At 39.1% G+C, this 144179-nt stretch overlaps 2 protein-coding genes across 2 annotated transcripts; both read right to left on the bottom strand.

The window, feature by feature from the left end:
• Nucleotides 1-5723: 5723 nt before the first annotated feature.
• prps1b (phosphoribosyl pyrophosphate synthetase 1B) lies at nucleotides 5724-28843 on the bottom strand. Its single transcript, XM_052021982.1, has 7 exons — nucleotides 28563-28843; nucleotides 18861-19044; nucleotides 16055-16153; nucleotides 12650-12774; nucleotides 11004-11177; nucleotides 10065-10224; nucleotides 5724-8132 (listed from the first exon to the last, which is right to left on the bottom strand). Exons 1-7 carry the CDS (start codon nucleotides 28682-28684, stop codon nucleotides 8040-8042), a joined length of 957 nt encoding a protein of 318 aa, XP_051877942.1. The 5' UTR covers nucleotides 28685-28843; the 3' UTR covers nucleotides 5724-8039.
• A 21753-nt stretch (nucleotides 28844-50596) lies between these two features.
• frmpd3 (FERM and PDZ domain containing 3) lies at nucleotides 50597-143560 on the bottom strand. Its single transcript, XM_052022313.1, has 14 exons — nucleotides 143413-143560; nucleotides 134245-134347; nucleotides 109837-109882; nucleotides 105103-105207; nucleotides 102625-102732; nucleotides 99050-99181; nucleotides 97556-97675; nucleotides 89322-89458; nucleotides 81944-82070; nucleotides 80027-80116; nucleotides 76093-76272; nucleotides 67031-67166; nucleotides 58159-59118; nucleotides 50597-53568 (listed from the first exon to the last, which is right to left on the bottom strand). The coding sequence occupies exons 1-14, from the start codon at nucleotides 143558-143560 to the stop codon at nucleotides 50597-50599; spliced, it is 5364 nt and encodes a 1787-aa protein (XP_051878273.1).
• Between the last annotated feature and the right edge of the window lie 619 nt (nucleotides 143561-144179).

The raw sequence follows: 144179 nt of genomic DNA, 5'->3' as shown, positions 1-144179 counted from the left end.
CCACCTGTAGATGCAAAAATGATCCAGGTGGGGCCAGAGCACTTAAATGTGATAACTTTTCCGCTGCTCCAGTGTTGGTTTTCTGGCATGTCATGCATCTTTCCAATGTTTGTCAGGGTTGTGATCTGAGCTTTGGATTCTACTACCATTGGGGGAATCTGCTGGTCATCACTTCCACTCCAGTATGTCCTGGGGAATGTATCTGACCATCTTGTTTTCTGGGCCAACAACTTTTAGCCCAATGTCCCATTTTACCACGATGGTGACATGCTCCTTTAGCAACTTGGTCTTGCTTTTTTTGTTGGTCAACAGGTAGTTGTGCCTGTAATGCTCTTATTTGAACTTCCATGTCTCATTCCACTTGTTCAGCGATATTCACTAACTGGCTGTATGAAATGTTAGGTTCGCTCCAATTTGATTTTGTTAACCTGACCATTCTGGCAACATCTGGCTTCAGGCCATCCATAAAGGTTGACTTCAGTGGACCATAGAACCCTCTAGGTTACTTTTATTTAAAGTTGGGACTCCTGAGTGGTTCAACCACACTGTCCTGAAGTGTTCCTCATATTCAGGGACATCCTCGGATTTCCTTTGCCTGCAACTGACTACCTTTCCCAGTCTGTTAGTGTTGGGGTCTATTCATTCAATCACAGCTTAATGGCATTCCAATCACCTTGTAGATTTTGCTTATCATCTCTCATATCAGTACCAATTCTATGCGTTAACTGTTTGACTTGACAAGGAGATAACATAGTGGCCAGAATTTGGATGCCATCAAGTGGGCGCAGGTTGTATTTATTCTTAATGTGCAGAAGTTCAGCCCAGGTCTTCGAACCTTTTTTAGGATGTGGAACCTCTTTGGACAATCTATCAATTTTCTCAGCTTCAGCAGATTGGTGAGAAAACACTTGTCTTCTTTCATAGGATCCATCGTTATTCCTGCTCAGCTTCACTTGCTTGGTCTTTATTGTCTCATCATTGTCATTATCAGTTGAATCACTGGAGGTCGCTGTAGTATCAGTGTCACGTCCATTCTGCAATTCCTCTAAGTTCGGATAGAGGCACTGCTTTGGATTATGTCTGATGTAGGAGGTGTATCCCAAGGGGGAGGGTCAGTTACAAGAGTCCCTTTGAGGACCCTGCTGTGCTCCTTTGTACTGTTCCAGTTTTTCTCTGAGCTTCGTATAGTTCACTTCAATTCGATCACACTTCTGCTTTTGTTTTCTCACTTGTTCAGTTAACGCACATATTTGCTCTTTAGATTTTTTTGTCTCTGTCCTACTGACATTGTAATTTGTCACAGTTCTTTTTCTTTTTCACTTGTTCAGTTAACACACATATCTGATCTTTATATTTTTCACAGTCCATATCATGCTGGTTTTATAACTGAACACGTTCTCTCTTTCTTAATTGTGTTATGATTGCTAGCGTCCATCCAGTTTTTTCCTTTCCCTCGGGCATTCTCTGGATCTCATCCCATGCCCTTTTAATATCATCTAGCAGCCAGATTCCATTAGACTCAGCATTGATGGCATATTTTGTTCTGATTTCTTCACTAATCTATCCATTTGGAATATTTTGTTTAGAAAAGAACTCAAAACCTCAGTCATCTGTTCACGCATAACAACTGGAGGTTCCTGCTTTTTCTGTTGCAGGTTTCTTCTCTAACTTGGCCATGGCATTAATTCCCCTCCTTCTACCCATACAGCAATTAATTGCCCACTTTCTGGAACTCCCTTAGCCTGTGTCACTAGATTGCGCCACTGAAATTCGAAAGGACCATGCACAGCTGACTAGGTTACACCTTATCAGATTTTAATAAACAGGCTATGCACAGCTGACTGGTACGATTTAACTTCACTTAAAGGATAGAATAGAATAGAACAGAATAGAGTATTCCTGGGTTTTAACTTCACTCTTAGATTTCCTTTAAATAGTGTATTGAAGTAAGAACTACGTGCTTCCCTGATGATTAGGAAAATGAGGAAGGTCTTACCTCCTGTTAAACGTGTGCATTGAAACTTTCCGTTTCATCTAGGATTCTCCCACGTCCTTAATCTTCTCAACTATCCTGCCGACCATGCCAAGTTGACCACGGAAATCTTATGGTTACAACCATTTTATTAGATGTTCATCAAAGTACAGGTCAAGTAGTGTCAGCTTGAAACAGCAAGTAACACAAAGTAAAAGCAGGCAAGTAAGGCAAATAAAAAAGAAGTAACAGTAAGTAGCAGCCAGGAACAGTGAGTAACAAAGAACCTGTCCTTGTGCTCTCTCTTTATACTGCAAACTAGTTTAAGCTGGTTAGATGAGGGAGTCTTCTCTCATAAGGACAGTCTGTGAACAACAAGGGTAGCCTTGATTTATGCTGCCATGACATCTCAGGCCTACAGACAAAAAAACTTAAAAATCTACTAAAAATTTACAGACAAATGGCTGATTATACAAACTATGCTAAAGCAAGCATAAAGAAAGTTAAACTACAAGAAAAATAACAACTTAAATAGCAGTTGACACCCTAATTCAACACTGCCTATATCTATTCAAAGGTTACTGCAAAATCTTCACAATTTACTTATCTGCCTATTTTTGTCATCAGCAAATTAGTAACCACAGCCTTGGTGTCTTTATCCAAGTTATTTATTTAAATTGTAAAAAGCTAAGGATCCAGCACCAATCCCACTGGAACACCACCCATTACAGACAAAGGCCCATTCATGCCTACACTCTGTTTCTAGTTAACTAGCCAATCTTCCATCCATGCCAACATGTTACCTCCTACACCATGAGCTTTTGTTTTCTGTAGTAATCCTTGACGCAACATCGTGTCAAATGTCTTCTCGGCATCCAAGGATAGTGCATCAACCATTTTTCCTTTATCCACACAGTTACTTCTTCAAAGAACAATAATTTGGACAAAGAAACATAATGAGCTTCTAACTGCCATAGTAAGTTATTAGGTCTCAGCCTATCAGAGATAATTCTCCAGTTCCACTTATCCGCTCTCCCCCACACATCACATTCGCTGCTATTGAAAACTTACTTAGTTTTTCTCTTCCTCAGTTCTGACAAAGGGTCTCAGAACTGAAATGTTAACTGCTTCTTTTTCCTCAAATATTGCATGAATTTCCCAGCATTTTCTATTATATAATGCATTGGTTAAGCATAATTTCATTTTAACAAAACCATGTTGCCCGACTTCCTTGAATTTTCTCAATGTTCTGCTATAATGTTTTCGATAATGGCCTCTATCATTTGTTAAGCTAACTGGCTTGTAATTCTCTGCTTTTTAATTTTCCCTTTTTGAGTAAAGGAGAAACATTTACAATTTTCAAACCCAATGGAGCCTTCTCTGAATCCAGGGAATTTGAGAAAAATGAAATCCAAGATATCAGCTCTCTCTAACTGCTTAAGACCTTGAGGTGAAGACCATTAGGACCAGATACTTGCAGGCTCACAGCACCAACAATTTGTTGAGTACCACTTCCCTGGTAATTGGAAGAATGGGAGGAACTTAGAAAATTACAATTCCCAACTTGCAGGCTATTTTGGCGATATTATTTGCATCCTCCATAGCAAAATATCATCTATCTCCTTGTTTTTCAATATTAATTCCACAGCCTCACTTTCTGTAAGTACAACACTATTAACTCTTTAAAAAATTATATTGTGTTTTATGTTTCTGGCTAGCTTTATCTCATACTCTAAATGTTGCTTCTTTATTAATCTCTTGGTCATTCTTTACTGTTTTTATATTCTGTCCAGTCTTCTGACCTACCACTGACCTTTGCTCAATTATATATTTTTTCCTTTAAGCTTGATACTATTTTTGACTTTTTTAGTTATGCAAGGGGTCCTATCAGCCATGCTTATTTTTCTTGATGGAATATATCCATTATGTGTATTCTGAAAGATCCCCTTAACTATCTTCTACTGCATCTCATACATCCCTTAACCTAATTTGACTGTTCCACCTTAGCTAGCTCCAATTTCATGCTCTTGTAATTGCTCTTACTCAAGTACAAAAACACACGTCATGGACTCATTCTTCTCTCCCTCTCAGCTTCTTACATCACTCCCTTTCAAGCCCCTCCCCCACCCACCTACCTTCCCCCCCCTCACATGGACTCACCATCACCTGCCACCCTGTGCTTCTCTCCCTACCTTTTTATTCTGGCTTCTGCCCTCTTCCCTTCCAGTCCTGATGAAGGGTTGTGTCCTGAAACCATCAACTATTTATTTCCCTCCATAGGTACTGCCTGACCTGCTGAGTTCCTCCAGCATTTTGTGTGTGTTTGCTCACCTACTTACCCCCATTTTAAATGTACAAAATGCCTTTTGATTCTCTTTAAATCCACTTGGCAAGGACATCTCAAGCCACTGCTAGCCCTTCTTTCCTGCTTCCTATATATTCCTCAAAGGCCAATGTCCAATTTCAGCTACCTAATCCTGACATACGTTCCTTTTTCTTTTTGGCTAAATTTGCAACCTCATCATCGAAGCCTCCCAAACCCTACCATCTTCATCTTTCTTCCTCATAGAATGCATTGGTCCTGAATTCTGACCAATGGCCTGTTAAACTAAACAGTTTGTGCTGACCTAAAAAAAAACAGCTCTCCCATCCTACTGATTTTAACCCATCTTTTACTCACTAAAGCCCACACTCTGAAGACAGTTTATACTGAAAACTCCATTCCGTGTGCTGTAATTAGAATTGGGAATGGCAGTCTGGAAGATAAACCCAGTGAGGAAAACAGTTAATTTGACCAATTAGGTCAGTAATATACAAACTCATCCTGTTTAAATCTTTTTCTGTGCTGTATGACTCTATATTACTCTTCTGTCCCTCTACCTATGCCATTTCCTACTCCCACCTGAAAAGGAACATTCTGCATTAACTTTGGTTCTAATTTTCACTGCCCTCATCTTTACATGCTTTTGGTCAAGGTGCCACCTGATCTGCATAGTATTTTCAGTGTTTTATGCCAATAATAAAGCCTGTGGCTGTTGCCTTGACATTCATGATATCCAAGCGTTTTCTAAGTGGCCAATATTTAATTGTTTTGGAATATAGATCCCTTATTAGAACAACCACCCTAATTTTAACAATTTCTAAAACACATTTAGACCACAGTTTGTTCTATGGGCTCCACGCCAATATCTCAGGTTTTAAATGCACCAAAGACACGCCAATGGTTTCAGTCAATACCTGGAACAACCCAGGATGGTTGTAGAATAAATCAGTGTGGACTTCACTGTAGTAGTTGCTTAGCTGTTTAAGGCAATTGAAGATGAGTAACTATTAGTGGGTTGTTTGCTGATGATTGCACAATGTACAATTTCATCCATAACTCAGAAAATGAATCAGCCCATGTCTACATACAACATGGGGGCATAGGCTGATAAGTTGCAAGAAATATTCATGCCATAGATGTGCTAGGGAATGATCAACAATGATCTTACCCTTGCTGTTTCCCCACTATCTACCAAATGCTGGCTGCTGCTTGTGGGGTTGCATCTTAATATAGCCGGTGAGGGAAGAAAGAATCAAATAGTAATGAATTTGAAAAGTTTGCAATTTGAAGTTCAGTGGAGTGGACAATGGGAAATGGAGGACATTTGCACATCAAAAGTAACAGTTTCATGTTTATTATCACACAAGATTGAAAATGCAAAAGCCCTTCCGCTTTTCTCTGCGCTATAGAAAACAGACTAAAAACCAATGATTGCAGATTTGCTTTTAATATGTAGAAACTATCCTAACAACGGTGTAGGATTATTTGCCACATTCAAAATGATTTAAAATAAAATTCTAAGCACATGTCAGATATTTGAATTGTACATACAAATATGAGGCAACTCCAATCCAAATTCCAGCCAAAAACATTGTACATGACAATGCAGCCTCCTGGAGCAAAATGTTTTTCTTGAACTTCACAGATAAGCAGAGATAAATCTGCAGGATTCCTGAACAGCAGAAGAAGAAAATCCAAAAAGCATAGAAGCTTGGGGCCAGTTTATGAGTAAAACCCAGAATGAACCACAACACTATCCATAACATCCATACATGCATTATCAATACATATATTTTCTCCTCACTTCCCACTTTGAATGCCTGACTATCCAAATTTTGATAAATGAATACATTAATGTCATCCTACATAAATATAGAAATTATAAATTACTTGCTTTAATTCAGAGTTCTTGTAGTGGACAACATGCAGTTCAGATATCTCACACGTCTCACTAACTCTTAGTCACCCAATTTGCTTTCTTGGTCTAGCAATATCAATTCAGGTATAACATGACACAGAACTGTACTGTCAATATAGCCTAATCTGGCAAGTTGAAGCTTGCCTGATCCAAGAGAGTGCCTCTATGAGCCACGTTTCATTGGTGTATTTGCACATTTCAAGCTTCGCTTTGGAGAGGTAACATGCATACTTTCATATCTTTGTTGACTGGAACCTAGTCCCCAAAATGTGAAGGCTGGCATTTCAAATATTTCCCAATAAAGGCATTTTCCATCCATGTGAAATTTAAGATAACACTTAATGACAACTGAATCCGTTGAATCAGCAGCAAAGCCAGCAATCCTAAAGAAACTAGCTTTAAAATTCCTTATAAACCTTCAATACATTAAGATGGCCTCAATAAGCATTTAAGTCTAAAGATCCAAGACAAGTCCCTTTTTATGGTGTCAATATCTACACACAAAGGAAAAGATTTGTGTTTCAGGACTGTGCAAACTCCAAATTTCTAACTTGCAAGTGATATATGAACAAAGTGATTAATTAAGGTTGTTCACATTCAAAATATTGGACTACCAGATCTTATAAAATACCAAAGTTACTTTTCCAGGATGGTCAGTGCAAGACTTCACAAAATCATTTCTGCAAAAGCTGCATTACTACTGGAAAAATATACATCAGCATTACAGTTTACCTTTAAACAAGGAGCAAGTCAATTTGCTACTTCCATGGATTAAGTGTAAGCAGCTCAACAGATTTAATGTCTTTACATCCATTACAAGACTTTGTTGAGCAGAAGTGATCACGTTGTAACCCAAAAAGAATGAGGTCATTAAAGATGTATTTTTTTTTAAATACAAGATTCAAAAATGTACACAGAATGAGAATAAAGATGTCAAGTAAAGCAAGGTGTAACACAGGCCAAGTTAGAATTGGGTTATCCAGGTTATTTGGATTTTACAACAAAAAAATATAATCTTATATTTAATTTCCATTGAAAAATACTTTCATGTGGCCCAAAACAGAATTGCTTGGGATCCTCAGAAGCTTGTCATATTCACTAGGGTTCCAATTCACTGAAATTTTCTTGGAAGGCAATGGACCGAGAACAGCCCAAGCTGATTCAATCACATCTTAGAAGCAATGCATCAGTACCATGCAATAGGATTTTGTAACTATGAAATTATCGTACTTCTAATAAGGCACAGGGCAGCATAAAAACCAAGTTATTCCCTGCTTTCTCTGCATCAGTCTAAGTGTTTGAGATGGGAAATATATAAAAATTTGCTTAAATACAGTGTTTCAATGATAGGAGCACAAATGCTATCACTTGAAAATAATATGAGATGGGGTACATTCACATGTTCATTCCCCTCCCACACAAAAAAAATCTATTCCAGTTTTCTAAAACATCAACAGTCTGCTCAAAGTAAAACACCAGCAGCTTCTATTGTGGCAGATGTGTTGCAATCAATGTAATATGATTAGAATGGCAGGAATACACCAACATGATTTCTTAAAACAAAAATAAGTTCTCCCTCTTTAATACCATGAGGGATATGTAATGTATCCTGTTAAACCCAATCACAGCTGCTGTTTTTAAACTGTACACATCTAATCTATTGATGGATATAAAACCTAAATTTTTGCACTGACAGATCTGATTGAAGTCTACCACAATGTAAAGTAGCAATAAAGACCATCTTTTATCATTTGATGCAGGAGGGGAAGATAAAGAAAACATAATTTGTAGAATAATATGTACTGAAATGGCAGATATTGTAAATATTACAATGGAACATGACTGAACAGATAGGACACAGACTCTCCATTGTGAGTTCTTCTAATTGCTTCAGCAAGTATCATGGAGATATCAATAACCTTGGAGAACAAAAGATGAAGAGAGGATTAGTGTTGTGTTTCCAATTCAATCTTGCTACAAATATTAAAAATAAGAAGTCTTTCATGTATTAAAATACAAAACAGTTGAACTCAACTAACTTCACAATTTGTTGGGAACTTACCAGCCAAACTGGTGTTTTAAAACACTGCTCTTATACTCTAGATTGCAGTTGAGAATGTCACCTACATTCTTAAGCTTATTAGTTGAAGATAGCATGAAATAGGTTATGATATTCTACAACGAAAGGGGAAATTTTTTTATTTACTTGGACCACATTAGGTGTATTGTGTAGTTCTGGCCATCATAAAAGATGAAGAATTCATAATTGGAAATTTAAAATATTAATATGGATTATAACCAGGACAAACCAGCAGATCAGCCCATCAGGAAAGTTGAACATCATAGGTCTCCCTTCTTAAAAAGAGAAGGCTGAAGGACGATCTCACAAGATTAAGGTTTTTATAAACTAGATGGAGAAAGCACTTCCATTTGAAAAAAACAAGCCTATAACAAATAAGACATTAAATTGGGTAAAGAAGTTTCTTCTGAATGCAAGTGGTAATAACATAGAACTTGTTAGCATTAGTAGTAGTGTGAACAGTATAGATGTACAAATGGAGCATAAAAATTGGCCTTTGTCCAAATCATTTACATAAAGGTGTAAAATGTTGAAGCACCAGCTCCAATCTCTCTGGCAAGATGTAACAAGTGGTGATCTATTCAGAAAAAGACCCATTTACACCTCCTCTCTGCTTCCAGTTAATAAGTCAGTCAATTTTCTATCCACATTGAAGTGTCACCTCTTATACCATTTTATAACATTTGATGCAGCACCTTATCTGGTAATCTTCATACAGCTACCAGTTTGCTTTTATCCACAGCATGTTACTTTCTCAAAAGCACTTGAACAAATTCAACGACAACACTTCTCTTTCACAAAACCAAGCTGACTTTCCTGATTACTGTGAATTTATCCATTTAACATCTTTAGTAATAGCTTCTAAAATTTTCTTGCTAAGTGATCAGTAGCTTCCCACTTTTTGTCTTCCTCCCTTTTTGAATAAAGGAGTTACATTTGTTATTTTCCAATCAGATGAATCTGGGAAAATCTTTAGAAAATTAATAATAATGCATCAATCTCATTAGCCGCTTCTAAGATCTTAAGATGAAGTCCACCACAATGCAAGGACTTGGCCCACAGCTCCAAATTGCAGAGTACCACTTCCCTGCCGACTGCAATTTTCCCTGGTTTCTGCCTCCTAATTCATTATTTTCCTCTATAACATTGCTTGCATCCTCGACGTGAAGCTAATGCAAAATACCTATTTAAAAACCATATTCGTATTTTCCATTATTAACTCTCTAGATTAACTTTCTAAAGGGCCAATACTTAATCATTTAAAAATATGCACAGAAACCATCTGAGGTTAGAAATCTGGCTAGATTTGCTTTCTATTTTCCCCCCCCCCTTTTAACCACTTATTGCCTTTTTAAAATATTCTGTCAAATTGAATAACCTGCATCCCATCTTTTTTTTAAGAAAAATGTCTGATACAATCTTGAACTTATTTAGTTAACAAAAAAATGGTGGGTCCTCTCCTTGGGAGTGTCCTGCCTTGTGCCTCAGGGAAACTTAAACATACTCATTTCTTTCTGTTAGGTACAGTCTTAATCCTGGTATTTTCTAACCTCTACAGTACCCTTATGCTTTTTGTTTTAAAATAACATGATTGAAACCATGCACAGTCTGGTCCAACCAAGATGTTAAAAACAAAAGGGCAATGAAAATTGACCAAACAATATTCTTTCTATCCTAGATTGTGCTAGCTGTAACACTTGAAAAACATGCACAGGCTAATTGTTTCAGAAGAGCTGTTTGAGAGAAAAGAGCAAATTCTTTTTTCACCTACCTGTATTTTAGGGCAGGTTTTCATTTTGTCCTCTTGAGGGATTGTATTTGTAACTACCACAGCTTCAAAGCAGGCATTGTTGATGCGAGAGATAGCAGGACCAGAAAAGATTCCATGTGTGAGAATAGCATAGACTTTGGTGGCTCCAGCAGAGAGCAGCCTGTGATGTACAAATGAATGAAATCAGAAACTAAGATTCTTTTCCTCTCATTCTGCCACTTATTGTAGCACTTCATTTCCAATTTCTAAATTGAAAACATGTTTAAAATGCATTATTAAGTTAAAAACACTGGACAGTTCCATTGATTTACTCACTATTCCTAAACAATTTAATTGATGGCTTATGTTTTTCTTCTCTCCCACCCCCAAAATGTGAAAGCACTTGAACTAGCAAGTTTTACAGATTAGTATAGCCATACAGCACAGAAATGTGCCCTTTGGCTCAACTCATCCATTCTGACCAAGCTACCCTTCTATTAAGTACAATAGCAATATTAATCAGACCATGAAATGATCCTTTTAAATGGCAGCAAAAATAAGTTATTAAAAAAACAAACCTAGTTCGTAGACTGAAATACAAAGCTATCTTCAGTTAATTTTTAAAACTAGATATTTTGTAGCAAGTACACTTTTAAGATTTATTTTTTAACCATACACAAATGAAGTCTCAATGATCTCAACCATTCACCCCTACACACCCTACCAAAAGAAGTGAATTAAAAAGGTACCAGAACCATAATAAGGACCATCAGATCAGGGAACTCCAAGAACCTTGATTTAAAGTGGAATATGAGGAATGTTAATTTCTTTATTAATACTGCTACAATAAAACTGATCTGCAAGGTGAAATTGGTATTGTTCCAGTAAGGAAGCGGCTTCCATGTTCTTTAATGGTGGAGTGTCTATGCTATTTCCATAGTCTATAATTCAGCAACTCACTTGTCTGCAGCATGGCAAATTGTACCACAGGTGTCTGCCATATCATCAACAAGGATAGCTACTCGATCCTTCACATCGCCAACCAAAACCATTCTATCAACTTCATTGGCTTTTTTACGCTCCTTATGAATCAGTGCAAAATCAACATTCAGCCGATCAGCAATAGATGTAACTCTAAAATTGGAAGGAAAGCAAATGTTAGCGATATCATCTTCTCTTTGTTATATTGAACATGAAAACATGCAAGCAGTAAAGGATTATGATTATTCACCCAGCTTTTTTACTGAAACTCATTATTCAGCTTCCTGACTTTAATGACAATTAGCCAGAAGTGAATGCTGACATAATTAAGAATGACTAATGAGTTGCCAGGGAGCAAGAAACCCACGGTACTGTTCCATCATTTAAGGATATACTAGTATCCTTCAATTAATGCTCAATTTATGAATTTTCACTATAATCCAATGACTAAAGGCACATATTCTTGAAGCTTTTGCTATAATGAAAAAAACTTAAAATTAACAATTAAAATGCCATTAACGTGGAGAGCTGTTTAGCTGCTAACTAGGATAGCAATCCACTTGACACACAACTGCCTCAGGGAATAGGTGGTATGAGATTGCAGGGTTTACTGCAGGATGGGTGAGGAAAAAGCCAGTGTGGGCAAAGTGAAGGAAGCAGGCTGGAGAAAGTTGGGAGAGTAATATATTTCATGTTTACACCTAGTGTGTACCCTGAATGTTTTTATGATCTCAGGTTTTAATTGAAATTGAAATACAAATATGTAGATCCCTGAAAGTGGCAATTCAGGTAGTCAAAGTGGTGAAGGCAACATATGGCATGCTTGCCTTCGATTGGACGGGGCATTGAGTACAAGAGTTGGCATGTCACATTACAGCTTTAGGATGTTGGTGAGACTGTATCTGAAATATTGTGTGCAGTTCTGGCTGTCATACTATAGGAAGGACCTGATTAAGCTGGAGAGGGTGCAGAACATATTCACAAGGATGTTGCTGGGACTGGAAGGCTTGAGTTATAAGGAGAGACTGGATAGGCTGGGACTGTTTTCCCTGGTGTGAAGGAGGCTGAAGGATGACCTCTGAGGTTTACGAAAGCCTAATGGGTATATATAGGGTAGATGGTCACAGTCTTCTTCTGAGGGTAGGCAAGTCTAAAACTAGAGGGCTTAGGGTTAAGACGAGAGGGGAAAGATTTAAAGGGGACCCTAGGGGCAAGTTTCTCCATACAGAGGGTGGTGGGTATATGGAATGAGCTACCAAAGTGGTAGAGGCAGCTACAATTAAGCTGGTAAATTGGTTTATTATTGTCGCATGTACTGAGGTACAGTGAAAAACTTGTCTTGCATACCGTCCATATAGATCAATTCATTACAACAATGCATTGAGGTAGCACAAGGTAAAACAATAACAGAATGCAGAATATAGTGTTAGTTATAAAGTGCAGTGCAGGTAGACATTAAGGTGCAAGGTCATAACAAAGTTGGTTTATAGTCACTCTCCTGATTTCAAAGAGGAGCATTTCCACAAATGGAAAGCAAAATTACATTAGTTATCAGACCACTGATCTGAGATTATGCGTTTTGTAATCTTCAAAGTCAAATCATCTGCCCCCTTCCAATCACTCACCTCTTTGCTCCACCAGCATCAGGAGATACAATGATACAGTTTTTCCACTCTGGAATGTTCTCCCTAATCCATTTAAGTACTGCTGGTTCAGCATACAAGTTATCTACTGGAATATCAAAGAAACCCTGCGGGAGAAGCACAAGAATCAAAAGGAAATGAAGTAATGCACACAGACACATCAGGGCAGGACATTTTGACAGTATCATTTGAAGAAAATATGTAGGTTGTGCTGCCATACTATGCAGGGCAAGTTTAAAAAAATCTCAATGGTTATTTTTTCACTAAGCATGGCTTGTTTTGATGTTTTGGCTTGTGGATCATGGAGGGAAGGTTAAAAAGGCTGAGCAAGCTTAGCTCGCTTTTCCTACTGACAGGCCAGTAAGATCCAACACGTAAAAAGGAGGCAAGTCCTAGCAGCGTGACCATCTTGGAGCGACCATTTTGAGAAGAGCTGTGTGAGGTCAAAGTGCTATGCTTGAGGTCTAAATGAAGAGACTTCAGCAAGGAGGCTGAGTGGTGACAACATACAGTAAGTCAAGGCAAGGCCTATCCTTTTGCTTTCTTTTTAACCTAGTACTAACTTCAGAGGCAGAAATGGCAATTATTGGAGTGGTATGCTCTCTGTGAAATGCGAGATCGGAGAAGTCAGCTGTCCCTGACAATTACACTTGCAGGAAATGCATCCATCTGCAGCCCCTCTCAGACTGCAATGGATTGAATGGAACAGCAGTTGTATTCATTGAGGAACATGACATGCAGGAGGTAGAAAGTGTTATAAGTAGGTGGTCATGCTGCAAATTCAGCCAAATAGATGGGTGATTGCCAGAAAGGGTAGGTGGGTAATGCAGGAGCCCCCTGTGGCCGTACTCCTCTCTAATAAGTGTACTGTTTTGGATACTAATCGGGTGGGGGCAAGGTAGTAAATGGCTTCTCAGCAACAGCACCAGCCAGATCAGTGGTACCATGGCAGGCTCTGTTGTACAGCAGGGCAGGATAAAATCCAGGTGAGCAGTTGCAAATATAGGAAATTCTATAGTCAGGGACAAACATAGGAGATTCTGCAGCTGTGAGTGAGACTCTAGGATGGTGCATTGCCACCCTGGTACCAGGGTCAAGGATGTCCCCGAGCAGGAATAAGACATCCTAAAAGGGAGGGCAAGCAGCCAAAGGGTAGCTAAGGAGAGAGCAGGTCCCTTTAAGGATGAACAGAGTAATCTGTGTGGAGCCACATGAAATGGGCAAATCTTAAATGAATACTTCCCGCCTGTATTTACTGTGGAGAAGGACATGAACACCAGTTAATTCAGTGGAGGGAACAGTAATATTCTGGAGCATATCAACATTATGAAGGAACAAGTATTGTTAGTCCCAAAACACAAAAATGGATAAATCCGCAGGGTCTGACAAGGCGTATCCCAAGATGTTCTGGGAGGCAAGGGAAGAGATTGCTGGGGTGCTGGCAGCAATTTTTGTAACTTTCTTAGCCACAGGTGAGGTATAGGAAGACTGGAGGATAGCTAATGTTGTGCCTTTAGAAGGGTCACAGAGATAAGCTAGGGAACTACAGGTTAGTAAGCTTTACATCAGTGGTGGGAAAGTTATTGGAAGGGATTCTGAAAGACAGGTTTTACTTGTATCTGGAAATACAAGGACTGATTAGGGATAGTCAGCATGGTTTTGTGCATAGGAAATCACATCTCAGGAATTTAAGTTTCTTTCCCCCCTGAAGAGGTGACCAAGAGGATTGACAAGGGCAGGGCTGTAGATATTGTCTATATGGACGTTAGCAAAATCCTTGACAAGATTTCACATGACAGCCTGGTCTGGAAGGGCAGAACACATGGGATCCAGGATGAGCTAGCCAACTGGATACAAAATTGGCTTGGTGGTAGGAGGCAAAGGGCAGTAGTCGATGGTTGTTTTCCAGATTGGAGACCTGTGACCAGTGATGTGCTGCAGGAATCAGTGCTGGGTCCTATGTTGCTCATCATGTATATTTATGATGTGGATGAAAATATAGGGGACACGAATAGTAAGTTTACAGATGACGACAAAATTGGTGGTATAGCAAACAGTGAAGAACGTTATCTTAGGGTTACTACAAGATATTGATCAATTGGGAAAGTGGGCAAATGGAACTTAATTTGGACAAGTGCTAAATGATGCATTTTGGGAAGTTAAACTAGGGCAGTACATACAGTGAATTGCAAGGTCCTGGGAAGTGCAATTGAAGAGAGATCTTGGGTTAAAAGTACATAGTTCCCTGAAAGTGGCAACACAAGAGTGGTGAAGGAGGTGACATGAAGCTTGCCTTCATTGGCCAAGACAATGGGTATAAGAATTGGGATGTCATATTACATTCGAACAAAATGGTTAGGCTGTACTTGGGAGTACTGCGTGCAGTTGTCACATTATAGGAAAGTCATGATTAAGCTAGAGAGGGCACAGAAAAGATTCACAAGAACGTTGCCTGGATTGGAGTGCTCGAGTCATCAAGAAAGATTGGATAGGCTGGGTCTGTTTTCCCTGGAACAGAGGATGAAAGTATATAAAATTATATGAGGCATAGATAAGGTAGATAGCCAGAGTCTGTCTCTTGGTAGGGGTTTCTTAAACTAGAGGGTATACATTTAAGGTGAGAGGGAGGAGGTTTAAAGGGGATCCGAGGGCCAAATTTTTCCACACACAGATAAGTTGGTATTTGGAATGAATTGCCAGAGGAGATAGTGGAGGCAGAAAACTAACAATATTTAAGAGGCATTTGTACAGGTACTTGAATGAGCAAGGCAGAGAGGGATGTGGAATTCATGTAGGGAAATGGGATTGGTATAGTTAGGCATGGTGAGCATCGCCAGGCATGGTGAGCATAGCCATGGTGGGCCAAAGGGCCCATTTCTATGCTGTACAACTCTATATTCATTTCTCAAGTCTTCCAAATTTTCTCTACCCTCAAAATGACCAATTCACACTACGGTACATTCCATTGGTACTCATCCAAAAGGCCAGTTTATTCACATTCTAGCCAAACCTCTTGTTGCTCAGTAAGCATGCTTTAGTTCTGGCTACTGATGGCTAAAAGTAGGAATGTTGTTTGGCACTTGGTAAAGATGTCAAAGGTTCTTGCCTCCACCATTTTATAAAGGACCATTGCCAGCTCCCCGCAAAAATAGTTGCTCACTGAAGTTGTAGTTATGGAATAGAAGTGATCAAGATTCTTTTGCTCAAGTGGCTGTTGCAGAATTCTCAAGTTATACTGATCTGCAAGCTCACAGAATTGTCTCATTAGTTAAATGCTTTAAAACTGTATTAAAAATGGAGCAAGTTTAGAAAGCTGGCTACAATTGTATCTTGTGAGCCTGATAAGATGTTAGATAATTCATATTTCATCCAATTAAGCATTCATACCTGTATTTGAGAGGCATGAAGATCCATTGTGATGATGTGATCTGCTCCAGCCACAGATAGCATGTTGGCAACCAATTTTGCAGAAATAGGAGCTCGACTCTAAAGAAAAGAATTCAGTATTACAAACACCTTTAAGCACAAAAGTTCATTTTAAGCATCCCTTTAGTTTTTACTTCCCTAGACAAAAATTCTTCATAAAGGATTAGCTTGAAATGTCTTTAATAGGTAAATATATTGATGTTCAATTGTGCCATCATCAAATTGTAATCCATCCAATGTGTTTTAAAAACCAATATTGCTGCAAGAGAAGCCACCTTCTACTGTTTTCAAATTTTGTTATGGCCAACTAATCCATCCTTCTCCAATGCCTTTCCTCCCCTGTACAGCTCAATAGGTCAGAATGTTTGGATTAAATCCTATCTCATCACAGCTTTGGTCTTACCACATTTGACTTCTCGTTTTGCAAGGTTAATTCTGGAATCCCTAAGAAGAGTCATCCTTGGACTTGGCCCTTCTACGTGCTGCCTTTGTCAGTTTCCACAGACATCCCACTACCAACTATCTTCACCTCAGCACCTCCATGACCAAGCACAAATCCCCATACTTTCAAACTGTTTGTTCAACATCTGGTCATTGAAGTACAATTTCTTATATTGGATCACTGAAATTGTCTTTTGTTTCCACCACAAGCTGATTCCATGCCCCTCTTCCAACACGGAGTTGAATTAGATGATTGGCAATCTTGACAGCCTGTACCTCTTTACTGACCTTTGGACCCACATCACTGGCCATCATAATAACGACCCACTTCCACCTCTATAAAACTGCATATCTCACCCCCTTCTGCTCAAACAGCTGGACTCACTACTCCAATCCTCATCTGGGCAGGTTCCTATCTCCCCATAAACCTTGGTTCCTGAACTTTATCCACACCAAGTTCTAATCATCAATCAAATCTATCCTTGCTGATCTATTTTAGCATCTTTTCCCTCAATACCTTTATTTACAATTCCATGGTCAATTCCAAGCATCACACCTACCCTTCCTGTACCCACTCTGCTCACCATGTCTTTAGCTGTCTCTGGGCTCTGGGATTCTCCCCTAAAACCACACACTCCTCTGCTCTGTACAGTTTAGGCTGGTCTTGGATTAGCTGGTAGGGGTATAATTGGGAAGTTTGCATTACATGAAATATCAACCACATGATGTAATTATAATGGTCAAGATATTGTAGCTAATGAGGAAGCTTTATAAAAGCAAAGGATGCTGAAAAAGAATCTTTAACTTAAAAGGTTCAACTGATTTAAGGAAGGTTTTTGTTTTGGAACCCATCAGTTTGTGCCCTGGTATTCTAGGTTATCAAAAGAAACACCAGGTAACTGGGGTGCTGCATGCAATAGAAACTCTGATGTTAAGCAGATAAAATGGATGACCCGATGAAGTCAGCGTCATCCGATTGGGCTAAATTTAAAAATTTATAAATAGGACATACACATAGGACCTGCTTAGCCCACTGCTCTACTCTCTCTACGCTCATGACTGTGTGGTGAGGTACAGCTCAAACACCATGTATAAATGCACCGATGACACCCTTGTTGTAGGCAGAATCTCACGTGGCAACGAGGTGGTGTGCAGGACTGAGATAGATCAGTTGGTTGAGTGGTGTCGCAACAACAACCTCGCACTCAATGTCAACAAGACCAAGGAATTGATTATTGACTTCAGGAAGGGGAAGTTGCCACCAGTCCTCGTTTGGGGTCAGCGGTGGAAAGGGTGAACAGCTTCAAGTTCCTGGACATCAACATCTCAGAGAGTTTATCTTGGGCCCAACACATCGATGCAATCATAAAGAAGGCACGTCAGCAGCTCTACTTCATTAGAGTTTGAGGAGATTTGGTACATCAAAGGCTCTTGCAAATTTCTATAGGTGTACGGTAGAGAGCATTCTGACTGGTTGCATCACCGCCTGGTATGGAAGCTCCAATGTGCAGGATTGAAAGAGGCTGCAGAGGGTTGTAGACTCAGCCAGCTCCATCATGGGCACAACCCTGCCCACCGTTGAGGACATCAAGAGGCTGTACGTGAAGGCAGCAGCATCCATCATTAAGGACCCTCACCATCTGGGACATGCCCTCTTCTCATTATAACCATCAGAGAGGTGGTACAGGAGCCTGAAGACCCACACTCAATGTTTCAGGAACAGTTTCTTCCTCTCCGCTATCAGATTTCTGAACAGTCCATGAACTCTACCTTGTTATTCTTCTTTTGCACTATTTTTGGTAACATTAATTTTTTTTGAAGGGTATAGATCAGACTAATAGCTAATAAATCTGAGGTGGATCCTTCAAGCTAGCCTTGCATTAAAACACTGAATAAATGAAAAGTCAAGAAAACCTCACCACTTGACCGACCAATTTATGTAAGCAAATGTATTGAGAGAAATCTGTTTTGCAACATGATAAAATCCGTAACCACCATTTCCTCGTGAACCAATAAAATTACTCTTCCGGTTTTCCTTTTTGATAACTTTTGAGCTACAGAAAAAAAAAATCAAAGTCTCAGTTATACCACCCACCCTCATTCCCCCATTTCCATTAAAGTCTCTTTTACCAATCTAATGTATCATCATATGAAGTGGCTTTCATTTTTTGACTGGTATCACAATGAGGTTTGTTTTAAAATATTTTAATTTTCCGTCTTTAATGTATGGTATAGTATTCAATACTAATCAATTTTGTCAATATTAACATTTTTGCACATGGATTAACAGAACCTTAAATTCAGAGAAAAAGGAAATCAATCCTACCTTGTCTTTCTTGTCTTGCCTTGCGTAAGGGAAGCAGGGGATTACTGCAGTGACACGGCAGGCCGAGGCAATCTTGCAGGCATTGATCATGATGAGTAACTCCATCAGATTATCGTTGATTTCTCCACAACCACTTTGTACAATGTAAACATCTTCACCTCGAACACTCTCGCCAATCTCCACACTTCAGGGGCAGGGAAGTGAGAAAGAGGGGAGGGAAAAGAAAATAGTGAACTTCTGCTTATAGAGATTAGTGATCACAGACAATAAGCAGTAGTGTAGAGACACTGTAGAGCACTGACATAATGGGGCTGGAAAGGAAACGGTGGGATGAGGAAAACAAAATCAACCAGGACTCACTCATTTGGAAGATTTGGGTTCTCCAGTCTTAGGAATGTAGTTTGGACTACACCCCAAAAATAATTGGCTTTGCAGTTCCCTCAAACTGAGCTCAGACTTCATTCCATTCTTCCAAAAGCATCCATTGTTCTGAAGTTCCATAACTGCAATCTGTTCCCAACGTCACACTTTTCTCTGAACTTCTCCCCTTGATCCATTCCCAGTGATTACAAAACATCATTTCTGAAGGCTACAGTAGCACAGTAATTAATTACCTCTCTACAGCACTTTATCTTTAAAATAAATCAAATCCAACCCAAACTCTCTTTTGCAAACTGGCAAATTACCTCAACAAATCAAAAAGTACTATATAAAAAATTCTGATCTCTCCACAACCACTTTGTACATTATAAACATCTTTACCCTCAAATTGCTCAATAATCCCCATCCGAGGGCTATACTTAGACAAAAGTGGAAATACTGGGAGGGGTGATCAACAGCTTGGTCAATAACGCAGACTAGTCAAAGAATAGCTTGAGAGTGATGTTATAGGTCTGGGAGGGTATTTTATTGGAATGGCTGAAGCCACGACAGACTTTAAACACAAGGGTAAAGGACTACTTTAAAATTGCATGAATGAATTGAGAACCAACATGGGTCAGCAATAATGGATGTTAGGTGAACTTAATGGGTACAGGTTACAAAGCTTTGGATGAACTGATACCTTTGAAGGATGAATCAAAAGCTGGGAACCATCCAAATAGTTGAAATTAGGGGCTTAATAAAATGCACAGATGCATTTTTCAGTAGCAGTGTCACATCATACATCATGCTATTTTGTGACCAGTTCATCCCAAAACAAACTTACAACAACTTCCTGGAAAAGTCATTAGAATACAATGTAGCAAGCATTCTGAGAAAACAGGGACAGGAGACAGTACAGCCAAAGGGTTGCCTAAACTGCACCAGTTAAACAATACCAAAGTCATTAAATTCCAAATTCTATGTAAGTGACCAAGTTTCACTTCATGGTAAAAATTTCTCAAGTTATGAACACATATAGCTTTGGAGTTTTCAGGGACACAAGTTACAGATTTTTAACCTGCAACTTACTTTGAAGATGACATCAATAAAATAAACAAAACTACAATTATAAACAACAGATTAAACATAGTTGGAGGGAAATTAGACACTGCTTTTGGGCACAAATAATCCAATTTCAGGAGCTGTGAAATGCAGCTGACAATTTTGCTCAAACATCCCTACATATTAACATGTTGAATATTTACTGCGTGTTAATGAGCAGTGAAATGCCCGTTATCTATGAAGTCTTAAGTGTTCTCTCCTATTCCACAGACTACTAACACATGCTCATCCTGTTCAGACAGTCCCTCGGGAGCAAGGATGACTTAATCAACTCAGGTTTTCTTTGGGGGGGGGGGGGGGGGGCGGGCGGGAATGGGTGGCTATTAAGGCCAATATGACAAGCAAAGACTCTTCCACAGATTGGACAGGATACTGAAAATTTGGTGAATTAAGATTATGAATGCATAGCAAATGTAAATAAACTGCTTAAATGAACTTAAAAGCTGACTATAAATCACTCACTCACTGGTTATTTAGATAGTATATTTCAAAGGATATTTACTAACATTTTAAAAATTACTTAATTTCTTTCTGATGAGGTTTAGAATGAACACAAATTAAAAGATAAAATGTTAAGAGACTTCAATATATCAAACTATGATCCAAATTTCTTTTGGTCCAAAAATTCTGATAAAACCATACAAACATCAGCAGCACAAACTTCTTAAACTTCTATGAAATAGTAATTTAAGAAGCCTCTGCTAGAGGCAACTATCCAACCAAAGTAGATAATTATTGACAAAACTCTCATGTGATTGATTCCCTTTACCTTCTAGGTAGAAGAGGCCAGGAATTTAGGGGGACACTGTTGAAGAAGCCTTGTCAAGTTGCTGCAATGCAATTTATACATTGTACTGACATGGTGAACTGTGGTGGGGTATTGAATAGTCAGGATGGTACATGGACCCAAACAAGTGCAATGTCTTGTTACAGAAAATGTCAAATTTAATCAAGTGTCATTGGAGTTAGGATTAGAGAGGCAAGAAAGTATTCCATCACATACCTGATATGAACCTTACAGACTGCATAGTAGACAATGTGACATAGAATATCATATACAGTGGCACGCAAAAGTTTGGGCACCCCTGGGCAAAATTTCTGTTACTGTGAATAGCTAAGCAAGTAAAAGATAACCTGATTTCCAAAAGGCATAACGTTAAAGATGACATTTCTTTAATATTTTAAGCAAGATAACTTTTTCATTTCCACCTTTTACAGTTTCAAAATAACAAAAAAGGAAAAGGGCCCGAAGCCAAAGTTTGGGCACCCGGCATGGTCCGTACTTAGTAACACCCCCTTTGGCAAGTATCACAGCTTATAAATGCTTTCTGAAGCCAGCTAAGAGTCTTTCAATTCTTGTTTGGGGGATTTTCACCCATTCTTCCTTGCAAAAAGGCTTCTAGTTGAGAGATTCTTGGGCCACTTTGCATGCACTGCTCTTTTGAGGTCTATCCACAGATTTTCGATAATGCTTAGGTTGGGGGACTGTGAGGGCCATGGCAAAACCTTCAGCTTGTGCCTCTTGAGGTAGTCCATTGTGGATTTTGTTATCATGTTGCAGAAGCCATCCTCTTTTCACCTTCAGCTTTTTTTTTACAGATAGTGTGATGTTTGCTTCCAGAAGTTGCTGGTATTTAATTGAATTCATTCTTCCCTCTACCACTGAAATGTTCCCCGTGCCACTGGCTGCAGCACAAGCCCAAAACATGATCGATCCACCCCCGTGCTTAACAGTTAGGAAGGTGTTCTTTTCATGAAATTCTGCACCCTTTTTTCTCCAAACATACCTTTGCTCATTGCGGCCAAAAAGTTCTATTTTAACTTCATCAGTCCACAGGACTTGTTTCCAAAATGCATCAGGCTTGTTTAGATGTTCCTTTGCAAACTTCGGACGCTGGAAAGGTTTTCTTCTGATGACTCTTCCATGAAGGTCATATTTGTGCAGGTGTCGCTCTAGAGAACAGTGCACCACCACTCCACAGTCTGCTAAATCTTCCTGAAGGTCTTTTGCAGTCAAACGGGGGTTTTGATTTGCCTTTTTAGCAATCCTACGAGCAGTTCTCTCGGAAAGTTTTCTTGATCTTCCAGACCTCAACTTGACCTCCACCATTCCTGTTAACGGCCATTTCTTAATTACATTACGAACTGAGGAAACGGCTACCTGAAAATGCTTTGCTATCTTCTTATAGCCTTCTCCTGCTTTGTGGGCATCATTTATTTTATTTTTCAGAGTGCTAGGCAGCTGCTCTGAATCCCATGGCTGCAGATTGTTGGGACAAGGTTTGAGGAGTCAGGGTATTTTACAAGCTTTGAAATTTGCATCACCTGGACTTTCCTAACAATGATTGTGAACAAGCCCTCGCCCTAACAAGCTAATGAAGGTCTGGGACCTTGGTAAACGTTAGAGATCTCAAATTTCTTGGGGTGCCCAAACTTTTGCATGGTGCTCCTTTCCTTTTTTCACTCTAAAATTGTACAAAACAAAAATAATTCGCTGATCTTGCTTAAAATGTTGAAAAGAATCTTTCATCTTTAACTTTATGACTTTTGGAGATCAGTTCATCTTCTACTCACTTAACTATTTACAGTAACAGAAATTTTGACCACGGGTGCCCAAACCTTTGCATGCCACTGTACTTGTGGCCACATTATTTGTAGCTGGTCCAATTAGGCTTCTGGTTGATGGTACCGCCCTCTACCCCTAGTCCTGGGTGATGGCAGACACGAATTTGCTGTTAAGTACGAGCATTTGGATGCCAGACTCTCCTTTGCCAGAAATGGTTATTATCTGGCAGATCTGTGATATAAATGTTAATATAGACATTATCCCAAGCCTGAAATCGTTCAGGTCTTGTTACATGGATTGCTTTATTATCAGCAGAGTTGCAAATGTAAGTTAACAATGCAATCATCAAATATCCCCACTTGTGACCTTAAGACTGAAGGAAGGTTCAGCGTTAGACTGATAAAGGTGTTTATTCATTTTGGTTTGCTATGATGGCCTGATACAACTGAGTTGCTTACTGGGTCATTTCTGATGGTTTTTAAGAGTCAACCACATTGTTTTCCATTGAGTGTAACATTTGGACTACTGCAAGCAATGAGGTTAGTAAATCAGATGGATTTTTAAAACAAAAGTCCAGTAGTTTCATGGTTCCTGTTACTGATCCTCAATTCTTATTCCACATTAATTAATTTAAATTCTCTGATATTCTGTGTCTAGATCATTTCAATGCAGAGACCTGGAATAGTAAGGTAACAACTGTGTAACCATTCATACTTGATTAGAGTAATATCCTCAAAATCCCTGTACATAGCATGGAAACAGGCCCTTTGGTCCAACTCATCCATGCTGACTGTGTTGCCCACCGAGCTAGTCCCATCTGCCCATGTTTAGCCCATAGCACTCTAAACTCTCTTATCCATGTACTTATCTACATGGTTTTTAAATGTTGCTAGTATGCCTGCCTCAACCACTATTGCTGGCAGCTCATTCCAAATACACACCACCCTTTGTGTGAAGAAGCTGCCCCTAGTGTCCCTTTTGAATCTCTCACCTCTGATCTTAAACCTAGGCCCTCTTGTTTTTAAGCACCCTCTCCCTGGGAAAAAGACTAAGTGCTTTCACCATGTCTATGTCACTTGTGATCTTGTATACCACTATCAGGTCACCCCTCAATCTCCTACATTCCAGGGAATAAAGCCCTAGTCTACGCAACATCACTTGTAACTCAGCTCCCCCCCCCCCCCCCCCCAATTCATTGTATATCCTACCCTGGTTTGATCTCCCAAAATGCAATAACTCACATTTATCTGGATTGAAAGCCATTTCCAATCCTCAGCCCACATACCTAGCTGATCAAGACCCCCCTGTAATTTCTCATAACCTTCTATACTACCTGCAACACCACCTAGTTTAGTATCATCCACAAACTTACTGATCATGCTTTGTACATTCACATCTAAATAATTTATATAAATTACAAAGTTCCCAACACTGACCCCTGTGGCACACCACTAGACAGGCCTCCAGTTTGAGAAACAACCCTCTACCATCACCCTGTTTCCTATCACTGAGCAAATTATGAGTCCAATCAGTTATCTTCCCCTGGATCCCCTGTGATCTAACCTTCCAGACTAGTCTGCCATGAGGAACCTTGTCAAAGGCCTTGCTAAAGTACATATAAGCAACATCTATTGCCCCACCCTCATCTATCCCCTTGGTTACCTCCTCAAAGAACTCAAGAGATTTGTCAGAAATGACTCCCCACACACAAAGCCATGCTGTCCCAAATCAGATGCTTGCTCTCCAAATGTTGGTAGATCCTATCCCTCTGAATCCCTTCCAGCAAGTTACCCACCACAGATATCAGACTCACTGCCCTGTAGTTTCCTGGCTTGTTTTTGCTACCCTTTTTAAATAATGGTACCACATTAGCCACTCTCCAGTCCTCTGGAACCTCACTTGTGGCCAGAGATGAAGATCTCTGCAAGGCCTCCACAATTTCTTCTCTAGCTTCCCACAAGGTCTGAGAATGCACTAGGTCAGGCCCTGGGGACTTATCCACCTTAATGCACTTTGAGGCCTCCAATACCTCCTCTCTGTTAATTCATGTGGTCCAAGATAACACCACTCATTTCCTTCGCTTCCATCATTTTTTCCACAATAAAAACTGAAGAGAAATATTCATTAAAAATCCCACCCATTTCCTTTGGTTCCACACACAGCCATGATGATCTATAAAGGCAACATATTCTCTTCCTAGCACCCTTTTAATTACATGCAGCAGAAATTTCTGTAATTAAATCTTGTTATATGTAGTATTTATTTTGCTCTATTTCACTTAGAAAAAGCAAAATAAAAATGCTGACTATGTCAGCATTATGATGTCAACTAACTGGAAGTAAATAAAAAGGGACCGTTCAGAAAAGACAAGTCACTCAGTGATTCCCTATGTAAAAGGATCACATCTTTCCAAAAACAAAAAAAAAATCAATTTTCCACATACTCAATAAATTGGCTTCTGTCCTTATTAGAACTGCACCAGTCACTAAATGAATACAACAAGATCCCATAATAATGAGCCAATGCTCTCTTCTGCTGGTTTTGGTTCAATCTGAATGTTGTAAAATACAATGGTGGTACTTGTCTATTTCTTGACGTCAAGGAATCAGTGCAATTCTAAAGCCATCGTAACACTGCAGTGGCTCATTAACTTGCATCATATGGTCAAATTCTCTAGGCATGTACAAAATGGACAAGCAGGTGAAGACATCTACAAGGAGCCAGAAATGTGACTAGGAAAGACTTTGCAAACTGGGGTGACATGAACAGTAAAAGGATTGAAGGAGAACCAGCAGCAACTATTGGCAAGTAATCTAAGAAAAATCTGGTTGAGCAATGTTAGTAACTTAGATTAAGAATAAAAATGTAATAAAAATACCTCTTTAAATTAATGCTTAAAATAAAAACCATTAGAAAATTGAAACAAAGTATTATGCAGACCAGCAAAACTCTAGAATTGGACCGGAATGTATAGCAGTGTAACACAAATAATTCTACATGACCATGGTTTTGCACAAACAGATAAGAGGCAAGAATACAACATTCCTATAATTGAAGCCTTTTGTTGGCCACCAATTCTGTCAATCTAGATACTTCGTTTTGTAATTTTTACTCAGCACATGACTTAATAGGCAAGATGGTAGAGGAGCAGAAAGAACCCAACATTTCAGATGTTCAGTACTGGCAAAAGCTAGCAATGTAACTAATAGCTTTTAAGTAAGGCAGAGGAAGGTTAACAAAAGGCAGCATTTTGATAGGAACTGTTATATGTGCAAAAGAGTAGCAAAGGTACAAGCAGAACATAACTGATCTGGAGGAGATGCAAATGGGAATGGTAGAATCCTTATCAGAAGCTGCTGCTTAGTCCTTGGAATTTGACACTGATGAATCTGGATGGCTTTGGAGGGCTCATTAATGGATAACACGCTATTTCTTCAGCTTTCTTAGAACAATGTAGGGAATGTAGAAGCCAGAATGGGATGGAGATTTAATGCCTCTGGCATCATGTGCCTTCTCTAGACCCACCTGTTTCTTGACATTTCATCACTACTCTCTTCTGCCACTTAATCAAATATTTCCTTTTGTTCAATTTTTCCAATTTCACCTCCCCTGAATACTTAAGAACATTACATAAATTGAGTTAGCCATTTGAACCCTCACGGTTGATCTTTTACCAGCATTATTTTCCTGCATTAATCCGATTTCCCTCAATTTCCTTGGTATCTAAAAATCTATTGATCTCGGACTTGAATATATTCTGCAACTGAGTGTCCACAGCCTTCTTGTGTACAGAATTCTAAGATTTCAGTATCCTCTGGGTTGAGAAATCTCTTCTTGTCTCTGCCATGAATGGTGGTCCCCTTATTTTGAGACTAACCACTGGCTCTATATACCCCATCCAAGGGGGAAAAAAATCATCCTTGCATCTACCCTATCAAGCCCTGTAAGAAGTTTATAAAAGTTTGACTGAGATTAGCTTACATTCAAGAATCAATCAGGTGAACTTTTGCTGCTCTCCCTCAAATCGCAAGTATACCCTCCTTCACTGGATAGATCCGCACACAGGTCTCAGCAAGGCACTACATAACTGGAGCAAGACAGCTCTGCCCCTGTACTCAAAAACTCTTGCAATAAAGGCCAACATATTATTTACCTTCCCAATTGTTTGCTGTACCTGCAATTTAAACTTTCAGTGATTTCAAGGACATCTAACTCCTTCTAAAGATCAATACTATTTCATCTCTCAATTAAATTCTCTATATTTTTCTTTTTTTTTACTACCAAAGTAGATGATTGGACATTTTTCAACATTTTCTACTTGTCATGGAATCACCCATTCACTTAGCTTGTCTATAATCACACTTGAAACCTCACTGTATGTCCTCACAACCCACACTGCTAATCAGCTTTATATCAGCAACAAACTTGGATATATTCCCACATTGGTCAATCTGTCCACTGCCTTCTTCACTGCCACAGTGAGGCTAAATGCAAACTAGAACAACACAACTTCGTATTTCGCTTCAATAGCCTACAACCCAAAGGCATGGGCTTGAATATTTCAATTTCCGGTAACCCATTCCCCATGTTCCCTTCCCACTCCCACCAGATTCCCTCTCCCTTTGTTCATCTTTCCCATTCCTCCTCTGTTACCCCCATGTGGTTCCATCTGCCGATCATCCCAACCTTATCTGGTTCCACCTATCACTTGCCAGACTCTGTCTCTAATCCACGCGCGCCCCCCCCCCCCCCCAAATTGGCTCCATTACCTATTTTTTTCTTCCTTTCACAATTTTCTACCCAACACCTACCAGCCCATTTTAACCCTCCCTCTCACTTCAGCACACTGGCCATCTTCCCTCTGCACTTTCAGTTCTCATGCAGAATCTCACCCTAAAATGTAAACCATCCCTTTGCCTCCATAGATGCTGAGTTTTTCTAGCAGTTTATTTTTCACTGCAGATTCCAGCATCTTCAGTTGCTTGCATCTCTTTGAAAAGGGGGTTGAAACAAGTCCCAGGAGTTGAAAGCACCAGCATTGTGTTAAAGCAACACAACTCTCAATTATGTCCGATCAACGACACAAGCTGAATCCCAGACTCAAGTTAAGCATTACACGGCTAACTTTTTGGATGTATTCACTGCAAGAGCTGATCAGGCGTCGCTAAGGTTACACCGTTTACAGCAGTAAAACTGAGGCTACAAATCCAGGACAGAGAAAGTCTGCATTAAAGAAAAAGGTACAATTTACACAAAGGCTGAGTCTGGAAAGTGAAAGATATGATTACCCAGGGAAAGAATTCAAAAACAAAAATTAATAAAAGAACCCTTTCTTGCTTCTCGCATTTTCTCCCAACCACAAGACAGTGGCAACGTGCTGCTTTACCGCCGGTCGAGCCCAATGGAAATTGTAGTCGAGGACGACGAACCTCCCACTGGGAACCAGCGCACAAGGCGAGCAAAGGAACTCCAAATCCCAACCTACCTTGCGGCCAGCAGCATGCCCGCGCTTTGACCGCAAGGCCACGGCAACTTTAACAACCGAGTTCTCCACATTCAGCCACCGGGAATTAATGGGTCCTTCCAGGCAGGTCTGAAATTATATCACCCATGCGGGCAGCGGCTGCAGCCGCTCCCCTCCATGTACTCACCACGTCTCCTGATTACTGAATTTTTTCGTGACTACTTTCCCAAGCTCGAGCCCCAACCGATCGGCGATCTTCTGTGATAAATCCTGGTGAGAGCTACCGCTGAAAATTTTGATATTAGGCATATTTCGATTTTTTTCCTTATAAAATAACTTATAATAAATTAAAACAGCTTAATTTGTTTAGAGATCGTAAATACAAATTAGTGAGTCTCCGATTTTTAAAACCCTGACGCTACACCACCATGTTTGAAGAGCGGCGCAGGGAGGTGGTGGGGACGTAGCGCGCATGATTCATCAAGGTGGGACTACCGCCGGAGCTGGACTGCTGATTCGTCTGGGCGCCTGTCAATCTTTCTGATAGGGCGGTAGTGCTGCGCAATATGTTTTCACATTGAAGAGTAATGTTTGTGCTGGCACCCAGATAAGATATTGATGAAGTTTAGCTTTAATCAGTCCAGGCCAACACAATGCAAAAGATTAACTGTGGGTGCTGTAAATTTCAAACACAATCAGAAAATGCTGCAAACATTCAGCAGCTTGGTTTACATCTGTGCAGTCAAAAGCAGGTTAACGTTTCAGGTCAATGATCTTTCATACGATTTATTAAGTAAATACATCCATATGAAAGGACATAAACATAGCATTTGGTGTAGAAATAAGATTGTTAACTTCTCAAGCGTGTCCTGTTGTTTAATAAGATCATAGCTAGTCTGTTTCTTTCTCCACAGATGCTGCATGACCTGCTGAGTATTTGCAGCAGTTTCAGTTATCATTTGAATTTTCCAGCATTTGCAGTATATTGCATTTGGCTCATGAAATACTCATTTTCTTTATTTTTGTGCTTATGATAAGCTATTGATCAGAAATATTATTTCTTTTACTCTTTAAACAATCACTACTTGACCTGTTGAGCGCTAACATTATACTCATTCTGAATTCAGAAGGATTTGTGTTTCAGAAATAGGCCATTGACTTGAAATATTACTTGCATTTATTTTCCTGTCCTTTATTGCAAAAGGATTTAAGTACAAGAATAAAGATAAAATAGGGCCCTGGTGAGCCCTGCTTTGAATAAAAACAGAAAATGCTCTAAATAATCAGCAGGCCAGGTGTCATTTGTGGAAGCTGAAACAAGGCTATTGTTTCAGGTCAATGATCTTTCATCAGAATGAGGCACAGTTGGAAAACAAGCATGCTTTAAGTTACAGAGTACTGGTATGGAACGTATCAGCATTAGAACAAAAATGTTGGAACTAGAGAAAATGGGGAAATGAAATGGAGTTCTTACAGGAAAAAGAGTGGATTTTTTGAGTTTTGTACAGAAAGCAGCACTAACATAGTCATCAACACACTGGATAAAGAGTTGAGGAAGTGGGCCTGAATTTTTTTTCAAAAAATGTACTTTTCTGCATTACTGGACACCACAGTGGCGCAGCTAGTTGAGCTGCTAGAGGCCTGGTTCGATCCTGATCTTGGGTGTGGTCTGAGTGGAGTTTGTATATTTTCACTGTGACCACTTGGCTTTCCTCTGAGTGCTCTGGTTTACTACCACATCCCAAAGGTGTGCAGTGTGGTAGGTTAATTGACCACTGCAAATTGCCCCTAGTGTGTAAGTGAGTGATAGAATCTGGATGGAGTTAAAGAGAATGTGGAGAGAATAAGAAAAAGGATTAATGTGGGATAAATGTAAACTGGGTGGTTGATGGCTGATGCAGACTCAGTGGGTTGAAGGGCCTGTTTTCATATTGTATCTGTCCATGACTCTATGATGTTATTCATAATATATACAGTAAATACAATTGGAACATGTCTTTCTCTGTTTATTGTACCATCAATTCAATTTATTCTCTTACAATGCATCAATGCCACTCACATTTCCTCCTTAAGCAATGCATCTGAGAAGCATTTGAGAGGCTGTCTCAGTGTCCATTGGTGGCAGGACCAATGAGACCGTCTCACAGATGTCCTTTGGTCCCTCCCCACAGAGCCTTTGAGGTGGCTGCACTGGACTTCAGTGCGTCCCTCAGCATGTACTCCTGCACCCTTGACTGTGCCTGTCAGACATCTCCTTGTACTGGAAGACCATCTTTCACTGAGTTGTGATCTTCCAGCAGCAGTTTGTTTGTCTTAGCACACATCTGTGGGAACAGTCTATAGAGCAGAGGGTCCTGTGTTACGTAGCTGCTTTGGGTGAACTTTGAGAACGGTCACTGAACCCTTTCCAGACATTTTTGACCATGTCATCCTTACTGCAGCCATCTCAATGCTTGCATGCGGCGGGATTATGGCTCTGACTGTGCATGAAGAATCTGACAATGAGGGCTCTTCTCATTACCAGTCAAGTGAGGTCTTAATGCTCATTTGTGAGTTCTGGTGATGGGCTGAAGTTTTTTTTATATTTCAAAATAAACTTTATTCATAAAAATATGCACAAGATATACGAAAAGCAGTGCATGTTTTTCTTTAGTGTCGTTCAGTCTATACATTCATAGTTATCAGTTCAAGACATTTGTAGTGTGAGCACATTTCCATATACGGAGCACCACTGCCACCCTTTGGGCCATACTAAATTTCTAGTGTTTGAGAGGCTTATCCCTCAATGTGCAGTGTCAGAAGGACCCTAGAATGCAGTCCTTCCCCACAAAACCTTTGCGTTGTCTGCACCAAGCTTCAGTGTATCTCTCGGCATGTGCTCCTGCAGCCTGGAATGTGCCAGTCGGCAGCATTCCCTTACATAATGTACTGGAAGGCCAACAAGTTTTGGGCAGACCAAAGAGCATTTTTCACTGAACTGATGATCTTCCAACAGCAATGATGTTTGTCTCAGTACACATCCCTGGGAAAAGCCCAGACAGTTCTCTGTTACACAGTTATTTGGGATGAACCTCGACAAGGAGCTTTGCATCCTCTTCCAGACCTTCTTTACAAATGCACAATCCACAAAGAGGTGAGTGATCATCTCAACCTCATTGCAGCCGTGCTGAGGGGCAGTGTGTATTGGGTGTCAGGAAGGTTCTGACAGAGAGGGGCCCTTGCACTGCCAGCCAAGTAAGGTCTTGCTGGGTGATGGACTGGAGTTGGACTGAATCAAGGACTGTTTTCCATGTTCCACAAAGAGACAAGTATAGTTTAACCTATATAGATTCCCATGGTAACACCTTTGATTTGGAGTAATTGAATTGAAGGAGTTGTTGGAAGTGAGAATAAGTTCAGCCAGGTGAAGAAGGGTAGTGGTACTATTTTCCAATCTGATGGAACCTTCCTTAACACTAGGGAATTTTGGAAAAGTAATACCACTACACCAATTATCTCACTTCTTTTAACACTGGAGGATGAAGTCCATTAGGACCTGGAACTTGCCAGCCACAGCTCCAACAATTTGCTGAGTAAGACTTCCCTAGTGATTGTAATTTTCCTGAATTGTTCCCTCCTTTCCAATTCCTGATTGACGGTTATTTCTGGGATGTTACTTGTATCTTTCTGGAGTGAAGACTGATTCAACAGCCTTGGTTATTTCATCTGCCATCTCCTTGTTTTCCATTGTTAATTCCCAGACTCCCTTCCTATAGGACCAACACCAACTTTGCTAATTTTCTTCTTTAAATATCTGTTGAAATTCTTACTAACCGTTATTATATTTTTGTCTCAGCCTTATCTTGTACTCTAATTTTTTCTTCCTTATTAATCTTTTAGTCATTTTTGTTTCTTTTATATCCTTTCGAACCTGTCTTTGTGCAATTTTATATTTTTTCTTTAAGTTTGATATTTAGCTTTTTTATTTAATCATGCTAGGTAAGTAAATTTTGTTGTGTTTCACTTTGCCTTCACCTCCTCCAACAGGCAGAGGTTTAAAATCAACCCTTTAGTACCAGGATCTAAGCTTCGCCAAACTAAGCTTCATCGCAGATTAATTTGACTGCTGGCAATGTGCTGCCATCAATGCACAGTGATCAGTAATTTTGTAATTACAGGCCACTTAGTCTGTTGGTCAAGCCACAATTCCTTTCCTGCTTTCGCTGCCTGAGGAAGTTAGCAAGAAATTCACCTCTGTTAGTACATGGGAAAACACACCTCCTCACATACTCAAAACCAGCAGAGAGACAGAAATGATTTAGAGACTGACCTACTGGTATTGGTATTGGTTTATTATTGTCACTTGTACCGAGGTACGGTGAAAAACTTGTCTTACAAACCGATCTTACAGGTCGGTTCATTACACTGTGCAGTTACATTAAGTTAGTACAGAGTGCATTGATGTAGTACAGGTAAAAAAAAACAATAACAGTACAGAGTAAAGTGTCACAGCTACAGAGAAAGTGCAGTGCAATAAGGTGCAAGGTCACAGCAAGGTAGATCATGAGGTCATGAGGTCATAGGTCATAGTCCATCTCATTGTATAAGGGAACTGTTCAATAGTCTTATCACTGTGGGGTAGAAGCTGTCCTTAAGTCTAGTGGTACGTGCCCTCAGGCACCTGTATCTTCTACCTGACGGAAGAGGAGAGAAGAGAGAGTGTCCCGTGTAGGTAGGGTCTTTGATTATGCTGGCTGCTACACCAAGACAACGAGAGGTAAAGACAGAGACCAAGGAGGGGAGACTGGTGTCCGTGATGTGCTGGGCTGTGTCCACAACTCTCTGCAACTTCTCGCGGTCTTGGGCAGAGCAGTTGCCATACCAAGCCGTGATACATCCTGATAGGATGCTTTCTATGGTGCATCGGTAAAAGTTGGTGAGAGTCAAAGGGGATAAACTAAATTTCTTTAGCCTCCTGAGGAAGTAGAGGCACTGGTGAGCTTTCTTGGCCGTGGCATCCACGTGGTTTGTCCAGGACAGGTTGTTGGTGATGTTCACTCCCAGGGACTTGAAGCTGTCAACCCTCTCAACCTCAGCACCATTGATGTAGACAGGTGCATGTATACCGCCCCCTTTCCTGAAGTCAATGACCAGCTCTTTAGTTTTGTTGACATTGAGGGAAAGGTTGTTGTCGTGACACCATTCCACTGAGCTCTCTATCTCCTTCCTGTACTCTGACTCATCACTGTTTGAGATACGGCCTACAACAGTGGTATCATCTGCAAACTTGTAGATGGAGTTAGAGCAGAATCTGGCCACACAGTCATGAGTGTATAGGGAGTAGAGTAGAGGGCTGAGGACGCAGCCTTGAGGTGCACCAGTGTTGAGAATAATCGTGCCGGAGGAATTGCTGCCTATCCTCACTGATTGCGGTCTGTTTGTTAGAAAGTCAAGGATCCAGTCACAGAGGGAGATGTTGAGTCCTAGGTCTCGGAGCTTGGTGACAAGTTTGCTTTGTATTATTGTATTGAAGGCAGAGCTGTAGTCAATAAACAATAGTCTAACGTAAGTGTCTTTACTGTCCAGATGCTCCAGAGCTGAGTGAAGGGCCAGGGAGATGGCATCCGCTGTAGACCTGTTTCGGTGGTAGGCGAATTGCAATGGGTCCAGGTTGTCTGGTAGGCTGGAGTTGATGCGTGCCATGACCAACCTCTCAAAGCACTTCATGATGGTGGACGTCAGAGCCACTGGTCGGTAGTCATTGAGGCATGTTACCTTGCTTTTCTTTGGTACCGGGATGATAGTGGTCTTCTTAAAACAGGAGGGAACCTGAGATTGAAGCAGGGAGAGATTGAATATGTCCGCAAATACTTCTGCCAACTGATCAGCACAAGATCTGCGCACGCAGCCCGGGACACCATCTGGGCCAGGTGCTTTCCTCGTGTTCACTCTTCGGAAGACTGATCTTACGTCCTCCACTGTGATCACAGGTTCAGCTGTGTTGGTAGCTGTCAGAGTGGATGGTGACAATCCACTTCCTTTTTGTTCAAAACGTGCATAGAATGCGTTAAGTTCATCAGGAAGGTAGGTAGAGGAGGGGAAGAAGGGAGAAACTGCTGTTTGGATCACCACATTGTGCTTTCTGAGTATATGCTCTTGGCATCGACCTTTACACCTTTGTTAAGCAATGTGAAGCAGAGAACAGTTCAGGTGTATAAGTTCACTTCTCTCATCTGCTGTACTGTGCAGGTTAGTTTTGTAACAGTACAGTCTTTCTTAGAATCTGTGACAACTACAGGGGCATCTGCTGGAATTCCATTCCTACTCAGAAGCTCTAAAGAGAATTTGACTTTTCCAGATTACTCTTGTGATATTTATCCCCAACATTGTTTTGGGATCTGGAGTAGGGGTCTGTGCAGAAATTTAATGTTGAGCATTTTTGGAGGGTCGGTTCCCTTCTCATTTGCTGCCACCTAGCACATGTTCTATCACATGGGCAGTGCAGTTGATGTTAAGGGCAGCGTGATTGATGTTCAGCGTAGTGTGATTGATGTAGTCTACATGGACTTCAGTAAAGCCTTTGATGAGGTCCTACATGGATAAGTTAGAGCCCATGGCAAATTGGATCCAAAATTGGCGAGTTAATAGGAGGCAGAGGGTGATGATTGAAAGCCAGTAACCAGTGGTGTACCATAGGGATTGGTGCTAGAACTTTACTGTATGTTATATACATTAACAATTTGGATGTGTAAGTAGGAGGTGTGATGAATAAGTATGGAGATGACGCAAAAATCAGTAGTATTGTTTACAATGAGGACATTAGTCTTAGGTTACAGGATAATATCGATGAGTTGGTAAGATGGGCAGAGAACTGGCAGATAGAATTTAATCCTGATATATATATTTGATGTGGTGCCATTTAAGAGTACTAGTAAGGTTAGGATATACACAATGAATGTAGGATCCTAGGGAGTACTGAGGAACAGAGGGACATTGATGTATAGATCTAAGGATTCCTGAAGGAAGTAGCACAGATGGATAAGGAGGTTAAATCTGCATATGGGATATATGCATTCATTAGCTGGGGCTTGGAAGAAGAAAAGGAGGTATGGTATGACTTTATAAATCATTGTTAAAGCCACAGGTGGAGTTCTGTGTGCAGTTCTAGTTGCCGCGTAGTTAGTCAGAAAACTTGCCCTATAGGAGAGGTGTCTAAAACCGGAGGGTGCAGATTTAAAGTAAGGGGTAGGAGGTTCAGAGGGGACCTGAAGAGGAATTGTTTCACTCAGATGGTGGTTGGAATCTGGAATGCACAGTGTGAGGATATGATGGAGGCTGAGGGTCACAACATTTAAGAGGTATCTAGAAAAGCACTCATATCTCCAAAGCATACAAGGTTATGGGCCAACTACTGGGAAATGGGATTAGTAAAGATGGGTGCTTGATTGTTGGCATGGACATGGTAGGCTGAAGGGCTTGTTTCTGCACTGAATGACAATGACTCTGACTCTATGACATAACCTTGATCAGGAGAAAGAAGTGAGTAAGGCCTGAGAAGCTAATCACCACTGCACAGGTTGGAATCCAACATAGTTACCTATTCCACCATGTTCCAAATTAGGAACATACAACTAAACACAGTTAAAACATAGATTTTATTTTGTTACCAAAATATACTTTACTTATAATATCTTCTAGTACATAATAAAGTTCATTCTTATGCCACCATTCACCGTACAATACATACCATTCCAGTTACAAGATTTACATTGGCAAAACATCATATTTTCTTTCACCTGCCTTATATGTGTCATAGCTCTGGTGGTCTTTACACAGGTTCCAGCCTCACAGTGCGCAATGGCAGCCAAGCCTTAGCTTATGGCCGTTCCACGTAGGGTCTTTTTAGTGCATTCCTTAGCACGTAGTCTGGGCCTTGGACTGTGCCAACTTGCAATACTACATCATAGACTGTTGCTTGCATTAAAAGACCACTGAGTTTTGGGCAGAGCAAAATGTATTTTTCACTGTGTTGATAATCTTTCAGCAGCAGCTGATACTTTTGCTTCAGTGTGCTTCCCTGGAAAAGCCCATGGAGCACAGTGTCCTGTATTGCAACTGTTTGGGATGAACTTCAACTAGGTACATTGCACCCCTTTCCACACCTTTGTGGCAAACACAAATTCCAGAAGGAGGTGGATGATTGTCTCATCCGCACTACAGGCAACTCAAGAGCTGTGCATGGTGATGTTGATACTCTAGCTGTATTCAAGGATCTGACATGGACAGCCCTTCTTGCCATTAGCCGATCAAGGTCTTGATGCTTGTTTGAAAGTTTTGGTGATGAGGGATATTACCAAGTGACTTTAACAGTCTGCTCAGGATCCATCATCTCCTTTTCTTGCAAGGCCTTGAGGTCATTCCATGCAGACCAGAAGGTCTTCTTCTGCCCAAATTTTGTTAGGAGTGCCAGATGGTATATCGCTGTCTGAATGAATGGAAGACTCAAATGCCACTGAACATTTTTTTAATATAAGATATCTTTATTGGATGTCACAAGTGTTGTGCTTGTTACTGGGCCTGGAGCTAATATCAACTTATAGTGCCGACAATTACATTGAAGATCAACAATGGAACTCAATTTTTGCCCCTCATTAATCAACCATCTGTCCACAGCTTCTGAGAAAGCAGATCAATTTATAGAGACGCTGGACTTCCTGAGGATCAGCTGCCATCAATGGTACGTATAATTTACATGCACTTTTGTAGAATGCTGTATACCAGTGGTTTTCAAAGTGGGAGTTGCAACCCTTTTGGGCATTGCATTATGTTAAAATTTGGGCCACAAAAATATGTCAGACACGGGTCAGTATTGTGGGGCTCAAGGAAATGTAGATAACAGTGAGAAGAGATATTGGTGTACAGGAGTTAAAAGCATTGGACCACAAGAGAGGGAGGCCCTGGATGGGGAGGGCTAATGGTGTGGAGATAGAGGCCCAGACAAGTGTATGGGAGGGAGAGGCCCAGAGAGAGTGCAGTAAAGAGAAGAAGCTTGGGGGTCAGTGTGCATTGACAGACCAGAGAACTGCATGTCCTAACTCTATCTTGGTTACTCTATACCTACTCATGTGTTCAAAATTGAAATGTACGCGAAATATAATCTTCATACGACACTGCCTATAAGGGTTTAACCAAAGTGGTTTGATGGCATCTACAATTAGCTTTATAATTAGCTAGTTACTATTACTGACTGTATGGGTGAACCATTTGGTTGAAATGAGTCGTCTTAAAAATATGTTTGAAAATCAGTGTGATTGCCAAGCAGTTCATCAGTCTTCTTATCTAGGGAATTGTCTTGAATCTTTCAACTGATGATTTTCTTAGTTTTTAACTTTAATTTTTTAACATTCTGTAAAATCTAAGATGAGATATTACCATTTAGCCATAAAAGATGTTACAACCTAGCAGGGTTCAGGTGCACAATGTAATTTGAATACAAACTGGACCTATATATGTAATCTGTTGCAATCAGGAGGTGTGTAATTGAGAAGCAAATTGACTCACCTGGTAGTTTTTTTTCCCAATTAGCTTTAAGGAAGCATTCATTTGAAGTAGGTTGCTCCAAGTTGAGGCTTATTCCTGAGTTTACCAAGAATCGGTTTTGGTTAGCTGCTTGTACTGTTATCTCTGAGGCGCAGTGTGTCTGGGCTTTACATCACATAACCTTGTCTGACACTCTAATGCAGTGTTTCATTATGGAAGTATTGCTTTGTCAAAAGTGATCTCCTGCAGATAAGATATCAGACATAAAATTCAAATTCCCATCTGCTGGTTCAAGTGGATATTTCAACCTAAATGGTAAGATTGGTATTCTGAAATGCTAAAATGAAATGAACCCAAACTATCTAGTTCACCAGATGTGAGAGCTAAATTGAATATATTTTGTGTAACACCTGCAGTACATCCTTGTTTTGTTCGTGCATATCTTCAAGTTGCAGTTGAGCTGTTAAATATATGAGATTGTGTAAAGGATCTTGAATGATTACCAGTAAGTAAACTTATTGAGCAGTTGGATAATATTACGACATGATGGAGTTTCACTGTAATTATGCTTATGATCTGAAACTTTTCTGTCTGATTCTCTGTTGTTAACTGGTATCTAACAAAGCCAAAGAATACACAGATATAATATAACTTTTCCTTACCTTTTGCATTGTATATTTTTTGAAGCAGTGCTTCCTGATGTCATCTTATGATACTAATGCTGCTTGTCATAGGATGGAAGGTTTTTGATAATTTGTTAAACATTTTCTGCACTGTTATCTTCCAAGTCATGCATTATCCACAATATTAGATCATTTCATCTATTCATTCAATTTTTAAAAAGAACAAAACATGAACATCTGTTGCAGTTGCAGGGTAATAATCTTTCAGCTGGACTGAGTGGTGCCCCTCAATGGAATGAGGTCGCTCTCCTGAAACTTGACTGTAAAGATTTAGGCTGGTAGTACAGTGCAAAATTGAAGCTGTGCTGCACTGCTGGTGATGTCATCTTGCAGAAGAAATGTTAAATTGGGAACACCGCTACTCATTCAGTTGGAGATTTAAAAAATGCTATGACCTATTTTGAAAAAGAGCAGGGATTTGCTCCTAGAATTCTGGCTTCAGGCATTGGCACCCAGAGATTAGTCAGTCATTATCACATTGTTGCTTGTTGGGGCTTGCTGTGCACAAATTGCTTGGTGCACTTCCTATGTTACAACAGTTTTGATGTTTCAGAAGTATCTAATTGGCTAAAAGAACACTCTTGGGTTTACTGAGATTGTGTTAGACACTATATAAAAAAAGTCTTGTTTTTCTTTTTTTTGAAGCATAGTTCACATAAAAAAGAAAAAAATGTATGTAAATTTATTGAAGCAGTGTCACTAACTAAGAGGCGTTTTCATAAATTTATCTTTTCCCTGGTAAGCGAGATGAGCTGTATTCCATTTTTGTCAGGTTGCCATACACATGTGTGATGTGAGGATTGATTTTGACATAAGTTATACCAATGTATCAAATACTTATAAAAGCAAATGGTTTGGGAAGCACCTTTAAAATTTTGTATATTGCTACCAGACTGGAAAAATGCAGACTGCCAATGAATCTCCCCATGTTTTTCATTATTCCAGAGACATGATACTGTCAAATTGGAAGTGATGAGAGTAAGAAGACTTTAATTTTTAAGGGATCCATTAAAGTAAAGATTGTATTAAAATAATTATGAAGGTTAAGAACTTAGAGTATTGTAACTTGTAAAATGGGGTAAATATCTTAATATTTTTGATTTTTTTAAAATTTCCTTTTCCAAAGCAGCATTTTGTAGTTAAGTGAAGGTGCAGGCTCTCTGGTCTCACAGTGTGGTGCAAGAGATCATCAAGACAGCTCTATTCTTTTTAATTTTCTGTGCTAATCAGCCCATACATTCCCATGAATTGAAATGGTTGAGCTGGAGTATATAGAACCAAGAGATCTCTGTAACTCTCCTAGATTATATGATTATGAGAGACATAGATAGGGTAGATGGTCAAAATCTTTATCTCATGTTAGGGGTATCAAAAACAAGAGGGCAGAGGATTAAGATGAGAGGAAGGAGCTTTAAAGGGAATCTGAGGGGTAAGTTTTTCTTTTACACAGACAATGGTTGACATCTGGAACATGCTGCTAGAGGAGGTGGTAGAATCAGAAGCAATTTCTATGTTTAAGAGGCATTTAGACAAGTCACAAGTAGGCAACGCATACTGTACTAATGTGAGCAAATGTGATTTGTATAGACAGGGAAAAAGATCAGCATGGACATGGTGGGCTGAAGGACCTGCTTCTGTGCTGTATGACTCTATGACTGAGCAGGTGAGCACTGAGCTCTTTCAAATATCCTGCCCTCTGGATGGTTTAGTTGAAATGTGGGTTACTGGAGAATTGTAAAATCACATTCATCTGAGGATGAGCCAAAACTAAATTAACACTGAACATGGCATGAGCTATTTCAGTCTGGTGCTTTGTAATCCTGCATTAGTTGTATATAGGGGTCCTAATTTCAATTAAGAATCAGTAAGCGTTAGATCCAGAAGAGCATGTAAAATATTTTCTGCTTTTGAGGGGATAAATACCGTGACCAATGTTTTAATGGAGACAGAACACTTTGTTAGCTTTGAAGCAATTGATGATGTATTTAGGAGCATGGCTGCTACACAATGTTTATTGATAACATCTTTAATTCAGCATGATTTAGTTTCTTCAGTACTTCTCGGGGGACAAACAAAGTAGTTTTGAAAACCCTACATAGACTTTTTGATGAAGATTCACCATCCTTATCAAACATCTGCTACAGCTATGTTCAAGCCTTTCTGGCAATCATTTTATGGATCTAACATGAAAGTATGAGAGCAGGATACCAAGAATAAAAACTATTGAGAAATTTCCTCCATACACATGAAGGCCCTATTTTCAGAAGTAGGATTTTTTTGGAAATATGTAAACTACATGTATGTAATGATACATTGCCTGCAGTGACAGACAACAAGGAGAAGAAGCTGCAACTTTATAATCGAAATAAAGTAATATTTAATACAGACCTTTTGTCATTTATTTACAGAGAACTCCGCTACATTAATACATAATACATTTCCATGTCAGTCTCTCATTACATATTATACATTACAGCTGATATCACACAAGGGAGGAGGATTTGATATTGCCACGAGGACCATAATAAACAGGGCTCAAGCCTTTCCTAAATATGCTGTGAATGGGAAGGTCCCTTTTTGGGGATGAACCATCTCACATTGACACAACACATAACGAGCCAGGGCAGTAGTGGAGTGGTATAATGCAATCATGCAATGATTATTAAACACTAGTGGTAATGTTGAATGAAAAGAAGTAGTGAACACTCTAGATGGACTGATCTGTGCTGCAGATTGGTCTGAGTTTCCTCTTTTACTAAAAACCTGAAGTATCTCTGTGGATAAAAATCAGCTATCGCAGAAAAGCATCACTTTGAAATGTCCCCTTACTGGGGATGTGATTTTGTTAACAGTCTCTTAGTCTGATTTGTTCATATCTAAGGTAAAGGGACATGGGTCCAATGTGTCTCTGGAAAGTTTTATGAATGCCCCTCAGCTGTGCCCTTCTATGTACATCATTGGTTAAACTGCTCACTACCTGGTACTGAATATTGCACATGAAATCCTGGAACCAGCATGGGACTTGCATCTTTGCCATTCTTCTACTTGTTTCTGGGAGGCAGGCTGTTTGCTCACGTGCACATTATTTAAAATGTGTCATTATGCAGATGTTATATGGTTTGCCAAGGGATATCCACTTCCCACCTGACAAGTTGGCTTTTTTAGTTGAAAATTATCCTTAAATCTCCAAATGGTATTGTTAAAGTAGGAATTCTCCTGTTCCTAATGAACATTTTCAGTTACTTTCTCTATTATTCTCCCTACTAACTCCATAAACATATTTAAATAACATATTTTGCTAAAGGACTCCCTCTGATCCCTAGATACTATTCAGAAGACTAGCAATAAACAATGGCTTTCAAAAAAAAAATTAATGAATAGCCCCCATCCACCTTGACATTATGGGTATATATTGGTAAATCTAAAAGCTGTGAAACTGCCAATATTTTGTTAAATTTCATTGGGATTATATATTAGGACAGATTGGATATAATCCTTGTGAATTCCTGTCCTGAGCAAGTCTAGATTTTACACCCTCCTCGAGAAGAAAGTTGTCTCTGGTTCAGGCATTGAAAGTCAACCAATCCATACGAGTAGGACCTAACTTGAATGGTCAATTTGTGCCCAATAATGTAATTGAGACAAGCAAGACACTTTAACTGAAAACCAGATTAATGTCCATGTGGTCTCAAACCCATCAATGAAAGGTGGTGGCAGGTATAGGAGGACCTGGCAAATTCATTACTTTTCACTTTTTAAAGAGAGAAATAGGGGTGCTCTTCCTGGTCCTGTAAGAAAACCTGTGCTTTCACAACTGTGGTTATATCTTCCACCCGAATGTGGTCTTAACTAGTAATCGCCACATCCTTCACATTATGAGTAGTGGCATGTTGAAAGTCCCCATCTGATTGTTAACTCTAGCCCACTAGCTGTGATGTCATTCCCATAAACCACAGGGGATAGGTACTAGAGCATATTAATGAGGCCCAGGAACTAAAATCCCCTTGGCTTCAAGCTCTGGAGGTATTGTGGAAGCCTGGGTAGGTGGCAGGCAGATCAGAAACTGTTTCAGCTATAAATTTGTACCCCAGGTTACCATCAGAACTTAGTTCAAAGAACTTGCAACCTTTAATGTAGAATGCCTGTTCTCTGTTTAGAATCATATCTAGCGTTGTCTATGGTTTGCTTAAGGACCTGTTTATGCTGTGCCATATCAGGGAAATTCAAATTAAAGAAGTTATTTTGGAATTGTATCTAAACTCCAGATCTTCATAGTATTAAATGTCTGTGGATGGGACATTATGGCCATTGAAGGAAGCTTTGTAACATGATACTCCTGCTCACTATTCAAAAGCAAGGTTAAATTCTGAAAGTATATATCAACCACAAATATGTACTATGCAATCTCTTGTTAACCTTATTTGAACAATGGAAAGGCTTTACAATGGGAATAAGTTGATAGTTTGGATCCATCTGCATAAATCAAACAGTAGTTTTGCACATTTCAGCATTTGGGTAGCCATAGACAAAAGCAGCTGGACTTGGGCACTTAGGTCATTTTACTAGGGTGTTTTTGGGATGGCTTACTATCCTTATGCAGCCATGTGATATGCTTGTATTTCATGTTTGGCATCAACTTGTCCATTTCCGTGTAAATGTGTTTTCTAAGGTTATTGGGATGGAGGAAGTAACACTTTCGTGTCTGACTGTGCTGCCTAAAGTTGATTTTTTTTTTACTAAATTGGTGCATAATTATGTCATCTATGCACCTTCCTATAAATATTTTGAAAAACATATAAAGGTGATGCAAATTGATAAACTTATGCAGTAATAAAACCTTTTCAAAATATTTTTTATTTATTGGTTATTTTAAAAATTATTACTTATCATGTTTGAAGTTGTTATTCAAGATAAAGAGAATATGTATTAATACAATGTCAAATATGGTTACTAATGTATTATTTTGAACAGTTTATATCCTGACAAGTTTAAATGTTACTTCATCAATAGGGAGGTGCTGATTTAATTGTGGCTTATGTGATTGTGTTTTTGGACTGGAACAAAATTGTGCAAGGTAACTGTGGCTGATTACAAGCTTGTAATAAATTTGTGACGTAACAGAAACGCACAACTTTGCTCAACCCTGTAAGAGGAGGTGAATTGATGGAAAGATTACATAAAAGGCAGTACCTACAACATAAGATTGCAAAACTCATGCAGATGAAATTATTGAATGAAAGCTAGAAAATTACAGAAAACTAATTTTATTTCTAGTTGTCTTTTGTAGATGGGAACCTGAGGTATTTTCTACTTTACTGATGCTACTTATCATAACTCCTAAATTTCCTTCCCTATTTCTTCTGAATTCCAAAATGAATTTCTACATATTTGCACTTCCCTGTATCATCACTATGTTTAAATATAGATAGATATTTGGATCTCGTATTATAGAGCTTTCTACCTTCCTGAGTCTGTCCTTCCGCAAACTATGACATCCGAAACCTAAGTACTGGCTTTCTAACCATTGTTATGAGCAATCTTATATTCTACAACCTTTGTGGTTTCCTGTGTTGTACTGCAAGCTCTAGCATTTCACATAGATTCATCAGTTAGTGAAAATAACATTGCAAAACCGTTGTGAAGTTAGGCTAGCTGATAGTAGGTAAACCTGCCACAAGGAGTGGGTGTTGCAAACCTGCTGCAAGCTTCCATAAACTTTTATTTATTCAATGTTACAGACTATTATAGGCTGTTTAAATATTGGGGAATATTGCCATTTACACTTTTAAGTGACAGATCTTCAAACTGGAGTCTCAAATCTTTGTATTTGTTGACACATTAGTATATTCTCTATGTTACTGTGTACAAATGAAAAAATCGTTCTTTTGATTAGCTGGCACTGACTATATGGACAGGTTCCCAAAAGTGTGCCAATATTTGCAGTGAGGCCCACACAGAGAAATAAGAAAACACTATTAAATGGTGCCTGCTGAGCTATTTCTTTACGTTATTTAGTAATACATTTATAAAATATTTTTTATTTAACTATAATTTAAAAAAATAAGAAACACCTCCTAACATTTAGACCATTTTTTACTTGATTTAGTTCTTTTCATGATAACAATTTTAGATATTTTATGACTTGTCACAAATAGTCATAGATAATTTCACAATATATTGAGAGTGCTGAGAATGTGGAATGTGCTACCATCTAAAGTGATTTAGATAATAACTTGGATCATTTAGGTAAAGCCAGACAAGCACAAGATGGGGAATGGAATGGAAGGATATCCTCATATGGTTAGAAGAAGTAAGGCAGGAGGAGCAACTTGTAGATTAAGAATCACTTCAGAATTGGAACTTTAGCCCTGAACCTTCTCATGTTTTATTGTACTTTGTGGCTATGTTGATTTTAGACCACCTGGAACTTGTTGGTTAGCAGGTAAAGCATCAGATCCATTCTTAACATTTCCCAACCAGTAATTATCCCTCTAGTAGGAAAAGTAGTTCAGTACTAGTAATCAGATACCAGAAGCTATAACTGTAGGATATTCTGGATGGTTAACTGTTTAACATGTTTATGAATAATATTTGGTGCAATGTACTTTATTTTAGGTTGTTAATTGCTTTTTGCATTGAGAAGCACACAGTTTGAGACAAAATATTTTACTGCTAGTTAAGGAAAATATTAAAAAGCCATTTACTGAATAACTATTTGTGCTGTTATGTATTCAATAATACAGCTCAGGAAGTCTTTTGTACATCATATACACATAGTATCTTTGAAGACAAATAGCTTTAATTTTTCATTCAATTTCATGCATCTTTTATCCTTTAATCCTTTCCACAGCTTAATGTGCCTTTGTAAAATATCTCTTAATAGTGTTAGATTTAAATAGCTTTATCATCGTAGATTGGAAATTGACAACAGAGATAAGGAAATGATGAAGAAAAATATTTGTATGTAAGTAATCAGTGCAAATTGAACGCACCTCAATCTGCTGAATACATTTTAGTTTTAAACCATCTTAAATTATCCCTCTTACTGAGAGTGAGCACTGGTAATCATCTGTTCTTGACATTACCCCCAGCAACTTGAGCAGATAGCCAATGGGTGCCCAGTGTTGTGCTTCAACATGTGCTCCCTCCATGGATGCCGCCTGACCTGCTGAATTTCTCCAGCATTTTGTATGTACTGCTTCAAGTAGCCTAGATACTGCCATTCCCTTTGAAATTGGTAGGCAACTCCAAACCTGCAAAACCTGCCCAAATCAGTGACAGAGGTCTATGGTGATTGCATTTTGATAGATATGCTGGGAGGGAACCTTCATAGATTCTTACAGTCAAAATGCCTTCCATGTATTCTATATGATACTTGCGGAGTATCTGGTTCTTTGCATTGACAAATTTTTGATCCCATTGACAAGAGTGCCTTCAGCTGCTGGTTTCAGTCTTTCCCTTTACCACCTTATGCAATGTTAAATTGTATGTGTTAAATCTTAGATTAAGAACATCAATTAATTTATCTGTACCATCTATACCTGCAGAGAGGATGAGGATAGGAAATTATACAAACATGCAGTCCTTAAAGATGCATACTGATCAAATTTAACTGGATCTGATTACTTAAAAGGAAATGGCTGCTAGTGGGACTAAAACATTGGAATCTTTTCTGGGGTTCAAAATGCTTTCAAAACATCTGCAAAGGCAAGAAGAATTGATGACTGAGAATTTAGGGACAAAAATGCTTTGAGCAGGGATGAAACAGAATGGTGGGAATGTAGCACAGTGGTATTGCTTTTTGATCCCTCTTTGATGCCTTTGAAATGGAGAAGTGAATGCAATAGATGTTTCCCAGTGTTGAACTCCAGAGTTCTTTCACCAGAGAAACAACAGAATACCATGAGTAGCAGAAATTAGCCGCTAAGCTTAACACCTACACCATCTTCTAGACATAGAAAGACACTGAGAAGACAGGACACCTTGAAAGGTTAAGTCTACTTAACAATAATATACATATTAAACAGGTTACTAAATATTCTATGCTTTGCGTATCAAACTGCCCATGTAAATCTTATACAACTTAAGGCTCTGTAATTGTGCATCATACCTACCCCATCTCAGCATGGAATACATAGAGAGCTTAGTGACATGATGTCATGACAACAACCTTTCCCTCAATGTCAGCAAAACAACAGAGCTGGTCATTGACTTCGTGAGAGGGGGCGGTGTACATGCACCTGTCTACATCAATGGTGCTGAGGTCGAGAAGGTTGAGAGCTTCAAGTTCCTTGGAGTGAACATCACCAATAGCCTGTCCTGGTCCAACCATGTGGACACTATGGCCAAGAAAGCTCACCAGCGCCTCTACTTCCTTAGGAGGCTAAAGAAATTTGGCATGTCCCCTCTGACACTCAGCAACTTTTATCGATGCACCATAGAAAGCATCCTATCTGGATGCATCACGGCTTGGTATGGCAACTGCTTTGCCCAGGACCGCAAGAAACTGCAGAGAGTTGTGGGCACAGCCCAGTACATCATGGAAACCAGCCTCCCCTCCATGGACTCTGTCTATACCGCTCGCTGCCTTGGTGAAGCAGCCAGCATAATCAAAGACCCCACCCACCTAGGTCATTCCCTCTTCTCTCCTCTCCCATCAGGCAGAAGATACAGAAGCCTGCGGGCACATACCATCAGGCTCAAGGACAGCTTCTATCCCACTGTGATAAGACTATTGAACGGTTCCCTACACAATGAGATGGACACTTGACCTCACAATTTACCTTGTTATGACCTTGCACCTTATTGTCTACCTGAAATGCTCTTCACTGTAGCTGTGACAATTTACTCTGTATTCTGTTATTCTTTTTACCCTGTACTACCTCAATGCACTGTGTAATGAATTGATCTGTACAAGCGGTATGCAAGACAAGTTTTTCACTGTACCTTGGTACAAGTGTCAATAATAAACCAATACCAATCCTCTCTTTTCTACAATTACATTTCCAAGAAACATATCAAATAACTGTAACATAATGATACATGGTCCCTTATTGGTGGTATTGGAACTGCTTGATTTTAAATTCCATTCAGCCTAGTTTTAGCTATGTGGAATGAATTAAAATGACCTGCCTTTGCTTCTTGACTAGTCCAGTGATACATGGTGCAAAAACCTGCCCATAGTAAAAGGAGAATTGGAATTTTCTTTGTTTTATTCATGGTGTAGATCCTCCATCATAATGTTGGCATGCAAGAATGTGTTAAAAATTGGAACTTGATTTTTTACTTTCTGTTTAGTTTAAGATGGTTTTCTGCTATCGTATTTGATTGGAATAAATGGGGTTTTAGTTATTAAAAAATCTTTAGGCAAATGCATCAACTTTTAGATTTTATAATTAATTATAATGAAATTGATTGTAACACTAAATTATTACTACACATATAAGGTCATCCATTGTAACGCACATTCTTACCATTCTATTTTTGGCTCCCCTGAAACCCATTCACATCACTAATGAATGTATTTTATCATAGGTCTAAAAGTACCTATGATTGGTATGTACAACATCCTCATGGCCAAACATATTACCAATATAATGCTTTATCTGTATAAAAATATAAAACATGAATCTTTTAAATAGGTCTTCGGTCACTATTGATTTAAAAAGTACAAAAAAAACTGATGCCTTATTAATGAGGAATGTCACATCTATTCCTGAGAAGCTGGAACAATGAAGGCTGAAAATTGGCTAGTGGTCAGGCAATAAAGCAGTTTGAGGCAATATAGGAGGAATAGCAACAAAAACTTTGAAAAGATTTTCTGGAATTCAAAATCATTGTTCAAGGATCTCCATACTCTTCTGTGCTAGGAAATCCTCACCTCCATTAGTTGTTTCTGACCTCAGATAATTCTTTACAATTCACTACAAGTGCACAAAAAGCTAACTTGGATTTGCTACACCATTCACTCACACTTTGATATAAGTGAGTATGACCAATGGCAACAAAAAAGTTTATCTTGGGAAGGACCAAAAAGTGCAAGGGAGCTTGAGGGAACTGTCTTAAGGCAGAACAAGTGGAAATATCTTCCTCCTGAATTACTTTGTGTTAAAACACTAAATCCTATACTAGTCCTGTATACTGAATACTGAAATTGGTAGAATGAGGGAGTCCAACCCCATGAACATCTTGCCAAGAAATCTCATGATTGCATCAAAATTATACATCGAAAATTGTAAAGTGAATTATAAATTTTATACCAAAATATATGTATTCAGCAGTTCAATCCAAACCAGCCAGGAAAAAATTAGGACAGACTGTCAACCTTGGGCAGCAGCACAAAAGAGATAGTATTAATATCGCTATTTGCTACATATGTCACTTGAGACTTAATTCTATTGACCGTAATGGAACTAAATATGGGTGTTTGTATACCACCTTTATGGTAGGCAGTCGATAGGTAATACTTATCTTGCATTAGTCACCAAGGCACATCTCTATCCCACTAACTTTCCATATGTACTAGGTAATTAGTAATTTTGATGAGATGACCATTTAGCATTTTCCTGTGGAAAAGGGGCTAGTTCAACTCAGTTTTACGTAAGAGGAGTGAATTGGAAGGAGTTTATTATATTAGTTTATACAGCAGACTCAAAAAGAAATGGGGTCCACTGGAACTCAGTACATTGAAAATGAAAAGGATGAAGTATGAGCCACTGAAATCCAGTAGAATGAATTGTACAGATAGGAACAGAATTATGTCTGGATTAGTGTTGTGCTTATCTGGCATCAGCTAAATAATGAAAAGATACCAGCATGTAGTACAAAAAGAGATTCACAGTAGCTACCAATCTTCTACAATATTAACAATATACTTTAAGGAAGGTCTAGTGATGGGATATGGGATTACAGTAGCTCCTTTCGATATGTTACTTATGAAAGACAATAATACCTATGAAGTTCCTTCTACTGAGACTAACATAAAAGGTGTCTTACTTTTGATGTTTAGTTCTTGGCCTATCAAAATTCATGCTTGCAAGTTGTATTATCATTAAAGCTTTAGAACTCTATCCATAATAGTAAGCTTTCATTGCAAGAATAGTTGTAGTTCTGTAACAAATTCATATGCAGTACATAAGTTGTGGGTATTTTTCTATCATATAGCTGTGGGAAAAATGGTGTATACATTTTTAGTATTAAATATTATGCCAATATGAAAGAAGTATAAGGAACATTTCAGTTCACAATATTCTTTTAAATAAATTGCATTAAATATGCTTTACTATTTTTGAGGGGCAATAATTCTGGAGAGACAATAATTTGACACGTGCAAGCCTAGACAATTAGGTGATAAGATCTATAGGTATGATTAGTTTCTGTAGACAACATGGGATATAAAGTCTCAATCAAATGCTAATAATTTTATTTCACATTGTTTATGGGTAAATGATTATGGAAATAAAACCAGAAACTATATTTTACTAGGAAGGGAAAATGTTCTGATTATATGTTCCTAGCCTCTGTGACACTGGCATAAACAATCTCTTAGCTTTATGCAGTTTACACGGTCTCTTAGCTTTATGTAGTTTCTGTGCCGAAATACTCTCTGATAATCCAAACAATTCTTCTTACATCCAATCTAGCCAAATGTTCTCTTCCTACTAATCCTCTCCCTGCTGAATCCTGATTTGGATGGTGTTCTGCTACTATTGAAATATCTGAGAATAATAAATAATTTTGATTCAAGAATTGAGATTAATAGATTCGAGTTAAAAATGAAAGGCAAGTTCGCCCTGTACATGGTAAGGTGGAGTTGACAGATCTAGTTGGGTTCAGGAGAAAGACTTACTACATACATTTAGCATAAGAAGAACAGATAATATGGGAATAAAGCAGGAAAGAGACAGATAAAATACCGTTCACATAAATGACTACCGAGCACAGGACACTGGAATCTGTTTAAAGTTTTTTTTGTAAGTTGTACACAAAAGATGGTGCTTAAGTGCATGGCTTCATGAATTTATTTGTTCATTAATGTTTTAATTGAACGAGTAAATGTGTTCACTACTGTAGTTACAGAGGTTGATTGCTTTGTTAAGTGATGAGCAGATGTCTTACTTGATGATTCTTCTGCTGCTCGGAGTAAAAATGTGTAATTGATCACCACTTCCTCTACTTTAGAGAGGAGTTCTCTGCACTGCCTTTCTGATCGTACAATATAAACCAAGTGCACGAAAGTCTCAATGAGGCCACATAATACTTGAAAGCTAGTTGAGATAGCTGAAAGCATGCGTGATGGGCTTTTGTCTACTGCTGCCACTCTCCTACATGCAGTTCGCAGCTCTTTAAACTTAAGTGTGAGTGTCTGTTTGTACTCGTCCAGGTGTGAAATGTAACGTTTTGGATCATGGTTTCCGTGATTTGTTGTGCATTGCCTTAAGATGGATAGCAGTTCACTAGTATCCTTCTGAGCAGCAATAAAGCCATCAGGTAACGTGTAGACACTATTCCGCAGAGCATTGATTCTTGTTATGTTGTTATCAAGTCCAATATCATGCAATACTGCTTCCTGTTGTACGTTCTCCTCACATCCATTGGAAACATTTCTGTCTGATGTTTGATAAGCTTTAGCTAACGTTTCACTGAGTGTCACTGAACTGTCAGATCTCAGATCTGGAAGAAGCTGCATTGGAACTGAATATGAAAGTTCATCCTTATCACTGTTGTCGTCAGCAACGTCACAATTTCTATAATAAAAACAATATCTGAAGGAACAGCATCGGTTGTTGCTGGCCATGTCTCCCTTCAGAAGTGGCACTGACTTTGATGGTTTGAATTCTCCCTGAACAGAGAAAATTGCTGGGGACCTTTGCTGTTTGTCTGCATTGGAAATTTGTACATAAGATGGGTCATCAAACTGGGGTGGTTCCCGACACTGGCTTTTAAGGGCTTTTCTTACAATTTCTTTCCCTTTTTCTACTTTCCTGGTTTCTTCTGTCTTAGATATGGCCATACATGTATGGTTCTCTGAACATTGTGATGTTATTTCACTTATTTCTGCCTCAGAGACTATGTTGGTGGCACTATTGTGTCGCTCCAGTTTCTTGCCATGAGGCACTTTCAGACAATCGCCGCGTGCCATCATGCAAAGCACACCAGGCTGCTGTTCAGATCTATGGTCACTGGACTCTAGACTTGAGGTCCGCCTTCGAATGGCTTTTTGTTTGGTACTGATATTTGGTGCAGGAGGGGCAACACTGGTTTTAGGCTGCTTGTGAACGCAAGGGCCTTTGCCTCGATCTGCTCTTTGTGAATCTAGAGTACTAGGGATTGATGGAAAACACATTGAGTCACAAGCCAATCCTCGACGTTTACAGTCACAGCTACGACGTCGTTCCCTGGATAGACCTGGAATATTTCCAACTGGACTACTTTTGATCTGACAAGAGCAATGTCCAGATCCTTTGCGATAAACGTAATCTTCCGCAAATACGTCAACTTTGGTTTTGGGCTTGAGTAATTCTTCAAGAAATTCGAGTTCATATTGTTTCACCTTCTGAAGTTGCTCTTGCCTCTCATCACTTTCTCTCTTAAATCTTGTTGGAAAAGTAGCTGAGAAGAGATTCTTAAAGTTCAATAGGGAGCCTTTTTGTGACTTAACTTTATCAGGAATAAGTGATGTGTGCTGTTTGGCATCAAAGACATTTTCTGACACTGGAGATGATGAGACGTGTGGTGGCAATGCAACATCACATAGACTGGAAGGCCTGGAGCACATTGTGATGCTAGCAGTTTTCTCTGAACTGATACTAGTTTTACAAGAACATGGGCGCCCCTGACACTTCATCTTTTCAGCATTATCTTGCTGCACTGTGCTGTTATCTGGCCCTAAAGTGGCAACTGGGTATCTATAAGGACTGTGATAACAGCCTTGACTTGGGGAACTAGTCCTCATGGGTTGACTTTCCTTTTCTGTTTTGGTATAATCATTCTTTTGACTTGCTGGAACATCTGCCAAATCTATAAGATCGTCATTGAATAATGCTGAGATTTCCTTACCTGTTGTTGGCTGATACTTCCTGTTGCTTACTTTAACATAAGCCATTTCATTGTTCTTTGGTGTGCAAGTATGGAAGACAGTTGTTCTGTGGGCCTGAGAGTCTACTTGCCTTGCCTCGGTCTTCAGCAAATGACATTCACATGGTCTGGGGTTTCCCTGCATACCTCCTTCATATTTCAAATACTCATTTTTTGAAGCATCACACTTTGCACGGCTGCCTGTGTACCTGGAAACTGGAGGAGAAGTATTATTTGTTGAGCCATAACTTGATGAATTTTCTTGGTGGATTTCAGGGCTTGCAATTCTGGGGCTGTTTCCAGAGTTTCTTCTACTTAGTAACTGCTTAATACACGTTCTATCATCACCTACATGAAGAAATGATGATTTGTCTTCACTCCGAGTTGTTATCTCATCGGGACACGTCAGGCTTTTGGAAAAGTCTTCTTTAGATTGAATTGTTTGTTGTTTCGACATCTGGTCTTCGATTGTTTTTGGACAACTAGGACAATTCTGCTGAAGAAGAGGCTTTAAAATAACGTTTTCTGGCCTGCTTGTGGCTTCATTAGAATGAGCAAATACCTGAGGTCTCATGTGAACTGTGCAAAATCCAGTCATGTGACTAGGTTTGAGCCTAATGGAACTAGACAAGGGATTCTGCTTAGATGAAGCAACTGCAGATAAAGTGTTTACTTCTTCATAATATCGCTTTGGACATGGAACTCCTCTGAAAGCAGCTTGCGCACAACATCTGACAGCACTCAAGGGAAAATCTTTTTTCATAATTAGACCAGTTTTATTTCCCTGATAAGCAAGTAAATGATGCTGCTTTATTGCTGAGACCATTTCAGAGATGTCCGTCATTTCTGAAGAATTTGTTTCATGGCCAGAATCCAGTGATGACTCTGGTGTCATAGCTGCCAATACAATCAAACCTGTAGATCAAAACAGAAAGAATGCATCTAATAATTTGAAGCAGTAAGTATAAAAGAAATGAGCTGAATGAATGTTAATTGTTATTATATTCACTGCTGAAATTAAACATCAACTTCAATAGAAATATACTTGACAAAGGTACTAATAGACAGACTACTTGAATTAGAGAGATTAGGGTGAACAGGTTCATGCATGCAAGTTCTGTAAGAATAGAACTTAGTTAAAAGTCAGCAGGGTTTACTTTATACAGAAGGTCAGTGATCTCTGTAATAAATTACTGCCTTATGCAATACCTATGGGTTCATTGGAAATGTTCAAAAGGGATCTGGTTGAATTCAGATCTTAACAGGTAAGAATAAGAGGCATGTATGTTGATGTACCTCATATCTTATGGCACAGAAAGAGACCATTTAGCCAATGAAGTCCAGACTGACTCCCATGGGAACAATCCCATTAATCTCTTTCTCCGTCCCCTTATTTCCCTGTACTCTTAAAAATTATTCTGTCTCACACATATCCATAAAATTCTCTTTGATTCTTTTTGCCATTAACCTACAGTAGTAATTTACAGTAACCAATTAACCTACCAATTTGTCTTTGACATGTAGGAGGAAACTGGAGCACCTGAAGGAAACCCATGCGGTCATGGAGACAATGTGCAAATTGAGCTCAAGATTGAACTTGCGTTCTTGGAGCTGTGAAGCAGCAGCACTAACTAGAGCACCACACTACTGTTCATGGTTACTGTGAACTCTTGGAACATTTTTAATGTCTTTAAGTGTCTGAAAGACGTTTACCAAAATTCTTCTTGCATCTGAATTCTTCTTCTATTTATATCTTTTATTTTGCTTGCCCTAAAATGGTTGCATGACTGTTGCTCGCTGGCAGTCATGATGCTTATTACAACGAGACTCTTTGGGTCAAGCTCAATGGATCATTGCTCGTTCCCTGTTGCCATTATCACAATGTTCCATTGTTGCCTTATGTTAACCCATCACAACTAATTATTGGTTCATTCATCCCACTTAAGTACCGTCAGCTCTGCAACAAAAGGTTGAGTTTGCGTTCTACACCAGAGGCCTGAATAGAATATGTAGAACATCATAACAGTGTAGTATTGAGGAAGTATAGTTGGTCATGCAGTCTTTTTATGAGACATTAAACATAGGCTCCATCTGCCTTTTCAGATGGATGTAAAAGATCCTGTTGGACTTTTTCAAACAGGAAGTTAATTATTTCTAAAAATACAGTCAATATTTATCTCCAATCAACATCACTAAAAATCCAGATTACATGCCCTTTATCACATTGCTCTTTGAGGGACCTGGCTACATGCAAATTGGCTGCTACATTTCTTAAATTATTCGTGGCTACATTGTAAAAGTACTTCATTGTTTGTAAAACTCTTTGGAACTTCCTGAACTTATGAAATATGCTATTTATTTGGAAGTGTTTAGTTTCTTTATCCTGATTCATAAAGAATTTTTCAGAGATCTAATTAATCCTCATTCCTTCTTGCTAGTTTTGTATGGAATTAAACTGCTTTTGATTTGTTCATGTGTACTCAACTGGATTTGTTTTAACTTCAGTCGACCACTGTCTTGTGTCATTCTCTGCTTGATATATAATACCTCCATATCTGTAATATTTAAAATGCAATGTGATGGATAATTTTTTTAATGCAACTGTTACAGGGTACTGGTTGCATTAGCTGATGATCAACCTACATGTTACTGATCAAGAAAATCCTTCTTGTGAAGGAAATTGCTAGTCCCATTTTAGCTGCAGAGCTTGGGGAATGGGGATGGGTAATGCTGTGATTTTGCTGTTAACTGCTTCTCCCATGACTTGTATAGAGGCAGTTGTAGACCGAAGACAGGAAGTAAGTTGTGAGACTGCACCTTTATATTTGTGAAAGGCTAAATCTATCAAGTGCTATTCTCCTGAGCACAATCTGTCATGAGGATGCAAAGTCCTCCTTATTTATTCATGAAATTTGACAAAATTGCCTTATGGACAATATCTTTATAGTATCTTGAGGGATATTTCAAATATACTTGTTAAATATGCAACAGAAGTCTCTGTGATTACAGCTACAAGCTGCTCAATTGTAGTTGGTAAAGCAGAAATCTCTTGCTGTGCAGCATTGCTAATTGTTTCTCAACCATTTGTATTGTGCTCTGCAATAAGGAAAGTGAATTGTGTACCACATATGTTGCTGAAATATCTTCAGATGCATAGCTGGCTGCATCATATCTCATCCACAAACCAACTCCATATGTTCCATGACAATGGTACGTCTTTAGATATGTTGCTTCTTCAGTCTTTGTGCCTGTGCCTTTAATATCTGCATAAAGTCACTCACTGTTTGATTCCTGCTCTAAACCTGTATTATTTGTTTCTGGCTTATGTGGGCTATATGTGAGAATGATGCAGAATGTTGTGATGTAGCTTGTAGCTGAGGATGTCTGTCTTGTTGTTCTTGAGGTTACACTATAAAAAGTATCTGTAAGAGGAAGAAAGGGCATATTTCATCATCATGCTGTCAAGTTGTAGTTGAAGACAATATATATCATGTTTTATAGCAAATAACTCTCATTGATTCATTTTAAAGAATTGCACAGGACACACCATTTCAGTTGCACAAACTAAGATTGGTGTTTCCTTCTGTCAGCTTGCGTGCCACCAGTGCTGAGTTGATTTCCATTGAATAACTTGTATTACACTCTTTGTGGAAGGAGTGAGCAGATTGGACTGCTGAGTCCCTCCACCTGGGCACTCTGGACTTTTTCTGTATGAACGGAGAGGTTTCATATTGAATGAAGGGATTTTTTTTAGAGGTACGTTCCAGGGTATGGTACTTCTATTGCCTCATACTTCTTGCACTCTTAGACTTTGAAGTTAGCTGGATTATTAATATATTTTCACATAGGAGTGGCAAAATTGTATTATCATTTTTCACATAACAAAAATGATTAGAAATCATTATTCATTTATTTTATTTAAAATAAAGTGGTTTGTTGGTTTACCATCCTGCCTTCATGCTAACATAATTTTTAAATCTGTGTTACAATTCCTTGATTGTATTAACTTTTAACCAATTGCTGAGAAGCAAATATTCAGTCCAAGCTAGACTGCTGTGAGACATCTGCAGGGCTAATCATGGTACTGGCCATCAGAGCATAACTGGAACAAATATTACAAAAAAGGTAAAAGTAATCTTTATTGCTTTATGGTCAACCTCATTTCTCAATGTTTCATTTTTCTTCAGGTTAGACACCTTCCTTGAGCTATCCAACCAAGGTCCTATTGACACTCAACTCTGTGTTCATCACCAGAACAATGGCCTCCCATACTTATCTGACCCTCTGATTATTAATGACCTTGCTGTCTATAACGCCATTGTTTCACACTACTAACTTTGAACAGCAGGTCTTCATCAGTATATCTCAGCTTCTACTGCTTGCTCTATTGCTTACTGAAAGTGTGTATTCCACAGAACGACTCAGCCTAATACTTAAATGTCACCAGATAGTTTGCTAACATTAATTAAACCCTACTACTGAATCATTTACGTATTCAAAAATACTCTATTATAACTAAATGCACCTGAGTATTGAATAAAATGGTGCCTTTGCATGAAGGTGCTAAAAATTTAGCCATGAATTAACATATTGTTGCTCATCTGACTGAGCAAAACTGTTTTGATTTTGTATAATACTAGCCGACGTTTTTTGGGAGAGGGTAGATGGGAAAGGTATGATTTATCTGAGATCTAAGAAAACCTCAAGAGATACTGGAATTCCTCAGGTACTCAACCATGCTGTGATTGATGGAAGCAAAAGGCAAAGTTACAACTCAGAATATTTTATACAGTTGATTAACAAATACAGTAGAAAGATTTTACTTGAGTGATGTTACAGAGATACAATGAATTCACTGAAAAAATAATACCATGTAAATGCCATTAAAACCGGTTATTAGATAGTGCTTGCAGCCTCTATTTCCTGAGATAGAGCAATACTAAAATGACTGAGGCTGGCTATGCTTGAATAGTGGTTTCATTATGTAAGTGCTCTCAATGACAGACACCTCTGAAATGCCAAAACAGGTAAATAAACCCTAATGATAAAAGTGCCTATTATTTTCTTAATGTAAAAAGAGAGAATTTTGCAAAAAGAAATTTTCTTCAATTTTCTTTCCCTGGTAAAGGTCACCTGTATAACTAAATCCTGAAGCACATTAAAAGTTTGACAACATAGCAGGGCAGCTACTTTAATCTAGTATCAGAAAATGCAGGGTATCCTCAGTAGGTCAGACATCATCTGTAGAAAGAGAAATGGTGTTAACCTTCCAGGTCAGTGACCTTTTGTCAGAACATTAATACTGTTTCTCCCTCCACAGATGGTTCCTATCTTGCTAAGTATTTCCAACATTTTCTGATTTTTTTTTTTCAGATTTCCAGCATCTGCAGTTTTTCCCTTTTTTGTTACTTTCTTACTGTGAATATCATTAGAAAAGTTGGATTAAAACATGAATTGGGAAATGACTTGAAAGTATTGAATTCAACCAAAACATAATATTAGTACCTGAGCCTTCTTGTGGTTGACTACGTGGACACTCTTCAGCTGCAGCTAAAGCTTCCAGGGCCTGGAGTGTGGAAACCAGAGCATCATCCAGTTCCTGGGCATGATGTCTCACAGTCCTTGTTTGAACACCATCAATTAGTGACACTGGGATATCATTGAAGTGTACATCACAGGGTTGCCGGCTAGAAGCTATGCTTTGAGTGGTCCTTCGTTTGGAGTCATCCTCATCTGAACTATTATCCCTGAAACCAGGTGGAGGAGCAGCCAATGTGGGAAGTAGAGAATGACACTCCTCTCCTTCATATTCCTCATCGCTTCCTGGCAGAGGGAGAGTTGTCAGGTCAACGACATCATCCCGGTAATTGCAAGAGTTTAAGCACTTCTCTGTACTGCTTCCTTTGGGAATAATATTGCCTCTCATTTTGACCTTACAAGCATCACAAAGCAAATCATCATTTTCCTTGATTATTATGGGAAGGATCTTTGCACTATTCACTCTTGTTAGCTGCATTGGGATTTTCGGACAGATACAGTTATGATGGTCTGTGGTATAAGCAATTGCCATTTTCATTTGGCTGTCCAGTGTGTTTGCTCTCCCCCTACTCAGAAATCCTTGCTGCCCAGAAAGACTCCTGATGTCAGAGTTGCTGTGCCTTGTTTTTGATGTATTTGGTGTAGGGTCAGACTTTGTCCTTGGTCTTGACTCCTCAAAGAAGATGAAGTTTTCATTAATATTGATTTGATTTTCAAATTCCTTTCTTCTTTCTTGCATTTGTAAACAGTGAAATCTTACCAGATTGGACTCTGGGGTATTTGCCATCAGATTACGTGCAGTCTGAGACTCAATGTGGTGTGGAAGATTATGAGGGCAACCTGTACCTCTTCCCTCAGGTTTTAGAATGGGACCTGATGACGAAATAGTCCATTCTGGTTGCAGAATGTTCGGTATATTTCTGTAGTCTGTTAATGAAAAGGAACGATATCATCATCTTCAATAATAAATTCAGTTATCCATGACTTCACTTATCCGAGAAACAAATGTTTTTTTCCTCTTCAGTTTGAGGAAGAAGGGGATGGAAGTTAACCCTACCAACTAGCAGAAACTAGGCAGTTGAGCGGTTAACATCCACAGGATGACTTTCCTTGCCAATTTCACTGCACTCCAGATGTAACTTTGGAAAGAGTTTGTTATAATCATTTGAGAAAAGATTGGGACCTGGAAATGCTGGGTTCTGACAACTGGAAATCCCAGTCGGCTCTGTCACAGCTGGAGCCTTTACCTTTCTCTGAGTAAGCCACACGTATTAAGGGACAGGCTACTTTGGGAATGCCTAAATGCATCTTGTGTCAGATTGATGCAATCAACAAGATGAGGCGCACTGGCTTCCATTAGAGTTGAAGTTGGCTCCATGAAGCAACAAAGGGAATTCTCAAAAATAATAAGGAAATTTTGTATCAGTCCCTGTACATGGGGAGTCAAGGAGAAGTGAAATTGGGTCTCAGGGAAAGCCTTGGTACCTATCTTATAAAATGGAAGTTTCAGGCTGTACGTGGCAGATGGTTGGCCACAATTCCTTTATGGCAGCATGGCTGACTGTTGGCCCCACACAAGTGATTTGTTCTCCTTTTAGTGTAAAGCATTGCAAGGTCAACCCTGAAGTCTAAAATCCTGATTTAGGATTAGATCTTATGTATCCCTGGTGCTTTGAGTAAACTCATCAAGCTGCATTGAAGATGAGGGACGCATTTTACTTTATGAGGCACCACAATTCAGGAGAACTACCGAGTACTACATATTTCATTAAAAAAATAGCTTCGTAGACATTTCTATACATACATTTCCAATTAGTTATACAATGTATTTTATCAGGACCACAGATTGCATCTGGACTAAATTTTAGCTATGTGTTCAGACTAAAATTAGCAGGATTGTCAGTTTACAAGATCTAAAAGCTTAAAGCCATTTGTGGTTATAAAATATATGTTTAGTAATGTAAGAGGATCACACGCTCAGTTGCAGTTTTTTCTCCCACAGTGTGTGTAATAATTTCAAGTCAATTTGCAAAATAATCTATAATTCTGCATTGACAGAATGAATGTGAAACTAAGTACAATACTTCTGGTACTAATTTCTCAATCATATGATTCAGTTCAAGTCAACCTTTAGAGGCATATATTAATTCTACTAGGACCATCAGATTAAGAAGAACTTGCATGAAGAACACTAAAACTTTCAAATCTTCTAAAATGGGTTTGAAAAATGGACTTAAAGGTAATGAGGATATGCAGGACAGAGCTTAGAAAGAAAAATGAAGACTTCATAAAAATTTGCAAGTAAAATTCATGTTGCAGTTAATACTGATGCCATTATAGGTACATGAAGTTAATTAGTACTGTGTTTTCAAATCATTATTATTTTGACTTTTTCAGTTTAAGTAAATAATACTTTGACGTATAATATGATTACCAAATGCTGTAACAATTTTCCTCCTTTCTGTACAACATTGGGAATTTCATATAAGCTTTGCCTCAAAAATATCAATGTGTATATTTTTAAGAATGTAATACCAAGTTCTGACAATCAAAAGAATCAGGAAAGACAATAAAGATGAACAATTTCAGGAATCTCAAACCTTGCAGCCAGTGGAGTACTTCTGAAGTAAAATTAGGCATTGTAATAGAGGAACTGTGGCAGCCAATTTGCACATAGCAAATTTACACAAACAGCAATGTGATGATGACCAGGTAATCAATTTCTCACTGATGTTGTTTGAAAGATAAATATCAGCCAGAACACAAGAAATAATCCCCTACTCTTCTTTGAAACAGTCCCATGTGATATTTTACTTCCAACTTCATCAGCAAATAGCACCTCCAATAGTGCAGCACTCTCGGGAATGCACTGGAGTGCTCACATATATTGTTATGCTAAATCTTTTGGAGTGGGACTCAGATCCAGAGCCTTCTAACTCGGGTGAGAATGATACCAAGTGACACACTTTAAAATCACATTATAAAGTATTGGCTATCACACTTTTGTATTGACTACTCTTGATCAGATCAACAAGGGGTTGGAATTTGAAACAGGTTCAGTCTTATATCTCACTGAAAGTGTCAATATTTAAAACTTCTTGTTTCATTACTCTTGAGCTTGAACGCTTGGCCACACCTATATTAAGGAATCAAAATATCAGGTCATTTTGTGTAGCAGAATAACCTAATTTTAAAATCTCTTTAAAATTCCACTATTATTTATTATTCTTGCCTATTCCCCCCTCTGAAATAAGTTTTTTTTGGAAGACCTTTTCCTCTGTGGCAGAAAAAGTGTTTGATTCCTTTCTATATCTTTTAATGTATGCTTTTATAAAAGTATTTGACAAAATTATTGATAGGATTGGCAGAAATGTAATACTGTTGACAAGAAATTATTAATGATATTACATTGCTACTGTAAAAACTTAAAACAAATTTAATTTATAGAATGCATGTAAATTGCCATTTAAACATTGTGATTCACCTCACAAGCTTGCACATCTTTATTACTTCACCCACATTTTTATCTTGTACTTTGTCTCAATTGACAGAGAAAAGCTGTCCATTTGAATCAACCAACACATACTAAAAATTGTCTGCCTTTTTTCCACCCATGAATAAAAGTTATTTGGAAACTTCTTTGGTAAACCACTGGAAATGTGCACAGATGTAATATTTTAAATATTCTAGATAACTGCAACAATTTGTGAATATCTGTGGTTTCAATATGTGTGTGATATAAACTCAAATAAATGATTAGTCGAGGTTTAGTAAGGGAAAGGGATTTGAGTTGAGTCATCCTTTGGTTTACAACTATTCTAGAAGTCTGGAGTTTAAAAATGTAATGGGCACTATTGTCTTTCTGTAAGCAAGACAGATTCTGAATGTCACTATGATGTGATGTTGGGTTGATAAAATTGTGCTTAAAATCACCCACATATTTCGGGATTTCTTATCCTTACTGGTGAAAGATTTCCCATTGTGGTGGACTAGCTGCAGCAAACTTTCCTTGCACCTGCAGTCCCTGTGTAAGCTTTTAGCTAGTATTTCTGTAAGGCAGCCTAAAGGTTTCCCAAGGAGGGACAGAGGGAAAAAATTCACATAATACTCCTGACTGCCATTGGGTTTATTTAAATGTGATGGGGGCATTAAAATCTTTAATGAAAAATTTGTTCATATGGGTATGCTAAAAGGTCAGCTGAAAACTAAGACCTACTAATGAGAGATGTACCCTAAATAAAAATTTAAGTATTTGAAATCAACCCCTACTTAAATGACAATTAAAAATGGTTATACATTTACTGTTCAGGTATCTCAGCTGCTTTATGGTGAACCTCCTAACTTAAATGGAACTTCAGATTTTAGTGAGATTTGCATATCTGACAACACATTAATTGTGGTGTAGACCAAGAGAGAGTCAGAGGGAAATGCATCATCTCCAGAAAGGCATGCAGGATCTGCTACTATGGCTGTTGATGAAGGTAGATGCCAAAGAGCAACTCCAAGAGTTAAAGAGCCAGAAAACCTGGCTCTTTGATTCTAAGCTTCCAGGATTCAGAGTCCACCATATTGAATGGGTTGAGAGATCCTCACAATTCATCTTCCAGAAATTTACTAGGGATCTCTGTGATCAGAAGCTGAAGAAAGAGATTGGTTCAGTGTAATCCTTGTGGCTTACATACTAAGCATGTGTACATCCTGTCTACTGGGCTGGACATTTTGAAACTACAGAAGGTGCAGCCTTGTAGAACCTCCTATATTTTAACTTGGGTGTTTTGGGTGAGATCAAGGGGATGAGGCTCGATCTAACATTAACTCTGGATGAGCTGACAAATTCTATCCATTCCTTCAAGATGAATAAAAAATCTCAGGAGTGATAGTTTGCTGGCTGAATTGTACGTTACTCTGTGGGACTGGATTAGCCCAGACCTGCTGGAAGAGTACAGAATCCAAGAGAAAGGACAAGTGTGATCCTCATCTGCATGCAGAAGGAGGAGATGAACGAGATCAGTAATTGGTGATTCATTTCACTGCTTAATGTGAATTACAAAATGCTGTCCAAGGTCATCGCCATTTGAGTCAAGTCTGTCAACTGGATCAGATCTGCATGATACTCAAAGGAAGATTACTGACAGCCTTTCACTATTCAGGGATACAATTGCCTATGTGAGGAGCAGAAAGGTGAATACTTTCTTGGTCAGCTTGGACCAGGAGAAGGCCTCTGAGTGAATATTGTATGTGTACGTGTACTGTCCAAAATGGGTTTAGGGGAAGGGGAATCTGCAATTGGATCAATTGATCTACCCAGGTACCATTAGCAGCACAGGCTTCATCTTACTTCTCATTCTTTGATGGTCCTACAGAACTGAGAATAACTTGCTTTCACTATGGATCATATGTGTTCTGAGGTGAATGATAAGGCTAATGTAGGTCCTGCAGATGCTAGTACAGATGAGGCAGAGTGTGCCAGATGGGATGTCCAGAAGGATGGCTTGTGAGTAATGCACTCCATTCGCCATTTACACTGGGTTTTCGAGTGCTTCCAAAGTCAAAGTCAAAAAAGTCGAGTTTATTGTCATGTGCACAAGTACATTATGCACAAAATGGAGATACGAGATTCTGCAGATACTGGAATCTGGAGTAACACACAAAATGCTGGAGGAACTCAGCAGGTCAGGCAGCATCTATGGTGGCAAATAAACAGTCGATGTTTTGGGTCAAGACCCTTCATCAGGGCCCTTCATCCTGATGAAGGCTCTTGATCTCAAATGTTGACTGTTTATTTCCCTCCATAGATGCTGCCTGATCTGCTGAGTTCCTCCAGCATTTTTTGTGTTACATGTATGCACAGGTGCAATGCAAAACTTACTTGCAGCAGCATCACAGGCACATCGCATCATATAAGTAGCATTCACAACAAAAACATAAATTAAACAAATTAAACACAATTTTTACAAGTATGAACACAATTAGAACAAAATAAATTCCATTTTAGTGCAACGTGATCAATGTGGCCATAATGTTGCTAAACTCTAGTGACTTGGGTTATGCTGGTTGGCTCAAGAACCGAATGGTTGAAGGGAAGTAGCTCTCCTTGAACCTGGTGGTGTGGGACTTCAGGCTTCTGTACCTCCTGCCCGATGGAAGCTGTGAGAAGGTGGCATGGCCCGGATGGTGGGGACCTTTCGATGATGGATGTTGCCTTCCTTAGGCAGTGCCTCCTGTAGATACCAACATATGGCCCTGAGGTTCTCAGTGCCATCCACTTTGAGCTGTTGTGAGCCAGGGATTCCAAGGAGACATTGAGAATATCCTTGAATCTTTTCCTCTGCCCATCTGGTAATCTAAGTCCTAATCGACAGTGGAAAAAAGAGAGCTTCTCAATCAAATCTGGAGTTATTCAAGGCTGCTCTCCTCTGCCTTGTTTATGTGTTATATCAGGCTCTTTGACAAGTCCACTGGGAAGGATGCAGGTATAAGAGGGGTCAGGAAGGATGCAGGTATAAGAGGGGTCAGGTCCCCAGATAGTGGAGGCAATCAGGTCGAAGCTTTCCTGTATAGGGACGTCATCATCGTCTTCTGCTTGGATCCACCATCGTCTGCAGATTGATGAGCATCTGTTTAAAATGGCCTTTGGAGCCATAGTGAATTCCATCAACTAATGAAGCCATGTGCTTTGGCAACAGGCCCATCTGATCCTTTGTTCCCTTCACTGTCAGGTCTGATTACCTGAAGATGTGGGGAATGGGGAATGTGGTTCAGAGGAGAAACGGCATACACAAAGGATTGGGTGGAACAAATGGCCAAGGTGAAGCAGAAACTGGAAATATGGAAAGAGAATTCCATCTCAATTGCAGGACTAATCTGGTGAGATGCTTATGGTATTGCCGAATGTAATGCAGGTGTGGCCTATACCAGGCTCCTGCACAGAAGCAATCACCCATGACTCTTCCCTTTCATCTGGCAATTCAAGACCAACTGTGTCTCCAGAGATGCAATGTCCAAATCTCCAGAGAAAGGCAGAAGGGTGGAAATGTACCCAATGTACCCTCTTTCTAATGGCTATCTTTATACGTAACCATATCAAGCAAACAAACACAACAGGTGCCATTATATATGCTGAGGTTCTATTTTTCCCAAGTGCTGTGATGGATTTGGTAATGTTGCTGTGGAATGCTTCATTTAGTTGAACCACCTATTTCTTGTAGAAGAGTTTGTGTGGAAGAACACCTTTGATCATATCAATCAGGCAAAGGACTACAGTCAAAGTCATTTGGCGGAATGCCTTATCATCAGAACTTTCAAGTAAGCATCAAGACTTTGATTGGCTATTAGGGACAAAGGCTCTCCCGGTCAGATCCTTTATTGAGCCTGACTCTCAACCCCACTGCACGCTGGCCTTGAGGTGGCAATGTTGTGTATGTGACTATATTCCTTCTGAATTTGGGTTTCCAAGAAGGGCAGAAAAAATATGCAGTGCTCTAGGTTGAGCTTCGTCCTTGATTGCAATTAATACAGGATTCAATGCTCTTTGGGTATTCCCAGGGATGCACACTGAGACAAACATCAGTGTAGTGAAAGACGCTCTTTGGTCTGCCCAAAACCTGCAGGTGATCCAGTTCAAGGAGCTGCCCACAACTAAGTGTTGCAGATTGGCATGTGGCAAGTTCCAGGGCTATATGCTGAGGGATGCACTGAAGCTTGGAGTAGCTACCACATGGGCTCTATAGCGAGAGGCCATAGGTTAAGGTTCTCCCACCATTGCACACTAGAGGACTGGAATCCACAGAGAAAACCCTCAGATTAACTGTTGTGTAAATTATGTAAAAGAAAAACTGACGAAGAAATAACTTGAATCTTGTACATAAATGGGATATTGTTTTGTACTGTGAATGGCAACATATGAATGTACTGTATTATATATTGTAAATGTTATGAACAAAGTACATATTTGAAAGAAAGAAAATTCCTCCATAAATACACCGGCAACCTAGAAAGTGATGAGAGGAAATAATATTACTTTGAAATTTGTAATGAGGTGTGTGTAATGATAAGTACACAGATTTTGTTTCATAATAGATTTCATCTGCTCTTAATGATTTTTCACTTTCATCAAATATTAAGGAAAAAAACTGCTTGAATAAAAATGCACAAACATAATTCTACAGACTGGAAGATTCTCTGTTCAACTGCTTCACTCTGTTGTCAAAGGTGATCTTAGCAGGACCAATGACAACACTGTATGAGAGTAGAATGGGAAATCTCAGTCTGAAGTTTGCAGTTTGTGTATTCAGCCCCTCTCCTCCCCCTGTAAAAGTCAACGAAGCAGTGTTGTTGCACTGAGGTTACAAGTTATTCACTAATTGTGGGAATGGTGTTCCCTCTTGATTGTGAGAACGAATCTGATTGGTAGGTATAAGGTGAAATCTGACCATTGACGGTGCATAAATTTGGGTGAGGAATAACTAACATATTCCTGCATATAGGTGACATCCAGTTTGTGAAAACAATACATACACACAGTGTTCTCTTTCTCCACATTGCACCTAATCCAGAAGGTATCATTGCAATATTGCACTTGATCACATTTTTAAACACATACACTTCCATTCATATTCAAGACATAGCTCAGTGAATTAAAATGCCCGATGAAAAGGTCACCTCAAGCAGTGCCATTACTTTTGCATTGTAAATAGGCAGACTTGTATTCATTCAGTTTAGGAGGTTGCTGTGACATAATGACCAACATAAATAGTGTTCATTGGAATCCTTATCAGCAAATGTGACTGTTACCTGCAAAGGAACTTCAAAATTGAAACTATTAACGTACCAAGCATACCTGCCTTGTTCACTTGAGGCTGCATATTGGCACTACAAAATATCATCTTCTTTGCGTCAATGAATAATCTGTAATAACCTGCTATCAAGCAAGCAAAATTTACAGCTTCTGTTGATTCCATCAACAATACGATAGGCTGGAAAAAAAGTATAAACATTAATGTTGTAAGTCATTTACTGATGGGCTTCACAAGTGCATTTCAGTTTTCAGCACAGTATCAGAAATTGCTTCAAGTTCCCATGGTGGTCAATGGAAACTTCTAGTGTGGTAATAACTGGGAAAGTCTGGGCTAACCAGTACTAGGAGATGGATAATGTGTCTGTATGTGCGTATCTTCATCTGAACATTGTGTGAGGACATGGTTGCTGTTGGCTATGATGCAAAGTGTCCCTCGTCCTTTCATTTGAATGCCCTGCTAGCAGACACTGTTCTGGATGGCATGATGAGGAAAGAAGGAAGGTAATGTATTTTATTAGATTGGGTTACTTAATGACAAATGTACTGCAGCCAAAAATTTAGAGGAAATTGGTATATTTATGAGTGTACATTTAAGAACTGTGCATACCACATGGGATGACTTTTGATACATTATTGTACCAGCCACTTCTGTTAGTTGAGCATTGACTATCCTCAAAAGAGGATGACTTATTGGTAGCTCCATCCTTATTACTTGCCGTAGGGAATAGCAAAACTGCATTGGCAATGAGTTTGGGATGATGCTGCTTGAGGAAGTACAGAGCAATAACCAAAATAATAGAGAACAGGGTTTTCTAAGTAGAGCAGTCTTGATGGCAAGCAGTGGACTTGATGGATAAGTAGACAAGCTTCAAAAGTATTAGTGGGCTCTGCTATATATCTTTTCATGGAACAACTGGAGATGTTTCTGAGAGGTAAAGATATTACTGAGATCCCTAGGAGAGGACACAGAGCAATACAGCCACACACAGAAAGGGGAAATCAATAATGTTCCTGGTAGTAGGGCTGAAAGTGTGTGAGATAATGGTGAGCTTACTCGTACTATGATGAAGTGCCTTCAGAAGATATTTTAAAAACATTGAGTGAACAGTTTAACCCAGTGCCTACAGGAAATGTTGATAGTTACAAGTGTGGTATATGCAACCAGGAACCAGAAGAGATGTTTCATCAATATGCAGTCAAGCTAAGGACACTAGGATAGAGATGTGCATTTTCAAGATCTTATTCTGAATGAATTGGTTAATAAGAAAATTTGGGCAGAACTCCTTGGTAATATTCAGCAAGCATGCAGGAAAGCCTCCTTCATGGAAAAGATTTTCAAGAATATGGGGCATCTTCACTCAGGGTGTGATTCTGGAGTGTGGCTTTCAGCCATGTGTAAGACAGCAGATGGGTGGTGCCTCAAAAGTGACCAGTGAGAAATCCATGGGTAAAATGGGCCTGAAAAGCCAGAAAGACTAGAACAGTTGTGTTGCTAAGATCCCATCATGGTGGGGGTTGGGAGTGGGGGACTCTCCACAGACACAGGTGGTGATTATAAGTTCACTATTGAGATGGTTGATGAAAATAGTGGTCGACATGGGTAAAGACAACTCTTCAGTTGATTGCAACATGTACGAGCAATTGTTTACTGCAACTCCTTTGGGAAGCAGCAGAGCCATTCTGCAAGTGTACTGTGGGGAGATCTTGCAGATCTGCAGTGAAATGTTATACACAGTCCAGTACAAGAACATGGTGAGGAAGATGAAGATGACTATGGCAAACTGTGTGAAGAAGCTGATCTCAATGAGAAAGGACTGACGGTATGCCCTGCATGTTAACTCTAGTGTTGGACATAAACTTAAGATCTGCGGAAGTTTTTGCCATCTTTTGAATATCTTTTTGCTGACTAATGCTTTGACATTATCATTTGATACAAGACCAACATTTATGTTAATCTGGGTGCCAAGCCCATTCATTGTCAGCCAGGACTGGTTCCCTAGCTCTTAAGGCTCAGGTGGAGAAGGAGCAGCATGTTGGAAAGGAATGGTGATTGGGAAATCCTGTTGTTGGTGGTTCCACGTCTGTCAACATGATATGATTATATGGGGTGATAAATTTATGCTGAACAGAACTATTGATAATAAGCAGCATCTGCTGCCTTTCTCACAGGATTTATTTGCAAAGATGATATCTTCAAAATATTTCAGTAAGATCTCATACCCAAACACAATTGAATGTGGAGTCAGAGCTACCTGGCATTAATATTCTCAGAGGGTTGTATGCATACACCATATTGGTGTTTGAAGTTAAGATCTTTCAGTCTGTAATGGACAAAATGCTACAAGGGAACCAAGGTGTCTATATAAACAAGATGATATTCCCATTGCCACAGAGACCAAATTGGTGGAAGTTTTGGCAGGTTTTACAGAAGAACAATGTACAGCCAAAACAGAACAAATGTGAATTATGTATGTAGTCTAAAGTTGTCTTTTTGGGCTTTTAAATTGACACAAATGAGCAGAGCTTATCTCAGAAAAGGTGGTGACCACATTGGATGCTAGAAAACCCAGTAATGTAATCGGGCTTTGGTCTTTCCTTGGAGTGCTTCAGTATAATGCAACATTTTTAAGTTTGTCTATCATATTGAGGCCCTTTATAAGATTGCATGAAGGGAAGCTGGCTCTGGGATGAACAACAACAATGGCTATGTAAGCCATGCAGAGCAAAGCTCAGTAGTTAATCTTTCCAAGTCCATTATGACTTACAGAAGCTACTATTGCTGACCAGATTCTTCCAGCTGTGAGATAGGTGTGGATGTGACTCATTGTGGAATCAAATCATGATCAACTGATTGCATGGGCTGTGAGGAAAACTGTGTGTAGGTATAAAAGGAAGCTTTGGTCATTTTGGGGTTTCTTGTTGGTAGGCACTTCACTTTGGTCACAGATCATAAACCACTGGTGGTGCTTTTTGAGCCACAGTCAGCCATTCTGATGATTGTGGCTGCACAACTGCAATGATGGGTTGAGTTGTTGCATCTGAATTACTCCACTGAATACCGCATATTGAAGCAGAATGCTACTGTTGCTGCATTGTTAAAGCTGCCTTGTGAGGAGAATATGTTTGATTTGGAAGAGGCTGTTTTTCAATTGCAGTTTGTTGTTGATGATTGTTTTCTGATCACAGCAGAAGAAATTGCCAAGGCCACTCATATGTAAAGTCTCATGAGCCAAATGTATGAATCTTATTGGGCTGGACTGAATTGGAGATGAGACTCAGGGGGAGAAGGTGAAATGAGCTGTTGACAAACCAAGTTTGCCTGTATTCAGGCTACAGGGTAGTGGTTCCAATGGTACTATAGCTGGCATACTGTAGGACATCAATGATCGGCATTTGTTCATATTGTTAATATTAAAGCAGTAGCCAGTGTGTATGTGTATTAATTTTGAGGCTGAAAATTTGGTGAAGTTGTGGTTGGTAAGTCAGAACAGGAGCCTGTTGCTATACATTTTTCTGGTGCAAATGCTGAGATGACCAGCTTGTTCCTTTTATTGGGTGCATTTTGAGTTGCTTCAGCTAGTAATGGACCATTTCCTTGTGTTGGCTCACAGTAATTTGAAATGGTTGGATCATAGAAGCTTTTAAGTCAGTTTATGCCATAAGTGGTATCCCTAACAAACTAGTTTCTGATAATGGTCCACAATTCAGTGGTTGGTACTGTTTGGCACATTTCACCACTCTAATAGAATGTGACATATCTTAATTAATCCCATGTCGTCCAGCATCTAATGGGAAGCTGAACGACTTGTCCATGTGGTGAAGGACACCATGAAGTGATAGTTGTTTGACAAAGTGTATGTGAATCATTGGTTGGCATTGCTTCTGCTTGCGTACAAGACCACATCATGCTCCACCATGGGATATTCCCTACCTGCATTGCCGAGTGGTTACTGGCCGACTTTGATGCAGGCTCACTTAGAAGGACAGGAGGAGGAAAAGATGAAGGGCCAGAAGGATAGTCCTTGATACAAAGTTTGGAGAGGCAGTTTTAGATGGGAGACATTGTGAAAGTACTCTGAATGCCAGGCTACAATCAAAATAGAGCAATGGAAAGTCTGCAGGAATACTGTGAATGAGGTGATACGTATCAAAATATTTTTGTGGATTAATTGTTAAATGGATGAGGATGGTAACCAGGTAGCTGAGTTACAAGATCGGTTTTATGATAAAACCCCTAATGGGGCAGGACATGATTTAGGAAGCACCAGAGACCCAATACTGAATGGATAATACACAGCCTACAGGAAGATGTAATCCATCAGAACTGAGATCATCTGGAGACTTCAAGCCACCTTTGTAAATGAGGGGATCTCGAGAGTTAAGAAAATTCATAGATTAATTCATCCCTTATCTTGTGATCTTGTGATCTTGTGATAGTTGATATTTATGTATTTCTATGGAAACATTTAATCTGGTATATGCATGCATGTGAATAGTTATTGATCATTTCATTTAATATACGTAGGTTGTGATTTGCATGGATCTGCTTTTTCAGGAAGGGGAAGCAGTTTAATATATGTCAATGTACCTTTAAGAACTGTGGCATGACTTTTGATACATTGTTTTATCTGCTTGGTGAAGAAATTTGAACCCGATTGAAAGCAAGAAAAAGCATGCAACATTGAAGCAGGCCATTCAGCCCAACAAGTTTGTGTTGATATTAACTCTCTGGAAATCAAGTCATATTAACCACAGTGTACTATGTTGCTATGTCTCCTTTATTCCCTTTACTTTCATTCACCTATCCAATTGGATCTTAAACAAAAATGCCGCTGCAACTCTGCGTTAAGGTGACGCTGCAGCAGAGAGTCTGAGAAGATTCAGGGCTATAGTTTTTGGCTCAATCATTCACTTTTCAGGGGAATGCAACTTTGCAACTCGGCCATTTTCAGAACATTATTCCTTTAATACATTAAATGGTCAAATAATAGAACCATAAAGATAATTTCAAGATTTTATTAATTGGATTTAATTCCTTCAGCATTAGAGAATAATCTGGAATATGTTTCAAACAAGAAAACGTCATTGTGCATTACCTTCCTTTCACCATCATTCCTTTAGGGGCCTTGCATGGCTGCTCAAAAGTGTAGTTTAGGGCTGGGATTCCAGCAGGATGGTGGTAGCAGTGGTGGTGAATCGAGACATTTTCATTTCTAGTTCAGTACGATGAGGTTTGCACAGGCCCAGCATTGTATGAAAGCTCTGAAGAAGTGCCTTACTCCAAGCTGCTCTTGCTGTCGACTCAGCAATATGTCAAAAGCTAATGTTCAGCACAATTCAATTCCCACAACCCCTACTCTCCCTCCAACTAATACACATTAACCTTTTCTGAAGATGCCCTGAAGGGCTATATCAGCACAATAACTCAAAAATGTGATAATGCTGCAGAAAGCAACAAGCAGGGTTGATAGCATTGCAGAGAAATGCCAAAATTGATGCATTACATAAAATAGAATTTATAAGCATTTTTATGTTGTAGAACAGATAGACCATTAAACTCCTATAAATGTATCCTTCCTATGGCCTGGACTTAATAAGTACTTTGTTACAAATGCACTTTGCTCTAATTTATAAATAAATTGATGCTTCTGAAAATAATCGGCCAAGCACAGTAAGTTGCTACCTTTTTCTGAGTGTAAAATCTGACATGCAGCAGGATATGAGTGAGATAAAGGTGAAACCAGTTTTGGTTTGCTTTACCGATGCTCAGAACTGAGAACTTTACTAAATATTTTGTGCACATGAAAAAGTGGGAAAAAATTCAACAAATGCTAGCTCTGCAGACTGATTCACCAGAGGAAAATAATAAAGGTATAATTAAAGAAGAAATTTCTTCAATGAATCTGTGAAAATTAGTCCATAGTGTATGGTTGTACATTTTATGTTTGAAGTGCAGTCACTGTTTTGCATGTAGAGTATAGCAAAAATTATAATGTAGTGAATTTGTGTATCTATTTTAAGGTAGACAAACACTTTTGGTCAACTCATAAATTCATAGCAAGAAATAATACACCAAAAGAAATGCTAGGAAATATGACTGAAAGTTTTATGAAAGAGATGAGCTGTGAGCAAGAGAAAGGAGATTGATTTAGTTAGGGAATTATATTTTTTAGGGATTAGATATTCAAAAACATGATCACCATTAGCAGTGAGGAACGGATTTCAAGGTGTTCAAGAAAGTAGCTAGATTTGAAAGAACAGTAGCCTAGATATTCAATTGGACAAAATCCATTTACGTCCATTTTTAATTTGCAACCTGTACATGAAAAGTAGGGCATGTTTTGAAGTATTTGTGTCTATTTCCCATTGAAGTCCTGGCCAATGGGAAACTGGACTGGACACGCCCTGTCATGATTCACCCTGACATTGTTATAGTCTTACACCATGAAAACAGGCCTTTTGGCCCAACTTGTTATGCTGACTGTGTTGCCCAGTGAGCTAGTCTCAGCTGCCCGTGTTTGGTGCATAGCCCTCTAAACCTCTCCTATTCATGTACTTACCTAGATAGTTTTTAAATGTTGCTAATGCCCCCATCTCAACCACTATTTCTGGCAGCTCATTCCAAACATACACCACCCTTTGCGTGAAGAAGCTGCCCCTGATGTCCCTATGATGAACTATGTCATTTCCCCATCATAGTTCTGCATATGATGATGTCATCAATGTGTGCTGAGCCCGTTATTTAATGACTGCAATTGGATCAAAAGTTTGCAATGAATACAAATAATAATCCATTATTAACTTGCAATTCAACAAGGAGCACATCATTGCTGATAGTTTTGAAACCTGCATGACTTAATATCTTGCGCTGGTTTATTGTGTATTGAAAATCACCCCTGCAATTTTTATTCATGTTAAATGTCACTGCTGGCAACCCTCTGCACAAGTAAAGGCTTCAATGGACTATGGGGACTCTGGAACACCCATGGCGTTGGGGAAGGGTTAGTCTACTCCATGCTTGGGGAGATAATGTTGCCCTCTTTCTGTACTTTTCTCCCAACCCTGAGGCTGCTACGCAGACATCACGCTAACTGTGCCGATCCAATCCCCATGGACTGGTATGTGAATGGTGTTGGTATTGCTGCTTAGCAAGGAATAGTGTCTGTGAAGTGCATCTCTTAAAAGGAGTAAACTACAATAATGATTTCTTAAAGCAAGAATGTCTCAATATTTTGATTTTTTTTCAGGTAATTTCTTATTTGGTGTTGGGGCAAAACATAGTACCTATTTACGACACCAAAAGAAAGTGAAATCCAGTTTCTAGGAAAAAGAGCTTTTAAAAGTTATAGGGATAGAAAGGGGCAGCCCACGGAAGCATTAAAATATGAAGTTCAGAATTTCTACGTGATGCAGTAGATCATTGGGAGTAGGCCAGCTGACTAGGATATGGTGTTGGATGAGACTTGGAGAGCCCAATGAGCTGAAATCTATAGGGGGAGAATGGGAGAAAACATTGCAATAACCAAGTATTGAGAAGAGTTTGGACAACGAGCGCTGAGGTTTAATGACAATGTATTAGGATGCAAAGTCAGCTTTCAGTCAATTAGAACAATGAGGCTGCAAACAGTCAAATTTACCCTGACACATTGCTGATGAAAGGTGATTGAAATCTGGCAAGCAAGTACGGTTTGTAGTGAGAGCTTAAGACAGTGCCTTTGGTCTTTCCAGTGTTCAACTAGAGGAAATTAGGTCTTGTTCAAAGCTAGATATCAACCAAACAACCTCTTTGATTGTGATTAAATGTTTTAATATAAATTTTGTGGTGCCAAAATTCCTAGCACAATGGAAGCCAGTATTTAGGGCCATAAGTCAGTCATGCTAGGCATTACCAGTCACCTGCCATATAGAGTAGGTGGATGTTGCAGAGGCAAAGTCCCAGTAACACAAAGGACATTGGATTTGGTTAGGCTCGCTAGGGCCACAGAAAAACCTAAATATAGTTCCAGTATTTGAGCTGCTGGAGCCGTATTTCACGTAATCAGGATTCTGGCCCAATAGCCATGATAGTTTCTGTCTATTAAAAGGAAAACTGCTTGGCAGCTGCATCAGGCATCTGTATATTGATCTAGTGACACCACTGCTTATTTCATGGTTTTCCCTTGGGTTTCAGTGCTGGAGATATTCATATGTTTTGAAAGCTACCCCCATCTGCCATTTATGAATGTTTGCCAAGGAAACTGTAATTGAACTCTAACTAAATAAGGGTATTCTGAAAGCTAACTCTTTCCATCTGCTGGTTTGGGAAGATCAGCAGCAGGTGCAAAAGAGGCATACAGCCAGGAAGAGCTGGTCAGCATGGTTGTTACCCAATGCACCTTACACATTCACAATCTTCAAAGGGCCATTAGAATGAAAGATAAAGAGTCAACTCATACAACACCAGCCACCTTTTGTTATCTAGACATTGGGCACTGACTGCAGGATTGCTGTTTTCTTGCTGCACAGTGCAGGATAAGGGATGCTTAATATTTGGAAAGTACATAAACAGATGGCAGACTTTCGAGCATTCTACCACTCTTGTTCCACCAAGCTTACATTGTAAAGCAATATTGTAAAATTAAGTGCTAATACAAACAGTATTTAATATTAATTGGTATAAGCAGTACTTATTTGGTAGCCTTTCTCAGCCAAGGTAATCTCTTCTCCTCCCCTGTACCAGGTGAAACAACATTCACTCTTCCTTTCAAGGCTGCACTGGTGCTGGTTTTTAAGATGAGTGTCTTGTGCTCAAAAAAACCTTCTGTTGAGGACATCCAAATCACCTTCTTGGAAGGCTGCTATTTGTCACACTAATTTTAATTTTGCCCTTCAATTAAAATATACCTTCATGATGAGGAACACCCCCTTACAAATTGCATAATGCTCTTAGCAGTGGTATTATACAAAAAACCTAATCACGTGTCCAAGTGATATCAAGTCATAACTCCACAGGTGCACACAATGACAGCCCTATGGAAATGGAAATGGTCCCATCATTCATGAATTCTACATTCTACATCCTGGCAGTGATGTTAATAATAAGATTGTTATATGTATTCTCATACCTTAGCTTCTGATATGGTTAGCTCAACCCGAGCCACGTTCTCTTTCTCTTTGAACAACTGAATTCGGTTCACACGGCCAAACTCTGCTAAGATGGTGGTGAGATTTGTTTTCAAGTCTATAACGTGGCTGATGCCATGCTGTGGCCCAACTAGCAAAGTCATTTCCGATTGCTTTGCATCCTGTTTTTAGAAAGTGGAAAGAGGGAAAGTTATACATTTCACCTGCTTAATGCAAATAGCTTCCAGTAAAACAATCTCAGAGGAATAGACAGGCTGCGCAGAAACGTTATTCAAGCTAACCAGTCCCTGCTGGCATTTATGCTCCACTGAAGCCTGCCTTTGCTCAACCAAACCTATCAGTGTTTTCCTCTTCTCTGTCGTGTACTTGTCCTACCTCCTCTTGAGTGTGTTTATACTATTTGTTTCAACAAACTCCCTAGGGTAATGTCTACATTCTCGCCATTCTCTGGGTAAAGAATTTTCTTCTTAATTCCCTGTTGAATTTCTGGTAACTGCCTTATATTGATAGTCTCCAGTTATGCTCTTCCCACAAGTGGAAACATTCTCTCTGTATCCACTCTATCAAAACATCTCATCATTTTAAAGATGTCCATTAGGTCACTCCTAGCCTTTCCTCAAGAGAAGAGATGCTGTTCATCCTTTCTTGAAATCCCTTGCATTTCTGGGATCACTTTTGTAGAACTTCTTGACACCCTCTCCAGTCCACTCTCCTACTTATATTATTCTTATATTATTTTATAATATGGTGATCAGATCTGTATGTAGTACTCTTGGTCTAACCAAGATTCAAAACTGGTTTAGCATAACTTATATACTTTTCCTTTGAACCCTCAAGAAATAAACTTTAGCATCTGGTTTACTTTCCTTATGGTGTTGTTAATCTGTGGCACAGTTTTTACCTTGTACTTTGAGGTTCCTTTGTTCCTCCACCACTCCTCCACTCCATTTCCAAGTAATAGGTGACTTCCCTGTGCTTCTGACTGAAATGTACCTTGTAATTATCTTGTTGAACATCATCTGCTAATTATTGGCCCATTCTGCATATTTCTTAATGTCCTTTCGTTACTCATTGCAGTCTTCCTCAGTATTACCCATTCCACCCCCCCCCCCACTAGTATAGTTGTACCTGCAAATTTAGATGTAGATTGTGATCAGTAGTAGTCCCAGTGCTGACTTTTGATCTTCTTCCACAATAAATAGCTACCACTTTGCTCCCATTCTCTGCTTTCTGTCATGAGCAAGTGAACAATCTATTCTGCTACTTGTCCTCTGAAACTTCATCCTATGATGTTATTTTTTAGGTTATGATGGGGTACAATATCAAAGGCCTTCTAAAAGTGTAGGTATATTACATTTACTGCTTTACCATTTTCTGCTTTGTTCTGAATCTCTTCAAAATAATTCAGTAAAGTTGGTGCTATAGGACATTCCCTTTTGGTATGTATGCAGAATATTCATTATTGTACTTTTTGCTTCTAGATGTTCTTCTATGTGTTCCTTTGCTAGGGATTCCATTATTTTTTGAATTACCATGGTTAATTTAACTTCTCTATAATTCTCAGAACATGTACTATTCCCCTTCTTAAATATAGACATAGCCTTCTGCCAGTCCTCTAGCAAAACTTCTAACAAATTATTGAATGTACATGGTAATGCTTCACCTCTTTCTTCCCTCAATCCTTTTAAAATGTGTGGATGCAATCACTCCAGACCAGGAGCTTTATCCTTTGAGTTTGATTTGCTTATTTAATATATCCCCTTTTTCAGTTTTAAATGCACACCTCATTACTGATTACATCACCCAATATCATGTCCACATGTTCTATCCCCCTTCTATATACCTAAGTGAAATAATAATTTAATATTTCTGACCTCTATCATGGTCCTATCTATCCCTTAATAGCTCTATTCCTATCTCAAACTTCTTTTTTCATTTTGTGCCTGTAAAATATTTTACTATTTTGTTTTACGTTCCTGTATAATTTGATTTCGTAGTTTTTCTTTGCCTTCCTGTTTGTGTTTCTTGACTTCTCTACTAAACCCTTCATTTTCTTTCTTGTAATGGACTCCTCTGCAGTGTACATACTTAATGTACACCTCTTTCCTGAGACTTAGTCATCCCCTTATTTTTTTCGTTCATCTATGGCAGCGTAATTAATTCTTTCCTTTTAGTGAAAATTATTTTCCTCATTCAAAAATTGTGGCCATAAATTTATCCTGAGTTGATTTATTCTGATGCTCTAAATAGTCAGGTCAGCATTTTGTATTCTGGCTCAGAAATTCATCCTAGTAAATAGAATGAATTTAGAGATGAGTGCACTGTCAGTACTGCATGCTGCATTTAGAGCTATTTACTGAGCATAAATTTATAGGCACTGTTGTTTTATTACATGAAGCAACTATCTTTGCAATCTCTGTCAGTTATATCAACACATGAACATTAAGATCTGTATGGAATATCTTTGCTGTAAAAGAGCAAAAAGGATTTGATTTTCATGATACTGTTCATGATCTCGTTTTCCCAAAGAGTTTAACAACCAATAAAGTATTTTTGAAGTGTAATTAACAGTGCAGTTGATTCTCATCTGTCCCCTGAAATGCCCTTTTAAGAAACTAGTATGACCTTCAGCACATGGAATATAACAGTTCAAGAAGGCAACTTACCATCAGCTTCAAAAGAGCAGTTAAGATCTGAGCATTAAATCCTGGCCTTGCCAGCAATCGCCGCGTTCCATGACGAAATTTAAAACAATGTCATTGTAGGAAATGTGGCAGTATTTTCAACTACAATAGCAATAAATCACCAGATAATCTATCCTAATAGTGTTTAATGAAGGAAAATATTGGCCAGAATACCACCAGTAATTTCCGTGTTCTTCAAACTAGATTTGTGGGACCTTTTATATCCATCTACCAGAGGGGGATAAGACACTGGATTAAACATCTCATCTGAAAGATGTCCCTCCAATGCCATGCCTCTCTTCAGTGATAGCTTAAATTCTTGTGCTCAGGACTTTAGCATATATAATCTTTTTAAATGACAGAGCCAGCTGGAGGTTCTGAGTGGTCTACTACTGCTCCTACTTTGTATGCTTGTATGTAAGTTTGATTGAGAAAATGGTGTTCTGCTACCTAATTCTCAAGCTGGTAGGTCCACAATTTTCCTTAACAATCTTCTTCTTTATTGAAATTGTGCTGCTTTATGAAAAGTGTGGTACATGCTAGTAATAATAAAACCAAAAACTCCGTAGACTTTTCAACAATGAAGACTTTTCTATGTGAACTTCCAGATCTCTGTTCCTGCAGCTGATTTAATACGTACTATTTTGTTTATATTGCCCTCATAATTCAGCCTGCCAAACACGTCACTTCACTTTTCTCTGTATTAAATTTCATTGCCATGTTATGACCCATTTCACCAACAAGTCTATATCATCCTGACATCTGTTGGTGTCCTCCCCACTGTTTATTTCCCATTTCAAGTTTTTTTGAGTTCTGCAATCTTTGAAACTTCTAGAATATTTTGAGAAAATATTGCAACATTTAAACTTTGAAACTTCACCTCCTGCACCAAATTCATGACTTTATTATGGCAAATGGATCTGTAGTCCTTACACCAATCCTAGAGAGATACTACTACATTATTTGATAAACAACCATTCACCAGCAGTCTCTGTTTGTATATCTCTTAGCCAATACTGTATCAGTGCAGCCATTGCCTGTTTAAGAGCAAAAGCTAAAATTTTGCTAACAAGTCCATTACCAAATATCTTTTAATATCCAGAAATACAAAACAATTATATTACCAACATCATATATCTCCATTATCTGAAGGATGCTATCAAGTTGCAAAATTTGTGTTAATTACTGTTTTTATTTAACATTTCAGTAGATAGTTTATTGGTAACATTACCAGCACAACAGAGTTAAAAAGTCCTCCTGGATACAATGGGAGTTCATTTAGGATTCGCAGATACTGCAGTTTGGCTTGTACTGTAGAGATCTGTATGAGACAAGCAGAGGCTTTCAGCAAATTATCAGCAATATCAGAAAATGATTGCCTAAAGAGATCCACACTAATCAAATGCAGAACTGTGATTAAACAAGTACTTTTATCAATTAAAAACAAATAGGGATGTTTTACGATCTCTAAACTTTACAGTCAGTTTGCAAATTAATGTCAATTAAATACAAAATATTCAAAAATGACTTTATAAAGAATATTTTTGGAAAATACCAAAGTTTTTTTGGGGATTCAACTTTAATAACCTTAGAAAGCAGGGGTTTGTATAGTTGTATTTGATTGATAAATGCAAAACTAACCTCAGGGTGTGAGAGAGGAGGTAAGGTGCATAAATCATGGCTTGAGTTCTAAGATGGTTCTTCTTATTGGATATGCCCTATATGAAGATCTGTTGCAAAGAATCTCTGCTCACTTTACACTGCGTGTCAATTTCCAGGAGACAAAAATAGGCAGGTGGCTTCTACCAATAATAACAGGGAGCCTTAGTGCAATGTTAAAGATTGCAGAACACTGATTTCTATGTGTGCTGGGTTCTGAGTGATCTTCAAATTCATACAAGGAAGAATTTGCATTTATATAGCATCCTTAGCATTATCAGGACATTCCAGCCATGGCAGCACACTCTTTAAATTTTGAATGGTAGACTCCCAAAAGGCTCTTTGTAGCCCATAGGTATTGTTTTAATGCTACTCTGCAGCAACTCCAGTAATCCAAAGGAAATGTAGAGGCAATAATAGGCACCACAGCCTTATCCCCAAAGAGTCTATATATAATCCTGCTCAGTTGGTCAAGTATGGCAAGCACAACAGATTGCCCCTAGTAAGGCATACTTTCTGGGTAGACAGTATTGACAATCAGAATGCATTGATCTATTCCCTGAATTTTAAGGAAACTCTTAGTCTGGGCAAATCCCCATGTCTGTGCTGCCAGAATACAACGAAAATGAGGTGAATTTGTTTCTCCTAGTGAGCCTCTGCGATCATATGGATGAAGTTGTACATTGCAAACAGCACAAAGAATCAGACAACATGGGAACAGGCCCTTCAGCCTACTGAATCCATGCTATTCATTAAATACACTAATTCCATTTTATTCTCCCCACCTTCCTTTCCCCCAGATTGCAGAATGTCCCTAGAGGCTTCACAAAACTAATCTGGTCAATGGTGCCCTGGTTCTCCAATTGCAATGCCTCTTTCAAGGACTGAATTTGTCAGCAGTGAGGCTGTTTTTGAGTTGTCCAACACTGAACCAATTTGTCACTTGCTGACTTTCCTTTAGTGAGCAATGAGCCTTAAAACATTTCTGACTTGTCTGCTGGAATGTTAGGCCAAAAATGTATATTATTCCTTCTACTCCTGGAATTCTGAATAAAGATACAAATTAGCAAATTTAGGAAATATGAATGGATTCGTATATTTCTATTTGGTTAGCTTCAATAACAGTTCCTAACTTTTTAGATATATCTTGCAGCAATACAGTCAAAAAGGCTCTACATGCTTTATAAACAAACATATACAGGAATTTTTTAAAAAGTATCCTGCAAAGACTCTTCTGCTGATGAAATGCATCTTTCGACCTTTCATAAGGAACGCAAGTAAAAAAGAACAAACCTGGCAGTAGTGCAACTGGAATGTCCTAGCACTTTGTTTTATATAAGGATCTTAATGGGTCAGTACCTTAGCCTTCTGAATGTACAACATTGAATTATGACCTGCAGAAGAATTGTTACATGGTCTGTTTTCCCACTTCAGCATTTCTGCCATGCTATAATACATCTGCTCTCCTCTCTGTTCTCTTTTGTTTTACCTTTTTGCCTAAAGGACCTGGGGCTTGTGTTGCTTTGAGATGATGTGAGAGGATTTTCCGTGCATGTTTTTCCTTCATGTATGTCAGAAGAGATGATGGCAGGAACAGCTCCAGGCCCCATTCCTTCCTGGGAGATTTAACAGAGAAACAAATTGCATTCATCACAGCTGAAATTAGAAATTAATGGGATCTGAGAATCTGTGCAAATAATTATATTCTGACAGGGGCATCAGAGAAACGCACAGAACATAAATGCAAGTTTTAGTACACTGAGGCACACTTCTGTTCCTAGATCTTGAATACTGTGGTCTGCCAACATCTCAAAACAACTTGACTGAAGTACTGTGGCTAATCTCAGCATGTCAAAACTAGGGAAGTCACATATACTTAGAAGCAAATTAATAAACTCTTTTACTCATAAATCCTCAGTTCAATAATGCACTGAGGGAAGAGATGGTGAAGAGGGATTGGTGGGGTCCAGACATCATTGAGACTTTCAGCACATGTGAAATGCTATTGGGTTAGAAAAGGGTAGAGTTTATACAGCTTCAATCTTACCCACTCTCTGCTGTCCTTTTTGCACATAAGAATTCCTGGTCATGTGGAGTAAAGTAAATTTGATATCAGTGTATATGATGTTATATGATGCAATTGTTACTATTAGCTATGTGAATTGGGAGGAATATCTTTGGCTCCCAATTGGCTAGCATTGCTAAGGGCATCAAGGGTATTCTAACAAAAAAATAATAAAATGGAATTACATCAATGCAATTGATCACACAACAGAAGAAAAGTTTTTAAAATTGTCACATCACAGAAACTAGCCTCCATGGCTAGTCCATGGACTCTATCACATTAAGGGAAACGGGTCTCCCCTCCACAGACTCTGTCTATACTTCTGGCTGGCTTGGTAAAGCAGTCAGGATAATCAAAGACCCCAACCACCCTGGACATTCTCTCTTCTCCCCTCTCCCATCGGAGAGAAGATACAAGAGCCTGACAGCACGTACCACCAGGCTCAAGGACAGCTTCTATTCTGCTGTTATAAGACAATTGAACGGTACTCTAGTACGATAAGGTGGACCCTTGACCTCACAATCTGCCTCATTATGGCCTTGCGCCTTATTGTCTACCTGCACTGCACTTTCTCTGTAACTGTAACACTTTATTCTGCATTCTGTTATTGTTTTACCTTGTACTACCTCAATGCACTGTGTAATGAATTAGTCTGTATGAATGGTATGCAAGACAAGTGTTTCACTGTACCTCAGTACGTGTGACAATAATAAACCAATTTACCAATTTACTAGTCAGGAATGCTGTGGGATTTCTTCCTACAACTGAATCAGGTGTCTTAGTTACACTGTTAATGGTGCACGTGCTATTCTATTCTATTGCAAACAAGATAACTGAGATCGTTTGGCAATGCTTACTAGATTGTTAAAATCAATCTTGGATCTAAAAATCTTCCTTAACATATCATTCAGTAAATGCTGTAAACCCACATAATTCTTACTCTCTCTTTCTCATGCAATATTATGAAGCTTTTTAAACATTTTATTTTCTGCCTTGAGAATTTTGCAAAATCCAATATATTTTAAAATTTTTCCTTTGTTACATTAAGACTTGACTGTACAAACTCATTCCTGGTTGGTCTCCCTCATTCTGACTGGTGAAAATTTGTGGGCACCCAAAACCCTTCTACCACATGCTGGCTTGCACCAAATTGTACTCCCTATGCTTCCTGATCTACACTGACTGTTGGTTAATTGAAACCCCAATTTTAAAATTCCCAGCCTTGTTTCAAATCCACCCATGGTCTCATGCCTCTTTGGTTTTGTAATTTCTTCCAGTACTATGTTGCTCTGGAATCTTTACACTCCTACCATTGTAGATTCTTTAGCACCTTTGAATTCTGGAATTCCTTCCCTAAAACTCTTTGCCCCTCTTTCCTCCTTTAGAATGCTTCTTAAAACCTTAGTCATTTGTTCTAATATTTCCTTTGGAATAGCAAGTTGATGACTACTAGCAGGCTGGTAATCAGAAATTATTGAAGTAAATGTTGAGTCTTGATAGCTGTAATGTGTTTAATCAAAAGATCAGTTGCTATTCATTGAGGTAATATTGGGCTTCAATGAAAAGGTATAAAAAGCCAAAGACAAAAGGGACAGATGGGAATGGGATGTCACTTTAACTATCTATCCCATTCCCACTCTGAGCACTCTGTCTTTGGCCCTTTACACTGTTCCAAAGAAGTCCAATGAAAGTTTGAGACCTTGGTAATCTTCCAACTGGGCACATTACTGAAAAGGTTATGGTGCATCAGAATTCTCAGCTGTCCTATGCTCAGGGAATTGAGTTCCATACTTTGTACTTTGTTGTCAAGTACAAGGATTGTAGTAAGTCAAGAATGTAACTTGTCACCACCTCCTTAAGTACAATTAGGCATGGGCAATAAATGCTGGCCTTGCCATTGATGCACACTTCTCAAAACATGAATATCTCCACTGTAGGATAGGTTCCATAGATACCACCACCCCCAACCTTCTGCACTTTCTTCATAACTCAGAAATCTAACACAGGGGATTAGGTTCATTTCTACACTGCCTCCTGCATTTGAATGTTTCTCCTACTTTTTATTAACCAGAACTGGTGGGATATTTAAACTGTGATCTGACCATATGGTTTGGTAATTTTCTCTTCTGACACAAATTCATCCGTAATTCAATATCCCATTGGTTTTGAAGATAAAAGGGACTGCAGAAGCTGGAATCTAGAATAAAAAGCAGAATGCTGGAAGAACTTAGTGGGTCAAAGCAACATCTGTGGAGGCAAAAATTGTAAGCCAATTGAACCCAGTCCTCTATCCAAAACATTGACTTATACCTTTTGCCCTCAGAGATTCTGCTTGACCTGCTAAATTCTTCCAGCATTCTGCTTTTTATCCTACTGGTTGTGTTTGCTCCTCTGCACTCTTTGAATTTGTTGTCTATGAAGAGCTGTATTCAGGAAGAATGGATATTATTTGCTTTTTCTTCTAAGGTGTTGTATTTTAATCTTGCAGGCATTAAATTTTATCTGCTATTAGAATCATAGAGTTATACAGCAGGGAAATACATCCTTCAGCGCAACTCATCCATGCTGACCGAGCTACCTGCCATGAGTTCCATTTTCCTGTGTTTGGCCCATATCTCTCTAAACCTTTCCTAGCCATGTACCTGTCCAAATATCTTTTAAATGTTGTAATTGTACCTGCCCCAACTACTTCCTCCGGCAGCTTGTTCCATATACCTACCACTCTCTGTTTGGAAAAACTTGCCCCTTCAGGTCCCCTTTAAATCTTTCCCCTCTCACCTTAAACCTATGCTCTCTAATTTTAGACTTCCCTACCCTGGGAAAAAGACCATCCACCTTATCTATGCCCCTCATGATGTTATAAACCTCTATAACGTCACTCCTCAGCCTCCTATGCTCCAGAGAAAACAGACCCAGCTTATCCAGTCTCTCCTTATAACTCAAGCTCTACAGTACCGGCAAAATCCTTACGCATTTTTTCTGCACCCTCTCCTGCTTAATTACATTCTTCCTATAGCTTTGCAACCAGAACTGCACACAGTACTCTAAATGCGGTCTCACCAATATCTTGTACAGCTGTAACATGACATCCAAATTCAATGCCCTGATGTCCATTTCCTTTCATAGATGCTGCCTGACCTGCTGAGTTCCTCCGGCATTTTGTGCGTTGCGCCGCCTTCACCACCCTGTCTAACTGTGTTGCCACTTTCAGAGAACTATGTACTTGTACCCCTAGGTCTCTCTGTTCTACAACACTCCCCAGGGTCCTGCCATTCACCATCTATGTCCTGCCCTGGTTTAACTTCCCAAAATGCATCACTATACACTTGTCTGAATAAATTTCATCTGCCATTCCTTTGCCCACTTTCCCAGTTGATCTAGATCCTGTTATAACTAGACAACCTTCTTCATTGTCCACTGTACCACTATAATGTAGAATTATACTATTTTACATACTTTGTTTAAGCTATTCTGTAATTTTTGAACAACTTTTGATTCACAGCACCATTTGTTTAGCATCAACTGTAATTCTTACTGCCTTAGAGCTTCTGAAACCTGACCATTCACGTATATTGGAAACAGTAGTGGTCTCAGTAGTAAGACCTGAGGCACTCACTAGAATAAAAAATCAAGAAAACTGCAGATGCTGGAAATTTGAAATAAAAACAAAACATGTTGAAAATGCTTAGCAGGTCAGGAAGCATCTGCGACAGTCCTAATGTTTCAGGCCAATAGTTGTTCACCAGAACTGTTATGAAAAGTTGACTTCCCTGATTCAACATAATCCTCTAAATAATACTCATTATTTCCTACTTTACCAATTTCTCAGAATCACCACATCTTCTGTTTGCCTATTGGAACCCAAGATACATGTTGTAATTGGGCTGAATGCTGTTCAGCTGGGCTTTCACTTCAAAGTCGGTGAGAAAGTTGGTCTGGCAGGGTGTTTTCCTGATTTTCTATTGATTATTAAGTAGGTTCTATAATTCCTAACATTTACTTATTTGTTTAGTTGAAACTTCATTACACTGAGAATGTTTTTAATCTGCATTCTTAGTTTTGTAGGGGAGAGTTTATGCTAGTTTACATTATTAATGTCAGTACAATCCAGGCAGAAATGACCACTAAACCCAAAATTGAGTCACAGAGATGTACAAGACAGTAATGGGCCCTTTGGATCTGCACTGATCATTGTACCCATCAATACTAATTCCATTCATATGCATTAGGTCGTTAGACTTCTATGTCTTAGAAAGATCAGGGGATTTTAAATTATAGCCAAAAGCACTTATGTTCCTGTTTTACATTAGCTTTAACGGTGATTTAAAAACATTTTCACGCAACTCTCAGGATTAGGATCTGCCCAGAAATTGGCCATGTTCCTATGTCCATATAATGAAATTCTAGGGATTGTGGTGGTTTAGAATAGACCTTTGAATAATGCACATTTTCTTGGGTATACATGCATATGCTTTATGCTTTTCATATCTGAAATATTGAAATTGCTGAGAAACTGACTATTGTATGCTAAAGAGACTGAAGAAGCACAGTACAGTCTTTTAAAGTCATTTTTAGTACAGGGAAATACAGGTGGAGAAATGGATACCCTGTTAAAATGCTTATTTTTGGTGATAAATCTATTCCCAACTGTACTGAGAAAATTACACCAATGTACCACTCTTCAGTACATTAATGAAGAGCATTAATAGAAAGAAGAATTGAAAAAATTATGTTCTTTTACTCTGTTGGATTGTGTGGTTCAAGGTAGATTAAACATCTGTGATTATGCAAATTATTATTTTACAGGAAGCTTGAACTGTAACCTAGCCAGGTCTATTCCAAGCATGTCTGCATACAATTTCTCAACTGCTGCTGGTTTTAAATTGCTTCACTTTCAGGTCACGTTGAACATTATCATGCTACTGCTGCAGTACCCAGGGACTGGAAAGACTTCTATTTGCTAATAATTTCTAGGTCATTAATGAACAGAAAACAACATGAGTATTGGCTTGCATACTTTCCTTAAGAAACACTTATGCACTACATTTACAACTCTAAAACCTTTGGGACTTCCCTTGTTCAAGCTGACAGAGGCAAGCGTTGGTAGTAATGTAGGTAATCTGTTGTTTGTCTCAGATTTGTGCAGATTTTCCTTAATTTCCTGTGCTCAAATTGAAGGCTATTTTGTGTTCAAATTGAAGGCTATTGAAAGCTGTTCTTAAGTTAGTGACACAATTGCTATGGAAGTGCAGAGGTAGTTTTCTTCTCACCCACTCTCAGCTCACACTGTTCTTCCCATGATAGTGAGGAGTAGGTACAGTGTTTATGGAGGGGGAACAGGACTGTTGTTGAGAAGAAACTGGGATTAGGTCTGCTGTTAGTCTAAGCAGACATGGTCTATCAATGTTATCCCCATATAGTTTATTCCCCCTCCTCAATTCATGTTGTTATTTTCCTCATTCTCCCCTTCCATTCAAACCAGCTTGTTGTACCTTTCTTCTCAGTTCATGTTGAACCATTTTCTAATTCTCCCCGGCACTTGGAAAAACATTGCCATTCCTTCATTGTTGCTGTGTCTAAATCCTGGAACTTCTTATTCAGCAGCACTGTGGGAATATCAGTACCAAAAGGACAGCCGCGGTCCAGGAAGGCACCTCACCATCACCTTCTCAAGGGCCTGACAGCATCACAGAATATTAATATACAAAATTAATGCTGGTTTCTTTCTTTCTCCTCCCTCTGTGTTACCCTTTTCTTTCCATTTCAGTGATATTCTTGGTTTTTGAAGAAATTGAACAAGTCCGAATTCCCGACCTTTGTAAAATTATAAATCCCACCCTCCGTGTGCCATTGTCCCTAGAACAGCAGCTGTTCAGAGCTGGAAATGGAATTAAGGGTAGTAAAAGCAGCACTGGGAGGGAGAGATATGAGTGCCTTTGAGGGGTTGTTAGGAATGAGGTGCTTTTGTTTGTTCCCAAGCACTGATAAATTAATAACATTCAAAGAATACTGACTGTTTGTGTGGGCCATTTCCCCTACATTGTTAATAATTCATATAACTGAGACTTTTTCATGGCCTTGATATCTAACTATTCAGAATATCAATTCCATGAATTAGTTTGTTTTTTTAGCTGGACACCATCTCTTGTAGGTTCTTTCCTGTAGATCTCATGTATAGTCTTTTAGGCTACACATTACCTTGACCATTTTTGCTCAAATTGTGGACTGCCCTCCAGGATTCAATTTGTTGTTTGAGTTCCTTTAATTACTCAGGTACCTTCAGATTAATTTCTCCCTTATCTGGGTTCTCTTTTCCTCCAGCTGGAACCTGATTGGAGTGCCTTTTATTTACCTTCTCACAAGGAGCACACGATTAGAAGCAATATTATATCTTTCATTTTCAGTCCATGAAACTTTAAGAAAAGGGCATAAATGTATTGGGATCTAATTTGCCTTTTATGTACATACTTTTGCTGAATATTCTGTTTCCTGACAATTTTAGAAGATCTTAATTTGTAAAATTTTAGACATCTTTGCATGGTAAAAGCAGATATTATGAAAAACAAATATTACGGCTCAAGTTAACCTAAAAGTTCTGGTGCATCAGAATTCTCAGTTGCCCTATGCTCAGTGAATTATATTCCAGAACTTGTCCTTTGCTGCCAAGCAAAAAGACTGCTGTGGTTCAAGAAAATAGCTCATCACCATCTTTTTAACAGCAATTAGGGATGGTCAATTAATGCTGGCCTTGCTAGTCATATTCACATTCTGAAAAATGAGTAAATATAAAAAAAATACTTACTCAACATTTCTGAGGGTGATCTTCTGATTGGTTCTAGCACTGGAGACTGTGATGTAGATATGCAGCGCAGTCAACTGCAGCATTATATTTTCCGCTAAGTCGCCGCTGAATCGTTCTTTCATCACATCGCTGCAGCTCTGCAGAAGGAAAGTAATAACTTCTGAAGTTATCCAGTAAATATTAGAAACAGACACACATTTTTACTTTCCCAAATTTCCTGTCTCCTCTCAGGAAGCCATTGATTTTTTGGTGGGGAAAGTTGCCACCTGGTATTTTTCTCAAATGATAATTTTCATATGTAAAACTGGAGAGGAGAGTGTTGTCAGGGCCCTTGAGGAAAGGGGAAAGGGTTGGTTGGAGGGCAGGTGGGGGAGCTGTGGTGAGTAGCTGTGGAGGGTGGGAGGTGGGAGAGACATCTTCTCAGACCTGTCTTCACTTGACACAAATCTAGTTATGAAATTCGTAGCAGGAGTCAAAAGATAGAAAATAGAACAAGAAATTTAAATTAATTTGCTAATTCATAGTTTAGAAGCACTGAAGTGAAGTAGAGTAATTCAAACCACTCTTCTGATAAAATTTCCTAAATCAGCACACAACACAATTTGACCTTGGAATTGTTTTGGCTTGAAAGCCCTAGGACTTTGGAGATCTGTTTGTCCATTTGGCTACTGAGGAAAGATCTCCATTTTTTATACTAATTATTTCTTAATATATCTAATATCATATTGGGTTTCTCATATTCTTTATATGAGTGTGAGTGCCATGTAGTTATTTCCCTCTCTTTATGCAGCACATTTCCTAGCTCCATTCCAAATCCTGACCAGTTCTTATTCCCTGGTTGCCACTCTCTCCCCACTTCATGAAACAATGCTCCTCCATGTCGAACAACTCATGGAAGAAGCACTGAAAAATGTACACTGGCTGGGAGTCTCCAATGTCTATCATCACAAGTGGCTTGGAAGCACCATCAATGACCAAGTTCGCTGAGCCCTGAAGGACACAGATACCTGACTAGGTCAATGGCAGGTAGTGAGCAAACCAATATGAGGAACACTACAACTGTGCTAAATTGGATAGACTCTGAATAGATTTTGCACTCAAATGAGGGTTGTGGAATATCAGCAGCAGAGAAATGTATACAAATACAACCTATAACCTTATGACCTGCAAGTCTGTCACTCTACCATTATAATCAAGCAAGGGATCAACCCTGGTTTAATGACAGTGCAGAAGCTGATGCTAGGAGCAGCAGGTGTACAAAAAAAAAGAGGAACCAACCTGATGAACTTTTATCACAGGACACTTAAAATGCCATAAATGCTATTAGATGTGCTAAACAGAGAAAGAAAAAACATTCAACAGGCAGGTAAGAGATCCCACAATCAACAGATTAAATCTAAGTTCTGACCGCATCAATTATGTAACTAAAGAGAGGAGGAGGCTCCAAGAATTCCATCTTTGATGGAGGGGCTCACCATGTGAATGGTACAGACAAGGCTAAAGCATTCACAACCATGCTCGGCCAGTTATGTTGCACAGATGATCCATTTTGGCTTCATCCTGAGATCCACACCATCTCCATTTAATATCAAGATATGGTAGAGAACATTGGATGCAGCAATATGACAAGACAACATCCCAGCTGTAGTACTGAAGACGTGCTCTAGAATTGTCTTGACTCTGGCCAAGCTATTCCACTGCAGTTACATTGTGGAAAATTCTCAAGGTATGTTCTGTTCATGAAAAGCAAGTCAAATATGATTTAACCAATTACTACCCATCACTACTCTCAATCATCAGCACAGTAATGGGAGACTTCTTTGATTCCACCCTTAAACAGCATCTACTCTTTAATAACCTGTTCACTGATACTGAGTTTGGGTTTTGCCAAGACCATTCAGCTCCAGATCTCCTCATACTCTTGTTATAAATATAGACAAAAGAACACGTGGTACAACCTTCATCAAGTCCTTTTTCACTTTCAGCTGCCTGGGGAGACTCAGTGTTTGTATACAACTCTCTAGGCTAAACATTCAATGCAATGCACACCTTGGGCCTAAACAAACTGGCACAGAATTACCCCCCACCTGTTCATTTTTGAGCATGCTTAAATATCTGGATACCTTTGTCCAGAGTTATTCATGAAGACTGCCTCTTGCTGGAAGGGCAACGGGATGGCATTCTCAATGGAGCTGTATCTCAGCATGAAGAAAGAAGATTGTGGGTCTGGGGTGGGAGTAGAAGTGTGGGGACAGCCAAGGGATTCTGGACATGGTAATAATTAATTAAAGTTGTACTTTTACAAGGTAGATTGGGAAGATTTATGTTGTTGTATTGCATGGAGAAGCAGATCCAAGCCTACTGTTTCTGCTCAACTAGAAATTCAAACATTGTACTATAAACATCATTTAAAGAAAATGTATTCCTATTTATTTTATGTGTTTATCTATCAAGGGAGCAAACAACTCAAATCAACAAATTAAACATTCATGTGTAAACATCACACAGCATAATTTTTGGAACCTTCCAAGAGACATACAGTATGTCCATAAAAGGGTAAATTCATTTTTATTAGAGGTATCCACTTTATCACTTAATGTTATTAATTAACTGACAGTAAAATTGAAATTAAGAATGGAATGCTGGAGGTATAAACATACCTCCTTGAAATAGGTATTGCTGAATGAGATTATTTATTAAGATCAGGAAAATGTACATAATTTTATTGATACATTGGTCAAGACTATATAACAAGAAGGAATATTGACTGAGTTTGTTTGAAAGCTATTGCTTTGTAGTTGATTAGCTTGGGTAAGTGCAGCCTTTTGATGGGATGATATCATCTTAGGGAGGAAGGGATATTGATCCAGTGAACGTGATTGAATTTATCGACGTACGCATATCTGTGCAGTGTTTTGCAGCAGGTTATTTGGAAGTGAGATGGATGATGCATTTGTGGTAAATGAAAAGGTAGTTAACTCAATATGGGAACTGAATGTGGCTGAGTATGGTTCCTAAGACTTTCCTGGATGGCCTTTGGGAGGCAGGCGGGGTGGATTGTGAGTGAGAAATGTATATGGGGTTGAGCTTTGGAAAAGCAAAATGAAAAGTGGAAATGAAAGGGGATTCTATAATTAGGTAGATAGATATTATCCACTTAGGCTATGGTCAAGGTCCATAAAATAATGCAAGAATAAGAGACAACTAGGGAAGAATCTGGAAAAGAAGGGAGAAAATCCATTGTCAAGATCAACATTGGATCAAATAACAAAGGTGGGATCAGGCAGATGTTCCAGCTGAGGGATCACCAGGAGCTAAGAGCTAAGTTAGACAGAATTAATTAAAGATATAGGCCATGTGCAAATTGACACGTGCAGAAAGATGAGAATAAGCACCTACTAAAGGGCTTAGAAGGCTTTGATGATAGGTCATTAACCTGAGACGTTCTCCATTCATGTATGCTGCCTGACCTGCTGAGTATTTCAGCATTTCCTGTTTTTATTTTAGATTTCTAGCATCTGTAGTTTTTTTTTTCCTTTTAAAGGAGAGATGAGTTTCTTTGATGGGAGATTGACAGCTGTACTGGATCAGGAAGGAGCTGTGTCAATAGGATGGGGTCTACCTGAATGGTAATGGAACTGGTGTCCTTGTGGAAAGGATAAATTGTAAGATAATGAAGGGTTTAAAAAAGTGAGACAAATAGTCCAGTGAGACAATAAATGAAACAAGCCCAAATATCACTTCAGTCAGAAAGGAGAACAAAGGACAGATTAAACTAAAGGAGAAGATAATAAGTGAGGTAAAGAGTTATAGGTCTGATGTGTAACAATGTGAGAAACAGCCATTACGAATCAGTTAAGTTATACATACACCAATTGGCACAATACAGAACAGGGAAAATGGTGACAGCACTACACTGGATGGAACCATTTGTAAGGATTGCAGAGACGTAGACACAGAAAAATAAGCACTGACATTTAAATTAATTGCACCAATATTGTGAAAGAAACAAGGTCTTGAAAAGAGAAAAGGTGAAAATAGAGTGGCTGTACTTATTTGAGATAATAAAATGAAATTAGCAAAATGTGACACAGCTATCAGTGATCCACACAGATATTGATAAAAGATCAATCACAATAAAAAGGGCAGTCTACAGTACAACTAATAGAGAAAAGGGAGTAGGAGCAAGAAATATGCGAACACATTAAGAAAATGAGTAAATAGAACAATATAGTAACAACCATGGGGAATTTTAATTACTTCAAAATTAATTGTTCAAAAGAATGAGCAAGGTAGATAAGAAACCAGAGATCATACAATTTTTGCAGATCACCTTGCTAACCCACTGTATATTGATACCTCATTTGGTGCTTAGAATGCATTCCTAGGAACGAGAACACGAACAGAATCAGCATTATAAGGGGATACAAGAGAGACTGAAGATGCTGGAAATCTGGAGCAACGCACCCAAAATGCTGGAGGAACTCGGCAGGTCAGGCAACATCTATGGAGGGAAATGGACAGTCGACGTTTTGGGCCGAGACCCTTCATCCTGACGTTGACTGTTGATTTCCCTCCAATAGATGCTGCCTGACCTGCTGAGTTCCTCCAGCACTTTGTGATCATTATAAGGGGGCATTATAGCATTATATATTTAGAGATGTGTTACTGACAGTGCTGTTGTCCTCCTGTTGCTGCATTATGCTTTGCTGGGAACCTGGGTGTCAGGAAACCAGCACTCTGATGGCAATGAATCACTAACAGTTCAGTGTGGAGAGGCTGTCAGTGAGGGCTGGTGTTGAGTCGGCTGGGGCAAGCAATGCGGCTACTCAGTGCTGAGATGTGGAGTTCAGGGCTGCATCCTGGCTGGCATTTTGAGTGCAGGTCATTGCTGGTGATTGACAGTGGCTGCTTCATGTGTTGACAGACCAATGAGAGAGACTGCAGGATCCGGGCATCTGTCAACAAATACAGCAGGTGCCTAGCAATGGCCTAACTCACCACGTTGTCTAGGACCAGGCCCTGAGCCCAACATCTTAGCAATGAGCGGCCACACTGCTTGCCTCACCCCACCCAATAGCAACCCTTACAGGCAGCTTCTCCACATTGAGACATGGAGGAGTCTTTGCTGCGGGGGTGTTAGGCTCCCCGCACTGCAGCGCACAGCCCGTGTGAATGTCTTTTCTACAGTACGGTGGGGTACGTAGCTCTGAGTGTCCAGATTGGAAAACCAAATTTGCTAATGTTAATCAGTGACTTGTGAAGTACCCCTGTGTAATAAGCCAAACAAATGAGGATTCACTGCTGGATTTACTAATAGAGATTGAAGCAGGCAGAAAGAAAAATAGGGGAACTTCAAGGCAATTACATTTAACATAATTAGGTTATAAACACGACGAAGCCCAGTCTAATACATGGGAGAAAAGATCACATTGAAAATCTGAAAAAGGAACTTTGCAAAGAAAAATGCACAATATTGGGAAAAGGTGAGGTAAAATAGCAAGGGGAAACATTCTACGTGGCATTCAATAAATTCCAGGTAAAATATATTTTGCTAAGAATAAGAACAAGTTAAAGACCATTGAGACACAAGGAGGGAAAAGTGACAAAAGGGTAAAACTGAGGCCAAGAGACAAACATTGACAGCAGAGGACAGCATGACAAAGAATACCAACAAATTCAGAAAGAAGTTAAAAAACAATTCAAAGGACAAAGAGAAACCAAGTATTAAAATTTCAAGGAACATAAAACAAAAAAAGTAAAATATTTTGCTGGCTCATAAATTAGAAAGGAAGAGTTTAGAAAATACACTTCTTACAACAGATGCTGGGAAAACATCCTCAGCCCTCTACTCTACTCCCTATACACTCATGACTGTGTGGCCAGATTCTGCTCTAGATCCATCTACAAGTTTGCAGATGATACCACCGTTGTAGGCCATATCTCAAACAGCGATGAGTCGGAGTACAGGAAGAAGATAGAGAGCTTAGTGGAATGGTGTCATGATAACAATGTCAACAAAACAAAAGAGCTGGTCATTGACTTCAGGAAAGGGGGCAGTATACATGCACCTGTCTACATCAATGGTGCTGAGGTTGAGAGCTTCAAGTTCCTGGGAGTGAACATCAACAGCCTGTCCTGGTCAAATCACGTAGATGCCACAGCCAGGAAAGCTCACCAGCGCCTCTAATTCCTCAGGAGGCTAAGGAAATTTGGTTTGTCCCCTTTGACTCTCACCAACTTTTACTGATGCACCATAGAAAGCATCCTATCTGGATGTATCACGGCTTGGTACAGCAACTGCTCTGCCCAGGACCGCAAGAAACTGCAGAGAGTTGTGGACACAGCCCAGCGCATCACGGATACCAGCCTCCCCTCCTTGGACTCTGTCTTTACCTCTCATTGTCTTGGTGAAGCAGCCAGCATAATCAAAGACCCCATCCACCCGGGACATTCTCTCTTCTCTCCTCTTCCATCGGGTAGAAGATACAGGTGCCTGAGGGCATGTACCACCAGACTTAAGGATAGCTTCTCCCCCACTGTGATAAGATTATTGAACGGTTCCTTTATACAATGAGATGGACTATGACCTCACGATCTATCTTGTTGTGACCTTGCACCTTACTGCACTGCACTTTCTCTGTAGCTGTAACACTTTACTCTGTACTGTTACTGTTTTTACCTGTACTACATCAATGCACTTTGTACTAACTCAATGTAACTGCACTGTATAATGAATTGACCTGCACGATCGGTTTGTAAGACAAGCTTTTCACTGTACCTCAGTACAAGTGACAATAATAAACCAATACCAATACCAGTATATTCCTGGCTGGAGTGTCTAGAACTAAAGGTCACAGTCACAGCCTCAGAATAAGAGATTGGCCATTTTGGACTGATAATAGAACTTTCTTCACTCAAGGTGCTCTGAATGTTTGGAATTGTCTGTCCCAGAGGGTTGTGATTCTTGAGTACATTCAAGATGCTACCTCAGCACCTCCCAGTTACCCCATGATGTCTTTCCTGATTGCTAACCTGATCCCGCCTGGTTGTTATGCTCTTTCTGTCTTCATCCCTGGTTGTTTCCGTCATTGGCCAACCTCAGTTCTTCCAACTGCTCGACCACTCGTGAGATCTTTCTGTGGTTTCAGGAGGGTCCCAATATTCAATGGTCTTTGTTAGTAAGTTTGCTTGGACTCATTAGCTTGATGCAAATGAGACCCGAGGGCTGCCTTTGGTTGAGTTCTGTCTTTCTACATGATGAAATCTCCAATGGGGGCACAGGCCATAATTAAAAGTGCAAGCACAGGTTTTCAGTGGAGACTACATTTCATTAGGGCTAAAATTGAGTAATTGTACTCACTGGTGGAATGTGCTTCTATAATGGTGAGGCTGCCTTGTTCAATTTAGGATGTTCAGGTTCACAAGGTATTGGGGAAGGATCAGTTATATTCCTTAGTCATGTGGCAGTAAAGGAATAAGAGCTTTAGGTATGCATTATAAGGATTCATAGGCCTAGAAATTGTATTTTGCCTCAAAGTGCACATTAAACTGGTGACGGTGGTGGTGGGCAGGCATGGTAGTGTAGCAGCTAGCATAACGCTTTACAATGCCAGTGACACGGGTTCAATTCCGGCCACTGACTGTAAGGAGTTTGTACGTTCTCCCCCTGTCTGCTTGGGTTTCCTACGGGTGCTCCGGCTTCCTCCCACATTCCAAAGACGTATGAGTTAGGAAGTTGTGGGCATGCTATGTTGGTGCCAGAAGTGTAGTGACACTTGCGGGCTGCCCCCAGAATGCTCTACGCAAAAGATGCCTTTCACTGTGTGTTTCGATGTATATGTGACTAATAAAGATATCTTATCTACGTGTAGATGCAGGGCTAGTGAATATTTGTGTGTACAACACCCTTCCCACCCTACAGCAATATTCTATAAGGCATTATGTACAATAGTTTGAAAACACACATGGTAGCCTTTCCTCCACTAGCCCTGCCATGTATTAACTCGGGTATGCTGTGGTTCAGGTCTGGTGGGGAGGGTGTTGAGTTAACATGGAGGATAGTTGTATCAGTCAGAAGGGAATCCGATTTCAAGAGTTATTGCCTTTGGGTTGGGGATGGGGGTGGTCAGGCATTTTTCTAAAGGTTTCTATGCATGTTCTGTGGTCTTCAGTTCTGTTCATACTTTCTTCCTAGATCTTTGCCAAAAATGCCATTTTGCTACTGATCTTACCTGAGCATATAGGTAGTCAAATGCCACTGGGTCCCTCCTCAGTAGGTCAATTGGGTCCTTTGGAAAAAAGGTGATTCTGAGGATGCATTTCATGGTGTTAAAATGACTACGCTGCACAACCTAGCATTGGAAATTAAAAACAGAATCTTAATATAGAATAAATGTATTTGAGTCTCATTAAATCTGTTAAGGTTAAGTAAAGGCAAATCACTCTGTATAGTAAAAGGGAAGTTTCCCAATTATTAAATGGCAACTTGAAACAATTACTCATATATATAAAATACGTATTTTACACAATGTAACATCAGTTTATGCTCTGTAGATGTGTATTAATATTTACACTAAATTTTGGCTGCAAATTTAGAATACAGAGTCTAACTGGAGAATATTCAATGATTCATGGAGGCCCATACTGCCCTGTTAATACTGGCACATGGGCTCCAAACCAACCCTGGCAGATTGGTTAAAGTGCCTCTTGCTGCCAACATGTAAGAGTACCACATGATAAAGCTACATCTAATTTCAATTGACCAGGAAAACAAATTCAGCGCAAACTGGAACAAAGTTGCCATGAATTTCGCAATTGTTCTCAAATAGATAGCTGGTATTAGAACAGGAAATGTACGATTTTCCTATGAGGATTGGCTCATTGCTGAAGATGAGGGCAGATTTATTCCCCATCCATCCACGACCTGTAAATGTTTCTTGGGGCAGGCTAGTGGGAGGCTCTCCCTGTGGATTCATAAGATCGATCCCTTGTATTCAAGTGAGTGATTGGAAAGGCAACTATGAGGTCTTCACAATCAGGTGGGGAGTAAACCTGGAGATTGAGAGCTGCAGGATTTTCCTGTCAGGCCACAGCCAGAATCCCCTCTCTTCCAGGCTCAATAAAATGCTGAAAAATATTATTTACCTTCCTAGGCTTCTTTTTGCCTTGGCTTCTCTTACCTCCAGGGTGGCCTGATGAGGAAGCTGCAGTAGATTACCCATGGGGCTCCAGTTAAAAGCTCAGGCACATCAGGGTTGAATGTAGCTTGTACAGATTGACTCTGCTGCTCTCCCTTGGAAGAGCAGATTAAGTTTATGTGAAAATAGCAGGACCTGTGTGCCGTGTTATTTGGACCAGTTTAATCTCCTACCTGAGCTCCTTAAGGTTAAAATTTGCTCTTCAGAGTAAGCTATCTCTTCATTTCTCATATCATTAATTTGATCTGTGGCAACCAACCTCTTAATCACTAGTTTACAGGCAATGGCAAAGATACAGGATTCCTGTTCACAATGATCATCCAATCCTATGCTGGCAGTAGCTTGATATGTAGTGTGCACAAGCATTAGAGGATCAAGCAAGTTTATATTCCAGAGAATCCTAACCTATCACAAGTTACTACTGCATGGACGGAAAAGATGGTAAGAGAAGGAAAAATTATTAAAAGGAAAATGAAAGGAAATAGTTTTTACAGAATGAGTGTGGTGCTGGCTCTTGCCTGTACTGACCTGTATCAGAGTCTCTGCTTCATGTAGCAGAAGAAGTTTCTTTTCTGGTCCTTCATTGCCCACCTCCAGCACCAGTGCAAAGTGTTCTATGCACCTGAGAGACAACCTTTCCTGTAGTGTGAGAATCACGTCCTACAAAAATATAACATTGTGTAAGTCAGAACCTGAGAACTTCTATTACTGGATTTGCAAGGGAGGAACAGCCAATTTTATTAAACATGGTGAAGCAGATTTCACACTGAAATCACTTGCCACTGGGCCATGTTGTTTGGTTATAATCATTTCTTGTGCAGAGGCGGTGGCTGTCATTGATAGTAGTTAAGCAACCAGGCCCAGAAAATCACTGCAGCTGTCCCTCAAGGCAGCGCTTTAGGCCCAACCAGCTTCTATTGCTTCATCAATGATCTTCATTCCATCATAAGGTGAAAAGTGGGAACATTTGCTGATGATTGCACCATGTTCAATTCCATTCATCACCCTTCTGAAAACAAAAAAGCTGCATGCAGCAAGACCGCGGCAACATTCAGGCACAGGCTGAGATGTGGTAAGTTACCTTTGCTACAAAAACAAATGTTGGGCACTGACCACCTCCAACAAGAGGGAGTCTAACCTTGTACCCGAGATGTTCAATGGCATTACCGTCATCAAGACCCTACCAGCAGCATCCTGGATGTGGCCACTGGCCAGAACTCAGCTGGATCAGCAGCATAAGTTTTTCTTATGCAAAAACATGTCAGAAGCTGGGTATGCTTTTCACACCCCAAAGACTTTCCACTATCTACAAAGTACATTTAAAGAGCATGATAAAGTACTCTCCAGCTGCATGGGTGATTGCAACTCCAACAACTCTGAAGAAGCTGGATGTTATCCAGGCAAAACAGCTTCCCCTACTCTGAACATTCATTCCCTCCATCACTGGCACACAGTGGCTGCAAGCTGCACACTTCTTGAAAACATGCTGCAGTTACTTGCCTGGGTTACTCTGACAACATCTCCCAAATATGCAACTTCTACCATGATGAAGGACAAAGGCTTCAAGTACATGCAAACACCACTACTTGCATATTCTCCTCTAAGTCCATACAATTGTATTCCAGCCAGTTGAGCGTGTTTGTGGCTGAGGGATCTACTCCTGCTCCTAGATGTCAGTGGGGGGAAGTGAGAGGCAGAGTTGTTAATGCTGGTGTTGGTGAATCTGAGCTTGATGTAGCTTGCAATGTTTCTTCCTGAACTGTTCATGGATGGCTGATGAACAAGGCTTAATGAAGGTTTTGATGGATACTTGGACAGCTTTCTTCTTTTTCTTCTGGTATTGGTCTTACAGCAAAGCAAGGTCACATTTAATTGGGTCATTGTCTTTGAAGAAGGCTATCACTTTCTCAATATGTGGAACACCTACAAAAAGTTCTTCATGACCAGCTGTTTAGATGGCTGTGGTGCTAGTATGTTGGTGGCTTCTTGCTCTTCCTGTGACCTCTGTTGCTCAAGATCTAACAGATCCTCACCTGTGAGCTCTTTGCCATGGGATTTCAGCACTTCTTCCACATTGCCTTGATCCACCTCATCAAACCCAGCTTTATTTGGCAACCTGACAGTGTCCTCTTGGAGAGTTTTAAATTCTGAAAATCTATAAAATTTGTGGACATACTCTGGTTGTAATTTCCTCCATTAACCAATCCTTGTTGCATAGGTTACATTATCCAGAGAGATGTTGATGTAGCTTATGACTACATTGATGTTGTACCACTTCCAAATTTCCTGAATGGTGGGTTTGGTCATTGCCCCTTGACTGTGAAATGATATGGCTCAATACATTCTGCCTTGAATAGCATTCTGGTCTTTGGGTTGTAGCAGTAAAGTGATATTAGGTCGCAAATACATTTCTTGGATGTTGTCATCCATGTCCCAGATGTTAACTGGATATCCAAGAGCATTGCCAATGAAGAACAAAGCTCTGTTTTCCGGGTTATTCCTCCCATGTTTCAATGAAGGTGAAGAGAAACCACATGATATAAACCTGAAAGAGGAGTGCAGTCATCCTGGTGTTTTTGTTCAATTGCCATTTGGTCTTTGAATATGTTTTCAGGATCTTTGGGTTCTCTGAGTGGTTGATCAAGAAAGATTTAACTTTACAGTCACTGAGGCACTGTGTCCAAGGAGAGAGATAAGATAATCTTCAGCCACCTTGCAGCCTGGTCCATTTTTCACATCCCTCGAAATGATGGAATGTGAGGGCATCCGTTTTCAAAAGAGCTACATCTTATCTGCATCAAGTCTTGTTTAGGACAGAAGCTACCCTGTGATGATTTGTTTCAGCCCCCTTGGAAAATTTTCTGTTGCCATGGAATCTGTACTTGCTGCCTGCCCCATAAGACGAATATTATCCAGGACTGTCAGCTTCTGGAAATGTTCAAACCAGCCGTGGCTGGCCTTGATGTATGAGCACTTTCAGAAGATCTAGCAATCCTCTCTCCCTTTTTTCAAGTATTGCCTTAACAATCTTGTTTTTTCCTGGATCATTCTGAAGCTCAAGGGTACGTGCTGTTGATTCTCATCTTCTAATCAGAAGCTGAACCCTATTCCATTCACTCCATTATAACATTTCTGCCCTTCGTAACATGTGATGCACTTCCAGGGGTAACAGCCTGAGCAGTAAATTTTATTTTGTCTTTGTTGTTAAGGATGGTTCACACCATCAATGCGGCAGGATTTAGTGAATGGCTAATGCACTTTTTTTCATTTTCATTAATTACATCCAGCTTAGTATTAATAGTTAGCTTGTTGCGATTTCTTAGAGGAGTTTCAAAACTTCTGAGATGGTTTGAAGCCTTTTTGAAGGGCTCACAGAATAAATTCTCCTGAATCCTGATAACAAGCAGAGCACTGCAAAATGGCATGGGAGGAAATACTGCACAATATGCATTGTGGGTGGAGTTTGGTGCACTTTTGCTCTGTGAAAAAACACCATAAATTGAGAACAGGTATCCTGTGGAGTCAAGAATGTAATAGTAAAAATTTGTAAATTGAACATTCATTATTCGAGGAATACAAAGGCTGGTATATTAATTGAACTGAATTTTGAAAGCAGAATACATTTACTCACTCCTACATCACATGATGATGTTCTAACATTAGCCCCAGTCATTGTGCTATTTGCAATTTTATGTGTGAAATTATTGAAAATGAATTTTATTGTTGAGTCCTTCATGTAGTACTCTTGTAGGGAGCTTGATGATATTTAATACCCTGAGCTGCTTGGTTTGTTTATCACAAGCAAATGCTGGACCAGAACAATTCACAATGGTGTCCTGTAAGGATCTGCTTGAATTATTTTAATGAACACAGGATATCCATGGAGTAACCCAACCCAAACCACTGAAGGCAGCCCTCCAGGCATGGGATAGGAGCACATTTGTGTGCAGAATCCTTAGGCACATATTTTCCACCAGTAATTAAAAACAAAGCTCAACTGAATTTCCAAGTTCCCATACTTTACCCAGTTAAGTTTCCAATTGCAGATATTCATGACTCTTTATTCTTTAATCAGAGTGATTGTAATTTTAAGATGATCTTACCCTCACAGTTGTTCTGCTATCAAAGGTGAACGATTTCATCTGACCGTTTTCCAGATACACATTCAACACGTTTGAGATCAACATTAGAGTTTCCTCTTTCATAGGATCCTGATGGAGACAAAAGGAAGTTGATTTTATTCTAGTGTCTCTTGTGAATATCCTCCATGCAACCAGTAAAATTGTCCTTATATTTTTTGCTTTCAGCTCCCAAATGATCTGGCTGTAATCCTACACCCCAGTTAATACTTGAGAACATAATCCCAGATGAACTAAAAACCTGGTCAAGCTCTGCACTTCTAGAACTGGTATCTTTTGGAGGAAATAATTAATTGACAGGCTGCCTGCTGTAAAAGAAAAATACATGTAGTGATCCTTGGGTCCTGCACAGTATTTATCTCCCAGCTAACACCATTAAAAATGTTATTGCATCTTCCATGTCTATGATACTGTCTTCCTTTAAACTTCTCTGCCATCACCCAGCTTGATGGGATTGCGCTTATTCAATTCTTATCAGTCTATTCATGGCCAAAGAGTCAAGTGCAATGGCTTCATTTCCTTTGCCTGCAAGATTACTTCTGCAGTCCTCCAAAGAATTATTCTATTCCTATTTCTTTGTCACATGCTGTCATAAGGCAAATCAGTTAAAAACAAGGTGTTAGTATCCACATACTCTGCAACACCCAAATCCACCTCACCACCATCTCCTGATCCACCCACAGTCTCAAAGTCATCAAACCACTTGCTAGCCATTCAGTACTGGACAAAAAGGAAACTGTATTGGGTAGGTTAAAATTTTTGACTCCATTTCTTTCCCTGGCAATTGCTTGAGGCTCAGCCTTGGTGTTATATTCTATCTGAAGGTAAACTTCTGAACACATATTGTGGCATCATAAAGTGGCTGTTTCTATCTCCGTAACCTCACCTGACTCCATCTCTGCTTCAGCTCATCTGCTGCAGGAACCCTCATCCATGCCTTTGTATCTCTAGGCCTGAATATTTCTGGCTGGCTGTGCATCTTCACTTCCCTTGTCTGCACTCTGTTAACTTGAGGTCAGCCAAAACACTGCTGCCTGTGTCCAAACTTGCACCAGTCCAATTCACCCATTAATCTTGCGCTTGCTGACCTAAATTGGCTCCTGAATAAGAAATACCAGATTTTAATGTTTTCACTGGTGTTTTCAATCCCTCCATTACTGTCCCATCTCAGCTGTAACCCCAATCAAGCCATGCATCCACTGAACTAGTCATGGTCCCCCAACAAGATCAGAAACATTCTACTACTGGTGGCCTCATCTGCTGCTGGCAAAGTTCAATGCTCCTGAATCCCCCTCCTCCCCCAAGAAAAACCTTTCAACCCTTTTATCCTCCTTTAAAATTCCCCTTTCACCAATTTTTGGATATTTGCCCAAACAACTCCTTTTGTGACTGAGTGGCACATTTTGCTTTATAACACTCCAGTGAAGTGAGTGAGGATGGTGCCATATATCCGTAGTTAAATAGTTAATTGACCATTTAACCCATCCACTGTTTGTCTCATAAAATATCAGTGACTACACCATGGATAATTTACAACGTTCCTTACGTTTATAATAACAAAAATACTAGTGTCTTCCATATTTATGAGACAACCTAAAGCACTTCAGAGCCACTTAATTTCTTTTCTGAAGATGAAGAGGTACTGTAGATGAATGCTGTTGACAATGTGTGCATAGAAAGGGCTCATAAATGGCAAGGGGGTAAGTGACCAGTTAATTTATTTTGGAGGTGATGGTTGAGAACTGAATTCTGGTGGGAAACTGGGAACACTTCCTGACTTTAAATGGGACTATTTACTTCTAGCTATACATTACTTCCTCACTCCTGTACAAAAATTTCAGTGTAGGCCATGCACTTGGTTGGGTCTCTTGTCAGGCATATGAATCTAAATCTTCTGACATGGAGGTTAAAATTTACTGCCAGATCAAGTTGTGCATTGGATGCATTTTATCTAAGGAAGCAATTAGATGTGCAAGGGTTGAACAATACACTGAACTATTTATTTATTTTCTATCTCGCCTTTGGACTCCCCAAATCCCTTCCCATTCCTGATTTAGTTTGTTGTTGATTCCCAGTGGGTAGGAATTGAAAGCGATGGGTGTGGGGTAGATTTCAGGATGATACTGGGGACCCACAAAGGTTAATCATGAATGGGATTGGAAAAGCAAAGTCAGTGGAGTCCCCAGTTGGGGCTTGGAAGTCAGTGGCTGTAGATGCCCAAAGTATCTTTCTGGGACCAAGACTACATGAGCTCTCCTGCATCTCTTGGCTTGCAAGGCACTTTTTGGTCATTAAGGTGGAGGTGGCAGGAATACAGCATGAATTCCTCTCATTGTCTTAACTGCCAACCACTCCGCTCTCACCAAGCAGGTAGGTGATGAAGTGGAGGTGGGTGGTTTAAATGTCTCCTTTAACATCTAACGCAACGTTGCAAGTACTCACAGAGCTGTTTCCATTGACTGTAACCTCCTCGGAAAATCGCACTTTGACAGGGTTTGTCCTAAGCTGTGCTTTCTTGGCTGCACTGATAAAGGCAGATTTCGGAGACTATAAAATAAAAAGCGACATTAACTGTGTTATGTCGATGTTAGAGCAGCACCCTAGATCCATTCAAACACCTTGTCAAATAAATAATGCTAGACAAGCTTTTGAATATTTTTTGAAGGAGGCTGTAGAGTACAGTAACTAACACAAGTCTTGACTGATCTCCTTGGGTCTTTGGGAAAGCAATGATGAAGTTTTTGATCTAAATTTGTTCTTTTTTCTTTTGTCTGTCCAGCCAAATTGTTAATTTGTTCTTTGTGGAATCTTTGTAATTATCCTGTGTGTTAGACTCTGGACTTATCTAGCCTGAAAATATATGGGCAAACCTCTCCAAAGGTGTTGCTTTGTGGGTTGCAGAGTTTTGAGTGAGGCTTCTACTCGGCAAGGATCCTAGAATGCTCTAAGTATCTAAAAATACCTTAAGGACATAGAATTTCCCACCAGCACTGAACTGCTTGCTCTTGCCATTGAAATCCGTAAGTTGGTAAGTTTATGGTTACTGTCAACTAGCCAGCTCCACCCTCGGTGGTTCTGTGTGGCAACAGTGCATTGCGTAATATTATTGTCATATGATGGAGCCAGAACTAGCCCCGAAACAATTGAAAGAGCTTTAACAACTAGCAGAGACATATCCACATCTAAGCCATTCAGAAGCATTGGAAACATTCAAAAACTATCAAAAATCAAACAACTAAAGAAAAATATTTTAAAATATGCAAATATTGAAACACTTTTATACAACTAAAAGCATTTCATAAAATATATTACTAAACTCAGTTAATTTAAATAATATAAATTATCTCATGTTTACTTTTTTTGCTTGCAATCATTCTTCTCTGATCAATTAAACGGAGACACTGTTCCTGCACAATTGGGAAATTATCATGGGAATCCCAAACTTGGTGCATGTGCTGGCATTTCTGTGAAGAGTTGCTAGGGTTCCCCCATGACTTTTGACTCAAAGTTGTTTTGTATTTGCATGCTTGATGTGGAGTCTTTGTTGAGAAATGAGGTGGATGCATACAGGAGAATAACAAGGAAACTACACAAGTGGTCAATATAGTCAAGTCAAGCTCACAGATTAACCATGACACAAAATGTTGTTATTGCTATAGAGGCTCCTCCAACTCATTTGTGGGAGGAGGAATGCTAACTTTGCAACTGTATCTCAGGATAGCCTTCATGTTGCCACGATATATAAGAAACTCCTTGATTTACCCTGTGGAGGTGACCAGTCTGCAACTGCCTGTGATATTGTAAAGCAAACACAGCATTTCAAGTAAGTAGGTGATTGTTTCGTAAACCGTCTTGAAAGACTCATTGTCCTTAAATGATTGCAATTTACTTTTATTCAGTGGCTGTGTTTGTGAAGTGGTGAAAGATATGTTTTTACACAAAGATCCATTTTGTAGTTTGCTCACTACACGTCCCTAACTGAATGAGCACTGACATGAAAATACCTAGAAAGATTTAAATTTGATACCAGAAAAAGAACAATAAATATTTCATCAACTTACAATATTAATTTGCAATAGCTCCCAAACTTCCCTGTCAATTGATTGCATCAGTAGTATGCTATTGGATCAGGCAATCCTTTAAACAAACATTTTAATGTCAGTGTGCACTTCATGCAAAATGAGCTCTACCTATTAAGAGGTAATATTTTATACTGTGCTGCACTGTCAGTGGAGCTGATCTCCTGCCAGAGGCAGTTAGGTTATGTCTCATGTGCGGTCATGTGTTTGAAAAGCCTATAAATTCTGACAGTCTTAAAGGATATTGGGGACTCTGAGCCAATATTCAACTTTTTCCTTACATTTTCATTTCACAATTCTTAGCTGAACAAATGGGATGAATAACTATTAATCTTAATTCTAAAGAACAGCCTACAACTTTCGACAGATTTGGCAAGAAAATACATTTCCAGTTTAGAGATCCAATGCAATTGGAATTTTAATAGACACAACAAAATCTGTAATATTCTGATGGGAATCTGTAAAGAGCCTCAGCACTTCTCAACAACAATCTGTGTTATAATATAGTCACAATCCATTGCGTGCTCAACAAGACTAATGTTATATTTTTGGCAAAAATATCTATTTAAATCTTAAAACAGTCTTGAGAAATTCAGTCGATATTCCTTTCTCCGGTGATCTTGCCTTTACCTTTGCATCACAGAAATTAGTACTAATCCTCCTTCTGGTTGTTCCTGCCAGCAACATCAGGAACTTGCAGATGATTTTGCCATTAAGTCTTTTCCTGAAATTTCCATATGCAATCGTAATTGTTAGCAACAACAAATATATGCTTATTCTCTCAGTACACTTTCTAGTTTGAAATTTTGTCCTAATTCTTTGTGACATCACACACTGATGGAAGGCCGTTGAGGGAGGGAGAAAACTTCCTCTCTGCTCTATGTCAAAAATAAACTCAAATGAATTCCTTATCATCTTATTTATAATTTAGTTATGATTAAAAGAAAACATTTTATTTCATTTTCCAAGATATAGCTCATTCCAGTAAAATGTAGACAGCAATTAAAACTAAAGCAGAAACATATCTCTTCCCTGTGCTTAATTAATTAGTTGAAATAAGCGGTAAATAAGCTGTGACAGTAAAAGCTCTCAGCAATGCAAGCTTGTTTACCTTTACTCACCCAGCGGTGCCCCCTGGTTGTTAATTATATTTAGTTCTCCACATTTAATTTTCATTTTATTCATTACTCTGCTTAATTGGGAGATAAGTCAGGGATTTTTGTCCTTTGTGTTTGCCACGCTGTGATCTTCAACCCATTTGCAGAAAAATACAAATGCTTTGAATCAAAATTTAGGGAAGGTGAAAAGAGTAAAAGGATAAATTTCAGAGGACACAAACAAGTTATTCCACTTAATTAACAAAGAATATAGATGTAATTACCTGAATTGTTGGATCTTAGATTAACAGATTTTACTGACATTAAATTAGAAAGCTATGTAATGCTTGAATCTGACCATTAATGTTTTGCAATACTTAGGTTAAATTTGCTGATAAAATGCTTCCTGAATCTGTCACCTGGATCACAGGTCATAAGGCCACACCTGCATCCAACAATGGTTTCCTCATATCATAATGTGAGCTCTGCTGTTTGTATGAACTATGCCTAGCATATTAAAGCATATTGCATCAGCATGTACCGTATAGATTGATTGTTGGAAGTTAAGTGCTAGCAGTTAATGAGGCTGCCTGTGAACTGCCAGTGTATTTTGGCAAATATAACTCCCATGTCACAACCAATCCCTTCTTCACTTACTGGAGGAAACAAGGTTTATTTACCATTCGAACATGGGAGGTCTGTGGGTGGAGCTGGGGTCTAGACAGTGGGTCGGCGGTATGGCTGGAGTTGGGTTCTGGAGTGTGGGCCAGGTGTGTGGTTGGAGCTGGGTTCTGGAGCGTGGGCCGGGTGTGTGGTTGGAGCTGGGTTCCCGAGTGTGGGCCGGTTGTGTGGTTGGAGCTGGGTTCCCGAGTGTGGGCCAGGTGTGTGGTTGGAGCTGGGTTCCCATGTGGGCTGGGTGTACAGCTAGAGCTGGATTCCTGAGTGTGGGCTGGGTGTACAGCTAGAGCTGGAGCAATGGTTAGCATCAAGATTGGAAACACTGGAGGTCAAAGATGTGGGTAGGTTTACATATTAGCTGAAACTGAAACTTAAATAGAAGTTGACATATTCATGGAGGGATTGGCCGCTGTACCTCATTGCAGCCTTAGTATGATGCACTTTTTTGTTATCTGTGGGAGGTCCGTCTCCCTGCGAATAATGAAGACCCAGTATATAAAAAGTCTTTCTGCTGATTTCTCCTTCAGTATCTGCTCCAAAAGATTGTGTTGTAGCAAAGGTCCATGATGCCTAATATACCGTAATGGGCATAAGATTTGAAGAAGGTTTACAGTTTTTCCTCAGGCTGCTAAGGCAAGTTGTTATAAGCACTTCCAACTGTGTCCAATAGAAAAGGTGCTGGATGTTGCAAAGTTAATCCCATTTTGTTAGTAACATTTATTTATGCATTATTTCTGTTTTCTAATTTGATAATACAGTGTAAAATAAACCCCAGATAGAGCACTAGTAACTTCAGTCATTCCAGATACACAGTTAAAACTGAATGTATCTGTTAATTCAACCTCAGTAATGTATTAATTACATGATATTTTCTTTCTCTTTCTTTCTACTTAACTGAAGATAATTACACTGAATTATAGTAAAAGCTGTCCAGTGTTTGAGAATGAAGCAACAGATTGACCTTCCTTGTTCTTTTAGAGTATGATGGTTTAGTTGGCGAGTTCAAATTGTAAGTGCCTTATTCACAAGAAAGAGACTAAATTCCAATGATCTATTCAAGTCCAGATTTGAAATCTTAAAAGGGAAATCAAAATTATACAGCATATTGTATAACATATGGAGATTTCAGCAGATATTAATTTAGTGGAGCACCCAACTGCTGCTTTGCCATGATGAGATAATTCAGTTTAGCTCAGGAAACAGGCCAGGAATATTTCCGAACACTGAGGCGCATCTGCCAATTGATGCTCCTGGGGATTTAAAATCGTACCTTGTTAGACAGTATACATGCTATATATAATAGAATTAAGGAGCACACTCACTTGATAAGGCTGAAGGACAGTCAGAATAATGGAGTCCTTGCCATTTCTATTAAGAAAGTATAAAATATACTTGTTATTGGAGACAGAATACAGAGTTTGGAAATTTAACTACAAACAGCATTTCAGAATATATGAAAATATAAACATTTCTTTCGCTTTATTCTGTCATATAAATTTCATTGAAAGTGAATACAGTATACATAATAAGAAATAAATTCTAGTATTGAAAATACACCAAATCTATGTCAAACCTAATTTGACATCATTGGTTCTTTGCTATTCTGTGGTTTATTGCTTGATCAGATGATAAATAAAATCAAATATATCATTGGGAAAAGTGTAAGCTCCAATTTAATACTTTGTATTTGAAGGCCTGCGTACCTGAGTTTGTGGAGAAACAACCAGGATTGTTACGAGCCCATGTGTCCCCTTACAAGTGAATTGGTTTGCCAGTCACTTAATTTAAAGTTCACAGTGTATTTGCCTGGCCCGTGTGAACCCTCCTTTTCAAGAGTGATGGAGATGAAAGAATTCTACAACTTTTAGAGGGCTGTTTTCTTGTGTTGCCTTTTACATATTGCTGCTGGGACCATCAGAATTACCTCTTAAAGTTTGAAGGTGCTGTTGGAGTAAATGTATTGCAGTAAAGTTGTCATTATTTTGGATGTGGAGAACATTTAAATTGGAGTCAATGAACAGGTGGCATTGAAGGAATAGACAAGAGGTGATACAGCCTTTCACATAAACAGATTGAGGGAGGAAAATGATGCAGTGTGTCATTCTGGGGTACACGAAAATGTTCTCACTAAAGATTGAGAATGCCTGCACTGTGCATATGCATTGAATTAAGCTAACGTTCTGGTGCTATATTTGCAATGCACCTTCAAAAGAACAGGTCATATTCATCATATCTGACACCACAAATAATATCTTTAAAGCTGCAGTTCAAACTTGGTGGTTACTTGAAGGGAAAGCTTCCATTAGAGACCTTGTTTGCCTGCTGACAATGTAACACCGTAACAGTTTATCTGACAAAGTGAGGATGGCATATCCAAGATTTTCTTAGATACAGCCAAGGAGCCTGAAGACAGTAGTTCTTGACTGTAGCTTGGTGCCACATATCTGAAGTACAAATGGACCTGCCAGCCATACATGTCTTTCTCCTTCAAATTCACCATTTTTTGATGGCTGTGGGGTGGTAGGTGATTGGTAGGTCCATTAGCAGTCCTTTGGAATGTTCACTGTCTGGATTGTCCTTAGAATTATGGTTAGCAGTTGATGCCTGCAACAATGGTGTGGCTGGAAACCTTTCACAAAAATGTACCGTATTGTAAACATTCAACAGAAAAGTCTATTGTAAGAGCATCAAGATAGAAATAGATGTTTGAAAACTCTAATAAAGAAGCAAAAGCCAGCCTTATGAAAAATAATCATCCCCAGAAACAAGGTATAACGCACTCTGACTTTTCATCTTAGACATTAGTATAAATTGTGAATATTTAAAGGCAGAGCACTGGTTCCTGTGTTATCCCATTGACAGTTTGGCTCATTTACTCCCATTCTCTGTTTTCTGTCTTTTCATGAATTCCCTATTCATACTAATATATTACCTCCAATCTTGCAAACTCTTATTTTTGTAACAACTTGTGTAGTACCTTATCAAATAACTTTTTACATCACATCATTGATTCTACTTACCTACCTACTGCTTGCTACTGTATATCCTCAGAAAATTTGACTTGGTAAGCACAATCAGTCTTGATTCCAAATTGATTCTGCCTAATCATATAATTTTCAAAGTGCCCTGTTGGAACATCCTTATTACTGGATGCCAGCATTTTCCCCCCAAAAAATGTCATTTTAATTGGTCTCATGTTAACTATTTGAATGGTGAGGTTACCTAGGCTACCTTTCAATCTGCTAGCATTGCTTCTTGGTCAATGAAGTTTTGAAAGATCCAGCGGAATTACCTCCACCATCTATTTAGCCATCTTTCTCAGAACCTTGGATGCAGGCTATCAACTTCAAGGGAGTTTTTGGCTTTCACTGTCTTCAATTTTTTTCAGTATATTCTCTTCACCAAAATTAATAACTTAAAGTTATTAAAACCTTGTGTCTTCTGCAGTGAAGACTGACAGAACATAATTTTGTGATATCTTAGCCATTTGTTTACTTCCCATTATAATTTCCCTTGGATCTGCCTATAATTTCCCCTGGATTTGTAAGCAAAATTGTTTATCATAGAATCATAATACAGCACAATACAGGCCCTTTGGCCCACAATGTTGTGCCGACCTTTAAACCTCGCCTAAGACTATCTAAGCCCTTCCTACCACATATCTCTCTATTTTAAATTCCTCCATATGCTTATCTAACAATCTCTTGAATTTGACCAATGTACCTGCTTCCACTACCACTCCAGAATCTTTGCAACTATCTTCCTTTTTATAAATGAAAATGGAAAATATTGTAAATACTCAGCAGCCAGGTGACATCTGTGAAGAAAGAAAGAGCTAAATTTCTAGGCCAATGATATTTTATCAGAATTAAGAAAAAATATTAATCAAACATGTTTGAAGTTGCAGAAGAGAAGAATGTGTGGAGAGAACACAAGGAATGTCTGTGATTGGGTGGAAATCAAGAGAGACTGAATGACATAAATGGTGTTGATGCTGGCTAAGAGAGGATGGTGAAAGTGTGTTATTTACAGCTGATCTCTCTGGAGGAAGTGTAAATAGAGGGAGATGAATGAGAATGGAGGAGAGAAAAAAATACAATGCTGGAACCGTGAAATACAAGACACTGTGGTTGCTGGAAATCTGAAATAAAAGAGAATGCTGGCAAAACTCAGTGGTCAGATAGCAAACGTGGAGAGAGGGAAGGTTATCGGCCAGTAATGTTAACTCCATTATTGTTACAGGTTGATAACGTTTCATCAAAATTGGCCAGCTTTGACAATAAAAATTGGAAATAGTTAAATTCAAACATGAGTCCTGAAGACTTGGAAGATGAGATGCTCTTCCTAAAGTTTATGTTGGCTTCAGTGCCACAAAATTAGTCCATAGTCAGAGAGGTCAGAGTGGGCATGGTTTGGAGAAGTAAAGTGACTGGCAATTAGATGTTCAGGATCACCCTAGCTGATTGAATGGGAGTACTCTGCGAATTGGTCACTGAATCTATGTGTTGGTCCCTCCAATGCAGAGGACACCACATTGTGAATACTGAATGCAATTTACTAAATTGGAAGCAGTACAATAGAATTGCTGCTTCACTTGGAAAGACTAATGGGTCCCAGGATTGAGGGAATGGAAGAAATAAAAGACCAATGGATGCAGTTGAGATTCCTGTAAACTATGTTGGTGGGGACACCTTGGTTAAGAAGAAAGGAAGACATCTTGGAATTACTGGCATGGATGATGTTGTCAATAGGACAGATATGATTGAGCTGGAGAAATTGGAAGAATAAAATGGAGCCCTTATAGGAAACAGTGTGGGAGGAGGTGAGATAGCTGAGGGAATCTCTGGGGCTTGTAAGCTACCACTTGAGATGGAAACAGAAAAAAGAAAGGGAAGAGGCAGAGATAGATCAGATAAATGGAAGAGCAGGTTGGAAATTGGCAGCAAAGGCAATTAAACTTTTAAGACCTGTCCTAGAGTAGGAAGCAGCACCAATACTGTCATGAATGTGCCAAAATAAAATTGAGAGAAAGGCTTGAGTAGGACTGAAACAAGGACAGATAAATGTACCCCATGAAGAGTCAGGCAACGCTAAGACCCATGCAGGTTTCCGTAAATTTGGAGGAAGTGAGTAGAGTTAAAGGAGGTTGTACAACAAGACAAGGAATTCAGCCAAGTGAAGGAAGGTAGTGGTAGAGGGAGGCTGGTTGAGCCTCTGTTCCAGGAAGAACCCAAGGATCTTCAGCTCATCATGGCAGGGAATGGAGTTGTAGAGGGACTGGACGCCATGATGAAAATGAGCTAGTTTAGACCAGGAAATTAGAAACTGTTAAAGTAGTGGATAGTGTCGGAGATGTAACAGGTGTAAGTGGGAAGCAACTGGACAAGGGGAGAAAGAATAGAGTCAAGGTGAGAAGAAATAAGTTCTCTTGGACAAGAACAATGAGTTTACTAAAACAGTCTTGCTTGTGCATCTTGGGGAGTGTGACTGTTGGCTGTGAAGGGAAGATGTCTAAAGCAAATGAGCTAAGTAACTGGTTAGGAAACAATGACCCATTGTAATGGATATTGCTAGTTAATCTATCCTCTAAGATGGAGATGGAGAAAGGGAAGGAAAGAACAGAGTTGGACCAGGTGAAAGTGATAATAAGTTGCATATTGGCAGCAAAGATGGTGAAAGTTATGATGAAAGGTCATTAACATGTAACATTAATTCCATTATTCTTTCTCTACAGTTGCTGCCTAACGTGCTGGATACTTCAAGTGTTCTCACTTGTTTAAGATTTTCAGCAACTGCAGTGTTTTGTATCTCAAGTTCCAGCATTTTCTTTCTCTCTCCTTTGTTCTCAATAATCTCCTTCTATTTACATCTCATCCAGACAGATCAGCTATAGCTGGCATCACTACCACTTGTGCTAATTAGTCTTAACAGGTCTTCATCCTATCACAGACATTCTTTTTGTTCTCTCCACTTCTCAACTTTCTCTGCAACTTAAAACATATTTGATTTTGAACATTTCCTATTTTGATAAATGGTCATCGACATGAGGCATTTATATTCTATCTCTCTCCACAGATCCTGCCTGGCCTATTGAATACTTCTAGCATTTTCTGCTTTTATTTCAGATTTCTAGCATCTGCAGTTGCTTGTTTTTCCTTCTTACAAAGTTGCTGAAGTTCTCACTGTTATGGACTAGGTTACTATTGGTGAATGTCCCTTTAAGATAGAGCATAGTGTGTGTGTGTGTGTGTGTGTGTGTGTGTGTGTGTGTGTGTGTGTGTGTGTGTGTGGTTACAACAACAGAAGATAAAGGACGTAATGACGTTTTTGAAGCAGTCAGTCGGAGACAGTCAGAGGAAAGAGAGAGAGAGACACCAGCCTGCTAGTCTCTATCGATGGATGAAAAACAGTAACTGTGTCTGTCACTACAATCCATGTATCGATTTTTGGAGTAATCCGGTGGAGTGACTTTGTCGTTAACCTGTAGAGGGAAACAGGTATTTGTGTGGACGGCCACGTCTCGGATGCCTTTCGGTGTGGCAGATACTTCGGAACAAAGCAGTGGAGTTCACTTTGTTGTTAACCTGTAGAAGGAAACGGGTATTTGTGTGGATGGCCACGATTCGAGAGCCTTTCGGGGTGAGGCAGAAGCGGTGGAGTAGTCACTGCTGAGTAGACACTGAGGTGTCGTATGGGTTCCATCGTGGAAATTTGGATTTCGTAATTACTCTCTATTTTCTCTCTACATCTACATCTTATCTTCAGTCAACGGTGGTTGTTGAAGAAGCCTTTGCTCACGTTTTACCTTATGGCTTGCTGAACTGAACTTTGAAAACTATTCCTGGACTTGGAGTTTGGGAATTTGCCACACACACACGACGAGTTTAGTTTTTGGGGTTAACGTTTAAGATTTAACATTTTTACTTCTAACATTCTAACATTTTTACTTTTATTTTTCTTATTATCGTAAGTAGTTATTAATAAAGTAGTTTTTAACACTTATGCATGACTCGGTGTGTTTCTTTTGTTGCTGGTTTGTAACATCACAAACTTTTTAAAAAGAAGAGTTCCTTGCTAATGTGTTCTCAAATGTGATCATCTCACTCTTTGTATCAATTTTTATGCTATTATGGGAAAAGCAGGGTTCAGAGACCAGGAAACAATGGGAAATTCACTGTGGAAAACACTTATTAATTAACATAAAATGCCAGGCACACAGAAAGCATTTTCTTGAAACAGAAAGCAACGTTTTATTGAACTCTGAGAAAAATGCAGCCAGTGATCAATGCTTCAAGCTTGATTCTACACCGTGCTGCCCCTGATAAGCCATTCCTGAAATTAAGCATTGGGCAATTAGCCAAATTATATGGAAAAATGCACATGTTAATGAAATTCAAGTCTAAAATATCACTGTAATATTTTACAATTTTTATTTTGACAATTTTTTATTAGAACTATATGGGAAAAATGAAAGTACACTAGATGTATTTATTCATAATCAGCTATCGATATGATTTTTAAAGAGGATTGTTTGAAAAGTTCATCATTATGGTGTGGCAGAAACTGAAGCATATTTGTGACTCTGCCACAGGTTTTCTGAAGGCTAAATTCATCTTCTACATTACTGCAAAACACCATTTTCTCTTTGTTCACTAGCATTATGCACATATAAAAGCATTGGCAATTGTATTCACCAGCAGAACCACATGCAGGGATGAGTAGAATAGGTAACTGATACTCTTGGATGCTCTTGATACCATTAATCTAAGATGAATTCCTTGCTACAGATCCCCAGAACATGATTTGCTTTGAGCTGTGTTTTTGATTAAATTTCAATGTTTTTATTTGTAAATCACAGAAATAGGCTTATTCTGCTCAGTTTACCTAGTTCAGGAAATTCAGTTGGCATTTTGGTACAGTTTGATATTTGGCAAATAGGATAGTCGCAGGATGACATCATTCATCATGCAATATTTGCCTGGAGCATGGGCAACTAAATTTGGGTCACCTTCCTCTGTTTTAGGAATGCTGTGGAGCTGTCACAGGGAACCTGGACTTCATGGTTCTTTTTGCATTAATTAAGGGCCACTCAGCCACTTTATGCTTACTTCTACAGTGCTGCACTGATTCAGGGACTCACACACCTATCCCCAGCTCTCAATGAATCCAGAGACTGAGATGTTCTGTATCATAGGTGACAGAGATCCTGCTAAGGCAGAACTCCAGCCACACACCCATGCCTGGAATGCTGTCCTGTAGAGATTAAACTTACCATCACTTTGAATCATTTCAAATGACTGCTGCTCATTTTGCATGCTGTAGCAATACTGAGGTCACTGGTGCTCTCAGCTCAAGGGCAAGGGACTTTTCCCTGAGCAGATACCAGCAGGCAGACTGGGCAGATGGATTTGTAAGGATAGCAGGCTTCCTGTGGTTTTAAGGAGTAATAGGTTGCACTCATGTGGAGCTTTGGATTGCTGGACAACCTGGAGCACCCAAACTTTCTCCTGGTTAGTGTGATGTTTCCAGGGATCTTGCTTGGTGTTTTTATTCACAGATGGACAACTGTGCCTGCCGTTTTTCAAACATCATGCTGCATTGAAACCTTGGGGTCAAAGCCCATTCATTTCTTCCTTAGCTCTTAACTCAAGTAAATGCTCAGGTTGGTGCAGCCAGTTGTCTTTATAAGGATTGAACAAGACCACCAGGAGCCTGGTGAAAAGTTTCAATGGGGTTCTCAAGATGAGATTTTGATATCTGCATCTCAGAGAGGATTGGATGTTTGCATGATCCACAACCTTACATTTGGGGTTCAGACATTTACTGGAGCATTCCAACAGCAGAAGACAGAGGAGGTAGCAAAGTGGGAGCATGTAGACAAATGTCTATGGAGGGAATCCTTCTCAGAATATGCTGTCAGGACATGTTTATTACCTGGCAATTCTGTTGAGTACCCCTCTGTACAATTGCTGTATCCTGGCGGGGAGGTATGAACTGGGACTATGATGGCTGACACCACCTGGCTTTAGTGTTCGATACCCAGAGTGAGAGCTTAACATGTGAGTCTGACATTCCCTTCAAAATAAGTAGGTCTCACATACAGTTACTTCTGCAAACCAAGAACAATGTCAACACTAAAAGCTGCAAGTAGCTTGCAGGCAGCTAATCGCTGATCATTACAAGCAAACATGTTCTATCAAAGAACTTCTTCAATTCCTCAGCTGGTGAAGGCATGACTCTCTTACTTCAATAAAGGGCTTCTGCATTAAGCTACTAAACAGTCTCAATGGGTCCAAGGTTATGAAAGGCAATAACATGACAGACTTGTCATCAGCACCTGGCCTCATGAGAACTTTTCAGCATACACAGAGGGATCATTGAGTGCAATCAACTGGCTTCATTGAAATTCCTTAGACAGAAGGCTCTGATTTAAGTTTTTACATTTGCTACTAGACTACCACTTGGCTCTCTCATTGCAGATCACAAACCAAAGACTCAGTCAGCATCTCTTTCAGCTCAATTCCAAACAGTTCAGCAGTTGCATGATGTCGTAATCCTTGTGTTGTATGGGTCCAGATGGAGTCTCCTCACAGGGTAACAAAGTATGAGACAGTGTGGCAGTCCTGCGCCATGGTAAATTGATACTTTTGTGTTGCACCTTGGAACATTCAGATGTAGAATATTTTCTTAAGTTTTAAATATTTCTTAGTAAGAAAATAACAGAATATTTTTCTTTAATAAGAAAAAAATCATATCCTCAACATGGGAAAAATAGATATCTGCTTCCCATGTTACATGCTGAGATTATTTGTTTAATTACGTTATGTGATGGGAATTTGTTTCCATTGATTCCAGTGGAAGCAAATTTCAGTAGAAGGGTGCAAAGCGCAGTTGCTAATACATTGCAAAGTTAGTGTATGCCACCAAGGGTGAATTTATGCCTCAAAATCATCAATGGACCAGTGTAATTGGGTAGTGTATCAGAATATAATCAATTTTTTGTTTCTCTTGGCATCAAAATATTCTTTGAAGTTCTTCAGGAATGTAACTTGCACCATTTTTATTGTTAAAGTTGAAAATGAGCTTATCACTCAAAATAAGTACTTTTGATAAGTGAGTCCAATCCTAAATTGATGAGCAATTGAATTTAAAATCAATGAAATTGATATTAAAGAAACAATACTGAATTATTAGTAGTTTCTGTGGTGACAATAGTCTGTGTTTTACTGAATATATTTTGATATTAAAATTAATCTTTAAACTATGTCAATTTATGTTTGAGCACCAAAGCAAGTAAGTGTAATTTGAAGAGCCTTTTGCAACCACCACAGTGAAGGAAATCTCAATTTCAATTTGGAGAGTGGCTAATATGCTGGGGGTGGGGGGGGTGGTGGTGTGGGGTGCCTGATCTGAGAGAACTGAACACTGAAGTGGCCTAAAATTAAGTGGAACATGCAAAAGCAATTGGCTTTTTGTTTAACTCACTTATGTTTAAAGTCTCCCATCTTTTGTGCTCATTTGGCCAATTCCACCCAGATTGTGCTGATATTGTTAGTGTAACCGAGCGGAAACTTTACTCGTATATATTTCCAGCAGCTAATCAAAACTCACTTACTCCACTCTTTCTGAGAGGTTCTCTTACAAACTTCTTTTCAAATTCCTTCAGTGGAGATGTGTAGTGTCCATCGTGTCACACCTTTCAAAGAAAATACTATTGTAAAACTAAATTCAATTGTGATACACTCCCAAAAGTGTAGGGCAAAAAACGTGATTGACTCAAATAGTCAGTTGGCTGTTAAATGATCAAATGTCTCTCCTTAATGTGAAAGCATCAGAAATTACCAAAGAGGCATGAATAACCAAAAGAAAACCAATTAATGAATTCCTTGCTTATGCACACCTTAACCAGTAAGATTTATACATATCAGCAACCAAACTTCTCACAGTTTCTTCACACTGTTTTGAACTATAGTTTTTCTTGCCTACCACTGAAGAAATTTATTCCAATCCCATCACTATCCACTGTGCTACATCTTCTCAATGAACTGAGCATCACCTAAAGTTTTTCTATTCTGGAGAAGGACTCCTGTTGAAAGGTCAGAGGTTTCTGTACCAGAAGTTGTGATCCCAATAATTAGAGCTATTTACAAGGGCAAGGCCTAAGAAAATGCTACAATCTTTAGGCGGGCAAAATTAGAAAGCACATAACAAAAGCACCTTATTATGAAAAAGTTTAGGGATTAGTAAACATAAGATTAGAAGTAAATAAAGACTACTCAAGCATTGCTTGTTATTGTATATTTTGTTATGTTATGATAACTTGGGCAGTTGGGGCTGTAACTGTGTAGAGGAAGGAATGGATCAATATTGGTTGTGATAATTTTTCTACCTTGTGGAAAAACATCAGCACACCATTTTCCCTCCTCCACTTTGAAGATTTCCTGATGGATGAAACCTGTGGCCATGCAAATGCGCTAGATCTGCATTAGGCTGCAGGCCTTCATTCAGCAAATTATAGATTTCTTTGGTCACCTTCCCGAAATACCTCTGTCCATAGAAAACCACTGTTTCTCTGACAAATTTGGCTATGTGCTTTTACATGTCACTATTTGAATATAGCTAAACGTGGCACTTCTTCTGTGATGTTGTCAAACAATCCTGACAAAGTAGATTTAGCAGAGATCATCTTAAATGGGCTCCACTGAACTGTTTACTTTCCTAAAGAGTGTAATATGCAATTGGAACAAAGGAAGATGAGTTGAATGAGCTCTGATAATACTCTCTTTCAATTTTTTCTCAAGCAGTGATGGATGCAAAGGAACAGGATATCACTGAGAAATCTCTTCATTAAAACAATCACTGGAATATTTCATGAATGCATCTTTTTATTTGTCAAATAAAAAGATGCATTCATGAAATATTCCAGTGATAGTTTTAATGAAGAGATTTCTCAGTGATATTCCATTGTCATCGTCTTAATTTATTGTAAGCCTATCAATTGTCCTCAGTCACTTACACTATACTGTACATGTTGTAAAGTAGCAGCTGTGTATTTCAATATATTTCTGAAATTTGGGTTTGTTTAAGCCTATGGAAGCAAATTCCAAGGGTAAAGTTTAATGCAGAGTTACTCTGCCACAACTGTGCATTTGCCACAAGTAACCAAGAATCATTTTCTAATCCCATGTGCACTTTAGGTTTCAACAAGCAGTAAGCAGCCAAAACAATGTGAATTTTTTATGCAGCAAAAATTGGGTTAATACAGGAGAAAGATCACCTTTGGTTAAAATTATTTAAGCTAATTTAGTGATAGAAACTGAAAATCTCTTTTACCTGTGTCAGTTGAAATAGTCAATTTCTCTTACCATTTTTGAGTCTCTGTCTGTCTGTCTCTTTCTCCCTTTTTTTAGTCTCTTGCCTCTCTGTCTGTGTTGCTTCCTTTCGGTGTTCATTATGTAACAGACCTACTTCCATTAGTAGTCAGGAGAAGCTGCCCTCATGTCTGTCTGCAAGGCCCCTCAAATGAAAATCGAGGTCACCTAGCAACCAAGCAGCAACAGGCAACATTCAGCTGAGGAATCATTGATCTGTGCTGTCTGAAGCTAAATACAGCCGCAATGAATAGACAAAAAGCAACAGTTTCTCTTCCGCTAGCTTTCAAACAATCTATTCCAGATGATCAGGTGGTCATGTGGGCCGGGGTAGTTTTGGGTGGTCCTGGCAGATACAGAAAAGTTCCAATAATCAGCTCTCTGACCCTTCAGAAATCCCAATGGTTCAGCATCAGGCTCACCAGGTAAAGCATTGGTCACAGGGAGGATGTGCAAACTCCATGCAGATAGCACCAGTGATCAGGATTGAATTTGGGTTGCTGGAGCTATGAGCCAGCAGTTCTCCTAGCTGTGCCACTGTGCTATCCCTAATGGAATGCCTGTTATCATGAAGGTAGGCAGCTTAGTTATAATATTTGCAAAACCAACAGACTTCCCAAAATCGATTTGTCACTTCCCCTGTTTAGAGTCACAGAGAGATACAGCACGGAAACAGGCCCTTCAGTCCACGAAATCTGCACCGACCATCAAACACTCATTTACTCTAATCCTACATTAATCCCATTCTCCTTACATTTCATCAATTTTATATATTCTACCATTCACCAACACACTGGGGGCAATTTACAGTGGCCAATTAACATACCAATCTGCATGTGTTTGGGATGTGGGAGAAAGCCAGAGCATGCAGAGGAAACCATCGCGGTCATAGGGAGAACATGCAAAGTCCACACAGAGAGCACCAGAGGTCAGGATTGAATCCAGGTCTCTGGTGCTATGAGGCAGCAGCTCTACTAACTGTGCCACTGCACTGCCATTTAAATAGGAAATGGGCAGGTTTGAGGTAGGTTCAGATTCCATCCAGATTTTCTGCATTTTAACCATCAACATGACTCAAAACCATCTAATTCCGTGAGTTAAAGTTCTTCCTCTTATGATGTACTCCTGCCCATGACATCAATTTGAGGGAAAATGCCAAGATCAGTCTGACTCTACAACACAGTTCTACCTGGTTATTTTAAGCCCGAATGAGCCAATGCCCCACTTTTGTTATAATAAAATGCCAATCCTTCTCTCTATTTGCCAATGCAATTTGCAACTTGTTATCACAATGTCGTTAACCTGATAAGTCAACAGTTTGACAGGTAATAAAAGCCAAACAATACATTCAGCCTATGCGATTGTTGCACAGGATACATTCCATTATGTGAATGACATTTTGAGGCAGTATATCACTCCATGTATAAAGCATTCTGGAATGCCTTGTCTGTAGAAAAACACCATTCCTTTGACAAGTGCAGAGCATTGCCTCATGTCTAAAGCATGGTATTTTGTTAATAATTGTGCAATATAGTCATACCTGAATATATTGCTTTGCTATTTGTATTACAAACACAAAGTAGGCAATGAACCATTTTGCATTCAACTTTATTTTTTAACTGCTTATGAGTTATGTTTATGAATTCAAGATACAACTTATCCATCCTGAACTAACCTTATCTAAAATCTGAATTATGTTGATTTCAACTGAAACTCTAATATAAATAATTCACAGAAGCTTGTTGTTTTAGCACTGTGTATTGTGTCATCTGAGTGAAGAAAGGACATTGGAGGGGATAGGGCAAAGGTACTGCTTCATACTTAAGCTCAGTGATCTAATCTAAGTAGAAATAGCCATGGCACGGCTCTTTTCTGTTGAATATGCATCCTGTGCCATGTGGGAACTTCAACATGCTTTCCATTATCTGGACACCAGAAATGCAGGAAGTGTCATTAGCAAGAGGAGCAGGAGCTCCAGGTTTCGAGCTTGAGTAACAATCGATGTCATTGTGATCCATCTGTGAAGCTGAGAGTTTTATGCATAGTGTGTTTCAGGAGTTGGTCACCTCGCAGCTCTGGCTGAGAGGGGTGACTGCAACAAGCAAAAAAGAGCAGGCAGGTAGTTTAGGAGATTATCAGGCCATCTTTGTCTTTAACCAGTTTTGCGCTTGAACATGATTGGCAAAGAGGACACCATTGAGGAGTGCAGCCAGAGCCAAGACATTAGCATTAAGAGTGTTTCAACCATACATGGATGGAAGAGAAAGGTCAAGAGAGGAAATGTTATGATGGATTTTGTAACTAGAATATATAGAGTCATTTTAGTGGTCACATATGTAATACCAGGATAGTATGATTACAATTTGGTGCCTGAGTGAAGGATGTCATTGAGTGGCTGCAAAACAGTTTGGAGTGGAAGATCAGCTGGAGGTTGTGGTACATGTAGGTAGCTACAACATAGGTAGGAAAAGGGGTGAGATCTTGCAGGCAGATTTAAAGAACATAGGAAAGAGATTAAGAAACAGGACCTCCACAGTAGTAATTTCCAGATGCCAGTGAGTACAGTAATAGGTGGATAGAGCAGCTAAATGTATGGCTGGAGAGATGGTACTGAGGAGAAGGATTTAGAACCCTGTGGTATTGGGACCATCTTTTGGGAACATGGGACATTTACATGCTAAACAGATTGCTCCTCAATAGGACTAATATCTCCATGGGCATACTTGGTTGTGTTCTTGGGAATGATTTAAACTGGCTTGGCAGGCAGATGGGAAGCTAAGGCTCAGAAGGGAGAAAAACAGTACTGTAAGGGGAAGGCAAAAATTTAATGGCACTTGAAAGGCAGAGAAAAAATAGTCAGAAAATAGACTAAAAATGGTCTGGCTGTGCTTCTTTGTTTATACCTCTTGTGAACTGATATGGATGACCTGACTTCCATGGACCTGGTTTCAATTGTTCAACTGTTGTCTGTTTAAAGCTTGCATGTTCTCACTGTGACTGTGTGGGTTTCTGCCAGGTACTTTGGTTTCCTTCCAGATCCAAAGGTGTGCTGGAAGGTTCACTAACTAATGTAAATTACTCCTTAATGTGGCAAAAAGAATCAAAATGGAATTAATCAGCATATGAGGGAGAATAAGTTCCAGGAGCTACAAGAGAGTGGCGATAGAACTGATGGGATTGATCTGCTGGGAGCAGGCATTGACCCAAGGGGCAAACTGACCTCCCTCTGTGTATTGTTACTAAGTATTAAACTTGACGAAGATAATATCACTTAAAGGGGCAGTATAGTCTTTTCAATAAAGATAAAATCCTGGCTGATGAACAAAGGGATAGTTGGGATCACTGATATAGTGCAAATGTTCTCTTTCTCCTCTTCAACTTTGTCAGTCTATTTATTTCTCCTCTGCCTATTTTTATTTCAGGAGAAGGGGTCATGATTGTAGTTGGCTGACTCACTCTAGAGTCAAGTACCAGTCCAGAGAGTAAGAACTGATGGAATACCTGACTGCCTGGGCAATAAGGACTAGTTAATTTTACTCTGTAATTAAAAATTAAAATCCTGTTTTCTATTTCTTAAAAGCAATATTCTTGGGATTTGAGTATTTGTGGAATGTGGGCATTATTGCCCACTTGGAGTGGACTGAGGAGACAGGGGTGGATCTCCTTCTGGAGCTGCTGTAATTCTTTGGCACATTACAACAGTCCCTTACCATCCAAACTACTTGCAAGACTACTTCAGAGGATTCTTGAGAATCATCCACATTGATTTGCAGCAGGAATCAGATAATCAGAAAATAGCAACAATTTTTCATCCCCAAAGGCCACTGCAGAGCATATTGGTCTTTTACTGAAGTCAGAATTGTGCTAATTTTTACAGTTACTATGGTAATTTTAAATAGAATTCAAATCTGCAGTTGGAAAAGAGTGTGAGTGCATTCTTCTGGATTACAGTTCCAGCAGCATAACTGCAGCATTGCTCATTCCATTAATTATTGATGAACATTCCCAAAGATTTGTTTAGAAATACACACTGCTTCCCATCAATGTCTCCAACTCTTTCATTTCTGAAGGTCACTCACAGCCATCAAACATCAATCAAAACACTGCCTCTTTTATCATACAAGTGTCAGTACTGAGTAATAGGTCATGTACTCTTGCATAACAAAAGCTTCTCATTATTTAGTGTGTTAGATTCTGTTTTTTGTAAGCTTGTTGCTTTTAGTCTGAATCCATTTTTTGTTTTGAAATTCACCTGCTAAATTTCTTGATCATAGAAGTGGTGAGTTTAAAATTCTTAGCACTCTTCATCAAAGATACAGAGGAGACATTACAGCTTTCTTGCATTTCAGTCAGAAGACTCATTAAAAGGAATACAAAGATGTATGGATGTATAAGGAATATGTATGTTTTCCTAAGAATACAATCAAAGAAATAGATTTAATTCATCAGAATTTTGGGTTACATTTCCTCCTTTTCCAACAAAAAATGTTCTTGTATGATTATTACAATATTTGAATATCTGGCGATCAAAAATGGCAGCCCCAAGTCATTTTAATCCTATTGAATTTATAATATCAGATACCATAACAGCAGAAAAGTGGAAATTATGATTTGCTTTTAATGCTGTGTTCACATATTTCCAGCAACAAAATTGAAATTTAATTGGCAAAGCTGATGCAATTGATTTTATACAATAGTGAAATAAAGAAAACATGGTCAAAAAAAGCCAAGAAAGATCTTAGCAGATCCCCTCTCACCTGACCCTACTCCTGGTGTCAATCTTCCTCAGTCAATCTACCTCTGACGTCAACCTTCCTGAATGGTCTCAACTTTTGATTTCAGTCTTCCCTGTTGATCCAAACTACCAATGGCTAATTGCACATTTAATTAAATCAGCTTATTAACTGACAATAAATGAAAATCAAAAAAACTGCAGATGCTGGAAATCTCTGAAATAGCTCACATTCTTTTACTCTCCATCTGCCATGTTACAGCCCATTCACTGAGCTTGTCTATATCCCCTGAAGCCTCTTTGCATCCTCATCACTATTCACATCACTCTTCGACCTGAAGCATTAACTCTTTCCACAGATGGTGCCTGTCCTGCTGAATGATTTCAGCATTTTCTGTTTTTATATTATTAACCAAAAAGCTTGCTGCTCTGAGCACAGCTTGTCACACGTGGAAAATAAATATACTTATTTATTGATAAATGTTACTTCATTCCCCATATTTGGCAAGTCTGTTTATATTTGGAAGCAGTCCACTTGTGATCTGCTTTAGTTTACTGATGTTTGCAAACTGATATCAAATAGAAGGTTGAATGTGGAGGTCTGAGATTGGGAACAGCATAGATGACAAAGAGATGAGTATGTGAACAGCTGACTTCAAGTGATGGGTTGGGAGAATTGCATTGGGACATTAAATGAGGTTGTGTGAGAGAGAGTGAGAGGAGCAGGGCCAGGTGTGGAAGTCTGACATTGGGAGCTTAGGGTTATGAGGGGAATGAGGCAGCAATCTCACCACCATAGCAAATCAGCAATGAATATTTTTTGACAATATATCCTGACTGTGGTGACTTTGTCCTTCTTTCACAAGTATAATATGAAATCTGCTCTAAATGGAAGTTCAGGAAATCTTTTATTTCCATTTCCTCTGTGTAGCAGCTTTCACAAGGTTTACAATGTTATCAGGCCTTCAAACAGTAGATTTTAACTTATTTTTCACTTTGCAGATATCTTCACACATTATCAGGCTGACAGCAAATTTGAAACACATGTGAATAGCAGAAGACAAACGCGAACCTTTTTTCACCAGTGTATTAGCCTTTTAATTCATATATCCCTTGCATATATACCCCTTTGCCTATTTAATCCACAATCCATATATTAACCCCACTAAGTTTTGCTTATCCTCCCACCTGCTTGGGCCCAACCATTCACAAACTGTATAAATGATTTAGCCAAGGGGATTAAATGTAACATTTTCAAGTTTGCTGATCACACAAAATTTGGTGGGAATATCAGTAATGATGAGGATGTATAGAGGCTCCAAGGTGATATAGACAAGCTAAGTGACTGAGCAACAGCATGGCAGATGGAGAGTGGGAAAATGTGAGATTACCCATTTTTGTAGAAAAACAGAAACACTGAGTATTCTTAAACAGTGAAAGACTATGAAATGTTGATATTCAAAGGTACCTGGGTATTCTTGCATGTAAGTCACTGAAGGTTAACATTGCAGGTGGAGAGAGTTTGAGTAGGCCAGGCCTCTATTTTCTAGAGCTTAAAAGAATATGAGGAGACCTCTTGAAACTTACATAATACTTAGAGGGCTTGATAGAGACAAGGAGAGGATATCTCTTGGATAAGGAGCCTAGAGCTGGAGGTCACAGTAGCAAGTTAAAGGCTAGGCCATGTAGCACTTCACTGAGAGGATGGTGAATCTTTGGAATCCTCTACCTTGGAGGAAGGCTGTGGAGGCTCAGTCATTGATTTCATTCAATACAGAGATCAATGGGTTTCTCGATAGTAGAGGAATCAAAGGATGTGAGGATAGGGGCAGGAAGATTATGCTGAGATAGAAGTTCAGCCATTTTGAATGGTTGATCAGGGTTCAAGGGGCCAAATAGGCTATTCCTGACCCTGTTTCTTATGTTCTTGTGTTCTTACCTACCTGAGCACTGGTACCCCAACATATCAAGTAGTAAATCTTCACCTTTGTGTTAGAATTACTTAATGGACAAGCACCTCATTATTTTGGGAACTGTATCACCCATCCACCATGTACATTCTCTACTCTGCCCTACTATTGGTGGCTAGTAGCCATGCTCTGAAAGGCATATTTAAATCTTTTTACCTTTCTATTAATAGCTCTTTTTGCTCCCTAAACCCCTCTTTATTCCTTAAAATGCTCCTTAAAGCTGCCTCATTAATCCTGCCTTTTATTAATTAATACAAGGGAGACTAGACTTGATAAAAACATGCTCGGGATCACCCCATTTTAGTGTTATGCAGGCAGTACACTAACTTTGTGACTGTCTGCTGATTACAATCAATGCAGTGCTCAGCTTGCTCGGTCTCATTTTTCATTAGCAGAGTCACAGTAGCCAGTACCAGTTAAAGCTTGTTTTTACTGCTTAAATCTAGCCTCACTTAAAATGAAAATGCATTTTGACTAGAGCAAGTGATGGCCAAAGCTAAATCTGAACTGAGAAAAATGAACAACAGGGAGAGCAGATTCCAAGGTTTTTAAATGATACACTGAAAGGCCTAGTGGAAGAGGTGGATGTATTACAAGGATCCAGGAAAACTTCCAGATGCTTGCTGAGGTAACTGTGGGGTCAGTACCAGGAATGTAGTTCCAAAGCCCTGGATGAAGTACCATAAGCAGCTTGATCACCTCACACGATTGGTCAAGATCATTCAAGTACCATATCTACCAACTAGTCTCAGACATACTTCAATTCATTACTTGCCCATCATTAATATCTGCCAAGTAAGACTCAATACCTAGCAATCGATATGTTGCACCACACCTTCACCTGTACAGGATTGCTTCTAGCTGAACATATAGTAACTCATAGCCTGAACACATTGCCAAGTGTTTCAACCATTACAGATTGGATGCCATTCACTGTGTCATTATTTACCTCTGCAAAACAAGATGAGATGTAAGCAGCAGTGGAAACACATCAACTGAAAAGGCCATGCATGCCTGCATGTCATCTCTCCTGTAGGGGAAATACTGCTGGCGATCATTGGACAGTCACTGAGAGATTATGGCTAATGATGGAAGGGCACAACCATTGACGATGATGGCATCTTCATGCCTAATCATCATTCTCTCATCCCACCTTCTCCTCAAATCTCTTGTGATTTACAGGTGTAAATGCTGTAAGCTTATGTCTCTTTCCTTCACCACTTCCTACACCAAAACTTTACCTTTATGAGCTTTTTCATTTCAGATACCAAAAACTGCAACCTGGTTGGGCAAAGGAAGAAGAGCACATTCACAATGAAGCTGAAGACATCCTATCAGTTCATCTCATTCTTACAGCAACAGTTGAGACACGGAGAATGCAGGTAATTTAAAGGCACAAGGTGTGAATGGCTTCTAGCCAATGCAGGGCTAAGGACTGAGCAGGTGACAGATCACTGGGGAGTGAGATTGTACACATGTTCTGCTGAAGACAAGTTTGCAGATAAGTGCCTCGATGCAGGTCACAGACAGAGATTGGTGGGTTTGTCTGATGTCCCTGAAAGTGTGCATTCCCACTTGTCGAGGAGAAGGAGCATTGGGTTGGGCAGAAGTTGGAGCCCATCCTTTCAAGCATGGGAGTGATGGCTGACTCCATTCATGCACTTGTGGACCCAACTGTGATGCACTGTAGCTGCTGATATGATATCTTCCATTGCAGCACCCAGGAAAACACCATGTCTTCCCATAAACTGCGGTACTCTGACAGGATCTTTGCTGTTGCCTGTCAGCCAGGTAGTACAGACAGCTGACACCTACACAGAGGTGGATGTCCACAGTCAGACCTTTTATGCCCAGAGGTACCCGATTTTGACCACCTTCACTGAAACAATGTAAACCAATACAATGCCACTGAGGCAACAGGATCACAAGGTAAGAACAGGGAATGTAGAAAGCAGATACTGAGGGAATTGGCAAGGATGGGCAATTGATTTTTATGCAGAATATGACATTAATACATTTGATTTATAATGTTTAGTTTTTGGTGACAATTATTTTTACATCTGTGGCCAAGCTGAACTGACAATGGTTGGTGACAGAGGGACTATTAGTGAATGGGGAACTGGTGTTGTTGTTATTGCAATTGGACTAATAATGAGACCTTTGTGGACAGCCTGGTCAGGAGGGGACATCCAAGTTGCTTCCTCCACTTCCTTCTTTCTGCTTCTCCTCAACCTTCCTAGGCAGGTGATGTTTGGGGTTGTCCATTCATAGTGCACTATGTAACGGCAAGGGTGAGCACTATGAAGTGGATCATTAGAAGTCTTGACATCTGCTTTGCTGAGAACACAAGAGCTCTTCCAGAGCATTCAAGGCAGCATGAGTGTTATTTTGGCATGCCAACAGATAGCTCCTTCGCTACTCACATTGGCAGAGTGGCTTTCAATATGTGCTGTTCATGTATATTTAAGTTATTCATCAGCGTCATCAGCCATATCATCAGCTAGTATCCCTTGTCATTCAATGTACGCATTTGGTTTGTCACAGTGGTTCATGTGCAGCTGGCAAAGGGAGTAGAACTGCAGACAGGATAGCAGACAATGATCTGCATGATTTACTGCCCACGGTTATACACTAGCCAAACATTAAGGGGGAATAGGATTCATCTTGTTTCCAGTTCAGCACAGAGTTGATGAGCAGTAGCCTCAAACTGATGTGCATCCAGTTACTTACACTCTGCAATCATAGTGAATCATGTAGTCTCTTAGCTGCTGAGCTCTGCATAAAATTTAGTCAACTTTCTTAAAATGGAGAGCCTCAGTTATCTCCTTCTAGTGGATGGTAAACTGTGAGACTTAGCCTGATCTTTGCTGTTGCCTGTCTGGAAGCATCCAGGTACATAGCCATGGTCACGTGGACAACCATTGGCAAGTTGACCTTTGCTGGTCTGTGACTGCAGCAGGTGGAAGATTTCAGTGCAAGTGTCCCAACGGAAGCACAAATGTCTCAAGTGACAAGACACTAAAACTGCCGAACTGATAAGGACTCCCTGCTGAGACCCCATCTCTGTTCCTCACAGTTCCTCTTCCAGCAGCTTTCCCTGCCCTGTGATGCCTCTCCTCATTCTGCCAGTCATTCTATAACCTCAGGGGAATGCATCCTTGTTTGGAGTAACTGGTTTACACAGAGACCTTGTATTCAGTCTAAGTCTTTCAGTCTGTGGCACATCATACCCTGAGACTTTTGTAATGCTAAAGGACTTTAGAAAGCAGCAAGCACTTATAATTTCTTAGCAACAGCCAGTAGAAATGAATAGGCAACTAACCTGAAATGAATTGATAACTTTTTCTTAATTAGTACTGGTGAGGGGAGATGAGAGTCTTCCATGCTACTAATGTTTGTTAAACTGCGTAAGATTAAGAGAGTTTTACAGGAGTGTTGAGTTTCAAATTGCAGTTCTGACATAAGATCAGCATGGCATACTGATTGATATCATTATTGGCTCATTCTAGATAAGTTCAGCAGGTATTGGATGTGCATGTGGCCAACTCCTTCACAAAAATGGTGATCCAGTGTGACTCGTGCCTCAAATACGTGTGTGAAAGCAAATTGGCATCAGTGTTATCCAAAAAGTATGTGCAATAGAGCCAAATACTATGGCCACAGGTCTCAATGCAATATCCAAAACACTGATGAGATCACCCTGGGAGTATTGTGTATAGCTTTCGGGTCCTTACCTAAGGAATATTATACTTGCCTTATAGGGATTTCAATGAAAGTTCACCTGATTATTTCCTGGCATAAGTGGATTGCCTTATGAGGAGAGATTGAGTAGACTTCTCTTTTTTGGAACAATTAAAGATAATCTCATCGAAAATGGCATGGATTTTGCCAGGGATAGTGAAGTTATTGGTGTTTGCCACACTACAGAGATTGGAACATATACATTTGATTAAGGTAAAAGTTGAAATACCATAAATATATTTAAAAACATAATTTAAAATCCACTTTATATTGAAATAGTTATCTGTGAGCATTACAATCAACATGCATGAAATTAATTTTTTGGGTCAGAGGACTTGGTAAACAGTAATCATAGCTTAGAAAGCATTGTAAACTCAAGTAGACTTCATAAAACAAAACACAACATTTTCAAGGTACTTTACAGCAAGATTAGTATGTAAATATATCATTTTAAGTCAATTTAACTGATTTTTATTCATTCTATTGGAGAAGGCTGTACAAAGTACAGCAAGAAGACTGAATCACTAGCAGCGATTTCCAGATCTCTGTTTTAAACCATACATATGCAGAAATCCTAAGGCTGCTGTTATGTGCACTGTGTAATATGGCTGAAAGCCAGTATTTCACAAAATGTGCAGCAGATAGAATGGAAACCATGGTGTCCAAAGAACACCTTTGCCAGACTTCTTAAACTGCTTTCCCATCAGTAATAACGGTGCTAGTGTGTGTGAATTTTTAGTATTTATAAACAGCATCTGAATGAGCTTGAATAAGGTGATGTTATTTTTGTGGTCATTAGGTTTAACCTGTTTTGCATTGGTTGTGTTTAAAGTTGGCTGGTAAAAAAAGTTTGACTTCTTACAGTGCGCAATCTATATTTTCCATACTCCCTACTTTACTGTGCTCTAACTCTGTCTCTAGATCCAGTAAGTAATCAACTATGCAAATATTCTATGTAAGACACATATTTCAATATGAATCCCCCTTGAAGATTCTGTAAAAGAAATGGTGCCATGATCTGTCCATTTGTGTGAGCCCTCATTTACTTCAGTTTCATGACTTCATTTCTGTTTCCTTTCATGGATGATTGCTTCCCTTCTTGTAATCTCAATTCTTTTGTCCATACCAATTGCCTACAGCGTAGTGTCACTATTTGTCTTGTAACAGGGCGTAACTGTTCTCTGAACAATCCAGACAGCTGAACCACTGTCTAAGTATTTCAAATATTTCCTTAAGTAACATCATTGCATTGGTAGTGGCGCACAATGTATGTAGGGTGTGTATGTCATGTTCCAAATATTTGGTTCACATTTCTAAAACTAAGTAAAATGATGTTGTTATTTTAACAAGGATACTGAAAAAATGAGTGTAGTGCTGAACCAGATTTCAGGTTTTGAATTGATCACCATTTGCTTTATCATTTTCGAATGGAGGCCAAATAGATTGCAGATGTTGGGATTTGGAGCAAAAAACAAACTGCTGAAGGAACTCAGCAGGTCAGGCAGCATCTGTGGAGGGAAATGAGCAGTCAGTGTTTCAGGTCAAGAGTAGAATCTTTACTCTTTCAGTCCAGGTGAAGAGTCTCGACTTGAAACATCGACTGTCCATTCCCCTCCATGGATGCTGCCTGACCTGCTGAATTGCTCTTGCAGTTTGATTTTTGTTTACCATTTTCTAATATTGCTCAGCAGCTGTATATTTTGAAGCAATTAGAGATATTGGATTTCCTTTAAATCTTTGCTTGGATGTATATCGTGCATGCTCTGTAGAAAGTATATAGAGAGAACCATAACCTGTGCTGACTGTTGAATATAATTTCCACATTGATGAAATGGAAGCTCTTTATTGGATATTGCAGGATTACCTTTAGTTGCATAGATAGCTACATAAGCATGGTCAATGGCACCCAATACCTTGAGAAAGATAGCCCTCTGAAAACAATAGCATTCCTTTTTAAACCCAAAGCTACCAGTTATTACTGAACTTGATGGACTTTTATAGGGAAATTATTTGTAAGTGATATTTTAATGCACCAGTGAATGGCACACAGTATCTCCTGTAGATGCTTGGAAACTAGGAGTAGCAGAGAATCCAAAGGTAATTGTGACCTCACTTTAACTCAAGCATAGTGCCATCAGCTGACTGCCCCTGCAGATAGTTCTTGGTGTACCACTTAAACACAACTCGGTCACAACACCTCTTGTGAATTTGAAGCCAAACACATAAGATCTCTTTGTGAGATCAAGGTAATTGCTTCTGTCATGCTCCCTGGGGTAGTTCAGAGTTTATGTCAAACTAATCGGCTAGAACACAAGCCATCCCAAGACAGTGAAACACTGAGGTAGCCTTATCAGTTTAAAAAAAATAATTCCACTGTTAGCACCTATTATTATTTCAGCCATGTAGTTGATTTTAGTTCAGAATTAGAGCTGATTCCTATCCTACAATTGACAGTGAAGAATGCAAGCTTTTACGTGCAATATAACTAATAAGACCTTAACGTTCAAATGTTTGTTTACATTTTCATTAGCATTTATACTCTGTACTATATTGGAAAATGACAGAAAACTTTAAAGGTAACATTAATGTTATCACCAGACTCTGCTGCTATAGTTTACATGCTTTCGCACTTTTAATTCACTACAACATTTTCACCAAATTTAATAACCCAGTGGATAAAATGTTTTATGATATTACTGAGAACAAATTTCTTGTCTTGGTGTTTAAATGCTGCTGAAGATTTCAAAGGTTTAGCAGTCCAGATTAAAGTCGTCGATGTCTTTCAGAAAATTAGAGAAATTGTGTGAGGTTAGGTAGCTTAGCCCCTATTCCAAGAAACCTGATTGTTGGAGATGAAAAATAATTTGTATAAATGCAAATTTTTGTTGTTAACTGGCTAAACAAACAAATGATTACCTTACAAGGTCTATGACTCTTTCCCTCGGGGCAGTGCTGACGCACTCATCATTTATGGCTAGAATTTGATCTCCTGGGATGAGTCTGCCCTCCGATGGACCGCCTAACAGAGAAATACAGACATTTACTCCAAAGTGAAATTGGGTTGGGTCTCAGATAAGATTAATTAAATTTCTTAGTAACAAAAAAGTCACATTGTTTCTATGGTGACAGCTCAATCCTGTAAGGACTGTTGCCATGAGATATTTCACTATAAATGAATGACATGGGTAAATTCTAATGGGTATATTAGTGTAACATTAAATGGGGTTAATTTTTATTTTGTGCAGTGGTGTAAAATGGGTGATTGTTAATCACCAGTCCATTTTACATCTTCTGATTTTTACTTGTTTTGGTAACAATGATTTTTATTTGAGTTGATGACAATAGGGAAGGCAAGGAGCAAACATAAAGCTGTAAAAAAAAGACGTAAAACATTTGCGTCACAAAAAGGATGATTAAGATTGTGATGGAGCCCCAAAAGGATTAAAAAAAAACAAGATGAACATTAGCAGACAATAGCGAAATTGCAGGAGTGCCAAACAGAGAGGTTACTTCAACCTTTTCTGATGCTATAACAGTAGATATTGAGAGGGATATTAAAATAAAAAGAAATGAGAGAGTAGGTAAGTTAACTAAATTGAAGAGAATGAAACCCATGTCTAGATGGCGTGACTCCCATGAATTCTCTAAGATATTAGTGTGGAAATAGCAGAGGCACTAGAATCCATCAATGGAAAATTTGTGTCAGAGTACATGAGACTTAATGTCAGGGATAGGAAGGATACTAGAATCTTTGCTAAAAGATGAGGTGGCAAACATTTAGGGAGAGGGAATGTGATACAAAAGTAGACAGCTCAGATTTCAAAACAGAATATCATAGCCTAATGTTCATTACCCTGATCTAGTGTGTGTAGAGGTTCGGGGTGGTGGAATGGCAGTTAAGGTAACAGGTCAATTACCTCAACCATTTCCCAGTTTCTTCCTGTCAGTCACAATCTCTATCTCATCGCAGCACTGACTAAAGTCTCCATCACAGCCTCATCCTCCCACACTATACCAGTCACAGCTTCATTCGGCAGCCTCCTCCAATCCCCAACTGCCTTAACCCCCAGCCCGTGCTCATTGATCTGTTCACAGCCTATTCCACAACTCTCTTATCTCTCTCCCATAATCATGGCCACGCTTACAACTGACTTTCCAAACCTCCCCTATTATAGCACAGTTCACTGCTTCCTTCATATCCTCCCCATTAAAAGGCCCATTAACAGCATTCTCCACATCCCTTCTGCTCTCCCTGATCATGCTATCCTCCCCTACAATCAATCCCAAATAGAGCACTGCTAACAGCATATACCTCCAAACTTCCTCGCATCCCCAATCCCTGCCAAAACACCCCATTCATGGCTTCATCCACTGGCACCTTCAGCGTCCTTCATACCAACCTTCTACCCCCAGCTGATCATTTGCAGCTCCCTCCCACCCAAATTACAGTTGTCTTCAGAAATCTTCTCACTGATAATACTTTGTTGGCCTCTTCTGCCTATTTTGACTTCTGTGCATCTTCCTCACTACCATTATAAATGTGAGGGCCCATGCTTAAGCACACATCACATTATTTGAGAATGCAATAGAAACAGTAGACAAGGGCAATGTAACTGAAGTGGTATTAGACTTTGAGAAATCTTCAGTAAGGTGCCATAAAGGGAGTCTTGGTAAAAATTAAGAAAAGCAGAGTCAACAGCCTGTTGTAGAATAGATTGAAAAATGAAAATGGGAAATGGAAAGCAGGAGCTACTAAATAGATTTCATATTTAAAGCAAATGAGAAGTGGTCTCTCACAGCATTTGTACTATTGGTCACCATGTGTATCAATGATCTAATTTAGAAACCAGAGGAACCAGCTAATAATGTTGATGGCTGCACCAAAATACAGAAAAATATAGAGAAAATTAGTGAAGGGAATGAAGCAGGATGCATTAAGAAGGGTCTTGATGTTTATGTGAAGTAAAAGGAAGCAGAGAGATTGAGCACAGAGGTAGAAGAGACATAGTAGGAAGGCGTTTGGGTAGAGTTGGAGATTAATTGGGATGAATGGCTTGCTTCTATGGTGTAAGTCCTGTATAATTTAAATCATGAAGAGATGATGGGAAATTTTTGACATCTATTCAGGCTATATATGCAGCTGGCCAAGCAGCCAAACTACCTACCTGTTGGCAGGAGGCCAAAATCATTTTCAGATTAAATCCAACAGGCTATGGAGGCCAAACAGAAACCCTACTGCAGATCAGCAGGTATGGGAGGGAGAGCCACAAGTTGCTGACTCCTGCGCTGAGCTCATTAAAAGATCAGTTCTGGGGGAAATGTAGCTGACCTAAGAAAGGGTGATCCCCGGTCAGGAGTAGCTGCTCTATTCTTGTGGATTACGGGGGAGTAATTCTGATGTTCCTGGTTTTCTTTCTTTCTGTTACTCCCCCACCAAAAAAAATGTTCCAAGTTTCTTTGTAGAATTGCCACAAATGATCTCTTCAAAGCCATTCAAAGCTACTCAGCCCTGCTAAATATGGGGACACTATACCTGTTGCATAATCAATCTAATTGCATTCCAGAATTGCAGTCCTGCTACCAACACGGTTTAGGACCCTTATATGTTTACTTAAACAGCTTCTGGGCTAAAACCTGCTGGCATACGTTGCCGATTTGACAACTGCACCAGGTAGGTGTTCAAAAAGGCTAAGTTACATAGTGCCCCGATCCTCTCAGCTGCCATTCATTTATTAACAAGGAAATAAATAGAAAGCAGTTGGAAATCAGCTGGATATTTTTCATAAATAGTGATGGTGTGATAATGGTGTGATAAAGAACGATTTCTAATTACTGCAGATATATTTTCTTTTTTCATTCACAACGACAAAAACTTGCCATCAGCATAAAGCAAGAAAATCTTCTAATGTTTGTATCAATCTCTTTGCTAATATTAATCAATAGGAAGTGATGTAGGCTTAACAATTAGGCTGTGCACATGTCTGATACACATCAGTGTACAAACATGAGCAACAACATCAACAATGATATCATCTAAGGTCTTGTCCCAAGGTGCAATCAGAAATTCTCACTGAGTTGAAGAAGTTGATTTCAGGAGAAGTTTAAAGGAGGAAAGGGAAGTGGGAGTCAGAGGGACTTAGGTAGCCAAAGGAATGGATGGCTTGTGACAAAGTCTCCAGGAGGTGGCGTTAATTCAGATTGTTTTGATGCTGTTGCAGATGCATGGATTTGAAGTGGGAATGGGGACACATGATGTACATTAATTCTTACTAAAGGGGAGTCTTTTACTTTGTTTTTGTGTTGTGGTTCACTTCATCAGGAAGTTTGGATATGGGAGCATTTTAAGTTTGAATTTCAGAATAGTTAAGATTTTGGAAAAATAAAGTCTTGTACAAAGAGTATTGTAAAATTTAAAGGGTAAAGTGAAGAAACCACTTGCATTTATTTAGGTCCTTTAACAATTTCAGGATTTGTAGTCACTGCTCTAATGACGAGAGATGTAGAACCTAATCTCTGTACATCAAAGGTTGCCAAATAGCAACATGAATAAGCCCAGATTAACAGTTTAAATAATATTAGTTGAAGAATAAATATTAGCCATGACACTTGGAGGATTCTACAAGTAGTGCCATGTGATCTTATGCATGCATCTGATAGATTGATTGTATCTGAGTTTAAAATATCTTTTGAAAGACAACACATACAACAGGGCAGTACCTCCTACTGTTAAGTATAGATCTTGTGCTCGGGTCTGTGGAGTACAGAATGACCTCAGAGGCAATAGCATAGGTTATTTGAATTAATTCAAATATTACCCCATTGGAAACTTTTATAATAATGTATGCTGTACATCTGTTTAGTGAGGGAGAATAGCAAATGGTTTGGCCCACTGGATTTCTGATGGTTGGTCCTCAAACTGAGTACTGCAAGGGGAGTGGATGCTAATATGGAATGTCATTTGCAAACTCACAAGTCTGGAGTACTCACACTGAGAAGTGCTCCTAATTGGAAATACTCATTGACTGTATCAGCCTTATGGTCTTTTGAATTCTAAACATAAGATCAAATTAGAAGGGAAGGGATGTGGACCTTTGGGATACCAAACAAGGGCAATAAATTGGGAATTTGTTTTTTGGCAACAATTCCTCTTGTACTAGGACTATCAAGGTCAAATGGAATGCAAAAGATGTTTTAAAAGGGTTTAGATACAAGAATACAAGTTGCATCAAAATCATCAGCACCACCAAATCACAATGTATTAATTAATCATCATGAATATAATTGGTAAAATTAGACTTTGGAGTATTATGCTTTTCTGTCTTTTAAATAAATGTTGATATTTTCCCCCTTATTTTGCTTACTTGAATGCAATTGACTGTAGTTATTGTGGACTGTGCAGGGTCAGGGATTCTTCCATATTATCCACTCTCTTGATTAATCTAAAGTTGCTTTGTGTTGGTAACTCAGTGGGGGCAGAAAAACTGGATAACACACACACTTCCTGAAAGGGAAGACTTCACCATTCCACTCTTTTTTCCACTTCATTGTCAAATTGACAGGCCATTAACTGAACAAACAATACAATTCATGCAAAGGTCTGACAAATTGTGTTTGCTAAGAAAAGCTGGTTAAATGTTAAACAGTAGCTTGAGTACAAAATTAGCTTTGTAAATCAGCAAGTGTTATCATAACTAGATGATTTTTATTTCTAAAGAGAAAATTTCATTATTTATGTGATGGTGCTGATCTGCAAAGCTAAACTTGCATTAGGGTGGCAAATTGACACTCTACCTAAGTGACTTTAATCCTTTGTCAAATAAAACAGCATGGCATTTTTGCCCCAGAATAAAGAAATATACGTATCAAGCTTTTTTATCTTACAAAAACTGTAATGATAATAATAAGAAAAATAGTGCAACTTGTATCAGGGAGTAAGTGCTTGCTGAGTACACAAGGTCCGGGCAGTTTAGAAATGTTGCCCAAACTGCTGATTCCCTTACATTCCTCTAACACATTGCTCGTCTGCAATAACAATGCTTATAATTAATGCCTTAAGATATCTGTAATACTCTGCCTACCTGATGCAGCATTCTAATACTATTATAATATTGTTATTTGATTTTAATTTTCAGTTTTCCAAGTTACCGGCTCTTTTGTTGAAGTTTATTCATTTCCTCTGTACTATCTTGACCCTCCCTTTTGCATTTTCTCAAAGGCACTGGTTCTTGATGAGATAAAGTCCCTCAAGCCATCTCCCGTATAGGCTTAAGCAGTTTAAATAATCAGACTACTTGACCATAGTAGGTAATGCATTTTCACCTGAACCTGTCTTTACCCAGTACATGTTCAGTTTCCAGCAGGAATTACTGTTGAATTCAGGAGCAGGATCTCTGCCTAAGCTTTCCCCTATCTTACACAGGGGGCAATGATATTAATTATAGCTTCTCAATCATTACCACAAGTGAGATCAACAAACTGACTGCAGGCAAAGGACTGAATTCCTGACCATTTAAGTCTGAATAATTCATTACCACCATAGGCAATCGACATACCAACAGAATATTAGGGGAAAATATTTATTATCTTTCAATTTTTCTGTTGCTTTAGAAATGTAATATGAGGCTTGTTGCAACAGAATCAGGGATCTGCCAAAGAATTTGACTGATTCTTTTATTTGTTAAATGTACACCTATTTTATATTATATAGCAGACATTCAGGAGTAACTGCAAGGAAAGAAATTAATTGAGAAGTTATAACATTAAATAGAAGACCAACTTTTGTCTGTACCTCAACAGATCACAACCTTTAATATCTCATTGAGCTCTGATTCAAGTTTATTGGTATTGTAAGGTAGCGGTGCAGTTGGCCTCTTCTTGCTAAAGATGCATGTCCTCTTGTTGGACATGACTGAAAACCAATTAAATTGTACAAGTATAAACGAAGTATAAAGGAGCCAAAACTACAGGCAATATTAACAGTCTATAAGAATAGGGCAAGGGAGAAGGAATATAATGTGAAGGATGGGTTGAGATAAATATCAGCTACTGGTATTGCTCTTCATCTGTGAAGATCAAGATCTGATTTCTGCAAGGCCTCTTATGACTTCTATTTGTAATTAGCTTTAGTGACCTTGCTTCTGGCATAGAATCTTCTCCACTATTAATCTATATTCTGAATTCTGCTATCCCCTTTGATTGCTTATTATGTGTTAAGTGCCTGAATTCTTTGTATGTTCACTTGCTGCATTTTGTTGCACAAGATAGGAGTTGATGACTAAATCAATCTGATTGGTAGGACTGGCTTTCAGGAGAGCATTAATTTCACTTATTATCAGTGGGAGCTAGTGGTTACAGAGAAGCAGGGCTGTGTACAAAATGAACATGTCGACTCTATTTGTACAGGATCCATTATATTCCCTGCATGTAACTAGACAAGATGCCAGTTCAGAGATGGGACCATTATAAGTACAACAATACCTTGCAAGTGAAATTAATCAAAATGTATATAATCATGCATGAATGTCATCCACCCAAGATTTTTGCTCTGTATTATTGCCTGCCCTTGCCTTAAAGGACTGATTCATGCTGAACTATAGAACCACACTCGCAATCAATTACCTCATGCCATTGTCAAGCAGCGTTTCATGGAGATGGTCATCGGGTTGATTTACCACAAGGTCATCACAGCACAGCTGAGCCAGATTCTCCTTTAAGTACCATAAATATTTCAACAGGAATTATGCTCAGGAAAGGAACATTGGGTTATTCCATCCCCTCTCTAATTCGAGTGCACTAAAGACCGTTATATAGATAAGTTGCTACCTTGATAGTGATCTGCCATCTCAGTATAGACAGGGGATCGAACCTTGGATCTATACTTAGACTACTTGGGAATTCTCTGGATTTCGCTTGGAGTCTCCAGTAATTACAAAAGTGAAGGGGGCCTCTTAGCCTCACAATAGTTTGTAGAATTATTAATGTGAAGAATTTTGAAAAAACTTTGACTAATTTTCTTTCTGTGCTTTTCCAAAGCTGCTTGAAGATATTCACCAGAGCTTTCTCAGCATATTCAGCAAGTTTATCAAGTACTTAATTGAACCATGAAGATCTTAGGCTCAGTTAGATTTCAGTCAGGTTATTTTGGTATTGCTAGAGTTAAGGATGTGATAACTGGTGTAAGTGGAAATAAATCATTTGACCAGGATTACTGGTGATGCCATGTGAGGTCAGGGATGGATACTGTTATGATGGTCCTTATGATAAATTGGGCTGGCTGTATTTACTGCCATAGTTCACATATCAAAAGACACACATTAATACTGGAATAACCTACCAAAGGAACTGTACTACACCAAATAAATACCATCTCAAGTCAGCAGGGATCCAGAATAACTGCCAGGAGAGTTATTTTTTCCACAGTTTGCGTTTGTTTTAATTTTTCCACAGTTTCCAAGTTTTCTCTTTTGACAGATGTTGCCTGACCTGCTGAGTGCTTCCAACATTTTCTGTTTTTATTTCAGATTTTCAGCATCTGTAGTTTTTTTGATTTTCATTAACTGGTAGAAGAACTGAAAGGAAGAGACTGGTTTTGAAAGATAGCGTAGTTGCAACTTTTCTGCAGCCAATACTGGATTTTTCATTCATCATAGACTTGATGAATGATCTCTAAAGTCCAGCAGGTATACAACAATTGTTAAATAAGGAAGAACTTACTTTCAAATTAGGACAATGGTTCTACTATATTCCACCAAAGTATTTCAAACCTTATTAACCTCGGCCCTTTAATGCAAATATTAGGTTAAGCATTTAAGAAAGACAAGATTCCTATTCTTTACAGTAGGAAGGATGGTTTGTGGCTAGAAATTGGATTTCATCTTTTTTGGTGCATTAGGGCATCATTACATTCGTTGATGCCAAAATGGGTCCCCCAAAATAATAATGAAATTATTTAAGAAGAAATGTGTATCAGCATTGGCATGATTTGCAACTCAAAAGATGTATTGGGAACAGTGTGATTGTAATGTAGGTTTTGCCACTTTGCAGCATAGCATTCAGAAAAGATTGTCAGCAATGGCAGCCAAACACCAGAAGCACATAGTTGGACCTGGGTCATGGAGGGCTGTTGGAGAGGGACTCTTCATAATTGTGCATTTCTGTGTCTCCTCCCCAAAGGTTGCCACTCTTCTGACATTACCTTTCATCCCCCCCCATCCCCACCCCCACAGTCATACTACCTCCATGGTGATCATTAAGCCCATTAGTCATAATTTCTAAAAAGCACTTCTTGTTAGTTTGAGAACAGATTGTGTACTTTAGAATGCAAGTGAGCAGTCTCGAGTGAGTTTTTGAGCTGCCTTGTAAAATAACCCATTGTGAGCACAGCCTCTGTTTAAATCTTGAATAAAGAAATAACAATGTGCTCTTTGCTCTCCTGAGACAGTTACATGACAATCTTTGTGAACTTTTGAGCTCCAATTTATGCTGATGTCAGTTGAAGCTTCCACTGCATGACTATTGATGTCATTAGTGCACCCTTGACACAGGTAAAACATCAGGTCTGCTAACATGGATTGTGACCAGCAATGGCCCATCCTATTTCACAAACAGCATGGTTTCACCTGGAAGTGATTGCTAATGTGATTCACTGTGGGTGAGATCAATTTTGGATTGTGTAACACTGAAAAAGACAGTGCTGCACAATCCAATTTTTAATCTAAGCTACCCACTCTAGACAATGAGAAAGGCAGTTGTGAGCGGGACAATGATGTTCCCCATGGTTAATTATCATGGTAATGCTCTCTTCATCCACCTGTGAACAGGAGACATGTGACTGAGCAACTCCCAGCCAATTGTTGCCCAGGTAATGGGACATGATCCAGTACAATTTGGAGGGAAAGAGGTAACATTGGTGAAGGAAATAGGAAACATTATAAAGACATGTCTTGTAACCAGGTTTGATTCAAATTTGGTAGAAGCAAGTTGATCCTTGTAATCAGCTCAGGGTAAGGGTATGGAATAAACATAGATTGATGAAGCAATTGAACATAACTAACAAGAATCTATAAAAATCTTTTCATGTCTCACCTGGTGCCACAGCTCGTACTGTCACAGGCTTCTCGCCACCTGCCACAAATCCAAAACCATAGACAGGGTCTCGTTTAATCTTCACGTGTCGGGTGGTAAAAGCAGAGAAATGGCCACATTCCATGTCATTAAGAGATACTGTACACATCACGTGACTGCAAATGAATAGGTCAATGGTCAATAAAGTTCTACAGCATAAATTATTCAAAACAAATAGCAGGTTAAGAATTATTACAGCTTTAAATTAACAGACATGTAATTCAGTAAACACAAAGACCTTACAAACCCTGAATAGAAGGAATGTATTTAACTTGTTCATTATGGTTGAGAGTTTAATTTATCGTGGTGTAGTAGGCAAAGGCCTGTTTGAGAGTTTAGGAGAGTTTGAGGCCTGAAGTTTTAATTCATCTGTTTATTGCTTTTGATAAGGGCGGCATAGCTAATTATTCTATAAGACATCAGACACCAGAACAGAGCTGGGAAAGCACCAGGTGCCACATTGGTTGAGGTAGTGTGAAAGAAAATTAAAGGGGTGAATGGAACTGTTATGCTGCCCTGGAATTTTTGAAGTTCTTCTTATTTTCAGTTTTCATATTTTCTAAGTTTTTCTTGCATGGATTTTTTTAAATAGTTCTACACAATCAATGATGTGTCCATTCAGAAAAATCAGAGGAGAATTGGTCCAGTTCTAAATTTCTACTGGGGTCATAACATAGATAAGAAGGGCCCTTTAATTTGCAGTTTGTTATAATAACATTAAGTGGTGC

This window comes from Pristis pectinata, chromosome 8 (genome assembly GCF_009764475.1).
Source record: "Pristis pectinata isolate sPriPec2 chromosome 8, sPriPec2.1.pri, whole genome shotgun sequence".
In the NCBI taxonomy this organism is placed as follows: domain Eukaryota; kingdom Metazoa; phylum Chordata; class Chondrichthyes; order Rhinopristiformes; family Pristidae; genus Pristis; species Pristis pectinata.
This window is presented reverse-complemented; position numbering and strand designations above follow the sequence as displayed.

What these genes read in the sequence shown, in the direction of transcription:
- frmpd3 (XM_052022313.1), bottom strand. Translation starts at nt 143,560, where the DNA reads ATGTGTACAGTATCTCTTAATGACATGGAATGTGGCCATTTCTCTGCT. An exon ending in CAGTCAATGGAAACAGCTCT is followed by an intron (nt 102,733 to 105,102) that starts GTGAGTACTTGC and finishes TGTCTCCATCAG; the next exon opens with GATCCTATGAAAGAGGAAAC. An exon ending in TTTTTAACTCTGTTGTGCTG is followed by an intron (nt 76,273 to 80,026) that starts GTAATGTTACCA and finishes TTCTAAAAACAG; the next exon opens with GATGCAAAGCAATCGGAAAT.
- prps1b (XM_052021982.1), bottom strand. Translation starts at nt 28,684, where the DNA reads ATGCCTAATATCAAAATTTTCAGCGGTAGCTCTCACCAGGATTTATCA. An exon ending in TTCATGCCTCTCAAATACAG is followed by an intron (nt 12,775 to 16,054) that starts GTATGAATGCTT and finishes CTTCTCCCGCAG; the next exon opens with GGTTTCTTTGATATTCCAGT. An exon ending in AAACCTGCCCTAAAATACAG is followed by an intron (nt 8,133 to 10,064) that starts GTAGGTGAAAAA and finishes TTGTTCTCCAAG; the next exon opens with GTTATTGATATCTCCATGAT.